Raw genomic sequence first — 121,896 nt, 5'->3', positions numbered from 1 at the left:
TAAATGCCATCTCAAACTGAAAGCTCTTTGTGACTCTAACACTACGTTGTCACACTTCTCAGGAAAAGCAAACTGCAAATAAGATAACTCCTGTGATCTCAGAAACTTAAACTGAAGCCATGAGTGTTCAGAATAACTCTTGAGGCTATAAACTCAAAACAGGTACCTGAAAGTGTTCTTTGATTTATTTTTCAGCAGTAAAGTGGCTATGCTGCAATATGGCAAATGTCACAACAAACCATTCCCTTGATTAAAGGCTTGATGTGAACACACAAGAGGATTAACCATTTTGCCAAAGGTAAAATGGATGGTAAATGGCTAACATTCTTTACCAGAAGGTTATTTTCATTAGTTTATTGTGGGGGAAAATATAGAAACACCAACACTCATAACATTCAATAATGGGGGGATATACATTACATTTTAAACTCTTATTACAGACTGGAGAAACCTGTGATAATTACCAATGACAAATATTTGCTCTTATATTATACTTCTGAAACTATGCCATGCCAACAGACCATTTGCCATACAGAAGCAAAGGCAGGGATTTGTGTCATTAATGGACCTGGTTCTTCTACTACTTCAAAGTATTTTTTTGTATATAAATTTTGTTTCCCATCTCTTCCCCCAACACAATGGCTTGGATTCTAAGTTGCTCTTCCATTTGCACAAGGGGTGGTGATTTCCACTGGCTTTCCCTTCCATGTGTAATCCCAAACAGCATATTCCACACCATTTCCAAAGGTTCCACAGGAATGGATTTCCAGAGAACGTGGGGCGCTATAGTGGGAAGTGGGGAGCAGGAAAGCCCTGTTCCATTAATGGAACTGTTCTATTCAAAGAGAGGAAGTGAGGATTCAAGCCAAAGTACATAATCAAGAAGACAGATCAACAACATCTGAACTTGGAACAAGTGAGTTGTGGATCTCGCCTACCATTGGTGTCAAACACTTCTGATGAAGAGCACAAATGACACACAGGCCTGGGTACATGTCTTACACATAGTGTATCAGAATGGGATGAGGAATGTGTGTGTGTGTGTGTGTGTGTGTGTGTGTGTGTGTGTAAATTGTTGTGCATACATACACTGACAAGCTGCTGCCAACAGCCATTTCCTCACATATGAACAAGCATTACAACCTATATATGGAAATTGCTCTATTTCCTGCACAGATATGATCCTGGTAATTTGGTAATATGTGAAGTAGTAATAAGAATCGTGAGCTGGTCATAAGCACCAACGCATGTTAGATGACAAACTGTCAATAAGCATCATTGTATCATTGTTCAGCAATACAGTTAGCAAAGATAAGTGGTAATTTGCAAAGTATTAGCCTAGTGAAAACTTCATTTTTAAAAACACGGCATTGACAACTGAACAGTAAGGTATTGGAATTTTACATTAACAGTGTGTATGTATTAATATTACTCAGAAGTGTCAGAACTTGCTTCTGTTACAAACAAGCATGATAAATTATTACAGCTTTTCCAGGCTTGTTTTGCTTGGCATCATTTTCAGCAACAGAAAGCTAGAATTAAGGCAGGATGTTCAAAGAGGTGAGTAAGGGCCCAAAAATATTGCATAACCTTAGTTAATTAGTTTCTCCAAGGTACATTTCTCATTCAAACATTCTCTATTTCTTTTAAGTCCCTTGGAATTTGACGTGTTGATTATAATACTTTTTCCCCCTCTCAGTCGTCACTATTCAGGAAGTGAAACTCAAACAGAAATGAGAAAAAAAAGTTACAACATTGAGTGTATGCACTATGACCCTTCCCCAATACCTCTCAATTACAAAGGGAGATTGAAGTGGGTCTATAACAATAAAATTTAGACTATAAACAGTGCCATTTGTGAGAATAAATAGCATTACAAAGTAGATTTTGCACTGACCAAAGAGCCTAGTGGGCTTGTAAAGTCACTATCTAAGAACATTTTTTATATATATACAAATTATTCTGGTTCTTCTTCTATCCCAAAACTTAAAAAATTAAAAAGAAAAAGATACTTCTAATAAACAAATCCAAAGTAATGAAATACTTTCTTACAATTCTACAGTTCCCCTCTCATTTTTTAAATTTTTTTTTTTGCCACGAAGTTTCTAAGTAGTTTAAGAAAGCCCATCTTCTTGGTCAATTATTTCAGTTTTGCTGGAGAACACATCAGCTAACATATGTTTTGGTATCTCAGACCCCCTGACTTTTAATGTGTAGCAGGCATTTTCCACTTTGGCCAAACTCTGTTTCAAGGTATAGAGTTTTTTAGAAACTTCATATGGTCCAGTGTTGCCAATATAGGAAAAGCCATCATAGATCTGGCGCAGGAACTGGCTCAGCTCAAATGGGGTATCTATGTCCCCATTGCCAACACTGTTAATGCACATCCGCATCAGCTCTCCAGTCAGATCAGCCACTCCCAGGAGGTAATCTACAGGAGTCACCTTCAGGCTTGAAGTGTTATGTTGCTTGTTGTGACAATCAGAAGATGGCTAGCAACAAAACAGAATACAATGGATAATTTAGAAACCAGTGAAATTGCAACTTGTTAAAGATAATTCAGAGAAACAACTAGTTATATAAAAATAATTCTGGAAAGAACATGGTCTTTCTTTTGAACCAGTCAACACATGAATATGGTTAATGTATGTCTCCCGTTATTTATTTGCAGTTAGGCAGGTATTAATCCCTATGTTGTGCCCAATTATTAACAGCTTAACCATAATGTGGTTCTCTACTATTTTCCCCAACAGGTGTCCTGTGTCTTCAATAATAACATGGCTTCATCCTCAGGCCAGGAAAAGCATCACCTACTAAATTTTTGCCTGTCATGCGGCATTTAAGTTATAGAAGTGCCCCCACTCAACAGCCAGCAACTCTACCTATTCTACATTCAGATACTTGGGTTGTTTGAGTTCTTCTTAAATGATACTATTATACTTATATCATTCACTCACATGGAGCTCTCAGTAGTTTCCCATCCAAATCAGATAATCCACTTTCTTTTATTTTTTGTTTGTGGACAACAATGTCTTCATTTGCAGAGCATGCACATGTACTGAGTGTGCACGCAAATGTTTGCTTTAAGGTCTACATTTCCTCTAATCAACAAAAACTTATTTTACAGATTCCCACTCACTACCATGGTGAAAACTGAGGCACAAATTGTCCAAGAGGATCAACTTGCTGATTAAAGAGGATGGCCAATGTTACTTAGGCAGGTGGAATGCACATGCCTTGGGTGGTATCCAGCAAAGTTTACTCAGAGTAGACAATTAAAATTAGCAGGCTAACTTAATAGTGTTCATCAATTTCAGTGGGACTAATCTGAGTGAAACTTTGTTGAATACCACACTTCGTCAGTTTCAAGGAAAAAAACACACAAACCCATTCAAGTTTCAGGAATCCTGGCAATTCAAAGGAATATCTGAAAAAAAGATATTTAATAGAACGAACAATCTCCAGCCTTGACACATGGGATAGAGATATGCCCCCTTCTACTCACAAATCCTACAGCACACAGACAACTACCAAATATATTTGTGAAGGCCCATCTATATAATAATAATAATAATAATAATAATAATAATAATAATAATAATAATGACAATAAAGATATTATTATTATTATTATTATTATATAGATGGGCCTTCACAAAGAACACCGTTAACATTTAGTGTGGCATTAAACCCCAGAGGTGAAGGGGTTTGTGAAGAAGTACAAAAAGAAAACGAGAGAATACTTGGTTTAAGGAAAGAAATGATGGTGCAGCTTCACACACCAGGAAACAGTGCACTGAGGGTTTCCAGTAGCAACAATTTACTGAAGCTTATTTCAAGGCTCATAATTTGGGGTGAGTAACATTGTAACACCAACAGAAATGACGGAATGAGAGCCTGAGCCCGCTTTGCTGTGTGTGCTCAGCCCAGAAAATACCAAAATTTACTTCTTGCATAAATTGTGCAACTGCATACCTGCATTTATTTGTTTTGCATAATTCATTCTGTTTCTGTTTGTCATAGGGGTAAAAGGGAAAGAGGAAGGCCCTGAAACCTCTAGGGAGTTTACAAGGGAAAAACAAATTTCACAAAGCTAAAGCCATGCTGCTTCAGACTTAAATAATAGGAATTTCCTAATATGCGAGTAAGGGATTGTATCCAAGAGTTGTAGCAGGCAGCCCCAAATTCGGCCCTCCAGATGTTTTGGGACTACAGTTCCCATCATCCCTGACCACTGGTCCTGTTAGCTAGGGATGATGGGAGTTGTAGTCCCAAAACATCTGGAGGGCCACGGGTTGGGGGTGCCTGGTTATATGTAACCATAGAAAAGCTTCTTTCTAGGGGGACTGTGGGCCTCAAAAATGCTGTGATTGTGGCAACTGCTGAAAATTGGGGGAGGCAGTTTACATGAGTAGAGATCCTACTCTACAAGCTGTTTCTGCCCAATTATCTCAAATTCCTTCCTCCTGCAACCCAGGTCTTAACTGAAGGTCCACTGGCTGCCAGAAAAGGGCTTTTCAGGGGGTTGTAGTAGGCAGGATAGGGTGGAAAAGGCTCACTGCACTGTACAGTAAATTATGGATACTATAAATGTGTTAGTAAACTATGTGTTTACTATAAATAGCCAATGCTTCATCCCCACTAATCATAATGTTATAATTTAAACCAGTTTCTGAATATTCCCTACTATATTTTATTTGGAAGGATGGGTATAATATATGAAAATAATTGGGGTTTTCCTGCTATTTTTATGGTCCTAAAGTAATAAATTATCAACTTTTGTATGTTACTATACTGAGCTGCAAGTATCTGGAGTCTTATTTTTCAAAAGACACCTGGACCTACAAAAAGTAAAACATTTGACTTCTGTCTAAATACTCTCCATGAGTCATCTGTAATAGCAAAACTGGGTACGCCACTTGTTCTTGTAGGAGTCATGTAATTTCCCATGTCAACAGCTCAAACTGTACAAACATTATGATGTATGGTTAGAGTTAAGCATAACCAAGATGTTAAAACATTAGGGTCTGAGATGACTCGGCGTGCTTATCTTTCACCTATGACTCAGTTCCAGCTTTTCAAAGACAGTATACAGCTACTTGCTGCAAACAAGTAAGACATTATGCAGCTACTTGCTCAGGCTGTAAAGCTATATTTTTTAATGCAAGTCCTCATGAATCAAAATCAGTTCTAATTCATGCATCTTAAATGTAGGTATATCGGGGACCTGCAAAAATTACTGGAATTTCCTTTGAAAATGTGTAACTTAAAAAACTATTTCACGGCATTTCCAAAAGATGATAATAAGTGAAAGTGCTGGAAAACATTAAGATGCCTTCCCTTAAGAACAGCCTTGCTAGAGCAGACCAATGGGCCTTCTAGTTCACTATCCTGCTTCCCTGCAGCGGCCAACTGCTCTGGGGGACCAAATTGCTATTTTTAAAGATGAAAGTTGCAATAATCAGGCGCCTAGGCCAACATCCATGTTGTAGGATTGTAGGGGCTGAATTCTTCATCAGTAATTTTCCAATAATTTCATTAGCGGGGGGCAGGGGGGAGAGAGGGAGAGGGAGAGAGAGGGGGGGGGAGAGAGGAAAAAACCTCCAAGATTACATATTAAAATACACTACATAAGATAGAAATGCCAAGTAATGGACAGTTTCTGTTGAACACAATGGGTTTTAGCTCATTAGAAAGCCAAGAAGTATTTTACTACCTTTGCTTCTTCCTCTTTTTCTTCTTCTGGAAATATCAGTTGCCTATTGATCTCCTCTATGCTAACTAATGACCGAGTTTTGATAAAATACTGGAATGAGACAGCTTCCACGTATTCCTGAAGACCTGGTTGAAGTGGGGGAAAATAAAACAAATGACATTTCACCATCATCAATAATTATTATGAAAATTATTTGAGTAATATTCTCAGGGTTCCTACAAAGAGAGTGTAAGAGTTTGGATTTGATATCCTGCCTTTCACTCCCCTTCAGGAGTCTCAAAGCGGCTAACATTCTCCTTTCCCATTCTCCCCCACAACAAACACTCTGTGAGGTGAGTGGGGCTGAGAGACTTCAGAGAAGTGTGACTGGCCCAAGGTCACCCAGCAGCTGCATGTGGAGGAGCAGAGACGCGAACCCGGTTCACCAGATTACGAGTCTGCCACTCTTAACCACTACACCAATTATGCAGCCAAGAACAGAAATATGGATGAACATTTCATAAATAAAAAAGCACAAAGGGACCCATATCTTGCACTGAAATATTATTGTCCCTGTACAGCAAATGGAAGATTCATCATAGCACCATGCATGCTGCAACTCCTATCTGCAATTTACAAGTTGCAGTGGGGAATATTCATGTCACTTGTGCCAGGTTTAAATGGGTAGGATCAGGCCCTAAAATTCTTGAAGAATTCAAAGAGAATTTGTTGCTTTCTACTCACAAGGCAAAATGTAGATCATTTTAAAACTTTATTCTTAGTTAATGACATGAATTCCATGACTAGCCAGGTGTATACCTAGCACACAACGAAAACTCTATGCTTCATGAAAGTAGAAGAATACACATACCCTAACCTCTGGTTAGGTACTTAATTTGTTCCGGAGGTCCGTTCTTAACCTGAAACTGTTCTTAACCTGAAGCACCACTTTAGCTAATGGGGCCTCCTGCTGCTGCCGCGCCGCTGGAGCACGATTTCTGTTCTCATCCTGAAGCAAAGTTCTTAACCCGAGGTAATATTTCTGGGTTAGCGGAGTCTGTAATCTGAAGCGTATGTAACCTGAAGCGTATGTAACCCGAGGTACCACTGTACTGGTGTGTTTGGAAAATGCATTACCACGGCATTTGATAGTGGAGGTGACTGAAAAAGGCTGTGGTAAATCTGTGGTAAATCTTTTGAAATGCCTTCATCCCTTTTGGACTTAACAGACTCTTTTACTTAGAACAGGGCAGAGAAGAAACCTCAAGTTCAGGATCTCATGAATAACTGAGGGCAATAAATATTGGGCAGCTACCAGCAGTAAACCTCATCAGTGAATTTCTCCTCAAAATAATGCCTTGGAAATAGCTACATTTTGGGGCAAGGCATCTGAAAGATGAATGATCCTGTCACTTGCAAACTCCCAGTGTCCCTATACGTCACTCAGCTGCAGATTACATCTTTCTCATTGCCCTCTCCTTCTACATTCAGCACCTCTTTACTATTGCCAGAGTTGCCACCCTCTTTTCTCACAAACTCTAGTTGACACATTAAACCAAAAAGGCAGTTTGACTGTGGCTCAGGAGCTGTATATGGCTGAGCTAAAGTATTCACTATTTTTAGTAATATCAAAACGGGTTTCGTCTTGACCATTTTTCAGTAGTGGGACCACAACATACACTCAGTTTACATACATGATTGCAACCTTATGCAGCTGTGGGAAAAATAAATAAAAGGAGAACCAGGGAAACCCACTGGTGGCCTCTCTCCATTTACTTATTTTTTTCCTACCCATGCACCCAACTGCTTTTCCTTACTTACCGGGTCCTGGGAAGGTCTCAGCAGGGCCCTGGGAAGCTCCCAGAGACCTTGTGCCTCCTTCTGGATAGGTTACAGGAGGGCTCTTGGAGTGGCCAAGGGACTTGTGCAACCTTCCCCGAGTCCAATAAGCAGACCCCCACCTTTCAGAAATGTTTGCCTATTAATCTCACACTCTGAAATGAATGGTCTTGTTTGGATATAACATTACAAGAACAAGCCCCAGTTCGTTGCTGGCATGCCTGCAAGGAGGAGGAGATCAAAATCTTTTGCTATACAAAGGGACCTTGGTTCTCAAACGCCTTGGTTCCCAAATGCCGAAAACCCAGAAGTGTTCCGGTTTTTGGATCTTTTTCGGAAGCCGAACATCCGATGCGGCTGTCAGCTATTGTTTTCGGGGCGCCTGCACCAATCAGAAGCTGCCCCTTGGTTTTTGAACATTTCAAAAGTCAAATGGTCTTCCGGAATGGATTAAGTTTCGCGCTTTTGTTTTTGCTATTTTGCATTTTTGTTTTTGAGGCTTTTTTGGTTAATTTGTTTTTGTGACTGTGTGGAACCCATTTCAGCTACTGATTGATTGATTGATTGATTGATTGTGTGACTGTGGAAATGGATAAAAGCCCCCCATCCAAACAATGGTAAGAATTGCAGGTAAGAAAAAATAATTATTTTTATTTTTATCATCTACAATACTGTCTTATTTATTTATAGTAGAGCAGTGTTTCCCAACCTTTTTTGGGCAAAGGCACACTTGTTTGATGAAAAAAATCTCGAGGCACACCACCATTACAGCCCCGTGACGTCAGCGCGCAGCGTCACGCCGGGAGGGACGCACGAAAGTGTAAGTTTCCATTTTTTTTCCTCCCCCTTGCCGGGGAACCTCCAAGCTTTGGGGGTGGGGGGGGAGGAGGCAGCAAAGCGAGGCAGGAAGGAGAGCGTGGCTTGGCTGGGTGAGCTTTGGCAGGGGCAGGGAATGAGAGCCGCAAGGCGGGCGCTGCGGACAGAGGCGCTGCCCGCCGAGCTCGCAGGCAGCCAGGCAGGCAGACGGCGAGAGCCCCGCGCTGGGCGGCCTCTCCTCGCTGCCGCCGCCCCGCCTCTCGCCGCCCGACTCGCCCACCTCCCTCCAGGCAACATCTTGCGGCACACCAGGCAACATCTCGCGGCACACTAGTGTGCCGCGGAACAGTGGTTGGGAAACACTGTAGTAGAGTACACTGATTATTGCTTTCATTTTTTTGGATCAATGGCCTCATTAGAGAGTAAAATTCATGTTAAATTGCTGTTTTAGGGGTTGCTTTTAAAAGTCTGGAAAGGATTAATCCGTTTTGCATTACTTTCTATGGGAAAGCGTGCCTTGGTTTTGGAACCGACTTCCGGAACAGTTTAAGTTTAAGAACCAAGGTACCACTGTATTTTTAACTAATTGTGGTTTAGCACACAGTCTGAAACCATCCAACTTCCAACTGCCTTATGAAGCTATGGGCAATCCCCCCACCCAAAAAAACTGAACAACTCTGGGCCATCTCCCCCCATTTTCTTAATTTGGAGTCCCCAAAAATAGGAGTCGTCTTATACACGGGGGTGTGTTATACATGGAAAAATACGGTATCTTCATTGAGTCCTTCAAAATAAAATCAGGATACTAACTAACAGCTGTTTTAGACTTATCCTAATGACTACTGAACTATGTTTTCCTCATTATAATCAAATAAACTAGACATGAAATACGTGCCTTTTAGAAGTCCTCCACAAAAAGCAGCTTGAAAATGACATTTAGAATGACCTAAGACCTTGACATAAGGTGTTTTTAATAAGCAGGTAAAAGGATGTTTAAATATATTATATTGTAACTTAATGGAAGGACATCCGCTACTTTCAGCAAATAATCCCAACGGTGAAAAAAAATCCATCCCATTTCACTATTCCATCCAACAATACCTTCCTCCTCCTGCTCTCAGTTTTGGGTCGTTTCCAAGAAAAGGATTACTTAAGGATCATGCTGCCAGTAAGAGAATAGTTTATAAGGCTGCCTTTGTGTAGTTTGTTTTCCCTGAGTGAACATTGGGAAGGCCAATTAAAAATCCATGATTGCATCTGCCAGCACTTCCTCAGATATTAAAACAGACTAAAAGAATAGTAAAGAAATGTTGACATTCTGTCTCAAAAGTGAGAACTTTCAAGAGCCATCTGGTCACCAGATCAAGTAGATGGTACTCCTATAGTCTTCTGTGCCTCTTTTCTGTTCTCTCAAATAGCTTTTTAAATTCTACTCTATATATGTATTACAAAAGTGCAGGGTTCTTAATGCTTCCAACAGCTTATCCATGATAAAGATGACAAGGAGCAACCAGCAGGGACAACAGTACAACTTTCAAGAAAAACAATATAAATAAGAATGGGGAGGCTATTTATTAATCAACCCATTGCACTGAGGCATCCACACAAGAAGGTGGGTAAGATAGTTCTTGAGAACAGTCAATGAGAAAATAATACATATTTTCTATTTTGCAGCATAATTTGCTGAACTTCATATGAAGGTTTTTCATTACTTGTCTGAATTAAAAGTACCTTCCTGTAATTTAATGTTATTCAAGTATTTAGATGCAGAAGCCAGGTCTTCTGGATTTTATATTCTCCGTTTTCTTGATCAGGACAGTGTATTTTTTCAAAGACTTCCCTCCAAAATTAATCTGCATTCAGTTTTCTCAATAATGAAATACAGCATTCACATATGATTGACAATAGACAAATTAAACTTGTCCATTTTGGGAAGAACACTGCAACATAGGAAGCTGCCTTATGCTAGTCAGACCATTAGTATATTTTGCTCAGTATGTTTACAATGACTTTCAGCAACCCTCCAGGGTTTTAGACAAGGCATTTTCCCCAGCCCTACCTAGATATGCTGGGAAATGAAACTGGGACCTTCTGCATGGAAAGCAAATGATCTACTACTGAACTATGGCCCTTCCCCAAACAATGAAATAGTTGGAGCAGGAAGTATAAGAAACCCAGTATATATCACATGACTCTGCTAACTTATCTAGGACCTTCACAGGGTGGCAAGAACTTTAGCAGAAATATGTACCAAAAAGGAGGCCCTAAGAGTCCTACAAACAAGTCCCAGAATAAGGATCCAATATTTAAAATCTGGCAAAGTTGTTTTCCCCCGCTTACCCTGTGCAATTTACTCCCTTGATCTCATTGCAATTACACAGCTTACCTGAACAAATGCCACGTTTCAAAGTAGATTAAAGCTAGTGCTTTAAAGATAGATAGATATACAGATTATTAATTTTAGTTATATTAAGTGTTCCTTTAAAATAATGCTTTATGTTTCAAATATCACAGCTGCTAGAAATCCAGTGCAAAAAAGACACTGGTTAGATCATGCTCCTGAGCAGCATAGGTCTCAATTAAATTGCAAAAGTATGTTTAATTTATTATAGAGATGCTTGCATGTATGCTAGCTTGCTCAATATCTCACTACTTGACCCAAGGAAAATGAAGCAGATCTGATGGCAGTCCATTAAAAGATTATTTAGTACTTTAAAAGCAATGGTGTCAGAATGGCCAAAACCCCAAATAATTCGAGAGAAGCAAATTGGAATCTACCAAGATAGCCCACCTGTAACATAACAAGGGAAAATGCACAACTATCCCAGAACAAAGCTAATTGATACAGGGGGAAATTACTTTTAAGTAATCTGTGTAGAAGTCCTTAATAATGATGACATTAGTTTTTTCAGTAGTCCAATCAGAAAACTGCATTTCCACATTTGGAATCTTATCTCTGTTGTCAAAAACAGCAAGGAGAAGAGCTTATTTACCGGTAATTTTTTCGCTACATCCTGTTTATTTGTTATTCAGCGGTCTTAATTTTACACAGCAATCCAATGGACCTTTTCAAGAAATTCTCCCTCTTCATGAATTTAAGATCTTTTATTCCCCAGTGAGCCTGGGAAATAATTTGTAATTTACATTGTATCACTTATTACATTACTAGTTATTTCTGGGTTACTGCTGCACTGTATGCATACTGCTATGAAAACCTGCATACAATATACAGTCTTGTTTTTGTTCTAGTTACTTTACAGCAGGGGCAATAATTTTTTTCTGTTGAGGGCCACATTCCCTCAGGAATCTGTCAGGGTGAGTGGGGTCATCAATTTCTTTCTCTATCACTCACCCCCCTCTTTCTCACATTTCCTCCCCAACCAAAAAAGGAGGCTGCTAGGAGATAGGTAGAGATCTAAGCTGATTACTTGCAGAGGGCTTTTGAAAACAGGGTGCAGGTCACAAATGGTCCTAGGACTGCAGGTTGCCCACTCCATGCTATAGTTCCTAGAAATCAGTATAAATTTGAAATCTAGGAAACAAATATGGTAAATATTTGCCTTATTATTTCAAACATATGTGAAGCTTCAGTCTACCTCATTTCTGCAGCTCTCATATATTCTCTCTCCTAGTTTTCTCTTCTCTTACTCATACCTGATGGCATCTCCTCCTCCCCATGTTCTTTTAGAAAAAGGGTGGCAAATTCAAGAGTTTGTTTCAAGTGGCCTGGCAACTCTCCAAAAGTTCTCTTGCCCTAAACTTACTTTGCAAAGCTCCTATAGCACTCAGGAAACAGGAAGGAGAGCCCCTTCCTTCTAGCAGGGAGATTCTTGTCCTCCTAGCTCAGTTCTAGCACATGGAAGAAACCACTTTTTCTGCTCTTCTGATAAATCAGAAACCCCTCTGCTCCCATTCCTCAGCTGATCATCAGAAGAGCAAGAGGATTGTCTGAGTGTGTGTTTATATGTGTATTCAAGTGTGTATTGGCAAGTTTAGCCATGCCCTTCACTGGCATGCAACCCTTGGAGGGCTGGGCCAACCCTCAATGCAGCCCTCAAGCCAAAAAAAAGTTTGCAATCTCTGTTCTAGAGCATTTCCACTTTCAGACTCATTACTCCTATCCTAGTTTTTTTTGCCTACTTTGTCTTAATAATTGTTTAGCTCAATCACTGCAGCCCTGCTGACTGCTTAGCATCTTAGTGACAGGCAGGCAGTTTAACCAGTTAACTGGCAAGGCCTTCATCACTGGGGTCACCACAACATCCCTTTCTGAACTACGTTATAGATAGGTGCCATTCTCATTGACAGAGTGGGCCAAGAGGAGGAGGGATGAGTAATGGAAGTAAATATATACCTACAATGGATGAGTCTCGTCTTTGCTCACCAACAATTTCTCAGTTATTAACATAGTCCTAGTCATAGCCATGAGTCTTTTCATGCATTATTTATTCCACTGCGCAGCTTATCATACATTAAGAAAGTTTTGGTTACAATAGATCTAGTTTGAATGCATGGCATTGAATTTAAAGTCTTTCTTTATTTTTATTTGTATGCCATCCCGAAACAAAGCTATCTTCGTGTCTTACAATAAATAAGTAAAAGCTATAGAAATGAATAAAAATGTAAAATCATTAACATAAACACAAAATTCACTACACCCCAAAATTAAAAACATATTTTTTTAAAAAAGAGGCCCAGAAGTCACAGTACAATTGGAACAAGGAAGGCATTTATTGCTATTTTACACCTGGAAGCCAGCATCAATTTTCTGCTTTCCTAACACTTCTTTAATACATATTATTCATTCTGTCAAAAAGGAATGCTTCGAATATGCTATAAACTAGGAGACAGGGATTCTATAGTACAAGTGCTTTGACTTCAAAAGTTATCACAAAAGAACACTATTCCTAACCATATGCATGAGTAGCTCTCTATTGTTGTTGTTTTAAACTAGTTATTTCAGTATCTCTCTGTTTGCTTGTATAGTCATCCCTTGGGACAATCTGTACTGTTAAGAAACGTGTAGAAAACAGGCATCCTTTTTGTTATTGTTCAATTATTAGTACTACACTCAGCGTTTGAGCTCATACAAGTATCCTTTGGGGAAATGCTCTGCGTGCCATTAGCACTATTCTTAATGAGGGAAAGCAGAAAACTTCTTTTAGTGCTCTGCCAGAATTGTTTTATCTTTAAGTCAAAAGAACAACGGCTTGGAGTAACCCCAAAAAAAGCATTTCATAACTACAAATGGCAAACAATACTCCCAAGGATCATATGTCTATTTATAGATTTACAATTATTACACCAAATACATGCACATCCCCCAGCAGGTTTGTTTGTTTAAATGGAGCTGCTACTGTAACTCAATAAAATAAAAATTAATTTAAACATTTTCCACAGGAAGGCTGATTGGGCCCCCTGGAAGTATTTTAAAGAGATGTATAAGGGAAGAAAAAGAATAGGATATTTCATGTCTGGTTTTAGGCCGATGGACAACATTTGTAGGAAGTCAAATGTTAATTGTACAGACTGGGTTTTTTAGATATAAATATTGGGTTTCTTTTTTACTTAGTAGAACACTAATGCCATGCTTGACAATATATTCAAATTTATGTTTTTGCATACGGTTTTTTGAACTGAGTAAGGCAGGCATAGGCAAACTCAGCCCTCCAGATGTTTTGGGACTACCATTCCCATCATCCATGATAACTGGTCGTGTTAGCTAGGGATGATGAGAGCTGTAGTCCCAAAACATCTGGAGGGCCGAGTTTGCCTATGCCTGGAATAAGGAATAGAATGCAGTACTAAAACGACGGAGAGAAAACATTTTGCTATTATGAAAAGTGAATGTTTACATTCCAATACTGTAATTGTCTTATTGTATTTATATCTCACATAACAATAATGACAGAACTCTGCCACTGATTTTATCTCCAAAGCATATATAAATCCTTAGGATATCATTAATTTCTCAGAAGGAGAACCTGGGATGAGATTAGCATTATTTATCTATAGCTTCTTAATGTTCTCTGGCAGATCCTTCCTTGATTTATTTCCAAGTCTTTGAATGAGAAGGGGAAACAGCTGTTGTATACAGAAAGCAAATGCAGCCTATTTGGTAATTATACTTTGGTAAGAGTAGCAGCCTCTTTCTTTTTGCTGTTAACTTACTAGTACAGTGCTACCTCAGGTTAAGAATTTAATTTGTTCTGGAGGTCCGTTCTTAACCTGAAACTGTTCTTAACCTGAGACACCACTTTAGCTAATGGGGCCTCCCGCTGCCACCGCAGCACGATTTCTGTTCTCATCCTGAAAGAAAGTTCTTAACCCGAAGTACTATTTCTGGGTTAGCGGAATCTGTAACCTGAAACGTCTGTAACCCGAGGTACCACTGTATTATGTTAAGGCTAAGCCACATTTTCAGGTGCTATTTTTCAGCTTCTTTCATTTTACCTTGCTGCTTCATATGCTTGGGGCAATCTTTCACTATTGATCCAACTGGTTTCTTTTAATATTTAAGAAGATACTGAAAACCCATCTATTTATTCATGCTTCTCATTCACGGTCCCTTCTTATACCTATTGACAATTGGCACAGTAACTCTCTTTCATCTGAATTCACTTTCTCTCATATCTTAATTTATTAGACTGCAAGCCTTCTAGTGCAGTCATATCTCTTAATTTTTGAATGGTGCTGTTGTATGCTGGTAAGTAAAATTATGACACAATAATTCACCTACAGTTGGTCTGAGTGTGTTGAATGGATTGCTCTGTCCCCAGTTTTGCTATTTTGAGATTTACCCATTACCCACCTGGACCAAGTTGTGATAAAACTTTACAGCTATTTTACATTCAAACTGACTTGAAAGCCAGAGTCCAAGATGGAGGTCTTGTCACATTTGCTTGGATAACCTTCTCAGTTTCCTAGATGTGACATGTTGTTTTACAATATGTGTATAATCATATGATTTATTATTTCTTGCATATCCTGGCTGATGAAAGCGAAATTGATGGGTATTACAGAAGCTTCCCAAGGGAACAGAAAAACGCCAAAGCTTAAGGAGGGACCATTAATGAGAAGCATGAATAAATAGAAGGGTTTTCAGTATCTCCTTAAATATTAAAATTAACCAGCTGGATCAATAGTGAAAGATTGCCCTAAGCATATGAAGCAGCAAGGTAAAACTAATCCTCAGCATTGGTGTTTTTGAGAACTAACACTTTCTTGTCCTCTAACATCGATTTCTTGAGGAAGGCAATTAAACATGTTGCTGTGCTACTCTAGGACTCTATGTACAATGCAAACTTCCATATGTTCCTGGTTCCTGGGGCGGATGATCTTCATCTGGAGCTTGACAAGGAAGTGTTTTCTATTTGACCTCTCAGTAGGTTCCAATATAGAAAAATAACCAACTTCTATAGGATCACTTAAATATCCTTGTGAAGATTCCAGGTATTGTATTACAATGGTTATAATCTTCTTTATCTGAACATTCACAGAGAGTAATAGTGGGAAATGACTCTTCTCCTTCTGAAGATGATCCTGAGGGATGTCTTAGATTTCCATTACAGTGGTACCTCAGGTTAAATACTTAATTCATTCTGGAGGTCCGTTCTTAACCTGAAACTGTTCTTAACCTGAAGCACCACTTTAGTTAATGGGGCCTCCCGCTGCCGCGGCGCTGCCAGAGCACGATTTCTGTTCTCATCCTGAAGCAAAGTTCTTAACCCGAGGTACTATTTATGGGTTAGCGGAGTCTGTAATCTGAAGCATCTGAAACCTGAAGCCTATGTAATCCGAGGTACCACTGTATTTATATTTAGTATTTAACATCTTCCCAAAGCCAGTGGAAGATATTGTGTGAAGGTTTACAGTTAAGTGTCATCAATATACACATGGCAACCAACTACACCTTTATTCACCAATCAAGCAACAAAAATATTGGTACTTTACTGATGCTTGGGTGATCAACTGGGTTAGTATTGATTGAACACCTATAAATCGAGAGTCTACAAAACTAATCTTGAATACACAAGATGTGCATGTTCAGGGTTTTTTTTTATTCATTTGCACTTCAGGCATCCCTCCCACTAGAACCCCCAAGCACAGTCACATAAAACTCTTACACACATGCAAGTTCCTCTTCTGAATCAGCCAATGTTGGCGACCACCCACAAAAAGAAAGCATTATTGATCCAACTGAACTTGTTACAAATTATACAGAAAAAGTTCCACTTGAATTCTGTGTATCTTTTCTTAGTCTTGCAATGAACTTATAAATCCAAATATTCCAATACAGGGGTGGGGTGTGTGCCCCTGTGGAAAACCTTCTAGGAGCCACATGCCAGAGATGGGCGTGGCCTGAGAGAAAAATGGCCAGAGCAACAAATGTGAATCTTAGCTTTATACAGTAGACTACATTCCAGCCATGCAAAGGTCAAGGTTTCCATGCACACACACCTCCCTCCATGCAGGCAAGCAAGAGACATCATCATAGTTCAAGATCACATTCCAGTCAAGCAAAAGTACTAGAGGCAGGCACAAAGCAAGGCCAGTGAGAGGGGAAGCCTGGTGAGAAGGGGCACAGCCTAGGAAGGGGTGTGGTCCAGAGAGACTTCCAAAGGCCAGTTATAGAGGCCTGAAGTTCCACATCTGATCCTTGGGCCTGAGGTCTCCCACTCCTCTTCTAATATAAGCCATTCCCGACAAAATCAGACCAATGTTCACATGTCAGGTGATGAAATAAAAACAGACCCAACTAAATCAGTGCCTTATTTCTTATACATACCTGGAGAGATGGCTCTGTGAAACTGATACATATCTTCTCCCATCAATTCTTGCGCTACTTGTTTTATCTTCTGTCTCACGAGATCTAATTTGGTCTCAGATTCCATTAATATTTCCTCCCCATTAGGAGCACTGTCAACACAAAATGAATTATACATGGTAATACTGTATCTGCAGCAAAGAGGCAAAGGGTATAATGTGCTCAATTAAGCTTAATCCTCTGCCATCAGAAAAAAACTGAATGAATCCATCCAGTATCAGAAATACAATAACAAGAGATGTCACAAAATTCCTTCTATTCCTGAAGTTCAGCAGCAGATGACATCCCTTATGAAGCAGAAACAGCAATATCCATACACAAGAGGAAAGGAACCTCAGGGTACCCCAAGGTTTGCAGAAGTACAAAAGAAAGGGGGAAAAGAAAAAACCGTATGGGGAGGGAATAAGCCATTGCAGACTATTCATGCCCAGGGGCCACAAAGACTAACTAACTGGCACAAAACACAGGGTGGGGAGGCTACTGGGGAGGACAGCATGGCTAGCCGACTGCAACAGTAAACAGAAGTACATTTTTCCTAGCTCTCAATTGTAACATAAATAATTGTAACAAATTACAAATTATTTGTATATTGCAGCATAATTTTTGTGGACTGGAACCAGCTGACATTTCAGCAAACTCAGCTGACGGATGTGGAGTTTTGTTTTTTTAAAGGAATAGAAGATCTGTTATTACAACTCAATGAGAAACATCAACCAATATGGTGAAGTATCAGATATTCACACAAGCTCTTATTCATCTGCACTTCTCAACACTATCATCCATGCCGCTGCATCAGCTGTGATTACTAGTACAGCAATGTGGCCAAATAACTGATGCTCACTTCCACTATAATCAACTCATTGTCTAACAACGCTAAGCTAGTCCAAACAGTGCTGTTAAAGCTGTCAACAACTACTGTTATTCATAGAAGCGCTGCCACCACAAGATAGACTAGGATGATAGAAAAATAAAAACTTTTATCAAGGCCAGATGCGGAGAACCTGAGGCCCTCCAGATGTTGCTGGACTACAACTTCCACCATTCCTGATCACTTGCTACCCTTGCTGGGACTGTTGGGAACTGAAACTTGGAGGCTTCTCACTCCTGATCTAGGCAAAGCCTACTGTAACATGTAATCAGATAACCTCTTTATGTAACAGATTCTCATAAACCATTTTCTACCATGCATACCCTTTGCTATGTTCACTTGAAGGATCACAAATGGCCCTAAGGAGGCACAGTAGAGAAGAAAGCCAACTGAATGTCCTCAGGGATTTTGCAGCCAACTGAATGTCCTCAGGGATGGGACCAGCCTAATCGCCTTAGGGAGGGAATTCTGTAATTGGGGCACTGCCACAGAAAAGCCCTACTCCAGGCTCCCAATGGCCAAACGTCTTTTGGTGGTGGGACCTTAAAAGGATTACCAAACAGTATTGCACAAATGCAGCTAGATAAAACTTATGCCTCTGCAGCACTGACAGTCTGCACAATGGGAATCTGCCTTTAGCTTTTCTTTAAAGATATACCAGGATAAGGCAGGTCCTAGGCTCTCTCTTTTTCATTTCATTTGATTGTCCCCGGACTTGCAGTACAAATTAGTTTCTCACTTGGTTTTGTTAGTGAGCTAGCAAATACAGTAAGTTTATGGAAAGTTACAGTGAATGTTTAAACACAGCAATGAAATTAGAAGTTCAACACTGCAAGACAGTAGGCAATTGAAAATAGGACTCCTGAATTTTTATCAGTGGCAAATTTATTGGGTCCCACTTTCCGCACTCCTGGACAAAAAGGCAAATGTATCCCAACTCCAACTTTTACACAGCTGTTAAAGAATCAGGAACCCTTTCCTCATTTGTATCTGGTTATCCTACAGAGCAAGCAAAAAGAACATTAAAAAGCTACATTAATTACTCACCTGGTAATCCTATGCAGTAAGAATATGACCCTTTTACTTTCAATAGTTATATCACGACTAAGTTTCACAAGCCTCTCATATTTATCATGTTTTGTATCAAGTTCCACCTGAAACGCTAAAGAGAACAAAAGGCAGAGAAGCATGTCAGTCAAGCATATGTTGAAAATATCACAAAGGAGCATCCACCAGCAAGCCAGAAAAAGTAGCAACATTTCTAATAGGCAAATATTTAGATGTGAGCTTGTTATACAGAATATTATTCACGTTAGTATTCAAACTAAGCTTGGAAATCTTCTGTGGAACCAATAATAACTAAGAGCTTAACTCTTGTCTTTGACAGAGCAAACTATTTTAGCAATATTGATTTCACTGGACTCGTATCAATTCTGACACACATTTTTTTAAAAAAAAATCATGGATGCAAATCAGCTGCTTCTTTTCTCAGTGCAGTTTCTCAAGTGTGTGGAAGTGAGCGTTCAGCATGAATCAGACAATACACAGGAAGAGTCTGAAGCCATATCTACAATCACAACAGCAATTTTTACAGCTACCAACTGAGAAAATATATGCAGATTGTTTCCACTAGAGCCCTTAAGAGCTCAATACTGTACATAGAGGAAATGCAATAAGGCAGCCAGTTTGCATGTGCAAACCAGTCCACAGGCCTTTAAGCAATTGCCTACCTTTGAAGGACATAGTCATCGCTGAAGGAGGATTAATGCTGTCTTTTTCTTCTCTCCGATGACCGTGAGGGAAATTGTCATGCTTTCTTTTTCGGAACTCACCTGTTCCTAGGAATATGAAAGAAAAGAAATGAGAGATAAACATCATCAAATTGTAATATCAAGAAACAAAGGTTCACAAATTTTGGCTTGTCAAAAGTTATGCTCGCCATCAACCTTGCCCTGAAGTGTTGATCACAAGAGCTAGCTTCTGGGGCAAAGTAATGTCAAAGCCTAATAGAACTCTAGATGCAACCTTCTTCCCAGCTCTAGGTAGACAGTTTGAGAGCTCATTCTTGTACTTTAAAAAACAACAACTGTTATGTGTACTGCCAACACTAAACTTTGCACTTCAGTTCATTAGTTTGCATACAATGTTAAATTCAGGCTACTGATCTGAAAAAGATGGGTCTCATGGTATTTTTTTAGATGTGAACATAATCAAGAATTACTGAGTGCCTCAAACAAGCCAATGGTTCTTAATAATACAAGGTTTTGTTTTGATTATCAATATAGCAGCAAATAGGTGCCTAGTACTTTTTACTGAAATATTGATTTTCTGATCTCTTACTTCAATAATATATCCTACACAACCAGCTTATCTCTCACTATTTGCGAGGAAATTAAATCTTCCCCTTACTTTCTCACTATAAAGATCCATCTCCCAAAGACCAAAAGCCCATGGTTGTTAACTACAGTATACCTGCCCCCAGTAATTAACGATTCCGACCGCAATGAAAGGTGGTCTGAACTTTCGTCTTGGCTCCATGATCTTCAAACAACTAACCCAGGACTTCCTCAAATCCTCTTAGGCGACTTTAATGCAAGAATAGGTCCCAACGACGATGATATAGTATCCCTCGCAGCACTCCTGGACAACCCCCTGCAGCCCCCCTGGGGAAACAGATGCTCTCTTGATCCTATAACAAATGCGTCGGGGAGGCTGATGGTCCAATTGGCCATGGAAAACGATCTCTGTATCGCGAATGGTAACATTACTCCCTTGTCCTCGCAGCAATTAACGTGCATCACTTCCCGGGGAACTAGTGTTGTCGACTACATTTTACTGACGCCGGAGCTATTTTCAATTTCTACAAAAATGGAAGTGGCTGAATATTTTGGTGGTGACCACCTTCCATTGACTCTATTGTTAAACCTAATAGAGCCATTTTCAGTCCCCTCAAACTACAGTACCACAGTACAAAGCCACCCAGTATACAAAACAAAGAAATGGACAAGCCTCAGCTCTTCTCTTGCCCTGGACATACAAAAATCATTTGTTATGTCTCCAGTTCCCTCTGACCTAATCCTGCCCGCTGATCAATACCGGAAATTACTTGATGCTTTCTCAACAACTTACATAACCACCACCTCGCCTACCCACCAACGCCTCTTCTCTGAATCGCCTTGGTTTGACAAGGAATGTAAAGCCCTAAGAAGGCAAATTAGGAAAATGGTCAGAACCATCAAATTTTCCAACGATCCCCAAACCCGTGCAAAGCTCACAGATACTAAAAGGACATACAGAAACATGATTCATTGCAAGAAACAGCAGCACATCCTTGAGGCTTGGTCCACTCTTTGTTCGGCTGTAGAGAGGCATGACTCCCGCTCCTTCTGGCGCTTAGTTAGACCTTCGGCACCATTCAATCCAGCTACCCAGATTTCCGCTGACGAATGGATTGCCTACTATTCAACCAGTTTCGCTTCTCCAAATCATCTTACAGATCTCCTCCAATCCCCGTCGGACCCTTGTTCCTGCTCTCTTAGCCCCACTTCCTCAATAAACTTTACCTCAACTCGCATTTTCAACATCATAATGTCAATGCGAAGGAATAAGGCCCCCGGCCCAGACATGGTCCCGTTGGACCTTTTCCTGACTGATCCTCTTTGGTGGAGCGAACAGCTGACCTCTGTATTCACCGCTATCTCCTCCGCCCTAGACATCCCCGACTCCTGGAGAGAAGCTATAATAGTTCCGATCTTCAAAGGCGGCCAGCCAAACATCCCTAGGAACTATCGCCCCATCAGTTTATTATCTATCCCGGGGAAAATATTTGCCGCTGTTTTACTGGAGGAACTTCTCTCATGGGTCCAGGAGAGGAACATTCTACCGCTAGAACAGATTGGTTTCCGAAAGTCAGCATCAACCATGGACCACTGCCTAACTCTCTATCACCTTGCCAGTAAATACACTGCACCAAGGCAAGGCCACCTATTTGCCGCTTTCATGGACCTGGAGGCTGCCTTTGATTCCATTCCTAGGCAGAGATTATGGTCCAAACTTGCCCATCTGGGAATTGATCCGCACCTCCTCTCCCTAATTATTTCCCTGTATTCAAACACCACAGCCCGCGTCCGAAGTGGGCCCAACGGCTCCCTCACTACTCCATTTTCAACGGCCAAGGGCGTCCGACAAGGTTGTCTCTTAGCCCCTCTACTGTTTAATCTTTATCTTCATGATGCAATTTCCACTTTGAAGCTAGCATCTAAGTACCCTCCTCACTTAGCAGGCCACCCCGTTGCTTCCCTTTTCTATGCTGATGATGCCGTCATCTTATCCAGAACAGCTGCGGACCTAGCAAATGCAGTTAATGCATTTATCGCCTATTGTAAGGCGGAAGCTCTTAATATTAACTATAAAAAATCGAAAGTCCTCCACTTCACTCGTTCCCGTAAACTCAAGCTGGAGCCGCTTAAGATCACAGGTGGCTACTTAGAAAAGGTAAAAGCCTTTAAATACCTAGGCTTAATATTCACTAATAATCTCTCCTGGACCACCCATCTACAATCTGCCTTTCTCGCTGCAACCACGACCTCTAACGCCATTGCCCGATTTTACCACCAGAAGGGTGGCAAACACCTTCCAGCAGCAATTCAAATATTTAATGCCAAAGTTGTCCCTAAATTATTATATGGATGCGAAGTATGGACTACAGCAATATCAGCTAACTTGGATCGCCCTCTTCATATGTTTCTGAGATCTCTTTCCGGCGTCCCGAGATGTGTCTCAGGTGCAGCCCTACGACTCGAGTTCGCCCAGTCCTCAATTGTAAAACGAGCATGGAGTCGAGCCATTTCCTATAGCTCCCACCTATTAGCATCGGATGCTCGAATTAGAGGTGGGTTTTCCAATCTGATCCTAAGAGATATTCATAACTCCCCTTGGAAAACTACAATTAACCTCAAACTCCGCTCTCTTCTCAATTTGAATTGTAAAACTGTTCTTAACTCAGAGTATATCAGCCCGGCGGCCCTACCTCCAATTAAAAAGAAACTGCAGCAACTTGACTTCTCTAATACAGCTTCCTATGCAAGAGGGCCGTGTTCAGGCCTAGCCCTAGCTATTCCACCCCCTGAAGGGATCCCTCTATATTGCTTCACAATTTCTTCGGAGGCTAAGCGAAGGGCCTTTACCTGTGCCCGTCTCAACTGTTTTCCCACAGCAGTTCTGTCGGGTCGTTATTCCAGAGTTCCCATCGCAAATAGAACATGCACCTGTAATGACACGACCCTGGAGACTATGGAACATGTAATGCTCTTCTGTCCTAATTGGACAGATGAAAGATCTCGGTTTTTAACCCCTCTCGTGAACAAGCTTCATCTCCCAATCCAGCCTTGGATAGTGTCCCTTTTTTTGCAGGATTCTGATTGTTGGATTACCGAGATGACAGCTAACTTCCTGCTTAGTGTGATGAAGAGGAAAGCGGCACTAACTTCTTCCTTAACACCACAGCTGCAGTCGATACGCCACACAATCGAACGAAGTCCCAAGTAGCCTTATTGTACAAGGACAATGGAGTTAGGACAAATCTGAGGAGCTGAAGGACCCTTTAACGGTCCTCCCCCAGCCTCAGCAGTTTTTTTCTTTTTGTGTGTGTGTTTTTTTTTCTCTTTAAGTATTTGCCCAGGACGATATCTACGCTTACCTCCCCACCCCCATTTTATGTTGTTATTTTAATGTATATTATGCTATGGCCGCACGGCTAATGCAATAAAATTTATGTGTGTGAAATTTATGTGTATCCTACACATATCTCTCAGCGATTAAATCTCACTAAACTCAATGGGATTTATTTCCCAATATCGGGCCTAGGACTGAACTGCAGCCAGTAGTTTTCAAAACCACACCAGTGCATGTAGATAAGTAGGTACCGCTGTGGTGGGAAGGTAAACTGTTTCTGTGTGTTCTGGCTTCCGTCAGTGTTCTCTTGTGCCAGAAGTGGTTCAGTCATGCTGGCCACATGACCCAGAAAGCTGTCTGTGGACAAACGCCAGCTTCCTCGGCCTGAAGCGAGATGAGCGCCGCAACCCCATTGTCGCCTTTGACTGGACGTAACCATCCAGGGGTCGTTTACCTTTACCATAACTCCTTAAGTCCCAGGCCAGTGCCTGTAGCACAATTTCTTTTCCTTTTCCTACAGAAAAACAGAGCTGGACCCTGGCTTTGGCAACAGCTGCACTGCTATCATTTTCAACACACCACCAGTTTGACATGTAGTCTACCACTAGCTTAGCAAAATATAATGAATGAGCAACTAGCAAGTCTGCACTTTTTAGAAGTGCAATACATATATATATATATATATATAGGCATTCCTATATATATTCCTAAAGTAGTAAACACTCCAAAGGTAATGGGTAATGCTCATCCAACTAGCATATGATTGGATAACGTAGGCATAACCTCAAGTAACCTGGAGGGTTGCACAGGGTCACAAAAGAACATTCAAGTGTGAACTTGTACTGTCACAAAACAGCACGGGCAACTATGCTGCTTGACGCAGTGAAGCGGCCACCTTTTCTTGCAGGATTCTTAGACCATACTTGTAACCGCTACTCGTTACTTGGTTTTTTGCTTCTCCCTCACCACCTTTTCTGCGCTGGGTCTTGCATTTCTGCCTCTCAACCAGCTGTCACAGGTGCAAGAGCCTTTCCAAAAGGGGCGATGCTGGAAGACGGGGAGGGGGAGAGAGGAAGAGAGAGGGAGACCATCCGAACACAACAAGGTCCTGCCTCCACAAGCGGTTAAGAGCGTCGGCCTGTTACTGGGGGCCGCGGGCGCTCCAAGCCCCCACTTGGCCATAAAGCTCAACGGGTGCCGGGCGACCACCGCCTCGCAGCCAAGCTCCTCGGGGGAAAGGCGGGATAGGAATGGAATAATACACTGGCATTTGGGGGCTAAATGGGCGAAGGGAAGAGGAATAAGAAAACGGGAGCGAAAGGTCAAAATAAGCTGACTGGGGCGCGGGGCAGGCGCGGGTCGAGGGCCGCCTGAGCCTCTCTCGACGAGGGAGGCCCGTCCCTCTTTCCCCCCTCAGCCCGCCGCTGCCGGCACCTTCTCTGCCGCTCATGTCGCCCGCGCTCGCGCCCCGGGAGGCCTCCGCTCCGCCCCTTTCGAACTCTGAGGGCGCCACGCGCAGCAACCGCAATGGACGCCGCAGCTCCCACTTGAGGGCGGGTCGCTGGGCCGCCGCTCCGTTTCCTCAGTTTGCCAAGACCTTCCCGCTCTCTTCTCACCGCCCTCCTTTTCCTCCCTCCCCCCACCGCCGCCTTCTTTCGGCGTCCTTCTCAAATTCCTGACAGCAGAGTTTAATTTCATGGAGCGCCGAGCCCGCCGCGTCTTCGGCATCGTCTCCCACCGCCTCAGAGCAGAGGGTGGGAGCCGGCCTAGACGCCGCCATATCTTTAACTATTTTTCTGGATAAGGGAAAAGACTTTCCGAAGCAGGCATTCGTTGTGGAGCCACATCCCGCGCGCTCTGCAGCCGCTTCAAGCCCTCTGGCCGAGCAAGGCATTGTGGGGAATGTAGTTTTCGTGAGAAAGGTGGCGAAGGGGCCTCTCTGAGCCATAGAGGTAAGAAAACTTAAAGGCGGGAAGCGCGAGTTCCTCCTAGCCCCTCTTCGTAAAAACTGCAGAGGCTTGTGGCAACCTTGAAGACCAACAAATCTGTTGATTTCATGATTACGACGTCAGATGTACGGAGCCAATCCCGCTTTATATAGCTCCGCCAAACGAGGCCAAGCTTTTCCCATGAAAACATCATTTGCATCTTAGAATGTCCCGGGATGTGCAGGAATTCCGCATCAGGGGCTCCTGTACTGACAAATCAGCACGGGAAGCGTTCCTTGAAGTCTGAAGGAACAACTGGGAACGCAGTTACACCAACGCATTGCATCCTAGACACTGCTGCTTAGAATCCCATACAAGCCATCACAGGGCTCACCCACACCAAAGCATCACAGGGTTTTGGGGAGGCAGATGAGGTACAGTGGTACCTCAGGTTACATACGCTTCAGGTTACATACGCTTCAGGTTACAGACTCCGCTAACCCAGAAATAGTACCTCGGGTTAAGAACTTTGCTTCAGAATGAGAACAGAAATTGTGCTCCAGCGGCGCAGTGGCAGCGGGAGGCCCCATTAGCTAAAGTGGTGCTTCAGGTTAAGAACAGTTTCAGGTTAAGTACGGACCTCCGGAATGAATTAAGTACTTAACCTGAGGTACCACTGTAGTTGACTAGTGCCTGCTGCTGCACCATTACTGAGGGAGCACTGACTGACGGCATGCTCATTCCTATGAATGTTATTAAAGTTGGTAAATGTTCTAATCATAACGGCTATAAAAATTCATAGGCACACTTACTTCAAACAAAACATAAGTAGAATTTGGTTGCAATAGTTGACAATTAGCCAGCAATTTTTAAAAGTGTGTCTGGCTGTTAACCAGAAGGTTGGTGGCTCAAGCTCACCCAGGGATGGCTGTGGGAAGGATTTCTGTGTTGGATTAGTTGACCCATGAAGTTGCTTCCAACTCTATGATTCTATGACTTTTATGACATGCTGTCTAAGAAAATACCTGAATAACCCTAGGCTATGTTTCACCTAGCATTGCTGCCAGACTTCAGGCAGACATACTTTCTGGCCCTCCTCCTTGAAATCTTTTAAGGGAGTTGAGTGAGTTTCCTACCAGAACCCCCCTCCCTGGCATTGTGTTTCTATTATTGTGACTAGTGTTAGGGGAGAAATTAGATTCAGTTCACATTTCAAAAGGCAAACCTACCTAATTCACACTTTCCAAAATAATACACGGACCAATACACAGTCATCCTTCAAAATTTGCACTTAATTTTACAGTGTAGTTCTCCAACCAGTAATGTGTACATAAATGCATGTACTAATGTGCACATATAAATATGTCATATTTGGGAACATTAGGGTAATTGCTTTATATTAGGCAAAATTAAATACAATATTGTGCATATCAGGAAAAATTCATACTAAAATGCTGGTGAATTGTCATAAAAAAATCACAAACTGATGTGGAAATGTGGAGAACTTAAAATAGGAAAAATGAGAAATGAAGATACCAAAATTAACAGATTCACCCATTCCTAATTGTGACTTGCTACTTCCAAGTTCTCCTCTTACTAGGGATACTATTATTAGCTGTAGGAATGAGTGGTGGAGGCAGAGAATACACAGTTCTTCACCCTGTTTGTCCTCCTCATCTTGTTCTCTTACACTCTGTTGGCTGGCTCTGACCTGAAATGATTCCCTACCCAGGAAAAGTGTCAATAGGGGAGAAGCAGCTTAACTTTGTCTACTGGAGAAGGGTGTTTCAGATCAAGTTGTAAATCCCATGTAGGCTTGCACTGACCAAGAAACAGCCTGGTCTACTCCTGTGCCTATAGCAGCAACTTACCAGCAGAAATCAGCAGGTGAATAAGTATGCACAGGATTGCAGTAATTTTGTCCATAAGCAACCCACGGGTAGTCAAAAGAAAATTTTAAAAAGTTGTTGCACACAATAAAATGACAAGATTTCACATTCCAACTCACAATAATAAATTCCATGGCTTTAAATAAATGTACATTCTTTGACTCTTTTCTTTTAATCATACGTTAATTTCATCATTAGCCACTTTTTGTGTTTTTTAGCATAATTCTAGCTAAGGCTTTAATTTTATTTCTAAGAATGTACTAGGTTTCTCTGGCAGTTCTTCCTGGAAATACAAAACAAAAATGGTTCAGGTAGCTAAATTTATGGCTGACAGAATAAATGGTATATTGTAAAGCAGTGTTACTGAATATCTCAAGGGTGAGGAGCCTTCCATTCTTAGTCAATCTTTCACTGGCCACACGCTAGTGGTGAGCAAGACCAGAGATAAAGGTAGATGAAGCATTAAACATGAATTTTACCTTTGTACAGTAAGCTCGTTTCTACACACACTTATACATCCCTCTCTAGCCTCCATCCAGGCAAGCAATCAGCTTTTTCAAAGTGTAGGGAGTCCAGGGATACATTCCAGGGATACAGTCCAGTCAGGTAAAAAAAATACTCAAGGATAATGCAAAAGGAGGCTGGTGAGGGGTGTGGTGTACAGCATTTGGCTGCCAGACCTGGAGGTTCCTCTTCCCTGAGATCTATCTATTTATCTATTAGCCCTGATAGCTAAGTGGGTCTTCCATGTTTAAAGGCAATCTAAACACCTGATGCTAAAAACAGTTATTGGGTGTTCTGTTCAGCCAGAACTCTGTATGCTAGCTCCAAAGCTGTGTATATATTTTGGCTTCGCTCTGAGCTATGAGGAAGTTGTGGTGAGCAGGAAAAGTCCCTGTGTGTGTGAGTCAGTGATGATCCCAGCACATGCCAATCACAAGGAAGAAGTTGCATCCTGCCCTAGTTAAATGCAAGCTCCAGTGCCACTTTTAGTTTAAGCAACATCCATAATTCAGCAAACGATCTCCCATTAGGAATAAAATTATCATCCAGAAAGCATACCCGCTCTAATAAAATGAAATAATTCCCTAGCCTGTCGTGAGAAGACCAAGCCCATTCGTTTTCAACAGGCTGAGGGTGCATTACTAATAGATTATGTATTGTCAAGGCAATAATATAAAATTCACATCTCTTAAGAACTTCCAAACCCTTCCTCTTTGATCATTAGGGCTTTCAGGACAAAATAAAATAAGGCTACTGAAATGAGGCAGATGACTTGGGTCCCATGGGTAAGGGGAGATGGCAAACATCTCTAGGGGTTTATGGGGATCCTGAATGCTGCTGGAAACCCAGCAGGAAGTCACAACTGGTTTGACTATGCTGCTGCAATGGTCCCCTTTTCTTATCACAAGACAGGTCCTATTTGTGCTCCAACTTTTATGATTTCCACTATCTGCTGTATTTTCCCAATCTCAATCTAATCTGGTTATCACAAGACAGGAGAGCTACTATATTGCACATAACTTTTTCCCTTTCTTTGTTCTTTCACTTTCTCCATAGCAAGGCTGTGTTTTGAAAGACTCTGTGTCACAGTTCCCCGAAGCAAGCAAGTCCAACATGCAGAATGCTGTGGAAATATGTTGAAAGGTTTATTCTTAATGATTTATCTTTTAATCCCCAGACCTCCTCTGCACACATTCCAACTAACCTACAGTGAATTCTGGGATGTTTTCGAAAGATACTAGGTACCAGGAGATGTGCTAATGACACCGAAGTGCGAGTGCATACAAAATCCAGCCCTTCTTCACACCTAGGTCAAAAGACAGTTCTGAGGAGCTGGCACCTATTCTGCTACCTCCATATTCCCCTCACAGCAACTTTCCTCATGCTGGTAGTGGGTGGAACCAAAATCAAAGGTGAATTTTATCTTTGTACAGTAGGCGAGTTTCTATGCAGCTTCACAGATTTCTCTGTATTCTCCATCCAAGCAAACAAGAAGTATTACCAGAGTTCAAGGGCACATTCCAGCCAGACAAATATACTCAATGAGGGTTCAAAGCATGGCTACTAAGGGATGTGGCCTGGGGAGAGGGAAGGTATCAGGGCTCAGTACTTTTAGTCCTTTATTGTCAGTAATTCACTCAACAATAGAAACAGAAATGAAAACCCTTATCAGGGCAACAATCACTATAGTTTAGGAGGAAACTAGAGATAGAAACCAGATTTAGATTAATGATTAATTATTTAACATTGTTTTTCACAAAGTGAGCCAGCAACATGGCATATGAGGCAACTGTATTAAACATCACAATGCAAAGTGAGAAGGTCATGTTATGATTACTTAATGCTGAAAAACAGGCTACTGCTGAATATAGTCTTCAGCTTTTGGATCCTATTATCATTCTGTGATATGTAGTCCCCTGAATTAATTTTTTTAAAAAGTATCTTATTTGTATTGAGTTGTTTAAAAAGAATCTAGCAGTCATATAATATCTAATACACCCACTGCCTATTCAATATAGGCTAGCGAAGATTACTGTGCCTATAATTATTTTGTTATGGGGGACTCAAGTGTCATCTTTTCAGAGTAGATATGGATGTTGTTGATGATGATGATAATTCATGAATCACACATTTACAATCATACAATAAAACTTAAAATAGGTTTAAAATCAACTCGCTTTTAAAATTGACAGTACAGTGGTACCTTGGTTTAAGAACAGTCCGGTTTAAGAACAATTTGGTTTACAAACTCCACAAAACCAGAAATAGTGCCTTGGTTTGAGAGCTTTACCTTGGTCTAAGAACAGAATCCGAACGATGGAAGGGCACCGGCAGTGGGAGACCTCATTAGGGAAAGCGTTCCTCGATTTAAGAATGGTTTTGGTTTAAGAATGGACTTCCGAAATGGATTAGGGTCGTAAACCGAGGTAGCACTGTACTCAGGCCACAACCTGTTGTTGCTGGCATGACCCCGATCCCACACTAGTAGCATTCATAATATTTGTACTGATGGAGGATATAAGGTGGCTTTGTGATTATCACAGGCGCCTATCGACACTACAAATGCCAAAAAGTACATTTCTCTGTGATACACACTTAAAAATGTTTTGATAAAGGTCTTGTCCACTTTTCTAAATAGGTGCATGTAGCCTTTTTGAAAAGCAACCTCTTCCCATGGCACAAAAAACACACAGTTAGCTGTTCCCTCCCTTCTAACAACAACCCTCAACTTTCAATACCTTTCCCTCCTCCCCTTTTCCCTCCTTTCATTCCCTTCCTGGAGACAACTGGCATCAAAGGTCAGCATACTTTGGCATTTGCCAAGGACCCACACCCCAGCAGGGGCTCATCAACAAGAGCCCCCTGCACCTGCTTTTCCTCTCCAGCCATTGCAACCTGCTTGTGTCTGTCACTCTGGCCCAGGCCCTGATGGTAGTGGTGGTGAGGAGGAGGAGCAATAGGTGCCACTGCCTGCTTGCTCATTAGCTCTCTGCCTGGCAAGCAAGCAGGGGTAGCAATGATGAGGAAGAAGAGGAGTAGTTTTGAGGAGGTGGACTCACAAAGGGTGGGGAGTGGAGTCCATGGAGAGTGTCTCCCCTACAAGGATAGGTTACAACATCTGGGGCTCTTTAGTTTAAAGGATAGATGAGTAAGAGGTGACATGTAGAAGTGTGTAAGACTATGCATGGTGTAGAAAGGTGGGTAAAAGGTAAAGGGACCCCTGATGATTAGGTCCAGTTGTGGACAACTCTGGGGTTGCGGTGCTCATCTCGCTTTATTGGCCGAGGGAGCCGGCGTACAGCTTCTGGGTCATGTGGCCAGCATGACTAAGCCGCTTCTGGCGAACCAGAGCAGCGCACGGAAATGCCGTTTACCTTCCCGCCGGAGCGGTACCTATTTATCTACTTGCACTTTGACGTGCTTTCGAACTGCTAGGTTGGCAGGAGCAGGGACTGAGCAATGGGAGCTCACCCCATCACAGGCATTCGAACCGCCAACCTTCTGATTGGCAAGTCCTAGGCTCTGTGGTTTAACCCACAGCGCCACCCGCATACCAAAAAGGTGGATATATGCTTTTTCCTCTCTCATAACACTAGAACTCATGGACAGCCAGTGAAGCTGTATGTTGGACAATTCAGGACAGATAAAATGTATATGGCAAAGGGGGGGGGGAGTGGAGGCTCAAAGCAGGGGGTAGGCAAAATGGCAGTGGGCTCCCTTTTACATTCCTCCTCATTGTTGGGGCAGGATGTCAGGAGCAGCATAGCTCCTCGATTGCCTTCCTGCCAAAAAAAGGGGCCGACGGCACTCAATGTCAGACAGGGAAGGGGCCACAGGTATTGGGGGATGGCACAGTGCAACTTTTCCTGATGGCAAATGTGTTGATCTAGCACATATGCTAACAGAAATGGTGCCCAATAGAGCTGCACAGTAACATAAGGCCTTCTGCTGAGCAGCTCTGTGGAGGAAGACACAGGTCCATGGAAGGTGGGCATTCAGGGGTTAAACACCATGTGCCTCCCTGCAAAGTGAGCACCCCAGCATCGCAAGCAGCTCTGTGTCTGATACACCAGGCATGCTGGGTGTGGCGAGTTACTGTGGGAGTTGTCAGAGCGACCTGCAACCTGGGGAAGTCCCAGGATGGCAGCAGGGCCGAGACTGCCTCAGCTCATGTGGAACCCAACCACAGCTGGCAAGGGACCCTCTGGATGGAAGGCAACTCCCAGCTCTAATGAATCCGCTTGAAATGCTTGGACACCTCCCTGGTGGTATGTCCAGGCCCCTTGCACATGGTAGCCAGGCTTGCTGGGGGCTGCTTCCCCACTCTCTAGCCTCAACCCCTCTCAGTGGGGTTTGGATGCAGCTTTTTTGCACTGGTAGATGGGTAGCGGCCATGCCACCTGATGGATACATTAGACTGCTCTGTAAGTATAGCTGATCCATCCTTTTCAAAACCAAGGCTACTACACTGTTTACCCATCTGTGCCAGGGAGTGTGCCCCCAACCTCTGGAATTAAGGAAACTCCATTTGATGCAAGACTTGAGGCAGCGCAAAGGGCATCAGGTTCTCTTGGCAGAAGGTAGTTCTGGATGCATTTTTGTTAGCTCTCCAGCCGGGTTAGAACCATAGAATCATTGCAGTAGATCAGCAAGACTTCCAAAGGTTTGCGGTAACAAGAAACAACGAGCAGGTCTTCTGGATGTTGAATTAGACAGGAATAACAGGAAAGCTTGAGGTGTGATTCACTGTGCGTGTGAAAGAACTTTGAGCTCACTCCTCCAGCTGCTGAGAAGCATATGCTGAACATTACTCGAGCGTAGACTGCTCTCGAGTAATACGAAACGTACTTATTCCTCCCCTCTCCCCGTTTCCCAGCTAGCTCTGGCTGGTGGACCTCGAGCTTCGAATAAATAACTATAAAGTAGTAGATCCGTTCTGCCCAACAGCGAAAGGACCCCTTCTGAGCGACGGCCATGTGGCCGCTCTCCCCCGGCCCTCCTCACACAAGAAAGAGGGGAAGAGAGGGTCACGCCAACCGCGCGTGGCAAGGCCTTCCCAGCCCACCTCTGCTGAGGCGGCGGCGGCCCCCTTTCACTTTTGTCGCCCCGCCCGCCAAGCCGCCCGCCCGCTTCGGAGGCAGGCAGGCAGGCGCGCGCGCGAGGCAGCCCTCTCGGCCCCCTCCCCTCTCGCGCGGGCTGACTGGAAGTGGCGTACGTGCAGAGCGCAGCCCGTGAGTGGCGGCGCAAACTCCTCCTCCTCCGCGCTCGACTCCAGCCACAGCGAGCGAGCGAGTGAGGAGGAGGCAGGCGCGCAGGCAGGCAGGCCGAGGGGCTCGCGCCGGCACTCGGTGGCGGCTTTCCCCCCCTCAGCGCTGCAGGCTGAGGCCGGGCAGGAAAGGGCCGGGCAGTCTCGGCGGGAGAGGGGCTGCTTCCCTGCCCCGCCACCGAGGCTCGCCGCCGCTATGAGGCGGTGACAGAAGCGAGCCTCGGAGGAGGCGGCGGCGGGCAAGAGGGCGGCGGCGGCGGCGCTGGGCTTTGGTGGCTGACTGTCCTCCGCCCACCAGGAGCGGAGCGGGAGGCGGGCGAGGCAGCCGGGGGCCGCAGCGCTGACTGGGGTCGGCCATGATGAAGTGAGCCGCTCGCCTCCTTCTCCTTCCCAAGGCCGCTCGAGGAGAAGCAGGGGCGACCGAGGAGGGGGACGCGGCAACATGGCCAATGACAGCGGTGGGAGTGGCGGCGGCGACGGCAGCAACGGCAACAGCGGCGGGGCCGGACAAGGCGGCGGCGACAGTAACAGTGTCGGTAGCGGCGGCGGCTGCAGCGCCAGCAGCGAGCGGGACCGGCAGTACTGCGAGCTGTGCGGGAAGATGGAAAACCTGCTGCGTTGCGGGCGCTGCCGCAGCTCCTTCTACTGTAGCAAAGAGCACCAGCGCCAGGACTGGAAGAAGCACAAGCTCATCTGCCGGGGGAGCGAGCCCAGCGCGGCGGCGGCGGCTGGAGGGGGCGTTGCTCAGCACCGGAGCGGCGGCGAGCGACACCAAGGCCACGGCCCCGCTCGCTCCCCCCAGCCCTCCGCAGGAGGAGAAGGAGACGGGGCGGCCGCCGCCCCCAAGAAGGTAACGGCGCTCCCGGCCAAGCCGCAGCCGGACTCTACCTCGGAAGAGAAGAAGGCGGCGGCGGCGGTAACGAACAACCACGTTGCCAAAGTGGCGCCAGAGAGCCGAGGGCAGGAAGGGGAGGAGGGCAAGGAAGCGGCCGCGGCGGCTCCCGGAGCCGGGAAGGCGGCGCTCCTCTACCGGGATAAGTCCAACTTGAGCGCGGAGGAGTCGCTGCGCCCCAACGGGCAGATGAAGTCCCTGGTGCCGCAGCGGCTGGCGCTGGAGTACATCGTGCCCTGCATGAACAAGCACGGCATCTGCGTGGTGGACGAATTCCTCGGCAAGGAGCTGGGCGGGCAGATCGAGCAGGAGGTGCGCGCCCTGCACCACACCGGGCACTTCACGGACGGGCAGCTGGTCAGCCAGAAGAGCGACTCCTCTCGGGACATCCGCGGCGACAAAATCACCTGGGTGGAAGGCAAGGAGCCTGGCTGCATGACCATCGGGAAGCTCATGAACAGTATGGACGATCTCATTCGCCACTGCAACGGCAAGCTGGGCAACTACAAAATCAACGGCAGGACGAAAGTGAGTGACAACCCCTCCTCCTCCCTCTCACCATCTCTAAACCTTCCACCTGCGGCAAGTTCACGACTTTCACTGGCCGGTGATGGCTCCCCCTTCCTCTTTATTGAATTCCCTAGTCACGCTTATTTTCAGGAATATTATATTTCAGAGCAGCTTAAAAGGCAAGATTCTCAAATGGTTGGTGAGTGACAATGGCGAGGGCTAGAGTCAGCGAAGGGTTCCCACATTCTTGAAGGTTGCTATCCTAATGCATAGTTAATGTTAAACTTAGCTGGATTTGCTGGCAAAACTTGTTTTTGCCTACAACTCGAGCAGCCCTATCCATATCACGTTTTCAGGTCCACAAGGGAGGAATGCTGAGAATATATAATATTACTGCGTTGATTCCCTAAGCATATAATTAATACTGTTGTGATTGTGCTACACTGGCTTGTAGCTGTGATTGTAAGGGGACCACAGTAACTTGATACTGCTTTACTAGTCAAATCAGATGGGTGTGGTCAGGGAAGAAGTAGTGTAGGATCCTTCCATTCATAAAGAGCTACTACACTCTGTCCATCAGTCCCAGCAAAGACTTACTGTATTTATAGTCAGCTTGAGAGCCTGACTGCTAACTCTGGTAGCTCTACTGCTAACTTTTAGGCTATTCGCTTCTGCCTTGCAACTAGTGGAGGTATTATGGTCAGGTGTTTTTTTAAGCACTAAAAACTATTGAAAATGATAAAAGTTTCACAGAGTCCAGTAGTCCAGGAGAATAAGTCACAAAAAGATGATATAGTAGTGTGGCGTATTGCTGGATTTGTGACACTACTGAATCAGTTTTGATTGTGCCATGTTCAAAACTGGGTGTGTATCTCCTCAGTTCCTCAGTTTGGTGTCTCTGATTAATTACCTTTGAAATGAACCAACCTCGCATATTGTTGATGTTCCCGGAGGTTCAGTGCCTCTCCCCCTATTTATCAAGATATGTGTGGCAGAGGTGTGATAATATTTATACACTATCAGCATTTAAAATAGGATATGTTGGCCATCAAATCAAAGTTTCAGATTCCAGGAGCAATTCAGCGCTCTATAATAATGTAACACTACCCCCAATACTCCACTCATCAAAACTTCAGTGCTCAGCACCAACAGTAGTCATAAAAAGCAAACTTAGCCATGTTGATCCATAAGGGGGGAAAACTCCAAAATCCACAGTTGGCCAAGTACCTTTCTGAGGACTATCCAGAATGTCACAAAATTGTGGCAAGCTTTTGGATTCTCTAGAATTCTTAATTAGGCAAGAAATAACGTTTTTCCTTGACCCCACCCCCTGAGTTGTATAACATCTTGCCTGATGGTGAATTCTGGAGAAACCAAAAGCTTACTGCAGTTTTGTGACACTTGGCCAGCTATGGATTTTGGAGTTTAGGGATTATGTAATTTTACTAGCACAGTAATATTTCATTTTTAAAGCTAGGTATTGTGATAAGAATTAAAATCAAGATAGTCACAAAATAAAGCTATTGTTAAGAACTATGTGTTTCCTCATATAAGTGCTGTCACCATCATACATCATCACATGAACAGTATTGTGACTGGATATTATCAAGTAAAACTTCTCTTCTGTGGTTCTGTCAACCTAGCTGGAGGTGGTACAACTGCCAGTAGTATCTAGGACTACTTCACAGTTGCTTTTTTCTGACCTGTAACCGATATGATAAGGTTGGGTGAGAACTGATATCTGAAACTAGTGCATGTGCCTGATAGTTCTGCTCTCTCAGCAGCATGTAGCAAAGCCCTTTAAGGGGAACCATTTTAATCAGAATTCATGTTTACTAAAAAAAACCCACAACTTAACCTTGAGAATATATACTATCTAGGAAGATGTTCTGATCCCACCTACCACTGTTATAAAGAACATGCAAATAAAACTGTCATTTAACAGTTGTACCTGCATGTTCAGTATGAGACAATATGATATACTAGGCTTTAATTAAATTACAAAAAATTAGCAGAATTGTACCTTTACTAAATATCAGTGGAAACTAATTGTGCAACAGTGATGTAAGGTAGCAACATACCTAGACATTACAGGGGGCTGAAATTCTTAAATCATCAGAATATCATTAAGAGAGAAAGGTTCTATAAATCCATTCAATGTCACAAGTATGCCTACTACATCTTGGGGCTGCAGAGGGGCAAAGGATCATCTCAGATTTCTTGTTGTGAATTGTGGAGCCCTTCAGTTAATGAAGCAATATTCTGAAATATCTCTATTCTAAGCATTCTGATACAGTTTCACCTTTAGTCTTCTGAAATGATTAGCAGTGCCTTTGTGGCCTGCATAATCTGTTTAAATGCTGATTCTATATTCTGTTGACAGTTGCCATAGACTTGCCCCTTTAATTTAACTTATAAATCTCTGTACAGGGACCACATTATATTTATATTTTGATACAATATCTAGCAGGCTGTTAGCAGTAAATAAATAATGTTGCAAACAGTGTTAGAAACAGATATGAAAGCTAGGAGCTAAATGGCGTATTAAACCCAAGTTATGGCCTCAACAATGGAATGTCTAGGCGCATTTTTTAATAACAAGAATACAAAGCTGAAAATGAATGAACTACAGCTAAAATATTGTGTTCATTTTTCACATGGTCTAGTTCTTCTCTTGCCCACCTCCCTAATATTCTTAAGAAGGTCTCTTCTCCAGCCTTCAAAGAGTAGCTGGAAGTGGAGAGGCAGAAAAAGGTCCTCCTTTCCTTCCACTTTTCAGTTTTAATCTGAAATCTTAGGTGCTGTACTGCACCCAGAACTCAGAAACTGCTTACATTAATGAAATTCCCTGTCGCAAAATGCACCTAGAACAATGGGAATTTCAAACACGGATTGGAGATAATGTGAAACATCATCACCCCCTTCCTTGGGAGTAAGTCCCATTGAACTCAGTGGGACTTAATTCTGAATTGACATGTATAGGATTGAACTGTTAATGCGCTCTCCTAAATTGTGAGACTTGAGCCATTCAAGCACCCAGGCTTAAGCGCATGGGAGCTGCTGAGGTAGCCATCCACAAAGTGCTAGATAAGAAGGTGCTTAACATATACAGTGTAAAACTTCCTCTGCAAAAAAGTTTGCCAAAAAAACACAGCTTGTTAAGCAGACTTTACTGCACTTCCTTTAAAGGCATACCAAGCATTTAAATATAATATGAAGCAGAGAGGCAGATAACTTCTTAAAAGTACTGTAGGTTAATATGTGTGTAGGGAAATGAAACAGGTGTATCTTAAACAGATTTAATAAAAGTGTGCTTAGTGTCACAAATGAGAGAGACCTGTGTTAACATGTTTAATATTGGGGCAGTGGATATGTAAAAAGATTCAGACTTAGGTTAGTCCAGTCTTGCAGACAAGTCCGCAGAAGTGACCGGTCCTGCTATGAAAGCAAATATGTCAAGTAGATAAGTCAAGCATGAAATTTAAAACCCCCAAAGAAGACTGGTATTATTAAAAAAATTATTTTGAAGGTGTATGGCTATTTACAGGCCCCAGGATTAGTAAAATATAGGTGGTCATTAAAATAGCTTTAACTTAAAATCAGTTAGAAATTTTTCTAATACAACAGTGCTTAACTGCTTGTGAACATCTTTTCAGGACACTATTGTGCAGAAATTCCATTTTTGAATATTTCCTCTGACAATATTATTTCTGTATAGCATTATGTTACCTTAAAGCAGGCATGGTCAAACTCCGGCCCTCCAGATGTTTGGGACTACAATTCCCATCATCCCTGACCACTGGTCCTGTTAGCTAGGGGTGATGGGAATTGTAGTCCCAAACATCTGGAGGGCCAGAGTATGCCTATGCCTGCCTTAAAGGGTATTTGACTATTCATAATGAGCAGATACCTGATTTGTGTCTGGGGAACTGAAATAAAGATGTCCTTTTAAAAATAATAAAACAATACAAACCAGTAAGAGCCATTTTAAAACTTTCAGGCACTTGTCACCCGTTGACTTTTCCACTTGGAACAGCTGCCAGTACCACCATCTCTCTTCGTCCTATACAAGGCTCCACATTTTGGTTAGGCTTAGTTTTCAGCCCAAAAATTGTAGTTGCCAATCCTATTCCTAACAGTGTCTGCACCTCTTGGATATTTGGAAGTTGTAGATTTTCAAGTCTAATAGACCACTGCAACAAATCTGTGTGTTCAGATGAACATGGCACTGACAGAAGGCAAGTCAACACATTCTGGGTTTGCTTAGTATATGGGGCAAGAGAATACATAGTTCAATGGTAAAGCACATGCTTTGAATGCAGAAGTTCCCAGGTACAATTTCTCAAACTAGGGCTTGAAAAGACTTCCGCCTTTAACCCTGAAGAGCTGCTGTTAGTCAGTGTAAGCCAGCTTTCTCTAACCGAGGTGCTCTCCATGTGTTTTGAACTATAACTCCCATTATCGCAGTCCATTGACTGTGCTGGCTGGTGCTGATTGGAATTGTAGTCCAAAATAACTGAAGGTCACCAGGTAGGAGAGGGTGGTGTAAACAATACTGAGCTAGATGATCTGACGCTATGTAAGGCATTTTACTTGGGCCAAACCAAAATATTACCCTTGTACTACTACTGGGGTTATTTGTTCTGGATCACTGTGGCTGCCTGCATTTATCACATCTTGCTGTGAGCTTGCAGTTTTATTGTGTTGACTCTGTCATTTATTGTCACTTCCTAACCTCTGTTTTAGATATACGCAGGAAACACCTCCTTGTTTTAGTTAAATAGGTATAAAGCTAATAAAACTAAATGGTCTTGAAAGGAATTAAAAAATGTCTTCCTGTACCCAGTTTGATTTGTTAGGTTATAGATCGGAATCTTAAATAAAGTTAAAAGACCTTTTTGCAAGCAGGCTACTCTGAGCCCAATTCTGTAACAGGCCATTGCTGATGAGGTTAGACCACAGGTTTTGGGTTTTTTTGACTTGGAAAGCCTTTTAATTGTCATGGCATGCAACGTCAGTGGGTAGTACTGTGGTCCAGATATTGAACAGTGTCGAATTTGAATTACTGCATGTTTTCTTTAATTAGTATTCTAGTAAATGTGGTTGACTTTCAGCGCAATGAAAGTATCAGTTTGTACTAGAGCTTTGTTTGCATTATTGTCTCCATTTCTCCACTAGTTGGTTAACATTTACCCCAAAGTACAGTGGTGCCCCGCAAGACGAATGCCTCGCAAGACGGAAAACTCGCTAGACGAAAGAGTTTTCCGTTTTGGAGGTGCTTCACAAAACAAATTTCCTATGGGCTTGCTTCGCAAGATGAAAATGTCTTGCGAGTTCCTGCAGGTTTTTTTTCCTTTCCCCCCCTTTTTCTAAGCCGCTAAGCCGCTTATCAGCTGATCCGATAAGCCGCTAATAGCGCTAATCCGCTAATCCGTCAATGGGCTTGCTTCGCAAGACGAAAAAACCGCTAGACAAAGAGAATCACAGAACGGATTCTTTTCGTCTTGCGAGGCACCACTGTAAAATTAAAATTTAAAAAATCATTAAATATGTTATTATTGCTTAGAATTCTAGAGCTGGAAGGGACCCTAGGGTCATTGAGTCCACCCTCTGCAAGGCAGGAATCTTAACTAAAGCTTGTTAATTGAAATTAAAATCCTATTGGTTGGTTGTGAAGGAAGTTGTCATTTAGCCTTGTAAAGAAAAACAAGCAAAACAGAAACCTCACAAGTTGATAAGAACAGCTTGAGCTAATAAAACTTCATATAACTTGCTCAATAAAATGTTAACTAATATTGATATTGGTTGACTAGTTTGCTGCAGGTATGGATTTGGGGCTGTGGAGGTGAGGATTAATCTAAAATAGTGGCTGAGGTTGCACAAAAAAATATTCTGCTGCTGCTGCTACTGCTACTACTACTACTACTACTACTACTACTACTACTACTACCACCACTACTACTACTATTTGATTTGATTTTGATTTCTTACTTTCCCATCACCATAAGATTGAAGGCCTGATTACAACAATGTAAAAATAAAAAGATTTACGGTAAATCATATAAGACAATTTACAATCAGAAGAACAGGGTGGGTCCTAAAAATATCTCTCAGGTGTCAAAGGCCATAGTAGAGAGATGTATATTCAGCCTATAATGAATATTGTATAATAAATGTGCCAGATGTACCTCTGTGGGAAGATAATTCTGCAACTTAAGGGCTGCCACAGAGGATGTACTCTCCTCAGACACACATCACCCCACATTTCTCAGCGTGGTTTTACTTATTTTACTTACATTTAGTAAACAAAACTTTTTAAAGTACCCATGTTAATTTTTCATATCAATATACAACATGTAATTGACTAGAAATGTGGGGGGGATATTATACTACATAGATTTTTAATTGGAATACATATATGCTTGTGGGCCCTCTGTCTGACCAAGGGGTTTGGTTATTGACAACATAGTTCACCTTGGGAAGAGACCTCTGAAATCTCTATGATTTGCCTCATTATTCAGACCCCACACAGAGTTGATGCATACCCAGGCATGTGCATCCTTGCAGTTCTTTAAGTAGAAAAAAAAAGCAATGGTAATGAAAACTATTGATATGCTAATAAATTTTAGCAGCCCATAGAACAGCCCAAAAAAGGCTGGCACCTTCATTAAACACCTTTAGGCACCAGGTGAAAACCTTCCTCTTTAACCAGGCCTTTGGTTGATTGACATCTGATGCCCTTTTAAAATATGTTGTGGAAGGGAGGATTATTATCTTTGTTTTTATAATGTATTTCTCTTTTCTATATTATGATTTTATGTTGTGAACTGCCCTGAGATCTGTGGGTATAGGATGGTATACAAAATTAATTAATTAATTTATAATTACATGATATATTGATTCCACAGCCTGGAAATGGTGAAGATTGTCTAATTGTATTTGCAGTTGATATCCAATTATTGTTACTAATTAACTTATTTCCACAGAAAAAAGAAAGCACTTGGGGGAAAACACCTCACATCACTGCTTCCTAGAACACTTCATCATTTTGTATTACTGAACTTCATTGGTGGTTTGAACTTTGTAGAACAACTGCTCTTCATCCCTTGTTCTGTGAACAAGTTATGCCACTCTGCTGATAAAATGTAGACATATAAGCACTGTTTCTTATTCCATTTCAAACTTGGGCTCCCATCCAGAAAGTAAAATCATATTTATTTATTTATTTGAGAGAGAGAAAGAGAAAGATTGGAAATGAAACTCTAATTGAGTGACAGTGCTGAGTAATTCTTATAAAAAGAATTACCGTATTTTTTGCACCATAACACTCACTTTTTTCCTCCTAAAAAGTAAGGGGAAATGTCTGTGCGTGTTATGGAGGGAATGCCTACGGGTGGCATGCCTACGGATTTTCTTCCTCTAAAAACTACATGTGTGTTATGCTCGGGTGTGTGTTATAGAGCGAAAAATACGGTAGATTATTATTTGTAAAGCATCTGAAACTTTATATAAACGAAATAAAACAGTACCATCTCTATCTGCAGACTTGAAATCTAAATGTACGCATGATTCAAAAGGAAATATGGAAGGGAAAACAGCCAAATTGTGCACTAATTCTTCATAAGTTACATAATGCGTAATAAATATAACATTAGAAAATGACAATGGTGCCTAAAATTAATGTTTGTTTCTCAGACCATAGATGATAAGAATAGCAAAGAAGTAGTTCCTGTGATTATTTGTCAGTAATTGGCTTCATTATCAACCTCTTTTTGTTAAAAAGGATGCAGGAATTGCCCTCCATTGCATAGCCTTGATTTGATAAAAGCCAGAAATGGAACATAAGGAATGTTGCTGTCTTAAGAATGAAGAATGTTGGCAGAGGAAGCCATAGAGGAGCTTTGGTATTGCTTGTACACTGCTAACCTGGCTTTAATCAGAAATGTTTTCTGAAGTTCAAACAGTTGGGATACGAGAATGTGGTTTAAAGGAAAAGGATAGTGTTAGCCTGCCAGCTAAAAGATACATCTTTTGTTCTTGCTTTAAGCCTTATATAATCTTGGAGACCAGCCATATGTATAGATTCAGTGCTGTATAGTGGGATAAAACTTGACAATTGTTGGCAGTGTTTAGACTATGCTCAGCCACAGAGATTGCTGCTTGGGCACTCTGCTCCACCAGTCGTCCATTAGTTTTGCATGCCCTTTGTTGACATTCCTCAGTGAGTCTATAAATGGGATCTAGCCTGAGTGTTTTAGGATTTAAGATTAACTGTATTGAAAACATAAATACAACATGGACTGCTGACTTACAGCTTTGAAGTTTGTATAAACTTTAAGCATATGCCCATCTAAATCTAGTGCTCTTTTCTATATGGTAACTGTTGATTTGAAATAGCCCATATTTGGCAGATGTTTAGTTAGTAAAAAGCTGGCCAAAAAACAACAAATAAAGGTGTGAGTTTCCCCTTCCCCCAAATGTATACAGTGGTACCTCAGGTTACATACGCTTCAGGTTACATACGCTTCAGGTTACAGACTCCGCTAACCCAGAAATAGTACCTCGGGTTAAGAACTTTGCTTCAGGATGAGAACAGAAATCGTGCTCCAGCGGCACGGCAGCAGCAGGAGGCTCCATTAGCTAAAGTGGTGCTTCAGGTTAAGAACAGTTTCAGGCTAAGAACGGACCTCCGGAACGAATGAAGTACTTAACCTGAGGTACCACTGTACTTCTCTGTTTAACTGAAACAGTTGGAGAACCTCCTTCAGTGGGCATTCAGGACCTGGATTCCTATATTTGTCAAAGTGCTGAAAAAGATTCAAGAGTTGTAGCCACTGTTAGCCATATTCAGAATAAACGAAGTGAAATCAATGAATGTGACTAACTTAAATCCCCTTATTTCAGTGGATATATTCTGATTTTGTTGAATACAAACCACAGTTGTGTTACAGTTTAGAAGGTATTTGTGCAGTTTAATTATGACAAAATTATGGCACTATAAAGGCTTGATGGATTTATTGTGGCACAAGCTTTTAGGGGTTCCCTAACTACAAAGAGCAGACCATGTTAGAGCATTCCTAGCTCAGCTGAGGAGCCACCCTTTTTTGAATGAAAAGGGGCTTCTGTGGACTTCCATAGACAGGTAGGGCAAAACGTCCACTCCGTTATCAAATCCAATTTTAGAATCAGTGACTTGCCATTTGATATTTTTTCTTTTCCCTTCACCAGTGATGTTGACAGATCCTGAATAGTATAAATTGAAACAAAAAATTACAAATACTACATGGTTGGTTCTTTTTTCCTAAATAACCAGGATCCCAACAGGAGTAGCATTATGGGGGGACAAATCTACTCATGAAACTGCCAGTGTGAAAAGAAGATAGTTTTCTCTACAGTAAAAAATGAGCAGCTTTATTATGCAGAGATCATAGGTAATCTTAGAGCACAGATTGGTCTACAATGCTAAGCAGATGTTAATTTTCAGGACCTTATAAACTATATGTGCATATCCTTGAGTTCACGAAGTGCTTTTGATTTAGTGGAGGCATCTGCTAAAGGAAGAGAAGGGGGCACTATTTTTGCTGGTTCTTTCCCTTACACCATGGGTAGGCAAACCCAGGCCAGGGGGCCGGATCCAGCCCAATTGCCTTCTAAATCCGGCTCGGATGGTTGGGGAATCAGCATGTTTTTACATGAGTAGAATGTGTCCTTTTATTTAAAATGCTTCTCTGGGTTGTTTGTGGGGCCTGCCTGGTGTTTTTACATGAGTAGAATGTGTGCTTTTATTTAAAATTCATCTCTGGGTTATTTGTAGGACATAGGAATTTGTTCATTTCCCCCCCCCTCAAAATATAGTCCGGCCCACCACAAGGTCTGAGAGACGGTGGACCGGCCCCCTGCTGAAAAGGTTTGCTGACCCCTGCCTTACACGGTCAGTGCCCTGCCCCCACCCCCACCCCCAACTAGAGTTGGGAGAACAGGTTGGAAGTAGGTGCTGCAGGGGGAAAGGAAATCAGCAATAATTGCCTCCACTCTTCTGTTAGTTGATGTATCTGCTGGATCAAAAGCCCTTCCATGAGCACAAGGAAATTAGTTGTTTTACTTTATACATTGCCTTGCCTTTGACACTGTATTTTTCTTCCATATCACCTTTGTGCTTCTCATGGAAAATAAAACTTATGTTTGTGAGAGGGATTGAAATGTAATTGAGGGTTAGCGAGAATTACCCCCAAAGTAATCACAATCGGTGACATCCAGGAATGTCTCCCTTCTTGCACAAGGAGATTATTTTTGCACAACAGGTCTTCCGTTTTCTCCTCTTTCTCCCCTCCTTTGTGCACCCCCAAAATCTGCCCCAGAGCACAGGGGTCGTGGAGGGAAGAAGAAGCTATGTTGTACAAACAGATGCCTGTTCATGATCCCAAATAAGGAAGCAGTTTAACAAAGGATTTTTACTGTACTATATGCCAAACTGTTTCGGCTTTTCAGCTGTCTTGTTCACTCTGTCTTGTTCTTCTCTCCTAGATTATTATCCACTCCTGTGTGCTAAGGGTTTCCATGCATGCAAGGGCCTTCTTCTTCTCACCTCACCCTGCAGCCCCCAGTGCTTCCAAAATCTGCTCCATAGGTTCAGAAAACTCTTGAAAAGATTGGGCTGTTGAGGGGGGACAGCTGGGGGAGGAAGAGCAGGTCTCATTGCACAAGTGGAAGTCCAATCACAAAATGTTGGTTATCATCCAAAACGTTCTCTATGGAGGTGAACACTGAGCACATCTTCTCTCATCCAAAGACTTGACTTACGTCCAGTTGACACAGATTTTGGCAGGAAATAGAGCACTTCTTAATCAATGTTCTCATTTTAAAAAATCTTCTGTCTTCATTAGAGTAGAGGCTAATCCTTCATACCCCTTTTAATGCAGCATGAATTTTTCAAATCTTAGGCTTTTTTTGTTATACTTAAAGTCTAGTTTTTAAACCCTTCCTAGTATTTTTGAGGGAATTTAGAATATATTGAAAGTCTGAAAAAGCTCTACCATTTGAAAACACTGCTATTAATTTGATTTGTAATGACCACAAATAAGACTTCTTCTTCCTGAAGGAGTAAATCAAGGGAGAGGAAAGGAAAGTATGAGTATTTTGATTCCCACTGTTGGATAGAATCCAGAACATTGTGTTCTCTGTCTTCCAGTGCCACAGTTCGCAGGAGAGCTTAATTAGTACTTGCCCTATTTTTAAAGCTGTCAAAAATATAGTCTCTGGGGCAAGAGAGGTGCTATCCTGCATGTTAACCAATAATTAGAAGCCATATGGGGGGGGTTTTCTGGAAATATTTAAAGAGGGTTTCATATTTAAATTTCTATAGGACCTTTCTGCATTTGTTAATGCAACATATCCCAAAGTAAGCAAAGTATAACACAGTATTACGGTGTTCATAGAAAGAGAGACCCAAATAGGGAGAAAAAGAGAAGAAAAACCAGGGCCACTTTGCCCTCTCGCTGTCCCATACAGAGTGGCTTGCCGTTGATGGAGTCCAAGAGGGGGAAGGCTCTAGATGTCACTTGAGCCAGGCAGGCTGATAAAAAGAGTCTTGTTTTCTCTCCCACTCCCTTGCCATGGCAACAAAGTTCTTAAAATGGGCTTAATTCTGTATTTGGTGAGGGCCTTAAGCCATTTCTGCTGCAACAGGTATGTTCTGTGACCCAGGGGTGATACCTCCTATCAGAACTGCAAGAGAGGGTCCTAGAAGCATGAAGACAACTATTTATGCATCTAACACAGGTTTTATTAAGTCTTGAGTCCTTTTATTTTTATGTCACAATATTCTTCTTTGAGTCAATCTTCCTGGCAAATTGGTTGATAATAAAAAGTCACACAATTTAAATCACAGAAACAATGACAAGGGCTTTACAATTCATAATATTACTGAAAATAATTATTAACTTGTAATATTGAATAGAAAATGCAATTGTTTTGCAGAAAATTCATGAAGTAAGTTTACTGTCTTAGCCTCACACAGCTGGTGAAATGTCATATTGTTTAAGCCACTACTATGCTTGTTCAGTGTCTGACAGGAAAAGGCCTTGTAGCTGTTCTCTACAGGGAAGGAAACCTGCTTATTTTGACATAAAGGGTGTGTGGTACAAAATGTGGATTTTAAAGGAAGTAGAATACTTTTGTATATAGTATTTTATTCAGTTGTTGAAATTGAAAATCCCAATTTTATAAGCAACTGAAAATCATAGATGGGAGAAAGCGTGAGTTATCATATATAGTCTGCTCTATAAATGTGTTTCTCAAGTTTTAAAAGCAAACTAATTTTGATACATTAGGAGCATGTGAACAGTTTAAGCCAGTTTGGGCATCATAATGGTTTATCATGACAGGAATGAGCTACAGTGTGTCTTGGCCTTGCTTTCTCACCCACTCCTCTTCCCTTGCATGGTTGCATGGAGGAGACTGGAAGCTTTCACTTCCATTTTCTATTACCGTATTTTGCGCCCCATAGGATGCTCCGGCCCATAGGACGCACTTAGTTTTTTGGGGGGGAAATAAAGAAGAAAAAAATTATTTCCCCCCCCAGGTGCGGGGCTGGAAGAACCAGGTCGGGGAACAGCGGCAAGGCGCGCTCTGCCTCCCCGCTGTCCCCCGAGCTTGTGGGGCTGGCTATGGGGAGAAGTGCGCTGATCCCGGGACTGCAGGCAGCTCTGCACGGCCATCGGGAGGGGGGCGGGACTTTGCGCCCTGCTCCCGGTGGCCGCGCAGAGCTGCGCTGATCCCGGGACTGCAGGGAGCTCTGCACGGCCATCGGGAGGGGGACGGGACTTCGTGCCCGGCTCCCGGTGGCCGCGCAGAGCTGCGCTGAGCCGGGGACTGCAGGCAGCTCTGCGCAACCCTCGGAGCCGGTCTCCCGAGGGTTGCGCAGAGCTTCCTGAAGCCTGGAGAGTGAGAGGGGTCGGTGTGCACCGACCCCTCTCGCTCTCCAGGCTTCAGCGAAAGCCTGCATTCGCCCCATAGGATGCACACACATTTCCCCTTCATTTATGGAGGGGAAAAAGTGCGTCCTATAGGGCGAAAAATACGGTAACTGCTGTTTGATAGGTCCAGACAAAACAAGAAGGTATGCTTTATCCTAACAATTCTGTGTTGAGAAATGCCAGCTACAAACCATGGTTTATGACTACAACTTAAGGATTGCATGTATCAGGAGCCGTAGTCAGGTGTAGGTTAGCAATAAAAAAACACTGGTGTCAGCGAAGTTAACTCCTTATTCAAAGAAACCAAAAACAGTGAAAGCCTAGTGATCTCAGCTACTCTTCCCAGTAGGTCTTGCCCCAGGGAGGCAGCTGCGAAGACTGAATGTCCCCACTTTTCCACAGCTGCCTAAGTCCCCTCCTCTGCAGGGTTTTTCCCAAGCAATTGGAGATTGTGTCTGCCCACACCTAATCTCTCCTCTGCTCTTTTCATTTCTCTGCATGTTCTGGTTGACCAGGTCTAGGAAGCTGGTCACAGCAAGAGAGGGAGACTCCCTGGATTATTCAGCAGCCTGCCTCACCCCTGTCTCCTGCCCCCTAACCTCCAACTTCTACATCAGGACTGCTTTCTGCCCCAGCTTCTTCCTTCTCACTAAACCCTTTTGCCTGTTCAGCTTCCGACAGATTCTATAATACCTGCTTTAAATTGTGTTTAGTTACTCTATGTCATCTAGAATGTTTTAGGATCATCAAGTATGCTAATAGCCCTATCCTGGGCACATTTATTGAAAGCAGGTCCAACAGAGTTCATTGAGGCTTGTAATAGTGTGATCCTATGCATGTGTACTCAGAAGTGAGTTCAGGGTTTTTTACTGCCAGGTGAACATTTATAGGATTGCAGTCTTAGCATCCATAGGATTGCTTCTTATGTCTTCTGTAGAAATGTCAATTAATCAACTTGATAGCAGGAAATCAAACTGAACCAGAATGGCAATTAAGGAGGAAAAAAAAAACAGAACTAAAAGAGGAAAGAATATTTGAAGAGTTTCCTCCCCCAAACAGGAACACCATCTGAAGAGTCTTTGGTTTCGTACAAAGTTTTTAAAAATGTTTATATATATTGATTTTTTTAAAATTTCAAAAGCTCACAATTACACAATAAATCAACAAATAAACACTGAAAAGATCTAGAAAAAAGAGGGGTTCAGAATATGGGTAAACTTACTGCATCCAGTGGAACCAGATTGAATTAGAATGAGTTCATATAATAAAACCAATATTTGGAATGATATCTGTATTTTGGATTTGTTCAGGCCCTGTGCCTAGGAAGCATTGGACAGAGATTGGACTAGGAGCCTACCTGAAGGCAAAAACCATTGTACAATATTACAAAAGATAAACAGCCTGCCTGTTGGAGGAAGGAAAAGGGAGAGGACACCATTGTAGAGAATGCCTCTCCCTCTCAGCCAGCCTCTCTAGGTGGGTGTTAAAGGCTTCAGTTGTGCTTACTTGAATTGAAGCACTGTTTCTTCACTTTTGAGCTAAAGGTCTGTATAACATCTTGTTTGTTTATTCAGCAGTGCATCTGTGATGGCCAGGCTTGCAGCACGTTGGGGAGAGAAGGGTGTAGCAGCCTGCTGACTTACTGTTCAGGTCCTGAGAATCAGAGAGACAAGTAAGCAGGCTCTTGCAGGTTGAGGAACCACGAAGGAGCTCAGGAGCACTCAGCCCAGGCAGTAAGAACCGTGCGGGGGCAGAGAATTTCACTGCAGACAGTGTTCCACCTCTGGACTGGCGCTGGGTATTCCTGCTTACCCTGATATGAGCTAGCTTTAACTGAGAAAGAGAGATAGGGGTTGTGGTGAAGAGTGCAGTGGATTTGCAGAGCTTTCCAAACTGTGTCGCGACACGTTAGTGTGTCAGCTGCAGAGTGTAGGTGTGTTGCGCGAACACTCCCTGCGCCTCTCCCGGGACTGGAAAGGGGATAGTTTAACCTCCGGCTTGCTAGTAAAACTGAATTACTGTGTCGTGAAATGATGCATGTCTCAAAAGGGTGTCACCAGCATGAAAAGTTTGAAAAGCTCTGACCTATAGATTCTGTGCTAAGGATCATTATAGGCAAGACTGAAAATAACATTTGCCAGTTTTACTGGGGCCTCTACAGAAATCTGTGGTGGGATCACACTTGGAAAAACCATACAGTTCTTGCCTTATCTCCAAAAGATGCATTTTTGTAGTGTTGAGAAAGTGGATAGAGAAGTTTCTCTCATAGCACTAGAACCAAGGTCATCCAATGAAGCTGGGTGGGGGGAAATTCAGTTGATAATTTAGTTGAAAAATCCTTTGCTATTCCCAGTCATGTGTTTTGCTTGTAATGATGCTGTCAATGAAACTGGAGGATTTGATAATTTTATCAGGGCCAGAGTCTATGGACTTCTATCCAATAGGATGTTAAGCAAGGCTAAAATTTTATTAAGTGTCTCCTGTGGTCTGCAGGTTTACTTGGAGTAAGCCCTCTTAACCTGCTAAAATTGCTTGGTCTCTTGTTTTTACTCTCAGATATTGATTATTTAAATAATTTATTTAAATAATATTATTTAAGGTGTGGGTCTAGTTTTGAAAGTCAGGCAAGCTCTTCTAGTTTACATCTTGCGGTGTATTCTTCAATTACTATTGTACTAGTTTCCTTTGGATTTGTGTTTAATACATCCTGTGCTTGCTCCTATAATCACCTGTCTCTTCTAGATTTTTTTAAATAGTCTTTTTGTAGCAGCTGCTCATTCCAGCACTTCCTCTTTAGCATGTAGTGAATTCTTGTCCATCTACTTTCAAGCTGTTTCCTTGTTATTAACCTTTAACCTTTTCAGCTTGTTTTGTTATAGCTAGCAAAAAAGAGTGGAAATAAAAGCATTATGAAATATTCACCCCGCCTATTTTAAATCTAGTGGGATATTTAATTCTTATCACAAAGAATTGGACATTTGGGGGGGGATACAGTAGAAAAGGGCTAGTGTTTTGTATTCAACAGTGTATTAACTACAGCAAAATTACTTAAATCTAACAGGGCTACATGCATTCTACATGACTCTAAAGCAAGATATTTACTGATCCCTAGGAAATAGCTTTGTTGACTGTTCATTTGATCTTGTATTCTAGTAAACATGATGGTCAACCATTTCTGAAACGGTAAGAAGGTGCACTTATCTCCTGGTTATCTCTACAATGACTCCTTAACCCTTTTGTGTATTTGGGACATAACAGAAAACAAAAACAACAGAAGTGTGTAAAACGTGTTTTCCTTTATGGTCTCTGGATTTTCAAAGGGTGAGGTATTTCAGCACCTTCCCCCTCTAAATAAACAAGTACTGGAATCAGCCTGCCAGTTTTAAATGAATGAGGAATGGGTTGCTAATTTATAACCACTTTCTAGAGCAGGGGTCTGCAACCTAAGGCCCATGGGCCACAAGCAGCCCACGGGGGTCGTTTAACTGGCCCCCAAGCCACCCCCGAACTGAGCCGCCCACTCGGCGAGTCCCCGCACGCTGTGCTAAACCAGCACAGTGCAGGGACTCACTTCCGTGGTGCCGGAAATCGTGTCTGTTCAGATGCAGACACCGGAAATCACATGCTCATGGAGCCCATGGAGGGCTCTCCGCTGGAGTGAACCGGCCCAGGCGAGGTAAACCTTGCTGACCCATTCTAGAGCTTCCTACTTGGTGCTTCCCCTTCCCAGGGCTTTGGAATGCTAATCATTAGGCATGACATGAGGTTTAATTGCATAAAGCAGGAGTTGTGAATGTGGTTCTTGCAGGTGCATGTTCTCAGAGAGGCCTTTCCTGGCACCCTCAAAGTCCTCTCCCTGAAGTTTGGCTTGAAAGAAGCATACTATTGTAGCCAACAATCTGTTCTTATGCTAGTTTTGTTCTATTTTTATTACAGGCAATGGTGGCTTGTTATCCAGGCAATGGAACAGGATATGTGCGCCATGTTGATAATCCAAATGGAGATGGAAGATGTGTCACATGTATATATTACCTTAATAAAGACTGGGATGCCAAGGTAATTCTATTTTAGAGAGGGTTTTTTTACATGTTTGAATAACATGTCATGCCTTTTAAAGCAATATCTTGTACACCTAGTAAACATATGCTTTGAAGTTGCATCCGATCCTATATCCAGGGCACCTCACCTAGTGTTTGGTCTCCCTTCCACTCCAGCTAGAATCTAAAAACATACTTTCCTTAGAAAACTGTCAAAAATCACACTAGTCATGCTGAAAGTTTTAAATGCACCTCAAGTAGCTCTTTGGATCCCGCTTATTGTTTTTATGGCAGTAAACTTCTGTGTAGCTTTGATGCTAATGTTAAATGTGAAACAACTCTTCTAGTTCATGTGTAAATGTGAGGAATTGCCTTCTTTAATACTAAGGTTATGAGACGCTTTCAACTTTGTTAAGAATATATTTATTTGCTATAGTGAAAATAAATTATAGATCATATATTCACAGATCTCCCTGGTCGTCTTTGGAAAAAGACTAGAATTTATTTCCTTCTTCAGGAATTTGATAGCCATTTGTTGTGGTGCTGACTCCTCATTGTTCATATTTAACTTCAAGGAACTATGAGAATGTTGGGCAAAGTATAGAAATTAGTTAGACTAGTGGCTGGTAATTGCCCCAATTGAAACTCAGCTAAGCTAGTTGCTTGTCAGAAATCCAGGGAGAGTGCTTGTTGTACCCCGGTTCTACTTCCTGTGAAAACAGAATACTGGACTAGATGGGGTCTTTAATTTAACCCAGTGGAGGAGTTCCGACATTATTCAATATTTTTAAAGGTGGTATTTATATTCATTCTGTGGACCACTCATTCAGAATTTGTATGCAGTTAACAATATCAGCACAGAGATTTTGTTTCTCATAAAACAGTAATTTTTGGTTTTGCAAATGTTCCATTTTATTAATATTGATTATCTAAATATACACTAAAACGCAGTCATTATAATGTATGTTACAAAAATCTGAGACATTTTGATTGTTTGAATGATTTTTCAGTCTGTGCTAGTTCATTTTATAGAGCCAACTTATGAACCTCAAAAAAAAGTTTCATTAGTGCAACTTATTTTTATTTGGATCACTGTGAGAAGGAAATCTTACTGTCTGCTTTAATTATTATAGAAATAGTTGAGTTAAAAGGAAGCTATATGTAGGTGCTATTAGTACATTGAAATTGCTGATAGCATCTTTGATTGTGAAGCACTGTTTATGTCTTTTAAGGTAAGTGGAGGTATTCTTCGAATATTCCCTGAAGGCAAAGCCCAGTTTGCTGACATTGAACCTAAGTTTGATAGATTGCTGTTTTTCTGGTCTGACCGCCGCAACCCTCATGAAGTGCAGCCTGCGTTTGCTACAAGGTAAGATGAATGAATATATACCGGCAGACTTTAGTAAGTTTACAACAGAAATGAGAAGGAATTGGAAATCTGCAAAAAATGGATTTATCTGTCCCAGGAAGGTGACTAATATAAATGGAGCCTCAGTTATTCAGAATATATGACTTACGCTTGACAAATTTTGAGAGTTTTAACTTGCATTGATTAATGACATGCTATGTTACCATTAGTTATGGATCAACAAAAGCTAAGGTTTGTCATGATTTATAGCAGGTTAGTTAAATGGGAAAAAGTCATTGTCTTATCAATGGTGTCATGCATTGTTATAAGCTGTCGGGTTTTTTCTCTCTGAGATTTTTTTGACTGCAGTACATTTAGGCTGCAGGCCTATACATGGGGAGTAGACATGTCAGTTTATTTCTCAGGTTAAAAAAAAATTGAATTTACGTGTCATATAAAGCAGATGAAGGCATAGGAGTTGATCACTTAGGCCAGGCATGAATTGTTAACAGGTGTGTGAGAGCTATTATTTGGGAAGACTAAAAAAGGGATAAAAATAGCTGTGTTTATAAGAGTCAATTTAATGCAGTAGTTAGAAAGTAGGACTAGGGCCTGGGAAACCAGGCTTCAAATCTTTACTTGGCCTTGAAGCTCATTTGGTGACCTTGAGCCAGCCTGATCCATGTATGCCACCTTGAGCTGCTTAGAGTAAAGGTGATGTTTGCGTATTAATAAATATGGAGATTTGGCTTTTAAACAAGTGCATGTACATCTGAGTATCAGTTGAATAAATAATTTTGTAAATGTCTCTTGAAATAAGACTTTATGTACATACACTGCAAAATTTATCACTGTATTAGATTAGATGTTTGTTTCCTGAGTGAATGGAGTTCACTTTTTTGGTACTGTACAAATGTTAAATTTATAAACCTTGTAATTAACATTCTGTTGAAGTGAAAGGGGGCAGTTCTTGGAAGTGTAGAGATGCAACTTAGTTTGATGTGTCTCCAAGGGAAAGAGCAGGTAGAGAAAGCGAAACCTCCAAGTTTCTTAGACTGTCCTTTCTGACCTAACCTGTCCTGAGTGTCTCTAAAGTGCTAGACCTATGCTCTTAGGGTTGCAGACTTCATTTCTTGCTTCCTACTGCTTCATATGTTGTGAAAATTTAAGGAGAGTTTGCTGGTATAAAATATATTAGAAGTTTATTCTTGTTGGTTTGTTTTTTAAGCAACAGCTTTGAGTTACAGTCTGATTCTAGGCATGCTTACTTGGAAGTCCCATTGAGTTCAGTAAAATTTAGTACTTGCTGGCAAGCAAGTTTGTATAGGATTGCAACCTTACCAAGTTATAAAACAAGGAAGCTGTCTAAAATCAAGGAACGTTGCTGGGGATCAAAAGCATTGGAATGCTATTGCACTCTTGTCCTGCTTTTGGGCCTTTCATAGGCATCTGATTGGCCAGTGTGAACTCTGGCCCAGATGAACCTTTGCTCTGATTCAGCAGGGGCCCTGTTGTTTTCTTAAGAATGAATTTGCTTTTCATTGGAAGGAGACATCTGTTTAGTTGGGTAAAGTCTGAAGGACCATTTTTTTTCCAATAAAGCTGAAGATGTTTAGAGTTGGATGTTTCCTACTTATCAGTGCCACCAATTTATTATTAGTGCTATTATTTACCTGCCCTTCTCCCTAAGGTCCCAGGGCAGGTTACAACACTTCAAAGCAGTTTAAAGCAACTTAACAATCACAGAAATAAGGTGGGTCCTAAAAATACTAATCTGGTGTCAAAGGCCAGGGTAAAGAGGTGTGTCTTCAGCATTCACCACAAACTGTATAATTAATATGCCAGATGCACCTCTGTGGGGAAGGAGTTCCACCACTTAAGGGCTTCCACAGAGAATGCTCTCTGCTGGGCCAGAGCTTCTAAGGGTGGTGGAACAACCAATAGGTCCCTCTCTGCCAAGCTTAACACCCAATCTACAATGCAATGAGGCCTGCTTGTTTGGTAAAGATCCTTTCTCCTGTGGTTAATATGAATTGCCTGAGCCAGTGGTCTGCCAAGAATTGAGTTGTTTTGGAAATTAGAATTTTCAGCTCAAAGTAGTAAATTACAGATTGTATTAAGTTCTGCAAATTATTACGTTACATATACACAGAATAAGTTGGCAGTATACACTGCTGTTTAGGTGGCTCAGGTATACGGTTCTGTCATGTAATTGGAGGGATCTAAGAGAGTGTTAAAATGTGTTGTTTTTTAATATAGTGTGTTACTATTTCATTCTTTTTATCTTTTAAAGGTACGCAATAACAGTGTGGTATTTTGATGCAGATGAAAGAGCCCGTGCTAAAGTAAAATACTTAACAGGTAATTGGTTTCCCTGTTTTTTATGTTTGTGTGCTCTCTAAAATCAGCTGTATATTAGTGTGCGTAGCTGTAAAAGTAACTGACAACAGCAGCTTCTGAGTACAGTTGTACCTCGTTTTGCGGCTGGGATCTGTTCCGGAGCCCCAGCCACTAGCCGAAAAGGACGCAGGGCAAAGTCCCGCGCATGCACACAAAGCAGTTTGCACTTCTGCGCATGCCTGAAGCGCAATTTTGTACTTCTGCGCATGTGTGAGCGGCAAACCTGGAAGTAACCCATTCTGGTACTTTCAGGTTTGCTGGAATGGACGCTAGACAAGGCGGACGTTCGTGAAGGTATTACTGTACAGTGATATTATAGCTGTAGTTAATAATGAACTTCATTAAGACCTATACAGTGGTACCTAGGGTTACTTAATTCGTTCTGGAGGTCTGTTCTTAACCTGAAACTGTTCTTAACCTGAGGTACCACTTTAGCTAATGGGGCCTCCAGCTGCTGCCACCGCGCGATTTCTGATCTCATCCTGAAGCAAAGTTCTTAACCCAAGGTACTATTTCTGGGTTAGCGGAGTCTGTAACCTGAAGCATCTGTAACCTGGAGTGTCTGTAACCCGAGGTACCACTATCTTGAGTATCATGAAATGGAAAGAGCCTTAATTTCATCTTATTTCTTGCCCCACCCATAGTGGTTCAGAGCTAGCAACAAGTTTAAAAGGCCACACAGGGGGAAAATAACCAACTGAAACATTATGCAAACTGAAAAAACTATTTCAGTCCTGCTTAATCATAAGGTTAAGTCACCCCAACCAAGAAAGCTTCTAGAAAACATTATTAAAACATTTGATGCATTAGGGGAATGGATTTCCATGAATGTGCAGCAAACACTATTACTGTCTTTAAACATTCTTTTATTATTTGAATTTGATGCACAAATGATACAGTCTGAGGTGGTATTTAAGATTGTGTTGAATTAGAATCTAGAACAAATGAACTGAAGAACAGATCTGTTGGATTTTTGTCATGTAAAAATGTGGAGAAAGGAAAGATGTATATATTTGACAAGCTTAATAGAGTGTTGCATTCTCCTAAATCAATTTGAGGGACGCGGGTGACGCTGAGGTCTAAACCACTGAGCCTAAGGCTTGCTGATCTGAAGGTTGGTGGTTCAAATCCCCGCGACGGGGTGAGCTCCCATTGCTTGGTCCCAGCTCCTGCCAACCTAGCAGTTCAAAAGCACGTCAAAGTGCAAGTAGATAAATAGGTACTGCTCCGGCAGGAAGCTAAATGGCGTTTCCATGCACTGCTCTGGTTTTGCCAGAAGCTGCTTAGTCATGCTGGTCACATGACCCGGAAAAACTGTCTGCGGACAAACGTCGGCTCCCTCGGCCAGTAAAGCAAGATTAGCGCCGCAACCCCAGAGTCGTTCGCAACTAGACTTTACTGTCAGGGGTCCTTTACTTTTACCTTCAGATCAATTTGACTAGCACCAGAAAGGTTGAGCATCCATTGGGACAGATTTTGCCATACTTCCAGGAGCCTTGTAGTTTTGCTTTGGGTATACTGTGTGGTATGTGTATGTCTGTGTGTGAGAGGCAGGAAGGTATGTATGCGTGAGTGAGAGATTCACACACGTGTAGTTGTGTATATGTGGAGTGTGTGAGTTAGGGAGATGGTGTGGCCTGTGTGTGTGTGTGTGCGCGCGCATGCGCAAGAGTGTGTGGTTGGCCACCTTGCATATCTAACTTGTAATGGTATAGTATTTCTGTGTTTTTTTAATAACTCCCCCTTTGTCTTACAGGTGAAAAAGGTGTGGAGACTGAACTTAACAAGCCTCCTGATTCAAATGGGAAAGACCTTCTATAAAGCCTTTGATCTAGTAATTCCCTGTGCTACGTCCTGGTCCATCTCCCCCTCCCCACAACAGTCCTAGGCGCTGTCTATTAACTTTTGAATGTGAATAATGAGATAAAGGAAAATCAACGCCAAATCAACGTTTGGAATAAACAAATGAATTATGGGTTTCAGTGTTTCATCAAATGGATTTCTAATAGCTTATGCATTGTACTACATGATTGTGACTCTAGTCCTGTTAACTGCTTATGTGACGATAAGCATTGAGGAAAAAAACAGCTTACACATGAAGTGCCCTACATAGAAGTTTTCCATCCTTTATATTTTGCCATTCAATCATCCAGTTCAATGCTATTTATCATCCCCCCTTTTTAAAATGTGGTAAAAGTTTTGAATTTTAAATAATTTTTGTATAACCAGGTACAGCTGATCAACATCGAGCAAAGCAAACATTTTTCTCCAAAATGGCATTTAACTATTTTTGTAAATTTGCTGTTCACACTGTTCTCCTACCATGTAAAACCTAATTTAAATAAGAATTGCCAGTAACTGATGATCACTCTGTCTTTACACTTAAGTCTGAAAAGGAGCACTTTAATTCCCATTTAAGAACCCAATTGTTTTATTTTCATATCTTACACTAATTTGAATTTTTTTTAAGATTGCTGCTGTATTGTGTTTGTGTTCTCTCTGAAACTTTTTTTTAAAAAAAACTGAAACAGATGCCTATCTTGCTGTCAATTACTTCCTTAAATTTGTGGTTTTATATGTTGTATACAGAGAGCAAGCTTTCTGTATCTGTGTCATTTGGGTTTTCTAAGTGACTGGCTAGCACTAAGTGGACTTGACGTTATCCGTACTGTCTTTTTCATGTTGAGAACTGTGGCTGCAGTTCCGCTGGGAACTTCATCTATGAGAGCCATTCGATGTGAATGAAAATCATTCAAGAACACAGCAGTACTCATGTGCAGCTCCTGCTTTTTCCAGTGGGGCTTGTGCAGATGAAGTGCCAGGTGGACTCTGCCCGTAAGTATCAAATCCCTAGAACATAAGGGCTTTCCTAGGCTTTTAGGTGTACCAACATCCTTTCTACTATTTTGATGGGAGATCTCAATCTTGACTTGCTTTCAAAAGCTTACTTTCTGCTACTTTTTTGGTAAAGTCATGAAACTGCAGAGATTTGCCCCCAAAGCAGTAGTATCCTCATTTGCAGTTGGGTCCCTTGATCCCCTTATATACTATCAAGGGGTATATTTAATGCATTAAGACTGAAGTGCATCACTGCAGGCTTAATATGTAAATATTTTCCTACTGCTGAGAATTTTTCTCCCCAAAATAACATTGGCCTCTGATCAATACGAAAATGTTTTTGACAAGGAAAAACTAAATTACTTTTAAGTGAGGAAGCAATAGAGAATAAAATTAATTCAACCAGATATTTTGAATTTTTTTATTTTGAAGGGATTGGTTTGTGCTCAAAAGTAACCCCCTGGAGGGAAGCTTCTGAGTTCTAGCAGCCTTACAAACAGGAGCCTCCCCATTTAAAGGCTCCATATTTTATCCCTTGATTCCCTCACTTAACCAAAACAATGTGAGTGTACAGAAATATTTCTGTATGTACAACTTTGCCTATTTTAGCATCTGTATAGTTTGTACTTGTATTAGAGACCTTTTCTATGGAAAGCTCAGTAATTTTTATTAAAAAAAAAGCTTACTATTCATGTAAAACATGAAAAAAAAGGATTACGTTTAGTGACAACTGACAAAAGGTGGGAAATTCAGTATTGTGATAGCATACTAAGGGAACATCTGGCAAAAAGTCTTTGGGGTTTTTTTTGTTTTCCCCACCCCCTTTAAAACGATTAGCTGTCAAAACTTTTAACAGTTTGGTTTTTCTCTTAATCCTGGTAAATCCGAAGAAAACATGTCTACTGTAAGTGCCTCTGCAAGCCTGACCAAGGAGTGCAAATTTTCTCTACTGTCTGGTCTGCAGTGCAATGCACTGTTTTAGGCCTAAGAAACACCATTTCTAACTTTTAACTGCTTTTGTATTATGTTAAATGTGTTAGACATGGACAACATAATAAGCCTTTACATTTTTTGTTTGTTTGTCCCTCTATTCAAAGTATCAACATCTTACATTTGTGCTTGTTGGGAAGATTTAAAATGTGCTTAAATCTCTCAGTTGGTTATTTTACAAAAGGTCACCAAACTGGGTCTTCTAATATCCATTTAGAAGCTGTTCATGTCAGTTAAATCTTCAGCCTTGGGCGTTACCAAGCAGGAACCTGTTTCAGACTATTTTTAAACTGTCTTATGGCCTGTATATGTGTTTAGTCCTGGTTAAAGATAAAGCTTCATAATGCTATTTTTATTTCATGACATTAGCCAGCTGTAAAACACAAGACTTATCTAGCAGGCAAAGAAATTCAGAATTAATTTGCAGATTTCCTATAAAGTCATGTAACTTTTGAAAAGCAGTGTTCATTACTGAAAGAGCTCTCAAGTTGCTTGTAAAGCTAATCTAATTAAAAGATGTATAAAGGTTCTTGAAACAATGTGGTGGTTATTTGTAATTATGTAATATTTTTAAAGCCTCCTACACAGCAACTAATTAGTAAACTGATATGGGGTGTGTCTGTCTGTTTTTAGCAGTCAGTGACATTGCAGCTGCAGTCAAGGGTCTCCTGTTAGTTTCATTTATAAACCCTGTTTTTAATTATCTAGCTGTGATTGTTTTTAAAGGAGAAGGGGGGGGGGACAAAACTGTCAGTTGTAGCCTGGTACTAACTTGGCATTACCAATGCAAACATTTTATTTTCTGATCACGTGGAAAGGCTAGGTGTTTTTCCTTCTGAAAATAACCATCTTGAATTTTGGGTGTTTAGGTAAGCATTTAGAGCATGTCCATAGATTGAGTTAATGTGTCAGATGCATTGTTTCAAGACTTCAATCACTGTGGTACCACATTGCAGGAAACTTCTCCCTGTGCTAATGAGTTTTTGTCACACAGTATAAACTGTGCACGTTGCGTGGTTGCCTTCTCATGATTAGAAGCAAAGGAAAACATTTACTTGTCAGAAGATATTATGAGGACCTGCTTTTAACAGCTACCTGCTGTGCCTTCTCAGTGCTGTTTTCTGTGGGGTGATATGAACCACCCTTAAGTAAAACCTGGTTCTCTGACTCTTCTGCAATTATTATTTTTTTTGTTCTTTACTGTATTTGGACACTCTTCATAACAATTTTTCTTGATGTTTATTTGCTAAAGCATCTCCCACTCATGTTGTTATTTTTTTATCATTTGGTAATCTCTATTGATAATAAAACATCAGTAAGACATTATAAAAAAACAGTCGCAAATTAAAACCTGAGTCTTCAAGCAGCTTTTCTTTCAGTAATAATAAATGCTTGGATACCAAGTGCCTTTTAAATGAGCAGAAGACACATACGCTCTCTCATGGAGGAGTGTCGGTTTCATCACCCAGCTGCACTGCATGCTGTTTCAAAGAATCTCCTATGTGTCAGGAACAGGGTTTTCAGGGGAATGTGAGGAGCTACAGTAATATAAAGAAAAGCCTTGTTGTGTGAATGCAGTACACAAGTTCTTTGAGCCTCTGTCTCAGTACAGCATAATCTGAAGAGCACTGCAGTTTCATATTTGAGTTCTCCAAGAACTAACAGGTAGATATGATCTGTCTGAACCAGGCAATGTGTTAGCCTTTATTATATCAGCCGGTTCTAGAATTTTCCTGTCCAAATGCCCATGCGCCACGGAAAGGGAAATGCCAAAATAACCCCATCTCACGAATCCCTTGTGACCTGGATACTTGAAGGAGCACCTCTCCCCTTATGTGGCAGCCCATGCTCTTAACATCTGTGGGAGAAGGCCCTACTGTTACTGCTATCCTTAACCTCAGCACACCCCATAGTGATTTGTGGTAGGGCCTTCTTGATCGTGGCTCCCCAGTTGTATAATTCCCATATTTGGAGATACGTTCTCAGGATACCCTTATCTGTTCCTTGCAGCATATGAAGGTTAAAAAGATAGGACTGTTTCTATCTCACCCATTTATTCCTACTATCTACTTCCTCACACGCGTGTGCACACACACCCCACCCTGTGTTTAGGCAATGTGTGTCTGCAGCTTTGGTCTTCCTCATGGCCTTTTTATCTTAACCACTCTCCCCTCCCAGCTCCATTGGTCTCTTGGGGATTAGCAAGCATATCGCTCTTCAAGGCCATCTTTCTTGTTTCAGCCTTGGAAAGGCTGTCGCCATGCCAGAGGGCTCTTTCCCTGTCTCCCAGGATCTTTGTAGCACAGTGTCATGTAGCAACCTGTACAGTAATTGTAGGCAGGAGATAGATTGCTGAAGAACTTAAAGCAGACCAGCAAGGGTTTCTTTCTCCAAACTATGTAAACCAGGCATGGCCAAACTTGGTCCTCCAGATGTTTTGGGACTACAAATCCCATCATCCCTAGCTAACAGGACCAGTGGTCAGGGATGATGGGAATTGTAGTCCCAAAACAGTTTGGCCATGCCTGATGTAAACAATAGCAACAACTGAAACCCTGATCTGTAATAACTCCAAGGTAGATTCTTTATACTTATGCAAGTGGGAACGGCAACAAAATGTTGCAGCATGTCATGTTGGGGATTCCAGCCATTCTGTCCCCCTCCCCTGGTTTCCCAATCAATCCATCAATCAGCATTCTGCCGCCATTGGCATGCTCAGTCCTCTTCGAACTGTTTTCGGAGTCCCTCCCCCGAAAAAAATACTCATTGAGCTTCTGCAAACCCCAGGGATTTCCCTAAGCAAAACGTAACACCAATCTCTTCTTCATAGGTGCTACAGTTTTGCATACACTTAGCAGTGGCACTTGTAGCTGGAAAATAGGAAAGTGAGAACAGGGGCAGTCCAATACATGTTGGCACCTTAGGCAAACCACAAAATGGCGTCTCTCACCCTGCTGGGAAGATCTACATCAGGAACTGGGGCGGGGGGAGGGGAGTTGGATAAGGATGAAGATGGGGAACCAGGTAGGAAGAGGCCAATGAGGCTCCTCCTCGCCAAGAGGCTGCTATGGAGGCAGCAAATGGCGGGTTCAGAGGAGGTGACAGATCCAGTCTCCAAGGAGCGGCTGCAGCTGTTGCTGGCACCACCACCACAACAGCAGCGGGCAATGTGTTCCTTGGAGGTTGGTTCTGCCGCCCCAAGGCAGTCGCCTCACCTGCCTTATGGGCAGGCTGGCCCTGAGCAAGGAGTATGTTATGCAAGGCATTGAGAGAAAGGCTCATGGGTTGCAGAAGCTACTTGACTCTGCGTTCAGAACTCCTATTTTATCTTTGCTTCTCTCCCCAGATACTTTATGGGACCTGGTTCTGGTTTATAGACCTTGGGAGTGTAGTCAAAACCAAAGTAGCCCCCAGAAACCTGAAGCCTGCCTAGTGCTTATGGTGCTTATGTAACATTTGCATTCTTCCAAGAAGTCTGAGGCTGGCAGGGAGAGGTTTCCCGGGTGTGGAAGATCACAGCACTTCAGTGATGGGAAAAAGCAGCGCTTGCCAAGTTTCTCCCTGCCTTTCAGCTATTGGAGGGAAAGTTGTTGTAGAATCTGAACACACCGTGCCAGTCTTACTATTCTGGCATGCAAATCAGCTTACCTTGGGGAAAATAAACTGGTTTCCGCATTTCCTGCTGATGCATTCAGGGAGAGCCTGAATCTACGAAAATAAAAACGCTTCCTTGTGAATGGATTTTCTAGAAAGGCCATGCCAACTGTCTCATTTGCCCAGGCCTGGTTCTGGAATGTTCTTAGTATGAGTTGCCCTGGGTCAGTTCCTGTTGTGTTCATCATATCCTGTGGTGGGTAAATTTTCATTTTCATTTCCCTTCTTTCTGCTGATTAAAAAAAGAGAAAGAATATGGTGGGCGACAACAACTGAAAGGAGTTCTCACAGATCATGATCGCTGCTGGCCCACCTGACTCCCTGTTCTGTTAACTGTCACCACAGACCACCAAACCTATATCTTAAGGGAGGAGAAACCCCAAGCTGGCCAGGGAGACTGTCTTGCATATCCGCCTCCATAAAGCAGGTTTTTGGGCTGTCTAAGTTATGGGTATGAGGGGTCTTAGCCTAATAGAAGCAAAGGCCGAAGTAGTATCATAGAATTGTAGAGTTGGAAGGGACATCTCAAAAATCCTAAAGTCCTCAAATGATTGAAAATTAACAAAAGTATTCAAGTTTCTTCAAATATTTTTCTCTTACTGCTTTGGCTTGGCATTAATGGTGTCATACTTCCAAGGGGCTCAGAGCAGCCTCCATACATGGATACTTCTTTCCCCAACCTCATCCTCATAATGACAACTTAATGGTGAAGATAAGGCTAAAATAGAGTGACTGGTTGGAAATCACCCAGTGAGATTTGTGGTTGAGCATGGAAACTGGAGAGTCTAGCTAATAGTTAAACCAGACCTCTATCCCTCACCTAATGGAAGAGAATCATGTTGTGGTTACCTATTTTATTTTATTTTATTCCCTTCATCATACGTTTTCAGGGCAACAAATATGTCACATAATATCTTAACACAGACACTATAAAATGCTACAATGATAAAAGACTGAACATCCACAGCAGTAAAAGGATGTGTCAAAAAAAGGGGGGGAATGGTTAAAAGGTCAATCCCTCCCCAAGGCTTGGGTTAATGAGATGCTTCTTCAAATGTTGATGGAAGAATAATCCTCCACTTCAGAGGAGAAGTCACTTCACAGGCAGGAAGTTACCACAGAAAAGGCTCTGCCCATACACCACCACTACCACCCAAACCTTCCTGGGTAATGGAATTGCCAGCAAGTTCTTCTGGTTTGACATGCATAAGAGAGTTTTTGACATCTCCCTGCACAGGAAGCCAGAATCAAGGCTAGAGATCAGAAGCGCAAAACAGAATAATGAGAAGGAGCTTCCTGGCCGGGACTCCATGTAGGATGCTCCATACATGAGACACAAACGTGAAATGGTGCAACCTAATACAGTGGTACCTCGCAAGACGAATGCCTCGCAAGACAAAAAACTCGCTAGACGAAAGGGTTTTCCGTTTTTGAGTTGCTTTGCAAGACAAATTTCCCTATGGACTTGCTTCGCAAGATGAAAACGTCTTGCAAGTTTGTTTCCTTTTTCTTAACACTGTTAATACAGCTGCGACTTGACTTCGAGGAGCAACTCATAGAACACAGTGTACATAGTAGCCTTTTTTGAGGTTTTTAAAGACTTTGGTGATTTCTGAAGCTTTTCCAAAACTTCTTTTGCAGCCATTTGGTAAGTTAAGCTTTTAAAACTTTTTTTGGGGGGGTTTGGATTTTGGGTTGGGGTGTTTGGAATTCAAGGACTTGGTGTTGGGGAGGGGTTTGCAAGAATCTGGAAGCTTGTGTGTTTTTTTCTGCATTTTTATGATTTTTTGTGACAATTGGGGCACTCTGCTGTTTTTTTAAAAACAAATTTTCTGGGTTTGAATTTCTGTGTGCTGGGTGGCTGGGGGAACAGTTGGGGAGGGGTTTGCAAGAATCTGGGAGCTTGTGTGTTTTTTTCTGCATTTTTATGATTTTCTGTGACCATTGGGCCACTCTGCTGTTTTTTTTAAAAAAATTCTGGATTTGAATTTCTGTGTGGTGGGTGGCTGGGGGAACAGTTGGGGAGGGGTTTGCAAGAATCTGGAAGCTTGTGTGTTTTTTTCTGGCATGGAGAGGCTGCCAGTTCTGATGTTTCTGTGGCTGAAGACTTTGCAGCAGAGTTCCTGGAGGTTGTGAAGACGGAGGGCTACGTTCCACAGCAGGTCTTCAACTGCGATGAGACTGGGCTGTTTTGGAAGAGGATGCCCAAAAGGACTTTCATCACACAGGAGGAGGCCAAGTTGCCTGGCCACAAGCCCATGAAGGACCGTCTGACCCTGCTCTGCTGTGCCAACGCAAGCGGCGACCTGAAGATCAAGCCCCTGCTGGTGTACCACTCGGAGAACCCACGGGCCTTCAAGAAACACAAGGTCAACAAGGAGCGGCTGAGTGTCATGTGGCGATCCAACAGTAAGGCTTGGGTCACACGTGTGCTGTTTGTGGACTGGGTCAATCATGCTTTTGGCCCTGCTGTCAAACAGTACCTGCTGGACAACGACCTGCCGCTGAAGGCTTTGCTTCTGATGGACAATGCTCCTGCTCATCCTAAAGGCCGTGAGGAGGACTTGTTGGAGGAGTTCAGCTTCATCAACATCATGTTCCTGCCGCCTAACACCACGCCACTGCTCCAGCCGATGGATCAGCAGCTCATCGCCAATTTCAAAAAACTCTACACCAAGGAGCTTTTCAGGCGATGCTTTGAGGTGGCTGATCGCACCACCATCACCCTGCAGGAATTCTGGAAGGACCACTTCAACATCGTCACCTGCTTGAAGATGATCACCACGGCCTGGAACGGGATCAACCAGAGAAATTTGAATTGCGCTTGGCGCAGCCTGTGGCCAGACTGTGTGGCACCAAGTGACTCTGATGCACCAGAGTCAACAGTGGTGCAGGACATTGTTGCCTTGGGGAGGACCATGGGCCTGGAGGTCACAGAGGAGGACACCAGCGAGCTGGTGGAGGAGCACAACCACGAGCTGACCACCCAGGAGCTGGTCGAACTGCAGGCAGAGGCTGCGCAGGAGCAGGCCTCGCTGGAAGAGGAGGAAGCAACTGAGGAACGGCTGTCCTCCAAAGAACTGAGGGACATTTGCCTGAAGTGGAAGGATGTGCAGGCTTTTGCACAGCGGCACCACCCTGACAAGCACGTGGCACATGACCTTGTGAACACTTTTGATACGAGGGTCATGTCGCCTTTCAGGGACGTGCTGAAAAGGCGGATGAAGCAGCAGACCATGGACAGGTTCTTCAGCCAGAAGCAAAGAGTGGAAGAGGAACCTTCTTCGAGTTGTCCCCCAGAGTCTTAGAAAATGTACTGTACACTTTGTTGATTTTTAAATGTTTTTCTGTCATGTTTAGAAACTTAAATTATTGTTCCTTCAGTTTTTGAAATGCTCTTTACAGTATGTGTGACTTTAAAGAGCACTTAATAAACTCTTGTTGTACCAAATTTGGCTTTGTTTGGACTTTTTTTGACCATAGGAATGCATTAATTAATTTTCAATGCATTCCTATGGGAATTCGTGATTCACAAGACGAAAAATTCGCTAGACGAAAAAACTCGCGGAACGAATTAATTTCGTCTTGCGAGGCACCACTGTAGTAGCCATTCTGACAGATAGAATGGGATCTTATGAAAGAGATTCTTATAGACACCTTTTACTCTGAGAGTCATATCCAGTCAAGTAGCACAATGTACATATAATCTCATCTTGTTTTCACTGGGAATAACCAGTTTTGACTGCTTCCCAGATAACAAGGTGACTGAAGTATTGTAGAAATGTAGTGTTGGGAGGGACCACAAGGGTCATCCAGCCCAATCCCTTGCAATGCAGAACTCTTTCCCTCAACCTGGGGCTCGAACCCACAACCCTGAGATTAAGAGTCTCATGCTTTTAATCAGTATCATCTCCATAATCTTTTCAGCCCTCACTCTCACAATCCTGTCCTTGCATATGTTGCATAAACTAAGTAAGGCTGCTTTATACCTGCATGATATATGAATACTGCTTTTCTGATTTCCTGGAGTTGCAATTCTGCATTCTGTCAAAATGGTGTTTTATCTCTCCTTCTTTCAATAACACACACACACACACACACACACACACACACACACACAGAGAGAGAGAGAGAGAGAGAGAGACAGACAGACAGACAGACAGACAGACAGACAGACATATAGACATATACAGTATATGGATAGGTTTTATGCATTTTCATTTTAGTAATTTAGTAGTTGCTTTGGTAATTTTTATCAGATCTTTGAAATATTTCTTATATAAATGGTGAATGGGAATTATATTGTGTAGTAACTCATTTTGGATGAGAGAACAGAATGTTCGACCAGATGGACCCTTGGCCTGATCCAGAATTTATTTCTACTTAATAAAGTTGTCAGGTAGTTTTCCTCCCATTTGCACAGAAAAGAGCTCTGTTCCTGACAAATAAGATCTATTTCTGATAGCCAAGTCATCCTGACACAAGTGCAGTATGTATGTTCATCTAAAACACCCCCAAAGGCTGAGAAGCTAGCTGTTTCAGTGCCTAGCAAATAGCTTGACTTTTGGAGGCTGTACAAGAGTCAAACAAGGACACTGTATTTTATCTCCCAACAATCTGCATATTCAGATTAAAAACAAAACACACAGCTCAAGATATGGTGCCTGTTGAGACAGCTCTCCCAGGTGAGAGGGAATCAGTGTAGTCAAGAGAGCTTTTTATAGCCTAGGCGCGGGCAATTCCCTCCCTCTCTCAAGGGCCACCTTTCCTTGGAGGTCCCCCTGTCAGGGGCCGCATGCTAGTTATGAGCACGACCACCCACTTTTATTTCTCCCCTATCCATCTCTGTTCCTCCTTGCCCAGCAGGATGCCAGGACAGGGACAGATCACTCTTGCCTCAGGTCTGAATTAGGCCCAGGTTCACAGGCAGCCCACTCCTGATATATAGGAAGGAAACACGATCTTATGCAGTCACATGGGCTACATGGGTACAGGGCAGTCTGCAGCTACAGGGAACCAGGCAGAGGGCCTTCTCGGTAGTGGCGCCCGCCCTGTGGAACGCCCTTCCAGCAGATGTCAAAGCGATAAACAACTACCTGACATTCAGGAGACATCTTAAGGCAGCCCTGTTCAGGGAAGTTTTTAACGTGTGATATTTTATTGTATTTTTGATTTTTATGGAAGCCGCCTAGAGTGGCTGGGGAGGCCCAGCCAGATGGGCGGGGTATAAATAATAAATTATTATTATTATTATTATTATTATTATTATTATTATTATTAAGAACTCCCACACTGCCTCTTTGAGTAGTGGATGCGTCATGTTTAGATGCATCAGTTACTGGCTCAATACCTTGCTTTTAACGTTTTATTTCCTTGAATTTTCTAACCTACATGTTTCTGCATGTGCACATGTTCACACATTCGAAGTTTTGTATACAGTACTAATGGGAAATTCTCTTTTTGCAAAGTTCATTTTCAAATTTAAGCTCTGCCCTGGGTAGAGTACCATCTAGTGGCAGTTTAAGGAAGTCAGAAGTGTTGAGCAATGCTGCATAGCAGCAAAACTAGATAAATAATACTCTACCCTTGTTTCACTCTAGCCCTACTAAAACAGCAACATGTAAGGTTTGGAGAGTGGAGATTTCCCATTAGCAAATGCCTTTTTATAAAAGACGTGTTTATTAGAAGAGGAGTTTGGATTTGATATCCCGCCTTTCACTCCCCTTCAGGAGTCTCAAAGCAGCTAACATTCTCCTTTCCCTTCCTCCCCCACAACAAACACTCTGTGAGGTGAGTGGGGCTGAGAGACTTCAAAGAAGTGTGACTAGCCCAAGGTCATCCAGCAGCTGCATGTGGAGCAGAGATGCGAACCCAGTTCCCCAGATTACGAGTCTATCGCTCTTAACCCCTACACCATTAATCTCTTATGATTAATTTGCTTACTGGACTGTTAGGAGGCCTACTGTCAGGCAAAAAGGTGGCATATATTGTAAAGAAATAAAACAATTCTCCTTTTTCTTGAGTACTTCTTTCATTACCTGTTCTGGGAGACTAGACATTCCTGATACCGCATCCCCACAGTATGGTCCTGAACACACAACAGGGTATCTTCCTCAATCCCACTTTTGTAAAAGCAATTTTCCCAGCCAGTCATTGGCTTAAAAAAGAGAGAAAGAACACACCACACTGCCTCCAGGTATTGCCTATTCTTGATAAGGTTTACCAATTTAGTAGGAGGTATCAGGCATTGTGCTCACACTTTCTTACTTCTGTGTAACTATTGTCCCTCCAGAGTTCCATGCTTCCTAACTCTCCTTAACCATTCATTAGACCAGAGCTTTCCAAACTGTGTGTCGCAACACATTAGTGTGTTGGCTGCAGTGTGTAGGTCTGCCATATGAACGGTCCAAAAGCTCCTACCTAGGCTGGAGAGGGGTTTACAGTGGTACCTCGCAAGACGAAAAACTCGCAAGACGAAAGAGTATTTCGTTTTTTGAGTTGCTTCGCAAGACGAATTTCCCTATGGGCTTGCTTCGCAAGACGAAAAACGAAAATGTCTTGCAAGTTTGTTTCCTTTTTCTTAAAACCGTTAATACCCAGGGTGACTTTGAGGAGCAACTCATAGCATGCAGTGTGGTAGCCTTTTTTGAGGTTTTTGAAGACTTTGGGAAACCGTGCTTCGCAAGACGAAAAATTCACAAGACGAAAAAACTCGCAGAACGAATTAATTTCGTCTTGCGAGGCACCACTGTATTAACCTCTGGTTTGCTAGTAAAACTGAATTACTGTGTCGTGAAATGATGCACGTCTAAAAAGCATGTCACCAACATGAAAAGTTTGGAAACCTCTGCATTAGACAAACCATCTTTTTTTAAAAAAATGTGCAAGCAGCCTAGATCTTGCAAGGATTAGAACTGGAGATGCTAGCCTTTAGATCCATTGTTGCCATGTTTGCAACCGCTGGATTAGTGCTTTTAATCAGAATATTGTGGATTTCTATAGCTCAGTCTGAATGCACAAAATTGCACAGTACTCACTAAAATCTCGTGACAAGTGTCATATGCTCAGACTACAAATCTTGAGTGTTTCTTGCATAACTTGTTAAACAAGAAGTGCCTGCTTTAAGTTCTGCTTAATATTTTGATTTGCACAGTCAGTATCGCGAAGGATAGCCACAGAACAGTACTTTTAAAGATAGTTGCCTATTTGGCATGTGGGATAAATGAAGGGTGAACCCTCCTCTATAGCTCTTAATTATATATTAACAGATGTTTTGGTAAAAAAAACACACAACTAGTTGCAACCAACACCCATGTTTAGTTTACTATAAAGTGCACAAAAATTAAACTTGCATTTGCTACCGCTTGCATTCCTTGAGAAGGACAGGTTTTTGCTATGCTGCACAATTAAGTAACTGGAACACAGGAACCCTAACAGGACATAGCAATTTTAAATGAGGTCTTTTGGAGTATTTCCCTCAAAACTTGGAGATTGCACTGGGGTTTTTTTGTTTTTAATTGCCCTGATAATAGTACAAGGCTTCTCAAATGTAAAGCGCTGATTAGTTCAGTGAGGGAAATCCTTTACTAACTTTTGGTTAGTACTGGGTCTGATGACTTGAAGACACTCAGGCAGCATATCCCCTAAAAGTGGGGCCAAGACCACAGATCCTCACCCGCTCACTGGCAGTAGCTGCTGGACCTTCTCCTCTCCTCAGCTGTCACTCACCTATCCAGGAGCCATTTCATCAATGTATTTGCTGCTGCTTCTCCTCATTGTTGAAGGCCACTTCTCAAGTCTCTTGGGCAATGACAAGAGGCATAACAGAACAGCCTGGTGAAATAACTGCTGGCTGAGCAGCAATAAGATGGTAGCTGCTGCTCCTTCTCCTCCTTGCCACTAGTACTCAGTTTCAGGAGCTCCAGTCAGTGGTGGGGTATTTGCAGCACATGGACAGATGCTTCACTATGCTGATCACTGAGATCAGATGTCTCTTGTTACTTTACTAATTAAGAAAAAGTCTATCACAGAACATCACATCAAATCACTGAAACAGTGTGGTCTACATCTGCAGGTTACTTGTTACCAGTTGAATATATAGTCTGAATCACCACAATAACAATGTGGTGTTAATTCTCTTTAAACACAGTGAAAATAATATATTAAACAATACTGAATTCCGTTAACCTGCACTGAATTTTAGAACTGGCAGATTTTGGAATTTCTAGCCCACTTTTATAGAACAGAACCCTGAATTTCAAGTGCTGTTTCTGAAAAGTTATTTTTATTTAAAATTTATCAGTTGGCTGTCAAATGCTCAACACAAGATACAACGTAATTGAAAGCTTCATTTACAGGTACACGTGTACCTAATAGATGAAAAGGAGACCTCCTGGCTTGTGAAAAGAGATATCTGACCAAATTCAACCATTGGGGGGTAAAAATGGAACATCCTAATTGTCAACAAGCAATCATGTTGACACTTGGGGCTCAGAAATGAACATAACCAGAATGGCATGAAGCAGAGGGATAATACATCCCAGATCTCTATCAACATTAGAACAGGCCATTTTTCCTGCTGAATGTATAAATTATTAGAACAAAACTGAACTCTAGGAAGTGGAGGCTTTTGAACAGCAAACTGCTCTTCTATATCACTTAAAAAGTGAGACTTGTGAGATCTCAATCTGATTCCAGAATTAGATGTATCTCATCTGTTTCAGACAGCCTGAGGATATAAACCATTATGTCACATATGGCTCCTCAAATATATGAAGGTATTTGTCCTATTTCATCTATCACATCTTCTCTCACAAAACATTTCCCATAATCTTCAGACACATTAGCAGCATATATAACAATGAGATGGGCCAATAAACAGTTTTAGGGACAGTGCCACAATCTGGAGACTTAACCCTCCCTCATAGAACATTTTAAAGCTCTGTGAAAACTTCTCATGAGTGCAGCTTTAACCATCTCTATTTATTATAATAAAATGTGTCGCTTCTAGGAAATTAAGTCTGATTCAAATGTAAGCAAAGGTGGAAGTATATGAATTCACACACATTTTGTATTCCGTTGATATTAAATGGCTCAAAAACAGTAATCTGCAAAACAGGCTTGAAAGTAGTTTTTGAGATAAAACAAACAGGTATTTTGAACGAGTGAATAGGCTTTTAAAAAGAAGTCAGTTAAAAACCATGCATGTTTCTTTCTTTAGAACAGGTATAGGTAAACTCAGCCCTCCAGATGTTTTGGGACAACAACTCCAATCATCCCTAGCTAAAAGGACCAGTAATCAGGGATGATGGGAACTGTAGTCCCAAAACATCTGGAGGGCTGAGTGTGCCTATGCCTGCTTTAGAACAGAATTTGTTTCTCTCATGGCTATAAATGTGTGCTGAACGTTGGTGGCATTACTAGCACTATTCCAAGCTGAAGAAAACTTCCTTCACACAGAAGAGGATGTCATAAGTCCCCTCCTCACTGCCACCAAAATATGGAAGACAATAAATACACATGAAACACTCAAGATTGATAACCCCTGAGCAAAGCACCATCTTAATGCCAGAATCATGTTAAGGTATCTTGGAGACAGGAATCTAGATGTTCATTAATTTTAGCTTCCAAAACTTCAGAACTGCAGACAGGGCAGGAAACTTTTCTGTTCTCATCACTGGCAGAAGTAGCTGGCCTTTCTGAAGCTATTGGTTCATGCTTTCTCTTCAAAGAAGGGCTGGTCAACTCTGGATCTGTTTTTTGTATAAAATATTTTTCAAAGGCAGCAGTGTCTTCCATTTTTGCCCGTTTTGTTGGTCCACCACTGGGTGTGCTGCTATTTCTATGAGATGAACTATGGGGTTTTGGAGTTGAAGTAGATGGTCCAGAAATGCTTTTTACTGGTGTTGTCTTCGAGGGTAAGTCCCATGTAACATTTATAGGGCTTGACTTTGATCTTCCTCCATTAAAAGAAACATGTTTAATGGGTGAGCCATTAACATTAGTGTACGCTTTTTTGTTAGCAACTGATATTTTAGGGCGTGTAACATAGGAAGCAAAGCTATTCTTATCACCTTCAGAAGGAAATGGTGAGGATATGCTTGCATTTTGAGGATTCGATCTTATCAAACCAGAAGGTGAATGATGTTGCGAACTGAGCAGCAATCTGTTCTTATCATTGCTTGGACTTGTGGTCCTCTCTGATGGTGACAGAGTGCTTTTTCCTCCAAGGATATATCCTTTTCCACTAAAAGGAATTAGGTTCTGCATATTGCCTCCGTTAGCGTTTCCTGCAAATACGTCAGAAATACACAGAACAATCACATATTTGGAAAACATTCACCAGCAGTACTCTATTACATCTCTAGGAGCGATCATTCATCAGAAAAATCTTTTTCCCCGCTTAACACTTTTAGGAGACGCACCTGAAGGAGCGTCTCCACTCCCATCGTTCAGCCCGGACACTGAGATCCAGCGCCGAGGGCCTTCTGGCGGTTCCCTCATTGCGAGAAGTGAGGCTACAGGGAACCAAACAGAGGGCCTTCTCGGTAGTGGCGCCTGCCCTGTGGAACGCCCTCCCATCAGATGTCAAAGAGATAAATAATCACCTGACATTCAGAAGACATCTTAAGGCAGCCCTGTTCAGGGAAGTTTTTAATATGTAACGCTGTACTGTTTTTAACACTGACTGGGAGCCGCCCAGAGTGGCTGGGGAAACTCAGCCAGATGGGCGGGGTATAAATAATAAATTATTATTATTATTATATTATTATTATGTACTCTTCGGTTTATGCTATAAACCACCCTGAAATATTAACTGATGAAAAACAGTTATGATGCTGGTAATAACATCATCATCCTCTGCTGGTAATAACTAAATGATATTCAAGTACCTTTGCCATCAGCTAGGAATTTTGATTGTGGGACCTTCTCTTTGCCTTTCTTGGTGTAGTTCTCTGGCTCCTTGACCTTGGTATATGTACCGCCACACGTCTGTTGGTGCTCAGCCCACCAGAAGTCATTTGCAGATGGTGCTCTATTCATTGCACGCTTCACATAGCCAAAATACGGCTTTTTATTTTGACATGGACCATTGCATCGCCACCAGTGCTGGCGATAGGAATCCACTTCATCATGAAACTCATGATAGATCTAAACATAACCAACAAGTTTTTCTTAATGCAGAACATTCATTTCCATTTTGCAGTGACACCAGATTAGCTCACAGCCCACCGTGAAGATTGATGGAATCAGGCCAACCAGGGCTTCCCAAGTCACTACAGGCAAGAGTTCCACATGGATATTGGAGCTGGCCCCAAACACAGAAGAAAATCAAACAGTATCTACTAACACCAGAATTCTGTGGTCTGTTTCAAATATCAAGGCCAAACCATGGTTTGGCAACTGGGGGTATTCAGGGGCTTGTATGTTCAGTTCTACAGAGACACATGCTCATTTCCTGTCTTGCAATATTCAGAGTTTGCTGTAATGTCTGAAGCAGTCGAACGATGGTTATTGTTAACAACATTTGCATCCAAATTAGAATCTTAAACCCATTCCAAACCATAGTTTTTTATTTTTATTTGAAAGTTATGATTAACAATAACCACAATTTTCCCAACTCACACATCACACCATGGAGGCCTTCCAAAACCGGGTGCCCTCCAAATGTTTCAGACTACATATCTCACTAATCCCAGCCAGACGTACTAAGTAGTGTTGTCCAAAACATTTGGAGGGCACCAGGCTGGGGAAGGCTGCTGTGGTAAATGATTCATGGGGCTTAGTAAGGGGGGGCGGTTTAAAAAATGTTCCTGTTTTGGATTTGATATATTTAATAAGGCTTGTTTGCCTGAGGGTAAGTAAAAATCTCACTCTTGGCTACTTTTGTCAGGGGAATTGGAACGTGGAGAAAGCTGGGGTAGTTAGGGGGAGAAGAGACGGAATGGTGGGCTACTGAGGAAAAAATACATGTCCTAGCTCCTAGCTTTCATATCTCAGTTTCTAACACTGTTTGGGAGTGGCTGTGGAGGACAGAATGGCTGTAAGGTGCAGGAGTCTCTGGCAGCCTGCAATGCCAGGGGAGCAGCAAGAGAGCACTGCCTCACAGGGAAACCCAAGCAACACCACAGCACCATAAGGGACTTAACTGGAGAAGAGGGCAGCAGTGTTGATTTTTATTGTACAAGAAAGGGCACAGTCTCGTTAGGGTATTGTACGCTGGAGAAAACATATTCTCTCATTTATAATAAAAGTCGCTTTAACCAAGATGTTCAGGGCAGCTTCCAAACGCCTTTCCCAGAGTGCAACTCTGGAGTGTGGCCTGCTGCCTGTGACACTGCACTTTAGTTACAACAAAGCAGGAAGTGGGAGAAGGGATCACCATTCATTAGTGATACAGAAGGAGAGAGCCTGGAGAATGCTCCTGACAGCTAAACCATGATATGGCTGCAATGTCTGGACCAAGCCAGAGTACACACCAGAGATTCTCTATGCTAATTCAAGTTTTCTGGATTATGGCCAAAAAGTGCAGTTAACACCTTATCAAAATCAGAAGAAATCTGGTGATTAGCTTGATATATTTGATTTTATGTTGCAAAAGTTAAATGTTAAAATGTTAGATGTTAAAATAATCACCGACTCTAGTGTGCTTGTTTGCCACAGTATCTTTTAAATCTAAACATTTATAAGATTCATTTTATATTCCAAAATCAGTTTTACAAATCTACAAACTAGTGTTCGTTACACAGAATGCTTACTGTAATATTGGCTCCAGTTAGGCGGTTTATCCGATGCATGTGTTTGCAAAATTCCGGGCCATGGGATTCATGATCTTTGTCATTATTAGTGACAAATAACAAGGCATGAATCATTTCATGTAACAGGGTCTGAAATTAAAATTATTACATGATTACTTAAATTGCTGTGTCCTAACATAAAACATTTGATTACTTACTGTTAAGTTGGCTATGATAAGAAATGGTAGTTAATTAAAAAATAAACCTTAAAATCTTCTTGCTTCCAGTTTTCCATTCTCTGGGATAAGTCAGACATGACCCCAGCTTCATAAAACCATAATTTGGGACACAGACATTTGAAGAGCTGTTTCCTCCCACACCAATACTTCCATGTGTTAAGATCAGCAGCTGACTGATGCCTCCCTGGCTGTTACAGTATGCATCTGAGGGGCACCTGTTATGCAGCAAAGAGGGCTTATTCTGTACTGGCAGTCCAACTATGGAATACTCTCCCCCTTGAAACACAGAACAGTTTTGGGGATCAGCTGAAAACACACCTATTCCACCAGACTTTTCAGGGGAGGGGGTGGACCACATAGATTTTGATTGATTGCTGTGATTTTATCTTTTGGTGTGATTTTATCTGTTCCTTTTATTTTTAGGCTTCTAATTGTATCGGTTGATTTTAATTTATATTACTGCACCCTATGCTGGTATCACATAGAAATATTTTGTGAGAAATAAACACAATATTTCAAGGAGACATTCACATTATAAGTGGAAATATTGGGTAAAAAATACCACTAAAGGACATGAGAGGATGGAGAAGTCTCTGCAAGCAGCAAGGAGCTGCTTGCTTCTCCTGTCTTTGCAGAAGTAGCTGCAATATAAGATAGCTATTTACAGCACTGGTAAACATGTTTTTTTCCAAAACTACAAGATACATTTGATTTTGGGAATGTACATATCAGCTGCAAGAAGTGCACATGTTTGGGTTCATATCTATATACAAAACAGGAATACCTCTACAAGATCCTTTCTTGGTCGCAACTTCAAAAGTGGTTCACTGAGCCGGATGGAGCACATTCCACCACGGCCTTCATAGCAGCAAACTCCAGCACACCTAGAAATACAAATAAAAAAGGCAAATTGTTTACTGAGACACAAACAATACTTGCTAAGCATTAGGTACTTTTATTAAACATTAGGTCCCACTGCTAGTGGCTGGACTAGACCTCCTGAGAGGTAAGAAAGCAGGCACTTTCTCCAATTCTGTTACAATTCAGGTTAGAATATTTAGTTTACAAATAATGTCATCACACTGCAGCAAGTATGCTAGGAGACATAACAAGTTATTGATTTTTTAATTTGTGATACCATGCACTGCAGGAAACCTGCGGGCCTCCACATATTGTTGGATTCCAGTTTCATTCAGCATGGAGAATTTTCAGGATACAGCAATATCTGGGGGGTCACAACTCGCCCTCTCCTTTAAGAACTGCATCTCTCACAAAGGTCAGATAAAAGACAGAATACAACATGCTCCTCAAGTTGTAAACAAGCACCAGGAGCCCACACACAGTATACAAATACAGTGGCACCTCAGGTTACATATGCTTCAGGTTACATACGCTTCAGGTTACAGACTCCGCTAACCCATAAATAGTGCTTCAGGTTAAGAACTTTGCTTCAGGATGAGAACAGAAATTGGGCTCTGGTGGCGCGGCAGCAGCTGGAGGCCACATTAGCTAAAGTGGTGCTTCAGGTTAATAACAGTTTCAGGTTAAGTACGGACCTCCGGAACGAATTAAGTACTTAACCTGAGGTACCACTGTACAGAGAAGCTGTTTTCTGACTGTGTGCTTGTGAATACAAGGCTCGTGCCACCTGGAACAAGACCAAAACTAGATCAAAGTCTCTTGAGTCAAAATGAGAGTACCCCTAAACATTTTTAGCAAACAAAAAACCACTATTATTATCATGATTTTTTAATCATTTGTTACCCGCCTCCCCCCCCCCCCAGGTCCCAGAGCGAGTAACAGCCTTAAGGGCAACATTCAGGGCGATTCAGAGCCGCCTCTGCCTCGTCCCGCAGCGCCTCCCCCGTACAGCGTCATGCGCGGGCTCCACTTCACTTCCACGGCTGCCAGGCGGCCCCAGAAGAGGGTCTCGTTGAACTGCAGGAAGAGGCCTCGCACGTCGGGGCTCGGGTCCAGCAGCTCCCAGGCGCTGTCCACGACGGAGAGCGGCCGCGCCGGGGAACCGGGCGAGGCGGCAGGGGAGGCGGCGGCTACCGCCTTGGCTCCCTGAGCTTCCCCGTCCTCTGCCTCCCACTCCGCCTGCAGCCGGAGGGCCAGCAAGAAGTCGCCGTCCATCTCGCCCAGGCAGGATGCCAGCCAGCCGGCGGTCGCGAACTCTTCAAACTCGGGCGCATGCGCCAAACAACTTGCCCTAGGAGGAGCTCAGAGGCGCGCCTCCCTCCTCCCCCTCCATCCATCCCCAGCCACTCTGGTTTCGTTACGCGCTTGCGCGGGGCCCCGCTAAGCCCGGAAGCGCCTCTCCGTGTGTAGCTCTACTCGCTGGGTCTGGTTCGCCGTTGCGCCGGCCGCTCCACGCCCTCTCTCTTCCGTCGCGCTCGCGAGGTCGTCAGCGTCCGGCGCAGGCGCTCTGGCGGCTTGGCGTTTGTCGCTGGCCTGCTTCCTCTCTGCCCCTCGCTCTGCTGTCTCGTTGCTCCGGGTTCGGACATGGCGCTGTCTGTGGGCGAGGGGGCTGCGGGCGGCGGCGGCGGCGGCGGGAGCCGTCTGAGGCGGCAACTGGAGTCCGGCAGCTACGCGGCGGAGGAGTACGTGAAGCAGCTGTCTCAGCAGTCGGACGGCGACCGGGACTTGCAGGAGCACCGGCAGCGCATCCAGGCGCTGAGCGAGGAGACGGCGCAGAGCCTCAAGCGCAACGTTTACCAGAACTACCGGCAGTTCATCGAGACGGCGCGCGAGATCAGCTACCTGGAGAGCGAGATGTACCAGCTGAGCCACATCCTCACCGAGCAGAAGGGCATCATGGAGGCCGTCACGCAGGCCCTCCTGCAGCAGGCCAGCGTCGCCGACCGAGACGACCCGGCCCTGGGGGGCGCCCGGCGGGCCGCCGCCGACCCTCACACCAACCCCTTCCTGGCCCTCTCGGCCAAAGACAACGCTGCCAGCGACGAGGGCCGCCAGCGCACCCTCACCACCCTCCTGGAGAAGGTGGAGGGCTGCCGCGACCTGCTGCCGGAGAGCCCCGGCAAGTACTTGGTCTACAACGGGGACCTCGTGGAGTATGATGCCGACCACATGGTGCAGGTCCAGAGGGTACACGCCTTCCTCATGAACGACTGCCTGCTCGTGGCGGCGTGGCTCCCCAACCGGCGTGGCGCGTACCGGTACGATGCCCTTTACCCGCTGGATGGGCTGGCAGTGGTCAACGTCAAGGACAACCCGCCCATGAAGGACATGTTCAAGCTGCTCATGTTCCCCGAGAGCCGTATCTTCCAAGCGGAGAACGCCAAGATCAAGAAAGAGTGGCTGGAAGTGTTGGAGGAGACCAAGAGGAATCGGGTCCTCAGTGAGAAGCGGCGGCTGGAGCAGGAGGCCCCAGTACGTGCCCCTCCCCCTTCTCCTCCAGAAGCCACCAATCCTTTTGAGGAGGAGGATGAAGAGGAGGCAACACCAGAAGAAGAAGTGGTGGATTTGTCCCTAGAATGGATTCAGGAGCTGCCTGAGGATCTGAATGTCTGCATCGCTCAGAGAGACTTTGAAGGGGCAGTTGATTTGCTAGATAAACTGAATGAGTATCTGGGAGATAAGCCTGTGACCCAGCCAGTCAGGGAACTACGAACAAAAGTGGACGAAAGAGTCCGACAGCTCACGGATGTGCTTGTGTTTGAACTTTCTCCAGATAGGTCTCTACGGGGTGGGCCTAGAGCTACCCGCCGAGCTGTTTCTCAGCTCATCCGCTTGGGTCAATCAACCAAAGCATGTGAACTTTTCTTGAGGAACAGGGAAGCTGCAGTACACACAGCCATCCGTCAGTTGCGCATTGAAGGTGCCACTCTGCTGTATATTCACAAGCTCTGCCATGTCTTCTTCACCAGCCTGTTAGAGACTGCAAGGGAGTTCGAGACAGACTTTGCAGGCAACAGTGGATGTTATTCTGCCTTTGTTGTCTGGGCCCGATCTGCTATGAGGATGTTTGTGGATGCATTTAGCAAGCAGGTGTTTGACAGTAAGGAGAGCTTATCCACTGCTGCCGAGTGTGTGAAGGTATGAGGAAAATATAGGCCCAAATGTGGGTATATTATGCTCAGTCATACATGCACTGGATGACCACAATTTCATTGTTATAACTACTTCAGTTTTCCAGATAATGTCATAGAATATAGGACAAGGAGGAAACCCGTGAGTCATTTAGTCCAATTCCCAGTGCTGAAACAGGGTGTTCTGTTTGTAAAGAAGCTGTGTAAATAATTTATTGCAGTAGCTGCATTGGCTATCCTGTACTCCACATTCCTCATCACTTGGAGCCTCTCTCCCTTTTCAACTCTCTTACAATGTTAGAGTGCTTTTTGCTTAATTCTAAAGGAGAGCAACACAAGCATTTCTTTCTCTTCCAGCGTAAAGGAGCCCTTCCACTTTAAGATTAGGAACAAAAGAAAGGGCTAGTCCTGTGGCATGACTTTACAGATTTTGTCTATCTGACCAAAGTATATTTTGCTATATTTGGGCATTGAGACCTTCCGGAGTTGTTACTTGTTTTTCAGGAAAAGGCAGTCTGTACTGGATATCCAAGGTGCCTCCTTCCTACAGCCAGCAAGAACAGTGAGGAGTGTAGGTGCCCACACCCGCTTCCTGCCCTAATCATGTGGCAGTCCCAAATACACTAGGAACAGTAGTGGGCTGGCTGCTGTGGGGGATTAAAGGAGGGGGAAAACCATGTATGCCACCTTGAGCTCCTTAGAGAAAAAGGTGGGACAGAGATGCAGTAAACAAATAAATGTGTTCTGAGCAATTACTTTTACCTAAGTTTGGAGAAGTTTGCCTGGACAGAATTGCTCTGCAACCCACTCCTCCAGTGAGCTGCCCTGATTAGTGGGAAAAGGTGATCTCATGTCTTTGCTTTATCTAGGTGAAGGAGACTGTAGTGGCTGATCCTATCCTGCCAGGAAAGAGACAGCCTGGATAACCTTGTGTTACCTGCTGCTCTGTCCAGTGTGATACAGCAAGGGTAGTGAACCTGTTGCCCAGGGTCTGCTTGTGACTTCCAGGTGTCTCTGGACTCTCTTTAAGCCATATCCCTTTCGCAGGCCATACCCCTTACCTGCTCTGCTCCACATCCTCCTTAAATGCTTTTGCCTGGTAGAAATGTATTACAGTGGACGCTCGGGTCGTGAACGTGAGCCATGCGGGAGGGACGTTTGCAACCTGCAGTGTTTGCAACCTGCAGCGCTGCGTCTGTGCACACGCAGGTCACGCTTCTGTGCATGTGCAAAGCACTGGAACCCAGAAGTATCCCGTTCCGGTACTTCCGAGTTCGGCGTGGTGTGCAATCCGAAAACACACAACCTGAAGTATCTGTAACCCAAGGTATGATTGTATTGACAGTGCCTCCTGCTTGCCTGGATGGAGAGATGTGTAGAATCGCCAAGTTTTGTGTTGTTGGGTTGCAGCTTACTATACAAAAGTAAGGGTCACAGCCATTGCTCGGGCCCTTTTGTCTCTTGTCATATGGCATATGACACCCCCCTAAAGGTTCTTCACAAGGGAATGCAACCCTCTGGATAACAAATGTTTCCCACTCTGGGATACAGACTGCCTTTTTCTGAGGGCCAGAATGGTAGGGATTAATGCTGGGTCATATCTTCTTCTCCCTAATTTGTATAGTGTTAGAAACTTGGGTAGAAAAGCTAGGAGCCAAATGCCTTCTGGGACCTGGATTGTGGGCACCAAAACAGAATGTCTAGTTGCCATTGGGGGGGGGCGCGGGGCAGTCAGCAACACTTTTTATTTAATATTTTGATAACCATGAATTAATACACAATTCACATAAGTGACACATTGTTGATATCACATTTTTAGCAGAAAGGACATGTTTAATTTGGTGTTTACAATAAAAATATTGGTACTATACTTCAGTTTTCAAAACACTCTACTCTTTATTGTTAAACTCCTTAACATATTGTCTATCTTTAACATATACTTTGAGGCTTCAAAGCACATATATTTCAGTAATCCTCGAGTGTCAGTCAGGCGCAAAAAATGGCACCCTGACTTTTTGAGGTGCTCTCAGATGGAGAATCTTTAAGGTACAAAATGTGCCTGGCGTCCTGCTCATTTCGAACCCTGAATGTATGTCGTGTTTTTCGTGCTGTTCATAATGGGGTGATAGTTATCTTATCTTTTAGAGTGTCTCTGTTGTGCAACTGCTTAAAGGTGTAGTAAAATTAATCATGTAACTTGTTATTGAAGGTGGCAAAGGAACACTGCAAGCAGCTCAGTGAGATTGGCTTGGATCTGACCTTCATCATTCATACCCTGCTAGTGAAGGATATCAAAGGGGCTTTGCAGAGCTACAAGGATATCATAATGGAGGCTACAAAACATCGTAACTCTGAAGAGATGTGGAGGAGAATGAACTTGATGACCCCTGAAGCTTTAGGAAAACTTAGAGAGGAGATGAAGAGCTGTGGTGTGACCAATTTTGATCAGTACACTGGTGATGACTGCTGGGTAAATCTTAGCTATACTGTTGTGGCTTTCACCAAACAGACCATGACCTTCTTGGAGGAAGCTCTCAAACTGTACTTCCCAGAGCTGCATATGGTTCTGCTGGAAAGTCTGGTGGAGATAATCCTTGTGGCCATCCAGCATGTTGATTACAGTTTACGCTGTGAACAGGACCCTGAGAAGAAAGCATTCATCAGGCAGAATGCATCTTTCCTTCATGAAATTGTCCTTCCTGTTGTGGAGAAGAGGTTTGAGGAAGGAGTAGGGAAACCGGCTAAGCAGCTGCAAGATCTGAGGAATACTTCAAAACTGGTGCGTGTTAATCCTGAAAGTACTACCTCTGTAGTGTGAAATGTATTCTCTCATTCTTTTAGTATAACATGTCATGTATACATGTGCACATTTTCAAACATACATTAACATTCCCTTTAACTAATTATGCCCTGGAGAAAAAAAAGACAAAGACAAAGGGAGAAGAATTCAAGCAAGTACTTTAGTAGACAAGCCACATCTAGTATATTTTCCTCAAAGGTCTGGTTGTGACATTTAAATAAAAGAGCTCATCTAGTGTCAAAGTGTGTTTTGGTACAAAGGCTAATGAACTATTGAAATATAATTAGTATGATCAAGAATAGCTTCTGATAAGTATTTTACAGAAGTATAAATGATGAGATACACCTAGTGCTTCTATTATATTGACCTTCAGAAAAAGAAGAATCAGTTTGAGAAACAAAAAGCAAATTTGCATAATTCCCTCTTTGATAACTTGAAAAAAGGTTGTAAAAACTACAGCAAATGCTTCTTTTCAAAAATTTGTGGCTTAAAATTCTTCTGAAAATTAAAACTTGGCAGGAGCATGGAATTCACAGTCTTACGTGTAGCAGTTCCTGTTTGCATTACTGATTCTTGGTAATGATAAATCTATAAACGTAAATGATGGCGGTCAAATACAAATGCTGTCGAAGTCAAATCCTGTCTCATTTGTGGCAGGTGAGAATTGGATTGAATGTGCAGTTGCTACACGGACTGTTGTTCCACTTGGGGATTGTTTTTTGCAGTTTTGTCACAGCTCCTTGGCAGCCATAGGGCCAAATCTGTTATTCAGTTTTCTATAAAAAAAAACACCACCCAAACCTGCATTGTTAAATTAGCTGTGGGAAGTGCTGTGTCAAAAGCATGCACACAATCCCATTATGGCCCTCTATACATTTTTTGGGGGGGGGCTTGTTAATTGAAGGAAAGGTGTATCATCGAATCTAGGTTGATAACTGCTTATGTAATCAACAAGAATAATGACTTGAAAACAAATAAAACAGAATAGTTTTACATGTTGCCAAATCAGCCTGATAAAGGGAACCCCTGGAGAATTCATGATGTGAAAAACTACCCATTTGTGATCAAGTGATGAAGGGTACACCAGGGGTGAGAAGTGACCTTGTATAAATAGCAAGGAGCTTTTGAGTTACCATAAGTGAAAATTAGGGTTTGGGAGTAGAGGCACGTGCGCAGTAGACAATGAAAACCTGTAGGAACTATAACCAAGGCCTATTCCTAGCAGGCTCATCTGTAGCTCTGCACACAGTATGATTGTGTATAATGTAGGTAGAGGGTTTTAGGTTTTTATTCTTTTCAAGCATAGGTAGGTGTTATGTCTGCAAATTTAATACTGCCTAACATATTGTGAAATCACCACCATGTTGTACACTGGGATTGCATAATTGACACTGAACCATAGTTAATGACACTAGGGGACATTTTTCCATGGACTATAAGAAGAAACAGCTAATGTTCTTTAAAAAGATGTAAAATAAAACGTCTGGATTGTATGCTGAAAAGTATTAAAGGCCTTAATTCACAATTGTGGCCTTTGGAGATCTGTTCCCTCTGGTCTTGAGAACTGGTTTCACCATAAAAATGATAAAGGAAGCATAATTGTGAGAGTACAGATAGTTGGCCCCAGGAAAAAAAAAGTAATATGAAAAAATTACTTCCTTGCCCAGCGTTGTAGAAACGTTTGGTCCAAATAGTTGCTTGATATGATGCATCTCTGTGCCCTCCAGATATTTTAGACTTAGCTCCCATCAGCCTCAGCCAGCATGGCCGTGGTGGCCAGAACAGATGTGAGTTTAGTCCAGAACATCTTGAGGACATCTGGTTGGAGAAGGGTGGCACAATGCATAGTGTTGTGGGACAAGTCACATCTTGCAAATGGTTAATTTTGCCTCTTGCTGACAGTGGCTGGATGGCAACGGGGCTCAGCTGAGTGTGACTCATGTAGTGCAGTTCATCTTCCTTTGATCTCTAAAAGAGTGTGGTGTAGAAGATGCTTAGTGTGGAGATGTGAAATACATGGCCCTCTGGAAGTTGTTGAACTACAACTCCCACAATCCATTGGTCATGCTGGTTGGGCCTGATGTGATTTGGGAGTCCAACATCATCTGGAGGGCCACACATTTCCCAACCCTGCTTGAACATATTGTCTAATATGCATTCATGGTATATGGGCAGTTATGCCAAAGGATAGTTGGTATAATTATTTGCTCTCTTTTTCTGTGTGTGTGACACACAAAACAGCTTTGCAATCTCCAGTCATTGTATGTATGATTTTTTTAAAAATACACACAAGAAAATCCCCCTCAGGACTGTTCATCCTGAAGAAACTGCCATTTAATTAACAGAGAAACTCCTCATTGGGTGTTCAGTAGACTGCTGAAGAGGGGTCCACTGAACTATGTTTCTAGAGCAATTCTGGGTTTCTGACGAATAACAAATAGTCCTGGTGCTTAGTAACTTACGATTCTGTTTGTATCATGCCTGTGAATGTATGGAGGCCAAATTATTTATGAATGAGAATAATGCCTAAACATGCAGACTGTATTTGTATATTAACACAAATGACTGGATTAAAAAAGTGTGCCCTAACAATCTTTCAAATTGTGTTTTGTCTTCTTAAGCCTCTGCATGTGTATGAACAATGAGCATTAGACTCTGGGGTAGGAAGGCTAGAAAAAGACCTCTGCTTGGGACCTTGGAGAACTACTCCAGTCATAAAGGTAAAGGGACCCCTGACCATTAGGTCCAGTCATGGACAACTCTGGGGTTGCGGCGCTCATCTCGCTTTATTGGCCGAAGGAGCTGGCGTACAGCTTCCGGGTCATGTGGCCAGCATGACCAAGCCGCTTCTGGCGAACCAGAGCAGCACACGGAAACGCCATTTAAATTCCTGCCAGAGCAGTACCTATTTATCTACTTGCACTTTGACGTGCTTTCAAACTGCTAGGTTGGCAGGAGCAGGGACCGAGCAACGGGAGCTCACTCCGTCACGGGGATTCGAACCGCCGACCTTCTGATCGGCAAGCCCTAGGTTCTGTGGTTTAGACCACAGCGCCACCTGCGTCCCTTACTCCAGTCATAGTAGACTGTAATGGTCTAGGTGGAGCAATGGTATGTCTCAAGACAAGGCAGCTTCATATATAACAAAGTAGTTATGTTTATTTGTTTGCTGTGTTTTCATCCCATTTTTCAGGTAATTGTCTCTCAAAGCACTTCTCATCAAGAGAGTCGGACAGAAAGAGAAGCTGGCCATAGCTTACATGCCTCATCTAGCTTACAAACTTAAAAGAGACACAAGGATGGGGAAAGGCAGAGGAGAGAGATAATTCTTCAAGGCCAGACCAAAGTTTTGAACCGCAAGCATTCATATGCATTGGGGCCAAGTTCAATCTAATGTTCATTGTGTTCTAGCAATTGATGGATCTTTCCCCTCTGGCTGATGGATGGGGCCAGAGTGCCCTTTCCTCTTGCTTTTGCATCCCACAGTCATTCATCAGTGGGAGCACAGTGTTCTTTCTGGCAGGGAGAGGGGAAGAAAGTCATCTGCAGCTGCTCTGTCTTTGGCCAGTAGGTGGGACCAGGTTGGTTTCCCTCTTGCCACAATGGTCTTCCTTTGCTGATGACAGAGGTCAGAACTCTGCAGCCTTGTGTCAAGTAAGCCCTGATATGGAGTATTGAGCACATGAATGTGTGTGTTTTAGGTAAGAAAGCAAGGTCATCCAAGTCTGCCTTAGTTATTAAACAAAACCCTTTTTTAAAAATTGTGCAGTTTTACACCAATTACCCTCGTTCCTGATCTGCTCCAGTGATCAATGGTATGCCACATTAACACCGTTTGTGCTATGACTTCCATGCTATAATTAGGAGCGGGGGAAATGGCATGGGATTCTGCATATGAAGGCCCATGCTCTCTCCATGCATGTTTGCTGTGTGGAGACACGGGATGGCATGAATAGAATTTTGGTTCACAAAGGGCAATGATCCTATGAAAGTGTCTATTCCTTTTGTAAAGCTATGTTTACTAATTGCAATCAGACATAATGGCTAAATAGAGCCTCCGGGATCAGAAGCAGTATACCCCTGAATAGTTGATGCTGGGGATGAACTTAAGAATGGCACTGTGGTCTTCAGGACCGTGTGCGACTGAGCATAATACATTTCTTTTCAGGCTCTTACTTTCCTCATACAGCTGTAGATAAGCTCTCCTGTCAAATACCTGCTTATTTAATGCATCCACAGACGTTCTCATAGCAGGTTGTTCCTGTATGTGAGTGTCCAAAGACTGAATTGGAGATAGACTGCTCAGCTAGACTTTGGTGTGACTCAGCTTGCAAATCCTTATGTTCTTAAATTATTATTATTATATATTTATTTATAACTTGCCTTTTCCACTGACAAGAAGTCAAAGCGGCTTACAGATAAAAATAAGAACTGCTTAGAAACAGAGAAGAAGTCATTTTAAAAGAACTAAACATTGATAGAATTAAAATTATAGATAGGCAGACAGACAGACAATACAAATACAGTGATACCTCTACTTATGTTCACCTCCGGTTATGTATCCTTTGGGATATGTGTGTGGCAAACCAGGAAGTATTGCGCTGCGTGCGCATGTGCAGAAGAGATAAACCGTGCCACGCGCATGCGCAGAAGTGGCACCTCGGGATCTGACTGGAGCTCTGGAACGGATCCCGTGCACAACCGGAGGTACCACTGTACAATAAAACAGCCCGGCACCAGTCCTTTCATTAAAAGCAGTCAGTTTCCTAAAGCCTGATGGAGCAATAAAGTCTGAAACACAGTGAGGAGGGAGCCAGTCCAGCTTATATAGGGAGGGAGTTCACCAAGAATGTCTTCTCTTGCATCCCTACCAAGCATCCCTGGGAGGATGGCAGAACCATGAGAAGGGCCTCCCATGAAGTTCTCAAAGCCTGGGCAGGTTTGTATAAGGGAATATGATCTTTCAGATAGCTTGAATCTAAGCCAGGAGTCAGCAATTTTTTTCAGCAGGGGGCCAGTCCACTGTCCCTCAGACCTTGTGGGGGGCCGGACTATATTTCTGGGGTGTGTGTGAACAAATTCCTATGGCCCACAAATAACCCAGAGAAGCATTTTAAATAAAAGCACACATTCTACTCATGTAAAAACACTGATTCCCGGACTGTCCACAGGCTGAATTTAGGAGGCGATTGGACCGGATCTGGCCCCCGGGCCATAGTTTGCTTACCCATGTAGGGCTTTATAGGTCATATCCAGCACTTCAAAATTTTTCTGCAAACAAACTGGTAGCCATTGGAGCTGTGGCAGCCAGGGAGTCATAAGCTCCCCATAAGTAGCACTAGTCAATAATCTGTGAGGTGGGTTGGGGAACGCTGATGTCCAAAAAGCCCCAGCACCAACATGATTCAACAAGCTGGAGGCCAGAAGCCTTCATTATCGCAATATTCACTTGATAATGAGGGCAGCCATATTGTGTGCACCCAAGTTCTTCTTGTTGGACTATATTAATTTTATTTATGTTTCTCATTGAAGCTTGAAATAACACATTAAGTGCATATAGAAGTAGTGCTATAACCTCCAGATGAATGAAATTAGCTGTGTCTACCATTTACATGCCCGTCACTTATTCATTTATTTGATCAGTATAATTGCTTAGAGGAGCAGTTAATTGGAAAGTGCCTTGTATTTGCCTTCTCTGAGGAGAGATGGTTATTGAGTGTTTTGCTGCAGGGCATTAATTCTAATATTTTTGACAGCTTTGGAATAAAGGCGGGGAGCTTCATCCCTGAGTTATAAATGGAGAGGAAAATTGCTGTTTTTTTAACCAGTTTTTTCCTGCCTTCTAACAAAATTGGTCTTATTTCATGTTCACCATGCAAAAGCCATACATGTTGAAACTCAGCTATCTCTGATACTGATGATCAATTCTTTTTTGTTTCATAATCTGTCCCTCATTTGGTTCAGCTCATGATGGACTGTTTGTGTGGATTATTTTAAAAGGAAAGGTCTTTCTATAAATACATGAGGGAAATAATAATTCAGCTGATCTCGAATCAGCAGTTCTGATCCCGAGAAGCTGCTTTAAATGATGTTACCTCCTCAGACCCAAATCCCATCAAGGTATACTAGCATTAAAAGGAAAAATATTTAAAGCAACATTGGTATGCCTGTAAAACCAGGCAATGTTCAGGATCTCTAGCACATTGTTCCCTGCAGCATTTGAAGGTGTGATGTGAAGGAGGTTTACTAGAGCCAAGGGCTGGTTAGGAATAATTTGATTCCCAAGGGCTCAGCTTTTGCTAGAAATGAGATGAACTAGATGGTTTCAATTACTCCTCCTCGGTAAATAGTCTGTGTCACAATGGGGTATAAAAAGCACTGTTTTGCCAGAAGTTCTACAAAGGATGTGTTAGAGAAAATGGTCTCGGGGGTGAAGATCTTACCTTGAAGAGGTGGAAGAAAAGCATCTTCAGCCCTGGGAATTGATAGCACTCACATTTTCCCTCCCCAATATTCCCCAAGTCATAAAAGATCTGTAGATATCATGTCACCACAGTGGCGTAGCGTGGGTTGTCCGCACCCGGGGCAAGGCAAGTAATTTGTGCCCCCTAACCCGTGGATTTGCGCCCCCTAACCCTAACCCCCAGATGTTGCGCCCAGTGCGGCCGGCCCCCCCCTGCACCCCCCACGCTACACCACTGTGTCACCATGTTTCTGAGGTTCCTTTCCTTTATTCTCTCTGACCAGTTGAAGAATATTGGGGAGAAGGCTGTGTCAGAGAGACAGAAAGACAGACAGACAGACCCAACCACTGGCCCACTCAGGCTGGTCCACTACATTTTGCTGAGATGAAGGCAGTGGCGTAGTGTGCAGGGGCAGGGGCACTGGGCGCCATACCGCGGGGGGCAGCACTTCCTGCGCCCAAGCCACGTGTCTCTCCCAGGAGTGATGCGGTGGTTGAGGCGCTTGCAGGCTCTGCGCTGCTTTTTCAACTGGCGCAGGGCTGTAATCTGCCTTCCGCTTCTTCCTCAGCTGCTCTACAGCTGAGGGGAAGGTGGCGGGTGGACTCCCTGCAGGCTCCACGCTGCTTGAGAAAACAACACAGGCCACCAGGGTGCCGGAGCAGAATGGGGCTCGGGCACTGGGATTCTTGTGTGCCCCACCCTGCCCCGCTGCCTCCTTGCACCGCCCCAGGTGCCCAAATGGCTAGCTATGCCACTGGACGAAGGGCAAGACACCTCCTTCAATTCTACAGACAGAAGCTGGCTTGAAAGACAACTGAATCTTGCATCAACAATGGCTACGAAACTGCATCCTTCAATGCAAGACAACAAGTCCACACACAAGCCTGAAATTGGGGGCGGGAGGGGTGTGTGCTCAGGAGGAATGACCAGGGAATGGATGTCTCCCACAGCCCTAAGTGGCTACCATCTGAGGCAACAGTTTTGCTCTGCCTAATGATAGGGCCAGCACTTCCAGCCTGCCAAAGAAGAAAACTTGTTAGCTGCAATAGGCCAGAGGGAGTAAATTTAAGCATCTGGACCTCCATGAAGCTTCCAGGCCACTCTTACTAAGTCTAAACGCCTAGGGGGTTCTGCTCCTGACTACAGGGTGTAGACTACCTTGTAACTCCTGCTGTAACAACAGCTGGATTCCCCACCACCAGGACTTGTGCATAGGAGTACAGTGGTGCCTCGCAAGACGAAAAGAATCCGTTCTGTGATTCTCTTCGTCTAGCGGTTTTTTCGTCTTGCGAAGCAAGCCCATTGACGGATTAGCGGATTAGCGCTATTAGCGCTATTAGCGGCTTTTAGCGGCTTATCTGCTGATTGGATCAGCTGATAAGTGGCTTAGCGGCTTAGAAAAAAGGGGGGGGGACCAGCAGGAACTCGCAAGACATTGTCATCTTGCGAAGCAAGCCCATAGGAAATTCGTTTTGCGAAGCACCTCCAAAACGGAAAACTCTTTCGTCTAGCGAGTTTTCCGCCTTGCGAGGCATTCGTCTTGCGGGACACCACTGTAGTGCATTTGTGAAATCTGCACGCATTTCTGTAGTTATGCTTTTATACATTGCTAAATATGGTGGGTGGGTGGGTGGAAATGATAATAAACAGAGCTGTATTACTAGACAATGAATATATGGGTATTGTGTTTAAATAAAAAAATGTGAGTAGAATTTGGTCAATATATGAATGTGTACACAAAGTGTGGGAAATATGATGAGGAGTCTTTATCACTATTATTTAAGATATTTAGATACTAGCAACCCATTGGTGGAAGGACAATGACTATCAAGTTGCAAAATATAGTAATTGTTTAAGCAACAGCAGCAGAAAAATGGCATGAGGTGGCTGGAATTGAATACATTTCAGTCTGATGCATTTACAGTACAATTCTATATGTTCACTTGGAAATGTCCCACTGCTATTCAACAGACTTACTCCCAAGAAATTTAGGATTTCAGCCTTAAGCCCATTGCAACTGGAACAATGTTCCAAATTACCTTTCCTTGTGTTTAAACAGGAAGTGATTAGCTTCATACCTTTTCCCTTTCTGAAAAAACCCCAAGCCAGCATAAGTGAAGACTGCAAGCAACTAGCTAAATACAGTGTGTGTGTAATCACATGAGAATATGCCACCTGGTAAGGATAAAATTATATATGCAAGCTGAGACTATAAGGTTTGGCTAGACATGAGCTGTCCTATTTATAGGGCATCTGTTTTAAAGGATTGGTCCATTCCCTAAAACAACAGAAGTGCTCCTTATTTTAGACTGCACAGCAAAGTGTCCCCCATTTCCCCAGCGTTGTTGTCACCTCCCTGACTTGAGACATTGGTGCAGGACTGGCAGTAACAAATGCAACAGTGCAGTCTGTGCAGCAGGAGGCAGCATTGTCCATCGGAAATGGAGCAGCCTTGCAAGAACAATATGCCAGCGCCACCCTGCCTACCCACTATCCACAGGAAGCGAAAAAGGCACTTTGGCTCCTATTTCTGAGTGGTACTGCTAGGAATTTTTTAATTTGCTTCAAGCAGGCATTAGAATTTGCATCAGCTCATTTGAATGAAGCCAACACAGCTTTGCATTCTCCAAGCCAAATGCGACCCACCCAACCAGGTATTTGCACACAGGAAAAAAACAGCACAAGATTTATCAAGCCCTTGCTGCCTTCAGGTTAGAGGAGAGGTTTTCAACCTTTTTGAATCCATGCCTCCCTTGACCAACTACAGTCATACCTCGGGTTACAGACGCTTCAGGCTGCATGTTTTTGGGTTGCGCACCGCGTCAAACCCGGAATGGGTTACTTCTGGGTTTCGGTGCTCACGCATGCGCAGAAACACTAAATCATGCTTTGCACATGCACAGAAGTGCCAAATCGCGACCCGTGCATGCGCAGACACGGCGCTGCGGGTTGCGAATGCTGAGGGTTGCGAACGTGCCTCCTGCATGGATCACATTCGCAACCTGAGTGTCCACTGTGCATTCTTTCTGCAGCACCCCTGTAGGGCTCCAGAGCCCAGTTATGCCACCCCTTGCCTGCAGAGCGGGCAGCCTCTCACCATTCTATCAAACCTTGTGAAGTGTTCCCTCAACCTCTTCTCCTCTCCCCTCTCTTTGGGAGTCTTCTGGGCAGCCACTGCTGCCACGCCTGGTCTCTGAGCTGCCCCCTCCCTGCTCCAAAGAGAGGTGCCTCCTCCCACTGCCCCACCGGGCTTTGGGACTTGTCTGTCCATTCCCAACAGCAAGGGCTGGTGGACTGGCTGGCAGGGCTCCCTTGCCTGCTTGCTTGCTTGCTTGCTTACTCCAAGGCTGCCTCAGCTCCTGGCAACCAGCACCCCCTGGCCAGCTCCAGAGGCAGAGACATGAGAGGGAATCAGAGGAGGGAGGGAAGGAAAGAGAGACAGAGGCCAGTGTTGCCCTCCGCACCCCTGGCCACCATTCAAGGCACAGGGGCGGAGAGCAGGCGGGGGTGTGGCTGGCACGCGTCCTGAGGGTGTGTCCAGGGGGTGTGGCGCCCAGTGGGGGGGGGACAGCCGCGATGGCACCCTACCAGGATCGTGCTGGGGGCGGTGCGCTCCCTCCACCCCCCTCTTGCTCCGCCAGTGATTCAAGGCACCCCAGGGTGCCACGGCACACTGGCTGAAAACCTCTGGTGAGAGTCACAAAAGTCCACGGCGCTAGGGCTGCTCTTTACCACAAGGTGGCGTCTTTGGATGGCTGTGAACTTATAGGGGCACGGTCATCTTTTGTCTGTGAGTGCTTGCAGTTCTATGGACCCCACTTTGAGAGAAGTAATAGGTACTGGTGAGTTGTTCTAATCTAAAGTATTACTTCTGGGTACTATGACCCTGTTTGATACGTTTTGATTTTGAATATATGTTCTATGTTTGGTTTATGTATGCTTGATATGTAAAATAAAATATATTCTTTTTGCAACCTGCTTTGAGAGTGGTGATTTGGTGATGATGATGATTTTACAATCAAGTGAGGTGTGTGTGTGTGTGTAAACAAATAAAATAAATTTTAAAAATGGAAGGAGAAAAGAAAGAGTTTGATCTTACTTTGCTGTGGGAAGAAAATAAATGCAGCAGGACTTTAATGTGGTCTCTTTCAGATTCAAATATGTATTGGTTGTTTCTGTTGACTAAGAATGCCAACACAAATGTCAAAAAAGAATTATGAGCTGTACTTAAATATTAACTGAAACGTCTCTGTAACGCCGTCCTGCCAAATGCCTAACTAGCTAACAAGGGTCCTGCTCCCAGCGTAATTGGCTGCCTAAATTTCCAAACTGCAAATCACGACTCAAGGGCCAATGGCAGAGGCCAAAATCCTGAAATGTTCTGTGATTGGACAACATGTGGTATCAACATTACCAAATGCTTTCAGATGAACATGGGTGAAACATGGGTAAGGCTGCTAGTTTTCATTCATTCATTGTTATTTTTTGAAAAATAATGTGCTTTTGATTGACTGAGTTTGTTCCCCAAACCTCCATTTACAGCCTGATCTTAAAACGCATTGACTCTGAAGCAAAGCAGGGCACATTCTGTTCACTGGAATTTATTTCTTGGTAAGTAAGATTAGTGTCTTTAAGAATATCCACATCAAATCAGCTTTCCCCTGTTAATATCTAAAATATCTGTGGATCCTGGTCCAGGACATTCACTTATGGCCAGTGGATTTGTGGTGATTTAAATTGGAATGCAGGCTGCAGCTACAGCCAGTTTTATCACCTCTGAGAAATATATTAATAGCAGATAGCCAGGAAATATCTCACTGTTTGATCTCTGACGCTTAATTAGGTTTCAGTAAGTTGCATGCGTGGCAGAATAGAAATTGAAGCTGTTTGGGCAAGCAGACAACATTAAATATCAGCCCAATAAGAACCAGTCATTCTTTGTGCTCTGCTCCTGGTAAGTGTGTGAGCAGCAGCAATAGGCAATAATGAAGGAAAGGGTGATTAAAACTTAAGCCTGGTGATTAATTGGGGAAGGATAATCAGCCAGGGCAATGTTGTTATATCCTTGCAGGTGCTCTTTTCCTGTTTCACTGTCGACAGTTTAACTACGTAAGCAGATAGTTGTTTGCAACAAGCATCACAAAAAACCTTATCAATGAGTGCATAGAATTTTCCTTCTTTAAATGGGCTTTGATCTTCAGCTGGTCTCACATTCCTGCAGTTTACCTAGTTTAGCACAGAGATAAACTGCGATCAAGTGCCAACACAGTCTTTCTTTCCAGCATAGAAGCACACTTGGGGGAACTGAGTGTACAGCAGCCTTTGTGTGCCAGTACTGGAGCAAGTGAAAGTGTCAGGTGAGAGAGGAGGCAATAGAAGAAACAGACTGCAGCACTGCATCTAGCCTCACCTGACGGATGGGTGTAGTATATTCCTTGAGATGAAGTGGTAGAGCAGCTGCTTTTCCTGCAGAAGTCTCAGTCTCAGTCTCCAGATGAGCTAGGAATGTCGTCTGCATGGAAACATAGGAAGCCACTGGCAGTCAGTGTAGACTGTACTCATGGACCAGTGGTCCGACTCAGTATAAAGCAGATTCCTGAGTTCCTGTATATAGCGGTACCATGTGGTTTAGCTCCCTGGAGACTGTAACTGTAGTATGCACTTGGGCCTTTTTCTTTTAATTTTTAATACGCAGGTCTTTCACAATATCTCTTCATCATAATGTTAATTGCTGGGCCTATTGCAGTGGAGGGGCATTCCTTATTTTGGATTATGCCATCCTGAATCCAGCCGAATTAAACAGCAGATAATCACTTTTGCGCAAGACCTCAGTATTGATATAAATTTTCAAACACACACACACAGAGAGAGAGAGAGAGAGAGAGAGAGAGAGAGAGAGAGAGAGAGAAGTAGACATCACCTTCTCCAAAGATCACAAGCATCTTTTTTGGCTATTGTGATAACACAGTAACTAAGGGCTGGTTACATTTCTCTGTTTGCAATATGAAGCCTCCATCTGGAGGCACCCAAGTAACCAGGAATGTAAAATTCCCACACTGCATGTAATTGAAATTTATTTATCTGGGGACTGTTGTAGGTCCATGTATCTGCACAAGAGTTTCCTCCATCAATAACAGAGCCCTGCGGACAATTATTGTTTAGTGTAGGTTATTTAAGCCATCCCTCGATCGGTATTTTCTGGGAGGTGTCCCAGAAAAAAGCAGGATCCATCTCTCTTCACTGTGTTAACTGTCATGAATTTTGACAGTGTAATGTACCGGAACAAAATAAATGCCGATCATGGATATAACTGGGACAAGATGCTTTTCTGGGCCAAGGGTATGGAGAGCTCAAGAAATCACAAAGGCTTCCTACTATACTTATGCTTAGTTCCATGTTTCCCTTGAGTCCCATTTCCTAGGAAATCGGGCTAGATGGTGGGGTAATTATCACAGCTGTATTCTGAACCACTTTAATAGCCCACATTTTCTGTGCTGGTAGTGGAATGCAATAAACCAGGGGTTATTCATGCAAGCATAGCACCACTGAGTAAAATAAAATAAACAGTCATTCTGACTTTTTGAAGCCGTTTTATGGTGCTCTTTAAGCAGCCAGCTTATGTGAAAATATTAGTGCTCTTTTCGCGGTTCTCTGCTGAATTTTCCTTAATGCCTTCTGCAATTAAATTGCTGTTTGCACAAGCTTGTGCTAAGCCTTTTCTTCCCAGTTATTTAGCTGCCTTTTCCAGGAGGATGCTATAGTGATCAGACGGTCACCCCAGCAAACGTCTCCATCCATTCTTGCCTGGAAGGAAGCATCTGGACATAGACAGCTACCTCATAACTGGCTCTTTTGTGTGACTTAAAAATGACTCTTTTCATATTAAATGGATTCTGGACCTGGAAAGATTTCCACGGGCTTTTTGGGGGTGGGTGAGTTAACTGCTGCTCAGGTGGAGGACAGAATCCTGGCAAGATGAACGAAACGTTAATCAAGACGAATATGCAGCTCACATTTAATGCACATTTAATTCAAACAACATTGGAGATAATATTTTCACTTCGACTGGATCTACGTTAGTGTTAATGATTTGTTCATACTGTTGTCAGGGTCCAGGTATGTGCTGCATTACAGTGAATGTCTGGAATTTGGTGAATGTCCGCAGATGTAAATGTTGAAAGTCTCAGATTCTGGTTAAGAATGTCCAAACATCAGAGATGTGCCAGCAAATAGGGACATGGGTGCAGCTGGGGGGGGGGCAGGGAGGGACAGCTGCCACCCCTAAATCAATAAAAATCAATAGAAATGCATAGCTAACTGAGGTTCTGCCCCCCCAAAAGGCCTGCCCCCAGGGGCGTAGGAAGGGGGGCGTACTGTCATGGGTGCCCTCACTGAGGGGGGTGACATTTGGCACGCTGCCCACCCATGACTCCCAAGCCTACCCCGAGCCATCGGGGTAAGGGGGGAGCTGCACTGCTTTGCCGGAAGTATTCCTCCCTTCCCCCTGCATTTTGACGGCTTGGAGGAGGCTTGGGAGTCGCTGGCGTGCGGTGTGCTGAATGTCCGCCATGGGCAGCTCACTGCGCCCCCATGGGTGGTTCGCTCTGCCCCCAGCTGCAGGGCATGCATGCCGCTCCGGGCACCTGAGTGGCTATCCCGTGCCTGGTAGGGCACCCTCCGTGCCACTGCCCCCTCGGGAGCGCACCCACCCTGGGCAGTGCAGGCATATGCTCTGCCGCTGCCTGCTCCTCTAACAAAAATCCTGGCTACGCCCATGAATGTGGACCATCATCTGCGAGACTTCCCTCTTCTCCTGATCCCTGCCACAGCACTCCCTCCACTATAACAGAATATATATATAGTTTTGAAAGAGAAACCAAAAACATTCCCTCCACTATATTTTGCACTTCAAAGTTAGACTTGTTAGCTATAAGATGTGCAAAATCTCCACTTCCTGTGCATTGAGTCAAATCCCTTTCAAAGAAGCCAAGGGTGTTGTGTGTCCTTGCTTAGCATAAACGGCCCGTTATGTTTTTGGACGCTTCATTTGAAAAAATAAAATTGGAATATTTCATTTCACACCAGCCCTGTATGGTAATAAGTCACTGTTACTGCCTTGGGCTCAATATGTTCATGGCAGAGGTAGTTTTGAATCGAAGTGTCAAAAGCGTTAACTCAGCTGTTTATTCATCGTATTACAATGTCTTTGAGTGAAGTGATTTGGTGCCCTGATACACACTGAAAAGTGATCTGGGGATCTGTTTGCTGTTCCATGGAAAAATACACTTTGCGCACCCATTCTTAAAGTCCAAAATCCACATGTTCTTACATGAGCAAAGACTTGTGCATACAGAAATGTATGCATCTGTTATGTCTCTAGTAGATTTAAAAAGCAAACACACACACACACAAGATCATCCTGTGTGACAATCTGCATATGGGCTTCATGCAACTTCCTATGTGTAAGTGACTTCTTTGGAGGAGCTTTGCCATATGCGAAGTCGTTAGTAATCCAATTAGGAGGGGAAAGTTTTGTTTTTATTTTTTTATAAATATTTATTAAGATTTTACAAATTATAACAAACATAACAATACACACACACACAAACGAAAATAACATAAAAAAGAACAAGTATAATTTCAATACCTTATTTCCTTAAAACTTATTTCACCGACCTCCTCATACCTCCCCTTTCTGCGTTCCCATTTCAAAAATTTAGTTCAGCAAATCCTCACCCTTGATTTTATCTAATTATCATCCTTACTTTCCTTTTACTTAATCTTTACAGCTGTACTCCATTTAGTTTTAAAAACCACATTATTCTAAGATTCATAAATTTTACAATGTTTCTTAAGGTAGTTCTTAAATTTATTCCAATCTTCTTCCACCGTCTCTTTTCCCCAGTCTCGGATTCTGCCAGTCATTTCTGCTAATCCCATATAGTCTATCACCTTCATCTGCCATTCTTCCAAGGTGGGTAGATCCTGTGTCTTCTAATACTTTGCGATGAGTATTCTTGCCGCTGTTGTAGCATACATAAAAAAAGTTCTGTCTTTCTTTTGCACCGACTGGCCGACAATGCCCAGGAGAAAGGCCTCTGGTTTCTTAGGGAAGGTATATTTAAATACCTAGGAGGGGAAAGTTTTAGAACCTCTATTCACCTTTCACTATTATATGCCAGTCAAATGGAAGCAGAGTTAGCAACAATTGGGAACAAGTGGTCCTATTTCTTACAGGAGGATTCTTCCAGAAAAACAGAGAAGAAGAATAACAGTTTAACAGGAACTTGAGTTGGAATTCATATATGAGGCATTCATCAGGCTGGTATGCATTACATCATAGGTAAGAGATATGGCATATCTGCTTTTCTCATTATTTGCTCTGACTGATGTTCCCTGGAGACCTGCGTCCCCCAGTCTACAATGAGTGTTTAAGCAGGTCTGCCATGTTCATCAGCCACACACTACATGGAGCCAAAATGAATTTCCCCCAATAAAATGTACCCTTTAAACTGCATTTCCTTGCTTTATCACAAAGTTCACCCTCCTCCTTGAAGTTTCTCTGAATGTTGTATTACATGCCACCCCAATCTCCAAGCAGCCAGAGATTCCAGGGGTTTCTGGTGCTCACGCAGGGTTTGCTTTTCCTGGAACGAAGGTCAACAGAGACTGTGTTGTCCTTAGGATATAAGGTTTGTTTACACATATATACACACTGAGCCCAAGATGGAGGGGCTCACAGCATTCAACACCAACAGATCTTGCTTCTCCATTAGTCACAGCTTTGGATTCAGCACAAACCAAGCATGCCTCTCATCTTCTCAGCCTGCCTCCTGCTTTCAGCTCAGCTCACACACAACTGCCCTGGCCATTTTCCTTCCAACTACCAGCCAGGTGAGGAGGTAGTTTGCCCTCTGGGCATGGAGCTCCATTTTACTAATGAAGGTACAGTCATACCTCAGAAGTCGAACGCCTTGTGAGTTGAACGTTTTGGCTCCCGAACGCTGCAACCCCAGAAGTGATGGTTCCGGTTTGCAAACGTTTTTTGGAACCCAAACGTACAATGTGAGTTCCATGGCTTCCAATTGGCTGCAGGAGCCTTCTGCAGCCAATCAGAAGGTGCACCTTGGTTTCCTAACATTTTGTAAGTCAAACAGACTTCTGGAACGGATTCCGTTCGACTTCCGAGGTACGACTATACTTAAATGGCAAGCCAATGCCTTTATCTTACAATTGTCTAGTTAGCAATCTGCTTTTAACCCATACTAGGTAGAGGATCCCAAGGATTGGAAGGGACTTGGATCACCAGGCAAACTGACCCACCAGACCTACAACAGCATATATGGAATGCAGTATATATGAGATGCAGAACAGGTGATCAATTTCAGATATAACACAGATCAGTTTAAAACAGTGGATTCTGTTTAGCAGAAGCCCCGGATCAACTTTAGCCTCAAAGGTTCATTAAGAGACAGAAAAAAATTGTAAAAAATTAAATCATTTCAATCATGAAGGTTTCTAGGTGCATGTCCAGTCAGGTGATGGGTAACACTGCTGCCACCATTTTTTTTTTTACTGATGAAAGGAGGTTCATTTCCACCTTCTGCCTGGGCTGCCACTGGCATCGTAGGACCATTTTGGATTAGATGGAAAGTTGAGGAGGAAGGGAAACAAGGTATACAATTGATTTGTGCTTTCAGTTCTTCCCATTTTCCTGTCTTGTCTGAAATTAATCTTACCTAACGAGGAAGTGCATAAGCACCTGCTGTGGCCCATCTTGCACACCTCCTTGTCAGAGTTAACACATGGCATTGATTTCAGATGAGAAGCCTCCTATTCCTTCTCTTTTGTCACATTTCAAACAGATCTGAGTCTGCCCCTTGTTTCAATACACTGACACCCTCTATATCACACCACCTGAACCCTTGACCCTTGCCCACCTTGGCTTCTTAGAGATAACCATAGGGGGATGAAAGGTGGGTCCAGGGAATTATTAATGTCTCACTGGAGGAGCAGGAAGTACCATCTGCCTTGAAGGAAGTGGTTGTTCACTGCATCATTCAGAAGACCACCCAGTGTTAAACAACAATTGTCCAGTGGCAATATGGAAATAAGATGCAGTGAATGCCCTTCCATGGAACATCCGGAAACAGGCCAGATTCAAGAGCCATGCATACTACTCTAACACATCATATGTTTTGTTGATAAATATACTAAATGAAAATTTTGTCTGAGTTGTTAATTAAGAATACCAAACAATGCCAGGAACAATGAATGGCTGACAAAAAAAAAAAAAACTGATGTAAAGTAATGAATAATAATAATAATAAAATTTTCTTTATATCCTGCCCTCCCCAGCTGAAGCTGGGCTCAGAGTGGCTAACAATAATAAAAGTAACACAGTTTACATAAAATCACAATCAATTAATTGAATTGCATTCTAAAATCAATTCAAAATCAAATTAATGGCAACCATTGGGCTAGAGTTCTATGAGGATTACAAGTAAAATCTCTTAAAATAAATTATGGGACAGATCTCTTGAGAATATTAAAAGAACTATGAAAACATCAGTTCTAAAAGCAAAGATTATTATTATTAATAATGATAATAATTTATTTGTACCCCACCCATCTGACTGGGTGCCCCAGCCACTTTGGGTGGCTTCCAGTATATATAAAAACATAATGAAACCTTAAATCTTAAAAAGTTTCCCTATACAGGGCTGCCTTCAGATCTTTCCTAAATATTATATGATTACTCATCTCATTAACATCTGATGGGAAGGCTTTCCACAGGGTGGGCGCCACTACTGAGAAGGTCCTTTGGAGTAGTATCTGATGACTGAAGAACAGCTAATTGTGCACCAATATAGAAAAAACATGGATAATTGACTTAGGTAAAATACCTGTTAGCAGAGGTGACTCATCCCATTTGGCCTCCTGAGACAAAATGAGAAGGGGCTGCTTACTGGAGGTCACATGGCTGTGGCTTCCAGGTTCTGGCGAGATCTTGTGAGATGTCTCCAAATCTTGCTGGAACCCAGAAGCCACAGCCTCTTCTCCTTGCTACTCTGTTGGTGGTGGCAGTGGCAGAAGAAGGGGAGGGCGTCCCCACCTTCACCACAGGAGAAGTGAGAAGTGGTGGCGAGATCCCACCAGAAGCACCACCTCCATGGGATTATGCTGCCCAAGGCTTGAACCACCTATAAGTTTTATTTCAGTGGTGTTTAAGGTCCCCAACTAAAGACAAGGCAGGAATCTTAGCTCAGATCACCGTACTTGGATAGCTTAGTTGGTTAGAGTGTGGTGCTGATAACACCAAGGTTGCAGGTTCAGGACAGCTGGATATCCTGTATTGCAGTGGGTTGGACTAAATTATCCTCAGGGTCCCTTCTAACTCTACAATCCTACGATTCGATGACCATGGTTTCATTTGAAGTTGATTACACTAGCTATTTTCATATTCTTTTTCAAGAAAATGATTTGCTTTTCCAGATAAAAGGACTGAAAGTGTGGTTTTAATTTTAGCAAGGTTTTTTTATTTTATACAGTAGTAGATCTGATACAATAACAGTGAGGGATAGCTACTTACCCTATAAAATGAAGGGCTTCATTAATGTAAGACGTGGGAAGAAACAGTAAAAAGTAACAAGACAAAAATGCAGTGCTATAAATCAACATTGACATTAGAGACATATAATTTCCAAGAATCAGCCTTAGGATCTGTTTCATAAAACATTTTGCTGGTAATATTGACTAAATAATTAGCTGCAATCAATGTCTTTGAATCAAATCTATCTCTCCATGTTTCATCCGGAAGCTAAAACATTCAAGAATTGTCACAAAGTAAATGCTGCTGTTCTCATTCACCAATAAGGATTCAGCAATACTGGAATGTCTTGTCACCAACAAACTCTCTTTGATTTGCCATCACAGTACAAATTGTTTCACTAGGGCTTTTTCCTTTTTCTTTTCTGCACAACAACTAGCTTGATCATACTGTTCAACAAAAGGCTAGTGTATTCAGTAGGATACATTACATTACAATTCAACACAGCCATAGTGGAGGGGTGAATTCTCAAAACCCAATCCTGAAAAGGCAGGAACAAGTCAGACATTTGTACTTCATAATCCAAGTACTGAGCTTGTACTGAAATCCAAGTACTAAACTTGCTTTTTTTTAAATGCACACAAGTCCTTTGTCGAGAGAATGCAGTAGTTCCATTAAATTATTTTTACCTCTGCAATTGCTTTTTATTCCACACAAAAAAGAAGTGTTGTCATAATCTCTTCACCCCCAGGATCATATCTCCTTTTCTACATCAGTGATGTCCCTCTATTTTGATTTGTTTTCTCTGATGAGAATAGATCATAATGGCATTAATGAGAGACTGTCACTTGCTGCTGACAGCACATGCCATGAGTACAATATCCCAGCAATGGCATCAAAGATCCTAGCATAGTTGTTTGTGACAAGCAGAAATGATCAGCTATTGTTGTAAGGAAGAGCTTCTGCAGCAGAGGCCTGGTGAGGAACTGACATTGCCCCCCAAAAGAGGATGCTGCACTATCTCTCTCAGCACTGAAAGGCTTCTGCAGCAGCAAGGAGCCCATTGAGGGGAATATAATCACCTAGACATAGAGGGACAGCACTATTTCAACAGCTCTAAGCCTTGAAAAGCTCTTGCTGCAGCCTGTGGGACCCTTCCAATGTTCTTTTTATTGTGCATTCATGATTATTTGTGCTTATTATTGCAATACTGTTTGCACCTGCAAGTGTTTTTTAGGGGGGGCATACTGCTTCATTCAGTGCATCATGTACTATAATGTCCTGCTGAAATTTTGTAACTTTTTGTACTACATCATGTTGTGGTGTTTGGGGGTGTTTGTCCTGTTTTTGTTGTGCTATGGTGCAAGAGTGCCCATCAGGCGGCAATAATGCAATAATCTTGGGGACACAGAGCAGTGTGAGCACTTTTCTTATTGCAGAATGTCCAGTATTGGGGGGGGGGGATGGGTTACAATGGCTGTGTACACAATATCCCTTTACAGCCCATTCGAAACTTGTTTTCCCCCTCAAAGAATTATGGGTACTGCATTTTGCCACTCACAGAATTATAATTCCCAGCAACCCTTAACAAACCACAGAGCCCAGAATTCTTTAAGAGGGAAGAAAGCGTGCTTCAAATGTCTCTAAAAGGTATAGTGGGCATGCAGCCTATGATCGTGCAACCTGAATTTGCTGGTACATGACTGAATCTCAACAGAAAATAGTGAAAATGTGGAAGCAACCTAACTTTTTATATAACAATTGTTCTGGGCTTGTTTTGTCCTGCTTTTGTTGCACACAAGGGCCCCTCCAGATGGCAAGAATGCAGCGACATCAGGAAAGGATTGTAAAACAAATACAACCTGTGGCCCTCTCAACATTGTTGGACTCCAACTCCCATAAGCCCCAGCCAGCGTGGCCAAAGGTCAGGCATAATGGGAGCTGTAGTCCAACAACATTTGGAGGGCAACCAATTCCCCATCTCTGTCGTACAGGTGTGAGTTACAGATAGGTAGCCGTGTTGGTCTGCCATAGTCAAAATAAAAAAATTCCTTCCAGTAGCACCTTAAAGACCAACTAAGTTAGTTCTTGGTATGAGCTTTCGTGTGCATGCACACTTCTTCAGATACACTGCAACTTCTGTTTCAGTGTATCTGAAGAAGTGTGCATGCACACGAAAGCTCATACCAAGAACTAACTTAGTTGGTCTTTAAGGTGCTACTGTACAGGTGTGAGCTAGTTTAAAGTAGAGCTGAGCCACCTCAGACAAGCTGCTGCTCAAATATCTTGTCCCTCAAAGCTCAGGGTTTCTCACTACTAAAGGTGATGTTACATGTTACTTTACAGCAAAGAGCTACCCATTTCCACAGCTTTGCTGAGGGTGCATTTTTTATAATACCTGAAGGGCATTTGCAGGTCTGAAAACACACAAAAACCAGTTGTTGCATAGGCTGGGGATATAATAGGGTCAGCAGAGAGAGGATGCTAAATATCAAATGCATTGTTTGCATTTGGTCCTGAAATGCCTGTGTTCTCCTGAGCTTTCAGACAGCACCCACAAAGTAAACACTGCTTTCCCTCTTCTGCTTTGAAACCACCCAGAACAAATATTTCCCATATTCGGGGGGGGGGGATGATTGTTATAGGTGGCATCATTCCTCTTCTACTCTTAAGACTCTTCCAAATAGGGGCTTAGTTTGCAAATGGGTTTTTGAGATGTATCATAAACAGGTCTTTGGCAATAGGCTCTTTTCTTCTTCTTCTATACTTATCATATTTCCCCTAGAAAAGGCATATGAGGATTAAATTGTGGGGAAGGGTTGGGCTGGGTCAGTGATGTTGTGTGGATGCTGCAATGGGGGGAAAGCCATTTTCAAACACGGAGAACCAAGTCCACACTAGACACCTGCCTGGAAGCATCCTCAGTCATAAACCAGAACTGGGGAGGCAAAACTACACGAAGGAATAGAAACTAGAGCAGTTTTAAGAGTGCCTTTAGCTGCACCGAAGCACATAGCTTCACATAGTTGTCTCATTAATACTGATAAATTGGCTAAGAAACTTGCTTTCCCTCTGTGAAACAGGCTGAGCTTTGATAAGATTAGACAGTTTTACAGCTCAGCCTGGAGAAGTGGGGGTGGGGAAAGGATAAGAAGGGAAGAGAATGGCTCGCAGGGAAGAAACCCGTTTTGCTTATGCACAATGAGAGAGCGTACGGGGTTGGAGAAAGGACACCTGGGCCGGCAGCAGCCTTTCTTTATCGCCCCTTTAGGCTATCTCAGCTCCGTAGACCATGAGGTCCCCGCCCCCGACTCGATGGGCTTCCCAGCGTGTTAAATGTAGCATTTGAGTATCGTTCTGCAAATACCACGCAGTGACCCAATAGCACCCTCAACGCGGCCGCCTTCAAGGAGCCACCGGGCTCTTTGTCGCTCTTCAACGCGGCTGCCCTTTGGGAAGCGGGGGGCCACGCGGGGAAGCAGAGCTCTAGAGAAAGATCGGGGAAGGGGCTCCCGGGAAAGAGGTCAGGAAGCCGCCGAGGAAGGAGAAGGGGCTCCGCTCGCAGGTAAGAAAAGGAGGGGCGGGCCAGCGCGCTAGCCTTGGGCGAAGCGTGGCAAGGGGGAGCTATGCGAAACATGCCCGGCCAATAGGCGTCGTCCGAATTGCCGTCAGCGTTCGAAAGGAACAGCGGCCGTCCAATGAGAAGCGCCCTCGAACGCAGCCAGGATTCCACGCCGTCCACAAGTTGCGGCGGCGGCGGCTGGCCTCCCGCGTCCGCCTGGGCTGCCTGTAGCGCCGCCTGCCGGCCGCCTCTCCTGCGCCTGGCTCCTCCCCTCCGGCTGCCCTCCGCCCTGCTCGGCTCGCTCACTCGCTCGCTCCCCGGGTCTCCTGGTGTATTATGTCATCTGCAAGCGGAGCGCCCGGCCAGGCTCCCCGAGACGGCGCGCAGTGAGCGGAGGAGAAGCCGGGAGGCGCGTCTCTCGGGCGGCACCGCTGTGCAGGGACCCGGAGCTACGCCGGCTGGGCGCTCCTGCCTAGGACGGCTCCCCTCGGCCGGCCGCGCCGCCGCGCCTTGCTTGATTCCCCTCGTCCCCCGGTGGCTCCGCTGTCCTCGGAGGGGGTCTCCCGCCCGGGAGCCAGGCGGATGCCGCCGCAGCAAGAGGGAGAGACGGGCTACATCAGCAAGCCGCTGCCGGGCGGCTGCGAAGTGCCCCCGGTGCCGCCGCGGAGGGTCCGCAGCAGCCGGGCAGCGGCGCTGGGGGCCGCGCTGGGGAGCCGCTGCCGGGCCGGGGCGGGCGGCGGCGGCGGGACTGGCGGCGGCGGCGAGCCTCGCCGCAGCATCAAGTGCGTGCTGGTGGGAGACGGCGCGGTGGGCAAGACCAGCCTGGTGGTGAGCTATACCACCAACGGCTACCCCACGGAGTACATCCCCACCGCCTTCGACAATTTCTCAGGTAAGGGGGCGGCGGAAGAGGGTCTCCTCGGAGGCTGCCGAGGAAGCACTTCCCCTCGGGGCAGGAGGGTCGCGGCGAGGCGGCCCCTCCAGCGTGCGATCCGGCTGGGCAGGCGCTTTTCGCCCTCGGAGCGCCGCGTGGACTCTGGCTTCTCTTTCAATCGCCGTCCATTTCCAGCCTTGAGACTCAAAAAGGGGCGGCTCCCCTCCTTGGGAAGTTCGCGAGAAAGAGCAGCGTTGCTCTTTGAGCTCCAGGTGGATGCAGGTAGAAAGGAGGGGCCGAAAGAGGATCCCCCCCTCCACGTCCGAATATATAGGGAAAGGATCAGTCTTACGGTCAGGGGACCAAACGGGTTAGATTAAGCCCCTTTCTTCGGGAGGATCGTCTAATAGAGAAAGAAGCTCCGAGAGATACGTGAAAAAGAAACTCCCCTTTCTTTTCTTTCGCATGCCCGTTCCAGATCATAACTGAGGACTCGAACTGAAGAAGTGCCCCGCATAAATCGAATTATTCCTATTTAGTTGCATATAACACGCGCCGTTTAAAATGCAGACGTGCTGTGCTTCCTCTGGAATACCCCCCCTTTTTTGCAAGATTGAAAGGTTTTTACAAATCTTGACCTGGACTTCGAAACAACCGAGGTCAAGGGTGATTGTAACTCAGCGGTGCAACATTGACTTTTCACGCAGAGGGTCCCTGATTCAGTCTAGGGCATTTCTAGGGCCCAGATAGGCCCACAATTCTGGAGACCCGCAGCTGGCTGGACCAATGGTCTGACTCTGTACAAGCGATTTTTACTTGGAGTTAAGTTCCACTGTGTTAAATGGGGCTGACACATGCATACGCCTTAATGTACTTGTTTGCTTCTGAGTTTTGAAGCCTCCACCATTTACAACAGTATTTTCCATGCCGTTTCCAGGCGTGAGGGTTAGGAACTTGGTCACAACTAAAAACAGGATTCTTTGAGTTCTAACTAGTTCTTATGGGGGCAACCTGAAGTGGGTGGGTGTATATATAAACATGCCTTTATATGGCAGATATTCGTATTTCAGGGAAAAGTACTTTTATTGCCAAGGGCTCCGTGGGTCTGATTTACCCCGGGCTCAGGCGCTATGCTGAGTGTGCTGTGCCCACACAGATAATTCTGTTCTTTATTTTCCCAAAACGTCACACTTTCCTATCATCTTGCAAATCCTCTTGGCTGTCTCATAATCCTTATCCCTTTAGTTAGGTTCAGAAGGGGGAAAAGTAAGCCCTTGTCCAGTCCCCTCCCCCACCTTCTATTAGTTTAAATCTCCATTGATTTTCGGGGGGGGGGCAGGGAACAGCGTGGAGAGATGGCTTTCTGCGGTTTGCCGTGTGAATTGTTGTAATTAAATAGCCCCTGTCAATCTTCCCAGTTTTTAATAAGGTTTCTGGGTGTTGAGTGGAAGCTGCTGGGTCATCAGTCCTGGCTTAACTCCTTCGGGGATAGATACGAATCTTAGAGCTGCTTCACATTTTTACAGAAAAGAGGTGTCCCTGTGCATTTCTGTGCTGACTGTGTCTCTTCTCCAACATCAGAAGGGCATTTTCATGTCTGAGAACATGTGATAAACACGCACCTACTGTTGGGAGTTTCAGTCATATGTGGTTTGTGTATGTACACTGTCCAGATATTCAAATGCCCTTCAAACAGAAAACACACTGCTGACCTGCTGTGGAAATGCTGGGGTCTTCTTCGTTGTTTGCCGCTGTATTGTGGCCTTTGTCCTTTGTGGTGAAACATTCTCATTTTGAAGAACAGGCTCTTACAACCTCATGTCACGAAAGGTGCTCTCCCTGTCCTTTGCACCAGCTTAGACCCGAGCAACCCAGCCCTCTGCAGCAGGTATACTTGGGAGTAAGTTCCATAGAGTTCAAAGGGAGTTAGGTGTGCTCAGCTGCTTCCACAGCAGTACAGTTTAGAGACTTTAGAGAGCCACTCCTTCCTGGAGCACGTTACTGCCTCACATTAAACTGTAAGCAGTTTTGCTTTGCAGCAAGCAAATACCTGAAGGGCACAGTTTTTCTGCAGTATTGAAAATTGATGCAGCAAAAGGAAGTGACAAAAGCAATAAATCTGCAGCCGTTTTGGGGGAGGGGATTAAACCAAGCAAAGCCCACCCCCTCAATTAAAAAATAGCATATTGTGTTTAAACAGGGAAGCGATGGTAACAATGGCCTGTGATTACACGTGGTTCTTTATCAAGCTAGTTCTTTTCTGAGGGTGGAATGATAAATCCTCTAGTCAGAACTGAAAGGGATGCAAAAAGAGCAGCAGCTTCGCAAGGGATGTGTCAATATTTGCATTGTCTTTTCTGCTTTAAGGCAAAGGGGTTGGAGTAGGGGCCTCCTTTGTGCCAGGACTTTGAAAATCAATCCTCAAGCAAGTTGAAGGGAATGGGGTGGGTGGTTGGGATGCAAAACTGCCTGAGTGTTTGGGGACAGATTTCTTCTTTCTTTTGCATCATTCAGTGATTTTGCTACTTAGCCCATTGGGAGTGTACCAAAATTTTAAAGTCCTGAAGGGTTTGGGTAGGCCTCAGAGTTGGGACTGAGGCGGCTTTTGAGCTCCTTAAATCACAACCGGTTCAAATAAATACGAGGAAACACCTACCGGTAATTCTTCATGAGTGGATGAAGGTTTCACTGACTCTTCCCTCCCCTTCCATTTCAGCTGTTGTATCCGTTGATGGCCGGCCAGTGAGGCTCCAGCTCTGTGACACAGCTGGCCAGGTCAGTAAAACTACTTACTTACTTGAGTGGAAGGGTGGCCTAACCTGGGGCAGAGGGAGGAAAGTGGAGGAAGAAAGAGCTAATACCCTTTTTGGGTGGAGTGGTGTGTGCTCTGCATTGTCACTTCTTTCAGGCTGCTTCCTTGGGTGACATGAGGAGGCTGGGAGGGAGGCAGCAGGAGCCCAAATACAGGTCCTCCCCACATCGGGAGTATCCCAGGTGGCTTCTCAGTTACCTTGAGAGCATTGGAAGGAGCAGCCCTGCAACAGTTCCCTTGTTGCCAGAGTAATGTGAGTAACTGGACTACATAGGAAGGACCGGCTACTGTGGGAGGAGAAAGACTTCCTGCTTTGATTTGCGGTCTTCTGTTGTGCAAAGGTGAGTGACGATGAGTCACCCACGTGTGAAACAAAAGCACATGTTTACATGTGAATTTGCAAGCAGCCCACTACCTGATTTGCAATGGATGGCTCAAAAAGACAAAAATATACTGCACTACACACTGTGACGCATGGGAGTTTTCTCTTTGCAAGCTCTCTGAGTGCATTTTCATAGAGTGGTCGCTTCTAACACACAATGCATAAGGGGACTTCCTGTTTCCTGCTGGCTGATACTGGGTAATCCAGCAGTTGGCAGCATATGAGCTGTGGGTACCTAGTGGCTGTCTTCTCCATCTTGTTATGGAGGGCCTTTTGGAGCCATGATTGCTCGTGACATCTTTGTCCTAGATCCATTGTTCCCGTGGCCTGTTAGCTGTAGATAAGAGATGGAAAAAGAGCCTCGATAATCTGGGGCTTTCTTTCGCACTCCTAATTCATCTCAGTCTCTGAATCTGCTCCTCAATTCTACTCCTTGAGGGAACGCATTCCAGTTTTAAGCAACACAATGACATCAATGCGACAATTACTATGAGGACATGCAAACAAGCTCTAATTGTGCAAATATTTGTAACCGCAGCCCACAGCTTCAGTGCAGTACAGCATGCTTCAGTTCAAACTCTGCCTCCGAAGCTAAGTGACAGGAGTCTTTGGCTCTAGCCTTGCTTCCTAAGGGGCTTAAATCTGGGAAACAAATGAGCTCATGAACTCAGTGTCCCTGACTCTTGCCCTGTAAACCTCAGTCTTTTGCAAGTGCCCCTGAAAAGAAGTGTATTCAAGTGGAAGGGGCCTTGTAGTGATTTCTTTAGATGTATTTTGAAGAACTGCACGTCTGTGTTCCTTCAACATTTTTCCAAGTTAAGAACCTCTGACCCCTTGCAAGTTAAGATGCATGTTTCAGTTTGGCAACAAAACATTGGCACAGGAGGTGCATCTCGGACTGTGTTTGCTCTTCGCTCTTCTTAATTTGAAACCCTTGGAAGCATTTGGAAGCATGCTGTATTTTAATTAAAATGCTACCACAACTGAGGCAAATTGTATTGGTTTGGGAGGCCGGTGATGTTGTGCTTTTGTCCTGTCAGCAAGAAGGAAAGGTTGGGTGCAGGCAAGGAGTTGATTTGCTTCCCTCAGCTGCAGCCCTTGAAGCCTCTGGGCCTAACAAAAGATTTGGTTAGCTGCATATCTGCCAGTAAGTGTAGTGGAGTTTTTCCCCGTGTGTGTGTGTTGCAAACATTGTCTGCATGCGGCCTCAATCCAGATCAGGAGTCCTTTTTATGGGGCTCTGAATCAGGACAGGGAATGAAGGATTTTTAAAAATCTAACCCACACTAGGATCCTGATCTAGAACAGCCCCACTGGCTTTTTAAAAAAAAAAAATACACAAAACCCTACACTTAAACAAAATAAAAAAATTCCTTCCAGTAGCACCTTAGAGACCAACTAAGTTTGTTATTGGTATGAGTTTTTGTGTGCATGCACACTTCTTCACATGAAAGCTCATACCAATAACAAGCTTAGTTGGTCTCTAAGGTGCTACTGGAAGGAATTTTTTTATTTTGTTTCGACTACAGCAGACCAACACGGCTACCTACCTGTAACCCTACACTTGAAAGACACAGCTACATAACTGAACTGATTTTCATGAGTGGTATGTGGCAACTTTCCTCCCTACGATTAGATTTTCATGTAAGAGTTAGTCAAATCTTTAGTGGTGCGGAAGTGACACATACTGCTGTGACCTGAAACAGGATCTGGAAGGTCTCTCCTTTGTTAGGCTCTCCCTGCAACAGACTATAAACTGCGAAGAACCAGAACGCTCTGATCATCACACAGGATCCACAAATCAGAAAATCATACCCCATGGCAAAATCACAGTTTTGATGCATAGAAGGAACTACAAAAGGGCACATAGCATGGAGGTTGAGTGGGGAGGGAGGCAGCACATTAGGAAATGTGAGCGTGAGGGTGTTCTTTATTCATGGCACCAGAAGTGTGTCAAGTGTAGATCATGAAAATTGGATGACAACAATAAATATGAACCTAGAACAGCAGGCCTCTGAAGGGCTATATTAAATCATGAATCCTTCCAGAGGATCATGTTATATGACAGTGTGGTGCTAAATCGCTCGCACCTTCCTGTATCAAGCTTTGCCTGGATTTAGTGTGAAATCTCTCATCAACTGTGTCTTGATCATCTGAATTCCTCAGTTGTCCAGATCCATTGCTTTCCCCTGCTCAGTCAATAAACCACTCGGATAAACCAAATCAAAATAAGAAACACATTGAAATAAGAAGCAAGTAAACAAACAATATTCAGGGTATGTTCACGTTACCACTCACTTTGCATGCAGTCCTATCTTACTGCTGCCATTAGAAGCTGCATTCAGAGTAGGTACCCACACAGCAAGGAAGCCTGGGATTACTCAGACAATGTTCCAAGCCACACAGAGGCAGCAGGAAGTGGCCTGTTTACAAATTTAAGGTTAATAGATAACCTGATGCAGAGATTGACCAGAGGAGTCCTAAACAAAACAAAAAAAACCCCATCCACACTGTTCTCATATTGGGGGGGGGGGGCAGCAAGCCCTTCCTAATACCACAGAGCCCAAAGGACCAGGACAAATAGCCAGAAATACCTGTGCAGCTCTCTCTTGAACTTTGAACTCTTACTTTCCCAGAATATTCCTGAGTGTTTTACACTTCTCTGAATTAAGTGTTACTCTAATATCAGTTTGAAGACTGTGGTTGCAAAATTGGTACAACAGTTAGGTTGGAAATCAGATCACTGTGCTACTTTCTGTGGGACGTCTGCAGCATCTTAAAGTAAATAAGTCAAGATCTTTTAGTTTCTGCTTACAGGAGAAATTCCCTATTTGTTTCCTGTAGTAGTTCCCTGTAGCTGGTTTACTCTGAGCTAGTCCTAATTAACCATTGGTGAGAATCTTATCAATGGGCTTAAGCAGAGGTACAAAAACCCAGTCTCTTGGAGCCCCAAAACTGCCCACTGACACCTGGTGAGGTGCAGAGTTCAAGAAGTGCTGCTGTTATTCACTCCGGTCCCTAGAAAATCTCATTGTCTCATGTTTTGGGGCAAAGTCACGTCTAGTTTAAATTTACCTAACTCTTTGCTGGATTGTGGCCAAGTACGTCAGATTAGATCTCTGCATTGCTTCATGCATCTGAGAACTGCCTTTTCCCTTTTACAACTGCTCACACTGGCAGTTCATAGCCATCTTGTGATTAGACAAGATCCGGAGATCAGGTTCTGCATGACTCTTTTCCAGCTGCCAAATCTCCAGGTGGCAATTTTCTTTCCTTTTGCTTAGGTTTGTGTTAATTCCATTTAATTCCCTTTGTGTTGCACCAGTTCAGGTGGCTATCCCATTCATCCCACATGAGTTCTCATCAATCCTTCTGGTATTTACAGTGCCTCCTAAGTTAGTGCCATCTGTAAGTTTCATCTACGTGCTCCCACTTCCCTTCCAGGGTCACTAATGAAAACAGCTATATGAAACAAAACCCAATAGTAATCTCTGAGGAATTCCACTAGGAAAAGGGTAAAAGCTGTCTTTTCAGCAAAGCCTTTCCTTTGGTTCAATTCAGTTTCCCATTTGCCTGTCAGTTCTTGCCGGATGCGTGGCCTGCTTTTATTGCATCATCCCTCCTGTATGGCTATGCATTCAGCAGAATCATCTGGGACAGTCTTATAGGACTTTGCCACTTCCTAATGCAGGAGGTGGATCATAAAAAGGAACGATGTCCCATATCAAAAACTCCTTTGCTTGTCAGGGGAATATGGAGGCTAGCCTAGTCTTTGCCCTGATTTGCTGGGTTTATGAGGATTTTTTTAAATGGGGTAGCATTCAAACATGCAATTCCTTTCAGTATCATACAGTGGGTGCAGTCTCAGGAGAGCTATATCCCAGTATTTCCCTGAAAGCTCTGATCTGTAAGTTCTGCAGCCCTATTTAGATGTTGCAAAGAAGGGGAAGAGGCAACAGAGAGGATGTAGGGTTTGTGCAGGAATTCCTAGATATGTGGGGTGATTTCTTAAGCAGTTGGGGAGTTGGAGCAACTCTCTCCCTCACCTTGAACCAGGGAGCTTTGATGGGCTTTTTGTTGCTGAGCAAACGGTCTCTCAACATTCACGCTTCTTTTCCCCATTTCCCCCCAGGATGAATTTGACAAGCTCCGGCCCCTGTGCTACACCAACACAGACATCTTCCTGCTGTGCTTCAGCGTGGTGAGCCCGTCCTCTTTCCAGAATGTGAACGAGAAGTGGGTTCCAGAAATCCGGTGCCACTGCCCCAAAGCGCCCATTATCCTCGTTGGGACACAATCGGACCTCCGGGAGGACGTCAAGGTCCTCATTGAGCTGGACAAATGCAAAGAGAAGCCCGTGGCGGAGGAGGCCGCAAGGCTCTGTGCCGAGGAAATAAAAGCCGCCTCTTACATTGAGTGCTCCGCTTTGACTCAGAAAAACCTCAAAGAAGTCTTTGATGCAGCCATTGTTGCTGGCATTCAGTACTCGGATACTCAGCAGCAGCCAAAGAAATCGAAAAGCCGGACTCCAGACAAAATGAAAAACCTCTCCAAATCCTGGTGGAAAAAGTATTGCTGCTTTGTATAGTATATTTTGCAAAGGCTTTGAAAACAGCAGTTGGATACTGGGAGCGGGTCAAAGCTATATTAGCTCAAAATCTCTCTATTCCAGAGCACACGGACTGAATTCCACAGCTCTACATGCTGCTAAAAGTCACCCGTTGTCGTTGGAGGAGGAGGTGGTGGGAGGAGGACCTGAGGGAGCTGGTTGATGTGCATTACGTGGAAGGCTCCCAGCCGGAGTCAGCGGAGTGTCCTGTTGCCAAGGGACAACTACCCCACACTTCTGTGAAACCAGAAGCTGGGCCGAGGAATTGACTCCATGCAGAAGTGGGAGGAGCCACAACAGAGGCCTCCGATGCCAAGGCGACACAGAAACCAGGAAAAGACTATAGGAGGACAGAGTTTGACAGGTGGATGTCAGAAAGTGTGTGCTCCTTAATGACATTTGGCTTCCCACGTGCCCGTTTTCAGTCTTGCCATCTTCAGAAACTATAACATGCATTCCAGAAACATCCATAGTTTGATAAATTTAGCAGAATCTGCACGTAAATCCTATATATTTTTCTTAAGACGATATGCCTACTTCATGCACAGTGTAGGGATGTCTTAACACAATGAGCTGCTTACATAACTGCATCTTATTTGTAGACCCCTGACTTACAGATCTTTTACATGGTGTAAATGTGCATGCTTGCCAAATTATAAAAAATAATAATGATGATGATATTTTGAATAGCCTTGGGTTGCTTTTCTATTTCTAGAGACCCCATGACAGGTTTTTTATCAATTTATAAAGGCTGTAATCCTCCCCTTAAACGATGCACCAAATACCTGTGAAATGTATGTATCTGATGGTCTAAGTCAATGCGATGATGTTTTCTACAAGATAATCTCAACTAATTGCATTATAGTCTTTTTCACATAGTCAGGTACTGCACATTTATGTACCTTAGATAGGGCCATCTTTCTGCATGATGGAATTCAGTGCCTATCAATATAAGGTGAGGTGGGATTAGAACAAGCTGTCAGTCATAAGCAGTAGGAAATCGATCCATTGATGCCAATGGAAAAGTCTTCCAGGTAAATGCGTGGCCATAGAAATTGGTCCTGATTCAAAATATACCAAATCTGTCCCTGTCAATTTTCATGTAGTGATTTAAATGTTTTTTTTTAATGATCACAAATGCAGGCTAGCAGTGGTGGTAACTACCTGGGCTGCATGCTTTGTCCATGCTTTCTTATGGTCTTCCATATTGCTTTGAACAAAATGAACATTAGCCAACATGCAACACATTTTTGGTGGTGACCCAAATCCCTTTCAAGACAATTCAAAGGTATATTTTAAATTTTAACAAAATGGCCTGCCCTTGCAATAGATTACAATGTGATGGATCTAAAATGTGGAATATTATTTGCTCCAATATCTACCTATAGAAATTCCTCTTCTAATTAAGTAATGCAATGTTCTGAATTCTGGAGATTGAGCTATTTAGGAACCTGATATTTGCAAAATGAGCGCAAAAGCCTTAAGTTATTGTCTCCTTTTCTGTATTGTCAAGATTCCTCCTCCCATCAGCCACCGCCTTTAAAGTAGGCTTCTTATTCATTCCATTATCATCTTAAGTTTAAACTGGCCTAATTCAGGCATAATGAGGAACAATGGTTTTCTGCTACATTAATGAACTTTGGATTTACATGTTTCCCTGTCCTCCCTTTTCATGTGCCAACATCTGCTTTAGTTTTTAAACTAACCACAGTTCTCTGTGAGTCCAGGCTTCGGGAACTGTGGTTAATTCAAAAGCTAAAGCAGATGTTGGCACATGAAAGGGGAGAGGGAACATGTGAATCCAAGGCTTCCATGCTTAGAATAAGCTAGGATCAAACAGGTGGAAGCTAGGGGGCAGGTGGAAGCACATGAGTTCAAGGTGGGGGCCCTGTCCCTATACCAATAAACCATGGTTTCCCATTATGTCTGAATGCAGTCTACACATGCAAGCCCTGCAAACAGAATCCACATCAGATCTAACAGGGCTCCTGCAGAGCCTCTATATTCACTGCATCTTGTACATGAGAAATACCAGTGCAGAAATCCCAGGCACCTCCTTGCCCAATTGTTTAGTACACAGGGCATTAAAGTATTTTTCTTCCAGCCTTAGGTGAAGTTGCTGCCTACATTTTTTTCAGTGGCTCTCATTTTTCCTAACCTGGTTGGGATACGTTTCCTGTTTCAATGTTGGCAGTAGCTTTAGTCTGACTCAGCCCTCTCCTGCCCAGATGGGAGAACCATCTTTTCAGTGGGTGGTGATGTTGGGGGCAGACAGCGGAGATTCAGAGTTATCCAAAGCCCTGCTGGACTTGTTGCAGGAGGGCAGAAGTAACGGTTTCTGCCTTTCCAGATATTTTTTTTTAATGGGAACTATTCCTCTCCTTTTGGAACTCTGGTCTGAACAGAGACATTGGATTCTTATCTCATTATACATGACTAAGCCATTTCTCACCTTCTCACCCCTTCCCTTTTCCTGTAAGACCTATTACAGTTAAGAGTCGTCAACAGGCTCATCTCAGCTATCTGCCAATCTCCCATTCCCACCACCCTTCTGAGTAATACCCCTCCCCACCTTCTCACTAGATAGAAGGATCTGGCAACTTCTGTTTCAGTGTATCTGAAGAAGTGTGCATGCACACGAAAGCTCATACCAAGAACTAACTTAGCTGGTCTTTAAGGTGCTACTGGAAGGAATTTTTTTATTCCTCTCCTGTCATTTCTGATGGGAGAGAATGCACAGACACGAGTTCCAGGGCTTACATACGTTTCCTTTAGTTTCAGGGGACTGAGAAGGGTACTTGTAAGATCCATCAGCTATGCTTTTCCCTGACCCATCCCCAGCATGCTTCCTTTAGGCCTCTGATGATATTGGACCTCAAATGTTGGTGAGGCAAGGGCCACCGAGATTTCTGCAGTGGGAGGCCCTATCTCAACACACACACACCCCTACCCCTGGTCTGGCTTTTATATTCAGAGCAAGGTCTGATTCATCCCATAGCCCCAGGAAAACACTCCCAGGGACCATAGACTTGCATGGCCCATCAGAATGTAGAACACTGTTTTTTTTAAATTTTCAATGCATACAGTAAGTCTGTCATTTTGTTACTGTACTTATTACTGTAAGTAATAAAAGCATAACTAGCAGTGCATACAGTTTCAGAGGGAAATCGAGAGGGGGGAGTCCTTTCACTTGCAGTGTGGTTTAAATATTGAATCCTTTCAACTCCCCTTATTAGGCTTTTTGGTGTCCCCTCTTCATAAAAAAGTAGGTCACAGAAACCAGGAAGAGACCAAAATGGAATAAGGGTAATAAGGGAAACTCAAGGGTAAGCGGGGGGTCCCCTCACAATTGGAAGGACTGCTTATTTTGTTCATTCTTGTTCTTAAAATGTGTTTAAAAACAAACTCATCCAAGTCTGCATTACATGTGTCTTATCGTGCCTATCTGTGATTACCTCCATTGACGCCATGTTTAAATAACATTAAATGATGCTTCAACCTTTCGGGACTGTTCTCCTTTTCTAGTGTAGCAAACTGATCTATGTTACAGAGGGCCAAGCTACACAAGGTGCAGGAGGGCCATGATCAGATAGCCGGAGTAAATCATAGCTACAGGGCTCCCCAAATTGGATTGGGGCAGTGGCTTTGCAGGAAGGTTTGTAAACATATTACTCTCTGTGCCATTCCTCCATTCTAAATTCTCCCTCCAGCTCCAGGAGAAAACGTACATAAGGAGAAGAAAAACTATTTGGCCTGGATTCTAAGATGAGTGAAAGGAAGGGAAGTTTGTAGAAGAAAGTTTGCTCTGTGGTCCCTAAAAAGCCTTTCTTGCAGGGTGGGAGCTGCCACGAACAATATACGGCGAGGTTTGGGTTGCTTGGGGAAGGAATGGATGGGAAACCCCATGTTTATTGGAATCCAAGCCTGATTCTGGGTGATTCTCCTTGCTCCAGTGGCATCTTGCAGCCCATTCCACATTGTTCTGGAATGCAGGAAGTCTGCTGGAGATAAGAGGCATCAGACTTTCTTTCTATGATGTTCCTTAACTTATCTTGGGATGCATGACTACAAAAAGAGCTTGTTTTTAGTTCTTTGGGTACATATCCTTCAATGCATATGCAACCATTTTACCATTTCAAATAGTTTGAATCAGATATAGAAAATCCAATAATTGGATTTTTTATTTATTTATTAAACAGCTACGGTAATCAAGCTGTGTCTTTTCCTAACGGCCTCATTAGGCATAGGCTCCAGTTCTGCAAAACCCCTTGATAAAAATTGGCTACAATGTTGTTCCTGACCTAGTTGAACTACTTGTAAGATCAAGGCCAAATCCCAACTAAATCACAGGGTGAACTTGCTGAAATCCATGGACTTAATGCCATTGGGTCTACTCTTGAGTCTGACTTAGTTTGACACAACCAACATTCCAGAATCTATGGGACTTAGGTGTGCTAGGAGCAATGCATAAAATACACATCATCTGCTGAAAGTTTCAAAGTGTAGTGGAAATCTTGACTGGAGTCAAATGAGCCTGATTCAAAAAAAATATGTTTGCTCCTGCAGTGCCATAGCTTGGAAAATAAGTTTCCATTGCACAGAAACTCTGTATGTTAACTTGCTTGCATATGGTCAACAATAAGCTCATAATGGTGAGAAGTTAACATCTGGTTTTCTGAACTTTCTATATGCAGGGCTTTGGTGTTATCTGTGGGTATGTGGATACTGACTTGAATGTAAGGGCCAATATCTCTCTCTCACACACACACACCCTGCCACCTTTATTGCTCCCCTGTACAATGGGAATAAAAGATGGATGATTACATTTTTATCGGGAGCTCAAAAGGAGTACAATGCTTGCTGGAAAGGGAGTGGAAACTTTGCCTATCTACTATTAACACATGGGGGCTGCTCAGGCCGCATACCAAACCATATGCTCCATAAAGCAGGCAAGTTTCATAAAGCTGCAAAAATCATGGCTTTACAAAAATGCAGCTCATTCTGACTTCTCTCTTTTCCCAAACAGTGTGACGACTTGGGACATATGAATTAAGTGATTTAATACTGTTGTAGATATTGGTATACTGCCAGCTACACTTCTCAAATGTTTCTTTAAAACAAACAAACAAACAAACAAAACCACCTAATTTGCCCGTTTGAGTAGGAAGTGTCTCCTGTAGCCTATAATCTGATGTGCCTTAGGACGTTTTGTTTTCAAAAGTGTGGGCTATACTTAAAAGCAAGCTTTCTGTGGGAACGTTATCATTCCCCCTCCCCTCTGAAAATAAATTCTGATGGCTCTTTGGCCTGCCTGTTTTACAGACAGCGTTCCTCTCCCCATGCAGATACCCAAAAGGAAGTCTGATGATTTCTACTTACATAACCCTCAGCCAGCATGAGGCTACTTGCATGTCCTGAGGGGTGCAATTTCATTGTTGGTGCTTAAATGCCACATTGAGCTTGCTCTTCTTAACAACCTAAAATAGGTCTGTGCTGTTACACGGCTCACTCCAGCGCATTGCAATAGAGGAAGTACATATTTTCCTTCCAAATTGGGGTCCTGGGAAGCTGTCTGCTTCCAAATAGACCTCCTCTGTCCCCTGCCACGTATTCCATAGCAGATAAAGTCCAATTATTTATTTAATGTATGCGTGGATGTCATGTACGTTTACACTCATCCTTTACGACGCAGTCTCAATGCAGGTTACACACTACTTAAAACAGCAAGCAGATGCAGCAGTGATGTAGCAGAAGAAGTGATACTTGTGACTGCACCCTTAAAGGCCAGTGCAAAAAGGTATGGTATGTCATGATGGGGACTCAGGTGGCGCTGTGGGTTAAACCACAGAGCCTAGGACTTGCTGATCAGAAGGTCGGCGGTTCGAATCCCTCTGACGGGGTGAGCTCCCGTTGCTCAGTTCCAGCTCCTGCCAACCTAGCAGTTTGAAAGCACGTCAAAGTGCAAGTAGGTAAACGGCGGGAAGGTAAACGGCGTTTCCGTGCGCTGTTCTGGTTCGCCAGAAGCGGCTTAGTCATGCTGGCCACATGACCCGGAAGCTGTCTGCGGACAAATGCCGGCTCCCTCGGCCCATAGAGCGAGATGAGCGCCACAACCCCAAAGTCGGTCACGACTGGACCTAATGGTCAGGGGTACCTTTACCTTCACCCTTATGTCATGATGGAACCAGAATACCTTGGAGGGAAGGGGGGCCACTAAAGAGAAACCCCACATATGTGTTTAATTTATTGGTATACTGCCCTATATCCATAGATCTCAGGGGTACCTTACACCCCTTATACCTGAAGGAGCGAGCGTCTCCACCCCCATCATTCAGCATGGACTCTGAGATCCAGCTCCGAGGGCCTTCTGGTGGTTCCCTCGCTGCGTGAAGTGAGGTTACAGGGAACCAGGCAGAGGGCCTTCTCGGTGGTGGCGCCTGCCCTGTGGAATGCCCTCGCATCAGATGTCAAGGAAATAAACAACTATCTGACTTTTAGAAGACATCTGAAGGCAGCCCTTTTAAGGGAAGTTTTTAATGTCTGATGTTTTATTGTATTTTTAACATTTTGTTGGAAGCCGCCCAGAGCGGCTGGGGAAACCCAGCCAGATGGGCAGGGTATCAATAATAAATTATTATTATTATTATATTACATACTTTACAGTGGGGTGGGACCACTAGCAAGGCCTCCCCTGCTGAACATAACATCTGGTCAGACCTATGCGGGAGGAGGCACTTCTTAACATGGGCCCAAGTCGTTTATAGAGTTTTATATGTCGATGCAAACATCTTGTATTATGCTCGGAAGCACTCCGGCAGCTGGTGCTGACCTTTAAGAACTGGTGTGGTGTGTCCTCCCCTGGCCTGGCTGCTGCATTCAGCATTGGCTGTAGCTTCCAAACCATCACGGGAAGCCCCACAAAGCGTTTGCTACAATAGTCCAGTCTGGAGGTTACCAGAACATGGGTCACTGCAGTCAAGCCATCTTTGGTCACTGTCAGGGGTTCAGAGACAGAGGCACAGGTGAGGGGGGAGACGGAGAGCGATGGGGAAGAATCACAGGACAGTGAGGAAGAGGATGACAATGACTTGAGGTCTTCCATGAGTCTCTCAAGTGAATCGGAGGATTCCCAGAAGGGGGCGCCCCTAGTCAGGCCAAGGGGGGTCACAGGGGGGACCTGCCAGGAGCAGGGAAGCAGCAGGGAAACCCCGAGTGGGAGTGGGAGATCGGGGCCGGCTTCCCAGCAGGAACGAAGTGAAGAGAGTGGAGTTCCCAGTGTGACACACGGAGCGGAGCAGGAAGGAGACAGGGGAAGGAGATCGGGGCAGGACGTCCTGCCGGAAGAGGCGGAGAGTAGTACAGGGAGTAGTGTAAGTGTCAAGAGGAAGGTCAGGGGTAGCGAACGCGTGCCAAGTTCAAATGTGGAGGCACGCGGAAATGGAGAAAGCCCGGAGGAGGAGCCTGGCCCCAAAGCACGAAGGAGGGGGGAACAGGCATCTGAGGAATCCGCTTCAGGAGAGAGCAGGAGGGAAGGAACCCAGGGGGGCAGAAAGACCCTGCGGAAAAGGAAAGACAGGAAGAGGTGGACTAGCACAAGCCTCTTAAGCTGGTGTAGGGGCGGGACCGATTCAGAGGGGACTTCAAACGTCTAGGCTAAGAGACGCGGGGCTGCGCGCCTCGGTTGTGGAACCAATAATGAACTGCAATAAATACCCTTGTATATAAGAAGAACCTGGCGTTGGTCTTTTGTGAGCTGAGACCTGAGGCAGCCCTGACAGTCACGGACGTCCTTAATTGGTGAACAAGCCAGAAATGGAAAAAGGCACTCCAAGCCTCCCTGAGCCTCAAGTGACAAGGCTGAATCAAG

General features: G+C 43.4%; 5 protein-coding genes and 1 long non-coding RNA gene across 10 annotated transcripts; 3 read left to right on the top strand and 3 right to left on the bottom strand.

Annotated features, from left to right (window-relative positions):
- Nucleotides 1-339: 339 nt before the first annotated feature.
- TSNAX (translin associated factor X) lies at nucleotides 340-25,869 on the bottom strand. Of its 5 annotated transcripts, none has more exons than XM_081186236.1 (6): nucleotides 25,153-25,869; nucleotides 19,776-19,883; nucleotides 19,093-19,207; nucleotides 17,139-17,269; nucleotides 5,717-5,841; nucleotides 340-2,492 (listed from the first exon to the last, which is right to left on the bottom strand). In XM_081186236.1, the coding sequence occupies exons 1-6, from the start codon at nucleotides 25,166-25,168 to the stop codon at nucleotides 2,115-2,117; spliced, it is 873 nt and encodes a 290-aa protein (XP_081042362.1). In that variant the 5' UTR covers nucleotides 25,169-25,869; the 3' UTR covers nucleotides 340-2,114. The 5 variants fall into 5 exon arrangements, with proteins under 5 accessions (XP_081042362.1, XP_081042363.1, XP_081042364.1 ...); XM_081186237.1 differs by lacking the exon at nucleotides 25,153-25,869 and adding an exon at nucleotides 24,614-25,144; XM_081186238.1 differs by lacking the exon at nucleotides 25,153-25,869 and adding an exon at nucleotides 24,685-25,144.
- A 7,438-nt stretch (nucleotides 25,870-33,307) lies between these two features.
- On the top strand, nucleotides 33,308-59,833 carry EGLN1 (egl-9 family hypoxia inducible factor 1). The gene is made up of 5 exons (XM_081186231.1): nucleotides 33,308-34,725; nucleotides 51,618-51,737; nucleotides 52,951-53,087; nucleotides 55,360-55,427; nucleotides 57,223-59,833. Exons 1-5 carry the CDS (start codon nucleotides 33,748-33,750, stop codon nucleotides 57,285-57,287), a joined length of 1,368 nt encoding a protein of 455 aa, XP_081042357.1. The 5' UTR covers nucleotides 33,308-33,747; the 3' UTR covers nucleotides 57,288-59,833.
- On the bottom strand, nucleotides 43,706-63,309 carry LOC308582792. The gene is made up of 2 exons (XR_014005851.1): nucleotides 62,943-63,309; nucleotides 43,706-43,950 (listed from the first exon to the last, which is right to left on the bottom strand). It is a non-coding gene; the product is annotated as an uncharacterized lncRNA (long non-coding RNA).
- Nucleotides 63,310-71,210: 7,901 nt separating this feature from the next.
- SPRTN (SprT-like N-terminal domain) lies at nucleotides 71,211-78,183 on the bottom strand. Its single transcript, XM_081186230.1, has 5 exons — nucleotides 77,795-78,183; nucleotides 76,709-76,808; nucleotides 75,707-75,835; nucleotides 73,841-74,099; nucleotides 71,211-73,237 (listed from the first exon to the last, which is right to left on the bottom strand). The coding sequence occupies exons 1-5, from the start codon at nucleotides 78,058-78,060 to the stop codon at nucleotides 72,522-72,524; spliced, it is 1,470 nt and encodes a 489-aa protein (XP_081042356.1). The 5' UTR covers nucleotides 78,061-78,183; the 3' UTR covers nucleotides 71,211-72,521.
- Nucleotides 78,184-78,336: 153 nt separating this feature from the next.
- Nucleotides 78,337-85,370, top strand: EXOC8 (exocyst complex component 8). The gene is made up of 2 exons (XM_081186215.1): nucleotides 78,337-79,983; nucleotides 82,186-85,370. Exons 1-2 carry the CDS (start codon nucleotides 78,430-78,432, stop codon nucleotides 82,792-82,794), a joined length of 2,163 nt encoding a protein of 720 aa, XP_081042341.1. The 5' UTR covers nucleotides 78,337-78,429; the 3' UTR covers nucleotides 82,795-85,370.
- Nucleotides 85,371-105,687: 20,317 nt separating this feature from the next.
- RHOU (ras homolog family member U) lies at nucleotides 105,688-114,439 on the top strand. Its single transcript, XM_081186998.1, has 3 exons — nucleotides 105,688-106,244; nucleotides 108,943-109,001; nucleotides 113,553-114,439. Exons 1-3 carry the CDS (start codon nucleotides 105,935-105,937, stop codon nucleotides 114,006-114,008), a joined length of 825 nt encoding a protein of 274 aa, XP_081043124.1. The 5' UTR covers nucleotides 105,688-105,934; the 3' UTR covers nucleotides 114,009-114,439.
- The last annotated feature ends 7,457 nt before the right edge of the window (nucleotides 114,440-121,896 follow it).

Source organism: Podarcis bocagei, assembly GCF_964188305.1.
Source record: "Podarcis bocagei genome assembly, chromosome: 3".
Lineage (NCBI taxonomy): Eukaryota > Metazoa > Chordata > Lepidosauria > Squamata > Lacertidae > Podarcis > Podarcis bocagei.
This window is presented reverse-complemented; position numbering and strand designations above follow the sequence as displayed.

Bases quoted from the DNA above. Each gene is read 5' to 3' on its own strand.
- TSNAX (XM_081186236.1), bottom strand. The intron at 17,270-19,092 runs GTGAGTAATTAA...TTGTGTTGACAG, and splicing joins TTACTGCATAGGATTACCAG to TGCTCCTAATGGGGAGGAAA. The intron at 2,493-5,716 runs GTAGTAAAATAC...TTTTGTTGCTAG, and splicing joins AAAAAGAGGAAGAAGCAAAG to CCATCTTCTGATTGTCACAA.
- EGLN1 (XM_081186231.1), top strand. From the start codon at position 33,748: ATGGCCAATGACAGCGGTGGGAGTGGCGGCGGCGACGGCAGCAACGGC. The intron at 34,726-51,617 runs GTGAGTGACAAC...TTTTTATTACAG, and splicing joins AAATCAACGGCAGGACGAAA to GCAATGGTGGCTTGTTATCC. The intron at 55,428-57,222 runs GTAATTGGTTTC...TTTGTCTTACAG, and splicing joins TAAAGTAAAATACTTAACAG to GTGAAAAAGGTGTGGAGACT.
- SPRTN (XM_081186230.1), bottom strand. From the start codon at position 78,060: ATGGACGGCGACTTCTTGCTGGCCCTCCGGCTGCAGGCGGAGTGGGAG. The intron at 75,836-76,708 runs GTATTCCTGTTT...TTTTAATTTCAG, and splicing joins CAAGAAAGGATCTTGTAGAG to ACCCTGTTACATGAAATGAT. The intron at 74,100-75,706 runs GTAAGCATTCTG...GGTTATGTTTAG, and splicing joins TAACTGGAGCCAATATTACA to ATCTATCATGAGTTTCATGA.
- EXOC8 (XM_081186215.1), top strand. From the start codon at position 78,430: ATGGCGCTGTCTGTGGGCGAGGGGGCTGCGGGCGGCGGCGGCGGCGGC. The intron at 79,984-82,185 runs GTATGAGGAAAA...TTGTTATTGAAG, and splicing joins CTGCTGCCGAGTGTGTGAAG to GTGGCAAAGGAACACTGCAA.
- RHOU (XM_081186998.1), top strand. From the start codon at position 105,935: ATGCCGCCGCAGCAAGAGGGAGAGACGGGCTACATCAGCAAGCCGCTG. The intron at 106,245-108,942 runs GTAAGGGGGCGG...CTTCCATTTCAG, and splicing joins CGCCTTCGACAATTTCTCAG to CTGTTGTATCCGTTGATGGC. The intron at 109,002-113,552 runs GTCAGTAAAACT...ATTTCCCCCCAG, and splicing joins TCTGTGACACAGCTGGCCAG to GATGAATTTGACAAGCTCCG.